The 104,722-nt window shown below is 45.8% G+C and overlaps 1 protein-coding gene across 1 annotated transcript; it reads right to left on the bottom strand.

The window, feature by feature from the left end:
- Nucleotides 1-2,100: 2,100 nt before the first annotated feature.
- Nucleotides 2,101-102,563, bottom strand: BCR (BCR activator of RhoGEF and GTPase). The gene is made up of 23 exons (XM_063173294.1): nt 100,551-102,563; nt 55,672-55,856; nt 43,377-43,481; nt 42,684-42,869; nt 39,058-39,165; nt 37,615-37,675; nt 37,144-37,196; nt 36,658-36,798; nt 27,662-27,783; nt 26,284-26,452; nt 24,899-25,018; nt 24,241-24,316; nt 23,569-23,673; nt 22,909-22,983; nt 22,253-22,350; nt 21,448-21,579; nt 14,409-14,468; nt 14,172-14,281; nt 13,217-13,356; nt 11,668-11,802; nt 10,969-11,074; nt 10,008-10,170; nt 2,101-9,295 (listed from the first exon to the last, which is right to left on the bottom strand). Exons 1-23 carry the CDS (start codon nt 102,055-102,057, stop codon nt 9,206-9,208), a joined length of 4,047 nt encoding a protein of 1,348 aa, XP_063029364.1. The 5' UTR covers nt 102,058-102,563; the 3' UTR covers nt 2,101-9,205.
- Nucleotides 102,564-104,722: the final 2,159 nt, after the last annotated feature.

The following is a 104,722-nucleotide window of genomic DNA, read 5'->3' on the forward strand; positions in this document are numbered from 1 at the left end:
GACTGGTAGGGCAAGTATGATTTACAGTCCCCTCACTATCTTTGGTGAAGTTAAATTTTCAATATTATAAATCAAAGTAAATGATATCTCTATTACATCAGAATTCCCTTTAAAACCAGCAGGATGTGTGCTGCCAGATATTGCAACATCATTTGATTTACATGGTGGGAAAATTTTTCTGTGTGTGCCTCTTACAAAGTCAATTTCATGAGATGCCCTTCCTTGGCCATTTCTTTGTCACTCTGCCCGCTCCTACCTGGTGGGGATTCCCCTGCACAGACAAGGTGCACTCGTTTGACAGTGAAATGCTCTTTATGCTTAAATAATAATGATGTTTATTTTCCTACCCTATGACCAATGTTATTCTGCTATAATTTCTGCTTCGTGATACCTTCAGCAAAATGTTGTCGTGTTTCCACCTTCGGGTTGATTTTGAAGTTATCAGCTAAAAAGTGGCATTTCAATGGCAATAATTCTGTATGAAGGATGTGAAAAGTGGCTGCATTTGTTCTGAACAATGTATTTCTCACGACAGCCCACAAAGGGCTCAGCTTTCTGCTTTGCAGCAGGAAGCAACCGCTCAGCTCAGTGAATTAATGAAGGAGCTGCTAGCTGACGGTGCATATGCCTTGGATCTTGGTTCTGGAACTTGAAAGGTCGCTGAAAAAAGCGCGTTAAATGGCAGCATTGTGTGCTGTAACGTGTGTGAGAGCGGTTCAGCTGTCTGCTAGGAACGCTTTCTCTCGGTGCTTAGTTCTGGGCTCGCCTGCCCCTGAGGATTACAGAATCTCCATAACTGCAGGCTTCTAACAAAGAGCAGACCAATGTCCCTGGAGTCGGGCAGGGAGGGCTGATCCTGCTCGCACCGACAGCTGGATCCCGCCGGCCTCGGGGGAGCTGCTGCCCCAGGGCAGTCTGGAAAATGGAGAGACACCTGCTCAGGTGCAGCAATTTGCACGGACATCCGTGCTTGTTATACTCGTGTTCTTTCTCATCCTGCTCCAGCCTTAGGGTCTGTTCACTCCCTCTCATTCCAGGTGCTGAAGGTGTGTTGGGTGCTTTGCTCAGGCTGCACCAGCCTCACCCGGGCCTTCAGCAGGGGAAGAACATCCAGGAGGAGTGGCTGGGATGCTCCAGGCTGGCAGTGCAGAGCTGGACACGGTAGGAGCTGGCTGTGGGTGCAGAGTGCCCGGGGCAGGACATGATCCCTGCCAGGCTCATCCAGAGGCTGCTGTTCCATGTGGCTGCACCTCAAGGGTTCATTTTCTGGGACAGGGAGAACCATTTGGCAGAAGAATTCCACATTTTTACATTATATCATCACACCACTGATGTATTAGTCAGAAGTATTAGCAATAGTCATTGAGTTTCCCCTCCTTTGCATGACTCTCAGTGTAGTTTTAAACAATGCAGCCAATCATTACATTGCATTTTATCTATTTCCAATGTTGCAATGGAGCCCTGTCATCTTTGTGGTCCACACTTAATGAAATGGGCTAGAGAGCTTTCAAGCAGGTATCTTTTTATTGTAGAAAGGTTTATATATTATATTAAATTTGGACTATATTCAAACATAAATGTACTTTAATTACATTAATAATTTAAACAATGTTTAAATAAAGCACCAAGTTAACTTGATTTAAATAACTGATTCAGTTTCCACACTGATTCCTACAAGATCCCACTAATTTCATGCAGTGTTTGAAGAACTGGAGGCCAGAGCTGATTTCTCAGTAAACACTGACTACAGTTCAAGTGCTCTGCACACAAGGGCAAAGTTGACAAAGTCTGAGACAGGCCGGGTTTTGAAACAGAACTCCTACAAAAGGATTCATACAGATCTGAACAGGGACTGGGTTGCTCAGCTGTTTCTCTACCTTCCATGTAAACTATTTCCACACATTCAAGTTGTTCCAGTTTAGTTCTCTGTACTGACCTCTACATTTTAGGTGATACAGCTTTTACCTTGTAAAACAAGATACAGCTTTTATTTTGAAACAGCAGTGTTGAATTCCATGCCCCCAGCAAACTCAGCTGAATGCAATTCACACATTCAGTGTAATATAGACCCACTTTTAACTAAATAAGACCAAAAGAACCTGACAACATAGATACAGGAGATTTTATTTAACATTGTGTACAAAGAAAGGCTACAAATGCCTTAAGACATTTTTCCCCCAAATACAGTTCTTGGATCCCTTTTTCATACCACATTTCTCAGAAAGTTAAAAAAAAAAAATCCAAAATGACAATTTTTCCCTGTCCCCTTCTCTTTGGGCCTAAACTGAGAGATGTTTAGCAGTATGGTTTCAACACCTTTCCATATTAAACTATTAGGATTAGGTTTTCTTTCCCCAAAACTGAGCACTATGAGATACTGAAGCACTACCAACAGCAGAATCAAATGTCAAAAACTGACTCCCTAACACAGTAGTGTTTAAAATAATGCCAACAGTATTAGCTCTGATGAAACCCAAAATTATCCAAACAATAACAAGTTGTTTGTCTTCTACATCTGATAATTTAGGACTAATTATATAATTTAATTGTATTTATATTTAAATAAATAGTCTTAACTCCTTTCCTTGGAATTCTTCATGGATTATAAACACTTATAATACTAGAGATAAGAACAAACTACACAACTTACATAGGCAAGAGAAGGTTGAGTTGTTTTGTTTTGGTTTTTTTGCTGGACAGACACAGAAAGGACAACATTTCAGTGTCCTGCTGTGAGATCATTTTAAACTCACCATTTCATTGTGATGCTTTTCATTATCCCAACACAACAATTCCTTACCCTCTTTTTGCTACCTTGGTAATCACTCTTAGTACTCCTGAAACATTGGTCCCTGCATAGCTAAGTTTTATCCAGGGTTCTGCAAGTTTTGGATGTGACTGTGAAACCCAAGACAAGACTTCTTTTAGGCTGTAAGAAGCAGTAAAGAAGGCAGGGAGTAGAAAAGGCTCTTGTGGAGAAATGACCTTTTGCTATAGCAGCTTCTATATTACCATCTACTAGATATGAAATAGGTTTTAGATACAGATTGATTCTCAGCTATTTGTATATTCCCAAATTAGCATTGCCCCTGTTTCTCCCAAAATGGGACTAAAATAGAAGAATGTTGAGCTACTCTAGATCAGCAGCTGATCACTTGGTTGGGTGCAGTGAGAGGGAACTCACAGCTTCCTTCTGAGCCTGATCAAACTGGCCCAGGGGAGATGGGAGCACCCAGCCAGGCCCTGCTCCCTGCTGGGCTGGAGCTGCTGTGACCCTGCCTGGGGTCACTCCAGGAAGCTGCTGGAGCCTCCCTGCAGGCAGGAAGCTGTTTTGTACACAAGCCTGCCCTTTTGTACATCCACAGGGATATAAAATGCTGGGTGGTATAAATCATCCTGCAGATTAGAGAAACAGCTCATCTGTAGAATGTCTCCTCAGAACATCCCACCACAGGGGAAAAACCACAGCAGTTACACAAGCAAAAGCTCTAGCACAAAACAAAACTTTCTCTCTTCTGGTGAACCATTTTTGACAAGAGGATTTGAACATGATTGTGGTTAAGACAAAGCAGTAGAGCAAACACTTCATCTAGGTTTGGGCACTCTGTAACCATATTAATTCCCAAATATGCTTGAACAGCTGTAAGTGATAAAATTTTATTTAGCTCACAACACATCCCTGTGTGAGCCCAGAACTTTAGCACTACCTGGTCCACTCTGCAAAAGAAGACTAGAAGTATTTTAATTATCTCCAGGGCTCTGCTACAAACTGAACCTCTCAGTGTGGTATTTCTACAGAGCAGAAAGATGTGAAGTGGTTCTGTTGGGAAAGGATGGGTCTGTCTTACTGTGAGGGGAAACATGGCAGCAGGAAATAAATGATGTAAAAACTGCTGCACGTTCTGCAGTGGTCTCCAGCAATGTCACTGTAAGATGGTAGCACAAGAGAATCAACAGTGGAGGCAAACTAGGTAATTCAGTCATTTTCTAATTCTGGACAAGAGGATTTATGAATTTCCTTGACCCAAGTGAGATAAATCTAATGATATGGTCAGGGAAGGGAGACTCAAGGCAACACAAACTCAGGTTTGCTTTGGTCCTACTGCCCCAACCCTTCTGTCATTACAGCTGTTGTGGCATTTGATCCTTGCAGCCCAAAACCAGACTTCTAGCTTAAACAATAATCCAACTTTGTGGTTCTAGGAGTTTAGGAGCTTTTTTCTTCCTTGTGGTGGTTTCACCTACTTTGACAAACAGCTGCTATAGCTGCTGCCTCAGGGAGAAATGTAGAGAGCAAGTGATAAGCTTTGCTTTCTTAGCCCTGAACTGTGAATGCTCACTAGCAAGAAAGAGGGGTTGCAGCACATCAGAACTGTGAGGCTGCTGTAGCTAAATTCCTGCCATTCCCATGTTCATGTTCATTTCCTGGCAAGAGAGCCTTTGCTCAGTGATCTAGGGCATGAGCCACCTTCTGGAACTCAAAATGAGAGCCTCATTCTAGCCCCAAGCAACATCACCTTGAGCAATTCCTAATTTTGCTTCCCTTTTCCATTTGTGATGGTTTCATTCCCTAATGACTGTTAAGGAACAGTCTATTAACTATAAGTGCTTCCTTTATAGCTTCTGTTGATTTTAAGGGCAATCCATGGATTTAATTCTATTCAATTAGAAAGTTCACAGAACACACATGAACATTTATTTCATCCTAGTTCAGAATGGAGCATTGCTAATACCAGTCCAAGTCCAGTATCTCAGGTTGTACAGGCCCTGTGTTAAAGGAAGGGAATGGTACCATGTTTATTTTTCACTAATAGCAGTAGGACAGTGTTAGCAAATCTACAAAGAAAAACATCCCTGGAGCAGAAATTTAAGAGGGCATAAACAAGTGACTTTATATATCATATGAGAATTTGATTGTATCTGGGAATTGCCCTTTCAGATTTTTCTTCTTCAAGGAACAGAAGCAAATCCCCCCAAGTCCCTGCACAAATGTATTGGTCTCCTGTTACTACAAATCCCTGTCATCTTGAATTTAAGTAAAAAGAGAAAGGGGAAGTTTTTTTCTTAAAACATTTCCCATTTTATACTAAAACTTCCATAAGAAGAATGCCACATCTGGTAAAATTATCCCAGTAGGTGACCAGCACTGAAACAAAAGGATTACCTAGTGAGGAATGGGAGAAGGTTGGGGGTTTGCCATCAGACTTTAAACATTTCCAAAACCACATTGGTCAGTTTACATTTGATACACACTTGAAAGAATGGCACATGAAGGTAAATTGACACATTGTGATGTCTTCCAGTGTTACACAGGTGACAAACTAATCCGGAGATCCAGGTCTGCCTTAGGGAACAGTCCATTTCTTTAAATAAACTCATAGAAAACTAACAGGAACAACCATAAAACAGTTTTAAACAGGTAAAACTAATAAACTGTAAAAATCCTGCACCTGCCATAAATATCCACCAGCTGTGGTTGCACCAGCTCATGGCCACTCCACGAGGGCCGGAGCCGGGGTGGGCAGTGGGCACTGGCAAGGACGGGCACCCCACTGCTGCATCCTGCCCTTAGCTATACACTGAAAAATAGCAGCATTAAAATACAGCCTGAAATAGCTTAGCTACTACCTCACCTTGTTAAAAATGTGCAAGAATAAAGAACACCAGCAGCATTTGAATGGATGTATTTCAATTTGGTTTTTGACGCTTCCCTCCCGTACAAAGCATACACAAACACAAAGCTGACTCTGAGCTAGTAACTGTTATTTCTTGTCCATCTTTGAAAACTTTTCCCTTCATTTACTTAACTTTTTAAAATTTTACTTAAAAACCTATTCAGTGTTAAAAAAACCCACAAGAAATTTTAAGGTAATTTCTAAATGCCAAGAAACTGATGCTTATTCCTCTCCTTAAACTGGAGAGACACAAACTATCATAATCACCTGAATTTCCTTAGCTGAAAATTTAAACATTTCAGATTCCTGTTCCTGAAAGTGACATTTGTAAAAAATTCTCTCCAATACGTTAGAAACTGAAGGAGCAAAATCTCCCAGTGCACACATAAAGGGTAACTTCTTGCTCTTGTGTTGTTTATATTGTACCTTTTAACACAGAAAATTAAAGAATTCAATTTTCTGACACAACTCACAAGGGAATATATAAGAGGAGAAATCAGAAGGCCTTTTCTGAAGCCAAGTTTTGCATTTCCCTTTTTGTTTAAGTATGATAAGGCTTATTAAAAAAAAAAAAAAAGCCAAAACACAAAAAAAAACCCCTCCAAACAAACAAAAAAACCCAGCCAACATCCCTGGGAAAGAAACATAAAAGCCTTTTGGAAATACTTAATTTCTGAAAACATAAGACTATTGGAAAAAAAATGAATTGCAAAATTAAAGGAAATTCAAGAAATCAATTCTCATATTTCAAATCAGTCCATTATTTCATCATCAGCAATATGATCCACTATCTTTTCCAGCCCAAAATTACCAGCTTTGGGGAAAACATATTCATACTTAACAGAAATAATTAATGGGTTAAGTTAAATTAACTTTTTTCCCTGATCCACATGCCTGCATGTTAGATAACATTACATTAGAACTGAGCATTGTAATGAGAGACTGACAGCAACAACCTGTCACAGTAACCAAAGCAAAAGCAATTTTCTCATGGTTACATACTATAGATCAGTAATCTAATATTAAAATTAACTTCCTATATAAATAAAAAATTAAAAAGTTGGGCAAAAGTAAATTGGCACAGTCATTATGGTATTACTTTCCAGTTTCAGCACTGCAAGGAGCAGCCACAGATTGCAAACACCAAAGGAAAAGGCTAGCACCCAGCACCAGGTGCAGCTTGGCTTTTCTCCCTTTTCCATGAAGTCACCAGCATTGCTCCTGCCTCAGGTCCATCCCCCAGGTGGGAGCAGGCAGGAGTGCAAGGATTGCTGTGGGGCTGCTGGGGAAAAGGGAGAACAAATACAGAGAAACAAACACAGAGAATGCTTTACTGCTCTGCACAACATGGCTCAAGTCAATGGTTTTGCAGGATTGTGACCAATTTTTACCTTCAAACAGGCAAAAAATGAATATAAAAATTTAAAAAATCAAAATCTTAAGCCTTCAAGTTTCCTTGCCTTCATTCCCTCCCTCCCCCAAAAAGCACTTCCTACTACAGACAGTTTTTTCTTTTTTTTGCGGGTTCAGAAGTTGGAATGTTGTGGAGATACATACAAGAGAGAAGGAATTTCTAGTTGTACATTACATTACAAAGAGGTTTGCTCCCAGACCTAAGGAGGGAGGGATACTAAGCAATATTAAATTCCTATAAGAATCCTTACAAAGCATGCAAAATATTGATATACTCACAAAATTGAAATTTATATTTGTTCCTCTCTGATTTTGCAACTTCACAGTACAATAATTTCTAATATTCTGCAGCAGTCAGAATTACAGTGACTACAAAATCCCTTTAATTTTTTTTTCTATTTGCTTGAAACACTCCTTTGCTTTTTTTTTGAGAGTTTGCAGATCACCCATCAGAAAATGTGCAATTCAGCACAAGAGGAGTTGCTTTCTGTGTCATTTTTCCCTGTAAATGATGTTGACAACCTGACCCTACCAATCTTTCAACATCTGTCCCTCTCTCCCCTTGTTGTGCCAATCCCTTCCCTTGTGTTCCAGCTGTACTTCCAGCCAGGATGATGATGGACAGATGCCACTAAATGGATGCTGCATAGCTGGGTAGGAGTAGTTGGGGCTGGAATAGTTTAGGACAATGGCACTGCTCCCACCCCCAGGATGTTTGGCACAACTGCTTCAGAGCCAGAGTGCTGCCTCTGGATACCAGCTACTCAATCCTGCACTTTCAATTCCCTGCACAAATCCTGCTGCCTTTTCCACCCCTGTAGCTTCAACTGACTTAGGGAGGGAAATAAAAAATTGGTGTTTGGCCAGATCTTTTGTACTGCTAGATGGAGTTCCACAGAAATTTCTCCACTGCTCTTAATTAAAACAGAGTTGGAATTTCTGGAGAATTCACAATGCATGCTACTTGCTAGATTGTCCATGAAGTACATTCTGGCATTTTTTCAGAGTGTTTGTATCTATCAGAAAAAGACTCTTGTAGAAACAATGTACAAAGCCTCCAAAAATTCAAGTATCAAAAAAAAAAAGTTCTGATAAATGTCTGGAGTAAGTAGCCAGCTAAACTGAGAGCTATTAATTTTTTTTTTAATCCACAAATTCTTCAATTACCTTTGCAGAGATAATATGTTTTCTTTGGAGTGTTGGGTATTAAGTCTTCCCAATTAATTTTCATTAAGTTTGGTGGGGTCTAAGGAATTTAGCAATCCTTCCTGGATAACAGGGCCCCTGCTTTTATAAGCAAATGAACAACAGAATCACTAACTGTTATTCTCCCTGCCTTTCATTTACTGTATTTATTTATTTAATTTTGTTGAGTCTGTCTCAACCCAACAAAAGCCATCAGAAGTGCAACATAGGCAAGAGCAGGGCATCTCCTTCCCTGGGGTGTACAAACATTTCTATGGGAAGGGCTGGGTGAGCCAAAAAATCATACAAACAAAATAAAAAACCCAGCCCCCAACCAGCCAACAGTTCTAGCTGTACATTAAACTCTTTGATTTCTTTAGAACCATATTCAAATCAAGACTTCAATTTCTGCAGAGAGAATTTTAGATCCCAGACCCTTCTCTTCTCCTTCCTCTTGCAAAGCAATGCTATTTTTTGTGGCCTCAAACAGTACTTGAAAAACAGCAGTTATTAAAGACACAGTTGTGATATATCCTTTAACGTCCCCTCTCCCAAAAAGGGGTGTCCTATCAAGTGGTCCAGTAGAAATCTTGAAGTTTCTTTATGATAAATTAAATCCATAAAATGAGGAATACCTTCTGTCACATTCCTAACAAGAATATCCACCACGTTCTGTGGTGCATTTGTCCAAGTGTCTATTGCTCCTTCTAGTGGAGATTCTGCACAGCTCCATCTCCGCTCAGTTCTGGTTCTACCAGCACAAGGAGGTTTTTCTCCATTCTCTCCAGCTTGTCTCTGGGTGCCAAACTGCAGAAGCACTGAGGGCCAGAATTCCCCAGCCCAGGAACAGTCTGAGGAAACACCAGTCATCTTTTTCCCAGGGTGACAGAGTTTGCCAAAAGCAGTTTGTGTCCTGTTGGTACCGCAGGCACCTACACCTCTGTAGAAAAGAGAATGCTTTGCCTCTTGCTGTCTGGGGTAGGGATAGTCTCTAGCTGCAGGAAGTACAGAAGAACTTGAACCTGGAAAGAGAAATGACAAAGTAATACTAAAGCCCTGTAAAAATTCACTCTCATCCTGGTTATATGAGAGCAAGTGACACAGCTCTCTCTGGGACATCTAGCAGCTGTGTATTTAATATGCTGTAAAACAGCAGCAGAAAAAGTAGAACTTGATGTGCTTCAGAGATACTCTTTTTAGATTCCAGGTGGAAAAATCATGCTGGAAGTTCCAGCACTGAAAAAATTCAATCTAGAATTTGCCATTACTCAACAGAGAAATACAAACCAGTGTGACTCAGTGACACAGGCTCTGTGCTCCAATCCTCTGCCTTCAAAGGCAGCAGTGGCCAAAGAATTTTGTTGTGCATCAGTGAAGGTGGTTTAAGTGCTGAGGAGCATTGTGGAAACACTGCCAATTCTTTTATCCCAGGCCAGCAGCATGGTGCTGGGACAAAGCTCCCCAGAAACTCTTCCCATGCAGGAGCACACACAGGATGCACACACACAGACATCCCTTCATGAAAAACCATATTTGTACAGATGCAGATTGACCTGCCTGAAGGAACACTGTTCTACAGACAAGCTAAAATGTCTCTGTGAGGGCAAAAATTGTTTTGTTTACCAAAGAAATGACCACGAAAACCCAGTGGGGTCACTGAGCCAGGCCTGCCACAGGACTGTGCTTTCCCAGAAAGTGTCTTCACATGAGGGAATGGCACATTCAGGATTTTACCTGGGACATGACTTCTAGTGACCAGCTGTCAGTCATGGTGATGGGCTGGGTTGGGTTAGCAGGGATTTTGCTGTCCTTCTCTGAAGGTCTGAGCAGTGTTGGTCCAAAGACAGTGGCAAGATTATGCAGGGACATCTTGTTGACACTTTCCCTCTCAGCAACCCTGGGAGAAGGAACAATGCACAAGGCAGACCTTCATAAATATCTGAGTTTCTAAATGAGAAACCAAGGCACAAAGTTTAAAAAATTTGCCCAAGGGCAGAAAAGTCTGCAGCTGAAACACAACTAAAGCCCAGATTTCCTGGATTTTAATCCAGACTCTTAATCACAAAATGATCTTTCATGTCTCCAGGGACAGTCTCTGATATGTACAACACACGCAAATCAACACACTGGGCAAGCATTAAGCCAGCTTATTGCATTAATGTCAAGTGCATGGCAATACTTTTTCACAGGTACAACCATATTACAAAGACATATACAAAATCAGAAAGACTTGACTACAAAAGGAACTGACAATGCAGTTAGGCAAAGTGCTGGAATTAAAAAAATAGAGCGTATTGGAATTCAGACACTTTCTGAGACAAGGTTCCCTAGACCTTAAATATAGGTAAATCTTCATGGTTTGTACAAAAACCTTTCCTGGTCTGTGTATCCAGGTGCAGGTGCAGTCTCAGTGACACTGCAGCAGAAATTTGCATATGCAATAGATAAGCCCTGACTCTTTTGTTACTCCTTTCCTCCAGTCCTAATCCTTTTTCAGTATGAGTGGAAATGGAATTCAGGATTTACTACCTCACTAAGGGAGCATGAGACAATAGTTATCTGATGAACAATTCCAGCAGATCAGCAAATAATTCCTCATTTCTGTGATTCAGCAGGTATTTAAAGAAAAGGCTCCACATTTCAAAATAGCTGATGCTTTACACATTAAATGCATTTCTGAAGGAACCACAGTTACCTTTTTAAATGGTCCAGAAGGAAAAGGAATGTCACAAGGTTGGGTTCTGGAAGTGATAGCAACAGATTCAACATACAGCTCTCCTTTGCAACAGGATCTGAAAGTGCTGCAAGACAGAGAACAAGACATCACCACAGGCAGCGAGTGCAAGTCTGGCTGACTGAGCCAAGTCCCAGAACAGCCAATATGGATAGTCCCAAAAGGATTGTGACCACATCATCATGGGCTGGAAGGTCAGAGTTGCACATCAATACCCCACAGCATCTCATTCCATTTATTTCACAAATGTTTAAAGAATCCTTTTGTCTCTTTTTCAAAGCAGTTCAAGTGCTTTGAGGCTTTCAATCATTGACGTTTTTCTTTGCATCAAGATAAGATGAGGTACATATCCCCCTCCCCTCCAAAGGGGGCTTCCCTGAAGGCTGCCTGGGCAGTGGGTGTGCAGGGCCCCAGCAGGCAGGCTGGCAGTCTGTCCTGACCCTGTCCTTCAGAAACCTGGGCCTTGCAGCTTGCAGCACGGCGTGGCAGGCACCCACACCGCACCACCGGGAAGGCAATGTCACCGTGAGCTCCATCCCCCTCCCCTCACAGCCTGCTCCAGCTTGTGCCCAACACTCTAAATCCGGGTTTTGTGATGCTTTAAGAGCAGCCTCCCATGGAAGAGCCTCCACTGCCCAGGGCTCCTCGTGCTGCACCCACCGATGCCCTCGGCAAAGTTGGGGTACAGCTCGTCTGTGAACAGGGGCTCCGGCAGCTCCCGGAAGTACAGCTTGAGGGTGCCCGCGATGGCGTTCACGTCCATCTCGCTCATCATCACCGACACATCCTTGTTATCTGAAACAGGGACAGTACAGCAAGGGTAAAGGGACTGCTGGCCTTGCATTCCTCCTTTTCCTCCCTTTGGGTCTGTTTATCTTTTGTCTCTGCCCAAATAGATGGGAGTTTTCCTGTTTACATTTCTCCAGATTAAATGAGCAACCTTCCAGCTGAGAAGCACTGTAAAAATGATTGCAAACACTTCATTGCTTTACAGCAAGCCAGGGAACCTCACCCTCCCAGGGCTAGCTGTGCTGTGCCAGCAAACCTGGCCTGATCTGAACAAGCCCTACTTGACTGTATTTATATGCATTTCAACTTTTATTACCGACAGCAGTTGTTATTCCAATTCCCTGCCTCTAACAGCTTAGACTAAGAGATTCTGAGATTCTCTAACTCCCTATTGAGTGTAGCCAAGGCAATTCAGGCCTTATATTTCCATTTTGTTACTATTAAGAACAATAAAACCAGCCCCTCTCCCTGAACTAAACACCAATCAGCATTGGTTTCATAAAGCAGTGTAAGCCAGCATTTCACAGAAATGAAAAAAGTTGTTTTTCAAACTGTGAAAGACCCTCACTTGCACTAGCAGTGATTCATCAGTGGTTTTAAATATCTTAGGGTCATTGAAAAGAAAACACAAGAAGGAAATTTCACTAGAAACTGAAGGAAAAGTGCAGGGAGGGTGAATTTAAGTGTCTGGCACAGATCTTGTGACTGTTGGAGTGTGGCTTGAACAGTTCTTGGACCATCACATAGAAGCTGGAAGTGGGGAAAAATTTCACTTTTTGTACCTCAGCAATTCAGAAGCATTTCACCTGCCTGATCTCAGGTGCCTTTTGGGACATACAGGCCACTCTTAAATGTAGCACCAGTAAGGAGCCTTTTTCTGCTCAAGATCAAAGTGAGCTTTGTAAAGGTTGCTCAAAGTGATCTAATTTTCTAGGCCTGTGCACATCAGTCCAGATGGAGTTAGGGAGAGAAGCCCTGACCACCCAACCCCAGTTACATAAATAACCCTCCTAGTTCTAAGGAACACTGGCTTTCACAAAACATTCTTTATTTTAAAGACTTCTATTAATTTAGACACCTCACAACAGTGAAGAAATTATGACTGCTGATTGCTGATGTTTTCCCCCAGAGAGGTGTCTGCCATTTACAAAGATTTGGCAAGGCAGGTAAAGCCATCATTTCATCTCTGCTGGGAAGAATAAAAAAACATGGTTTGGTACAAGGATCATCCTGTTTTATGTCCTGGGTTATATCAGTAAATAAAATATGCAGTCATGGTTAAAATTATTTTCCTTGAGTGAGAAGCTCTACTTCTTAATGCTTCTTGGGCAACATAAGATTAAAAATAGCACAGCCACCTGACAGGGAGCTGAGGCAGGTTCTGAGAGAGCAAAGGGAAAAATCAGACCCAAATACTTACTGACATCAAAGGCAGCTTTCAGAGCCTGGATGTCGGTTGCGACTCCGGAGACGCGGTAGATCCCCACCTCCTCCATCCCGCGCCGCTCGATCTCCTCCACGCACTGCCGCACGATGTACGGCACCTTGGACCTCTCTCTCCTGAGGGGACACACACAGAGGGGCTCACTTCACTGTTCAGTTCTCCAGACAGAAGGGCTCAGTTCAGCCCAGACCCTCTGTGCCTGTTCCCCAGCCAGCCAGGATGGCTCCAAGCACCCCAACACTTCCCTGGGCAAATGGGGTGGTAGGAAGTCTGAGCAGGCAGTCAGGACTGAGCTGAAAACTCCTTTTGAAACTCTGACTGTGTCAGCCCTGCTCTGGCTGTTCTGCAGCTTCGAGCACTTGAGCTCTTGGCCAAGTCCCAGTGCCCCCAGAGCCTGCCCAGGTAATGAGAGGATTCCCAAACAGCCCTTGGATACATAGCAACTCTGTTGATTTCAAACTGATGCAATTCCATGGGGAGGAAATACCACACTTCCCAAACCATACAACAGAACAAACAGGTTTCTGCTGGCAAATGATTCATGACAAAAGATCAGGGGTTAAAATAATACAATGGGATCCAAAGACCTTGAACATTTTTGATTATGGAAAGGAAACATCACTGTTCAGTGGCTCTGGAAATTTGTGACATGTCAGCTAACTACAGAGAAGGCAAGTGCAAGGGGGATTTCCGGAATTCAGAGGAGTGACAGGCTGTCAGTAAACAGCCTGTGTGCACACTGGTTTTTATCTCTGCAAAAAATGAAGCTCGGAGATTGTACAGCATCTCCAGTCTGCAGCCACATCTACACTCCTACACTAGTGGAGCAGGCTGGACTGCCAAACCCCTCAAGGGGACACAGGCAAATACACCCCACTGGCCAGCTGTCTTCCTGAAACACAGCGGGGAGAAACGTGACCCATCAGCTCACTTGGTGACAATGGCAATCTTGACCCCAAACACTCCTGTCTGCTTGCGGGACGGCATCCTCTTCAGGCTGAACTCCCGGCTGGTGAACTTCACTGACAGCTTCACTTCCACCTGAACCAAACACAACAGCTGTCACTTTTTAAACATTTTCTTTTCTTTTTCATGCTGCAATGAAGAGCAGAGAAATAAAGCCCACAGGAGGTACAGAAGCAGAGCTAATTTCTGTTTGCACACTTACCCCATTCATTGAGATGACTGTGCGCTGCCAATCTTTGTCCTGCAGTGCCTGTGGGTCCAGCTGGAAAACAGAAGTTACCCATGAGCTAGGAACAGATTTCAGAGAAACCAGCTAGTCTGGGAGGCTTCTGCAAGTGAGCAGAGCACAATCACTTTTACCTTCTTATTTCTTTTCCATAGGAATATCTATGGAACACTCCAAAGTTTCCCTGGTTTCAGGGAAAGCAGGTTTTGGATACTGTGCAATTCTCTAAAGAGGGCTGATGAGGGTTCATACCCATGGAAAACCCAGCAACATGAGAGCAGTGTCTGCTCAACAATAAAGGCAACCTCAGGGAGCACAACCAATATTTGAATCTGCTGAGAAATCATGGAAAGTTGTCCTTCAAACAGCCTATTCCTTTTCATTTCTATTTGAGCATAGAGGCAGGAAGAACACCAGACCCTGCTATTGCAAGCAGTCATTAAACAGACACGAGTTCCAATCTCTCATTTTCAGCTTTGCTTGATCTATTGAGTGGACAGTTGTGAGGCTGGGGAGCAGCTGACTCAAGTGCTAGAATGTCACCCAGCAATTCCACTACTGCCTTGGAGAGCCCCAACACATCTGAAGGCCTGAGCAGTGGCACTCAGCTCCAGGGGGACTGGCAAGAGAGAGGAGTTGTCTGCTTGGGGGCTTGATCAGGCATTGGAACCAGCCAAAGCAAGAATTCAGTGTCTCCTGAGAAAGCTTTGTAACACTTGGCTCTTGAACACGGAGGCACAGTAGGAGCAGGAGGATGCAACTGCAGCAAACTCTGTTTTGAGTTTACTGCTGTCAGCAAACAGGCTGTCATAACCAGAGCTGCTCTGCAGCACAGCTCCCCCCTCTCACAGAGCCCCGTGCAGAGCCAGAGAGCTCTGGCAGGGAACAATGGCAGCTGCAGGAAATTCTGGGAGAGCTTAGACACGGTCACACTCAGATCATCAACAGAGCAGCCCAGTGCTGCTGACAGCTACAGACACAAGCCCCCACCTAAACCTTCCCCACTCCCCAAAGAAAGGCAAGCAGCAGAGAGCAAAGTTCCTCCCTCTGCAGGGACCCCCAGCAGCACAGCGGCAGCGAGGCCAACCTTATCCCTGTGCGCTCTGTTCCGGCCGAGAGCCCACAGCGGGATGCTGCCAGCACACACGTGCTTCCACGGCGAACCGGACCGGCTCCTGTAGGTGCAACGCTGGCAGAAATTCCTGAAGAGCCCTTGTAAGGAATTGTCAGCAACCAGCAGCTCCCACATTCTGGGATTGTGCAAAGGATGGGCAGCAGTGCTTGGCTTCAGTGCCTCAGTGACCCCACACACAGCACTGCTGGCCAAGGGGGATCGCTTTTAACTCCGGCACACAGATCCGCCCCGCCTGTGGGGCTGGCCAAGGGCCCTACGAGCTGGCCAGCTTCTGGGCTGTTCTACCCTCAACTTCCGTGCTGGAAGCTTGATTTCTTTCAACAACTGAATTCTTTCCCAGAATCAAGAGGAAACCATTTCTGAAGTGTCTGGTTTCCTATGAGGAGCAACCATGCTAACTATTCCTGAAAGCTTGATCTCCAGCTCTGAGGAGTCATCTTGTTAAGCTGCCAAAATGGCCCTGCTGATGGACACAGTCACAGCCAATCCTCTTGCTGGGAACCAGTTTTCCATATGCTTTTAGAATGGAGTCACTGAGTGTATTATTTATAGCAGGGAGTTATATTATTTATAGTTTAAGACTAAAGGGGAAAGAGGGTTTGAATATTTGCCAAAAACTTCAAAGGAAGAGTCCAGCAGAATCCAGTTATGGTTTATTTAGGCTAACAGGTATTACTGGGTATGTCTCAGTAATGACCAGGGAATTCCTGTCACAGCACAAACCAAAATCAAGTAAATAGCTGTTAAAAAATAAAACCATCCTCCTTTCTCTCAAGAGTAACTTTGACACTGCTGCAAAGAACAAGGAGAAGCAGAGTGCTGGAGCTGAGAACTTGCAAAGACTTTTCCTTGCTGGAGCTGAGAGCTCACAGAGACTTTTCTTCGCTGGATAACTGCTGGGGCTGAGCCAGGGCTACAAGTAAAGCTCCATGTATCTGCTGCTGCCTCTTGCTCCCTTGTTTCTGAACCCTCCTGCAGAGCTGGCAGGACCCCTGCACTCCCTCCTACTGTTTGACTCCTGCTGGAAAATGCCTTGTACAGAATGGGGACAGCCAGGGACAGCAGGCACCAGGGCTGGCTGACCCTGCCAACCCTGCATAAATCACTGGCAATAACAACAGTAATTAAGGGGGAAAAACCCAAACTCCTCCAAGGAGCTTTTTAAATAACAAAGCAAAATGATGGAAGCTATTAAAAGAGCAAAGCTTGAATAAACTCTCAGCAACACTGAGTGAGACAGGAAGATCAGGTCTAACAGTCTGATAAGTCACAGCAGGACATCACAGAGTCAATAGGAAACCAAGAGCTGTCACTGGGACTTCAATCAAGCTTCAGTCGTGGTCCCAAGTGATGACTGACCTTCTGAGGCCAGCAAGAGACACAGAGGGAAAGGGCAGCTGGAGCAGGCAGGGAGAGAGCACAGTGAGGACATGAGCTAGCAAGAGTGATGCTCCAGCACAGAGGACAAATGGGGCCATGCTGTCTTCTGGCCTGATTTGGAGATCAGTGACCTGAAAGAAGGAACACTGAGTAGAAGAATGCAATCCACGGCCAGCATGGCAAAGGGAGGCAGCTCTGAGCAAGCTGTGCCAGCTCAGGCAGGGGAGGCACTGTGCAGCTGCTGCCTCTGCATTGACAGTGCAATTTACTGCTCCTCTACACTGTTCCTCCAAACAGCTGCTTGGTTTGAGTGACCTGCCCCATCCCCACTGAAGCACAGCCACTGGGTTGTTTCCATGCTCTGTGCAAACAGGACAGACCTGCTCAAACCCTCACAGACTCCATTGCTGGGGCTTCTTTGCACAGCCCCCACCAAAAGCTCATGCCAAACAGGAAAATACAAACCAGCCACTCTGTCTGTTTGCTGTTCCCTCCAGTCCCCTTGTGGCCTTTGGTATTTGCAGTGGCAAGCTACAGCCCCAAAGTCACTAATGAATCAAGCCAATACCTCTCTGGATCCTGCCCAAAACACAAGAGAACAAAGCAGCTCAGCACCACAGGGGTTTCTGAGTGCAGGGCTCTGGCCCTTGTAGCAGCTCAGCACTGAATTCAGACAGAGCACAGCAGTCAGGAAAGGCTGAGAGTGCACAGCAGAGTGCTGAGAACTGAAAAAAGGGAAACTGGGAATGCTGCTCTGGCAAATGCAAGCCAGGCACTAAGGAAGGGTGTCTATGCTCTGCCCTAGGAAACCACCACAGAGAGTTTGATCATGATTTCTTTTTCCCCAGAGAGAAAAGAAAACATGCAGAAGGAGGGAAAAACAAAGAAGCCTCAGTGGAAATGAAAGAGCAGGGACTGTGGAACATTAAGGTTAGTGTGTTTTATATATACAGTACATTCACACTACTTGTTCCCTTTATTAAACTTCCCAGGCAACTTTACACCCCATCAATTTTGAACTGTAACTAATGTGACATAGATGTTGTCAGAGCCTCACTGCTGCTGGGAACTCCCAGTCCTGCCATAACCCCATTCTTCTCACAGCTCCCCACTGACAGCTTAATCTTTCCCACCATCACCCTTTAGGCATGACCCATTGCCTTCTTCATTTCCCCCCTGTTTTCATTGCTGGGACAATGTTCTGCTTCAGCAAACTGTTTAAACAAGCCTGAGTGAGTAAAAGGTTTCCAAGTTAACACTGGGGAGGTACAACTTGGGACAATCTGGTTTACATGCAAAGCAACTTAATGCCTGAAATAGCCATGGGCACTGCTATGAGACATCCCAGATAATTAAGGTAAGAGTGATTGTTCTGCAAGGCAGCAGGGAATGGTGCTGCTCCACAGAATGAGTGATCTAAGGTCACATCCTCCCTGATTTTCCAGCACTGCTGTGAGGGAGAAGGAAATATTTAGCTTGAGCTGATCATGCAGAAAAAGAAAACAGCCAAGGAAATGGCATTTCTGGGAGGCACCGGTGGGAGGAGCTGGATCACAGGGTGAGGAATCACCTCACTCACTCACAGCTCCCACAGCCAGGCTGGTCCTGCTGACAAATGTGCCCAGTGGTGCAGTCTCAACGCCAAACAAAGGCTGCTGCACTCCAAACGTGGGGATGTGTCTGCCACAGGAAGTGCACAATTCAAGGACCAAAGGGCCAGCCAAGTGCCAGAGATGGACTGCAAGGTAACAACAGAAAGAAAAGCCAGTGTGCTCACAATGAGAGGGGCTTATGCCCCCAGCTGAGCTAAGCCTCACATTTCCTCCCATCATGTGCTGTCCATTCTGTCCTCCTCCAGCTCCCCAGTAATTCCAGTTTCACAATGTGCTCAGGAATAGAAATTCTCATGCCTGAGGTGCACAGAAGCCCCCAGCCACGTGTGCCAGGCAGTTCAGCAGGGCACACCCAGCACTGCTGTGCCCAGCTCTGCTGAGGACTTCACCCCTACATTTACAGGAGGTTCTGTACACTAAAACCTCATGGGTTTATGCTTCAGAGATAAAAACCCTGCAGACTGGCAGGAAAGAAGCAGCTCTTGCATCTGGCTGTACAGACAGACAAATAAAATATTCCATAGGAAAAGAAAGTATGAGCAATGGGAGCTATTAAAATTGCAGCCCATTCCTGGAAACTGGTGACATGGACCAATTTCCAGCCTTCCTTCCTTCACTACCATAATGTAACGGAGAGATTTAATAAACATTTTTACAGCCAAAACAGTCCCAGTCTCCTTGATTGTCTTCATCACTGAGGCTCAGTATTTGGTGAGTCACAATTCCCAGTAGTGGGAAGTTGCATATTTACAATAATTCATGGCTTAACAATACACTGCAATTTGGCCAACAGAGAAACTTCTCTGCTTTTATCAAAGGAGGATGCAGACACGACTCTTCATGTCCCCAGAGTTTTTACCTAAAAGGAATTTATGAAACAAAAATCCTCACCCAATCTCACAGACCATGCCTTTAGACAGACAGACTTGGGCTGAATAATGACAGTGCAACAACAAATCAGAAACCCAGGATAAACTAAAAACTCTATGGCAAACAAAATTTGATATAAAAGCACCTGGGAGAACAGCCAACCTTCAGGCTGTAATCAGATTTTGTTGTTGTATTATTATGGTTTCTTAATAGAGAAATGGTGTTTACTTCAAAAATGGAACTAAACCAAAATCAAAACCTTTAATAATTTTTATCAATCCAAAATTTTACCAGACTGTCATATGACTTCTATTTGATTCAATAGTGTTTGAAATCCATGATGGGACAGAAATCACTGAAAATTAAGAGATTATTCTGGCAATTCATCAAGTTTCTTTATAAAGTGCAAAGGGGATTTACAGAAACCAAGAGACCTTTTCCATGTGCCTTTTATGATACAACAGAATGCAACATTTGTACATTGATTACAAACATTTTAATTGATTTTTTAACCTTCCCACTGTCTAGGTTTCTCTAAAAGAATCAGGATGCAATTAATATTTAATTGCCATTAAAGAGTATTTTTATTTACTAAAGTATAGAATATATTTACAGAATATACAATTGCTCTGCATAAAAATGCCCATGGCTGTGAGAAGGAAAAAAAGGCCAAATTTTGAAAGATTTTATTTGGTTTTTTATAATCTTTCTATGTAACATATTTGTAGAATTTATCAGGTCAGTGATTTCAGGGTTCTCTGTTATGAGCACACAAATCTCCAGGGCATTTCAGGGCTGAAGGCTTGCTCTTTTGTAGTTGCTCAGCTCTGTGGAAAACAGCCTTTGTTAGCTGAAGGGACACAGGGATTTCTGGTCAGCTGAGACACTCACACAGCAGCCTGTGCTGGCATTTATTGATCTCGCACCAGCTCCCTTCACATCCCACCATGCATCTGAGACAAAAGCTCTCTCTGAAACCAGGAGAGAGGGGAGGAAGAGGCTGATCAGTCATTTAGGCAATGAACCCTGCCAGAGCAAAGGTGGGATGTGATCCCACAGGCCACCCTCACCCTGAGCTGCTGCTGCAATCCCACAAATGGCCTTGGCCTGCACGGCCATCACTGCAGTGCTGGCCAGGGAAAGCATCACCCACAGGGAGAGAAACAGCCAGACCCAAATGGAGGGGAGCTGGTGAGATCTTTAAACATGCCAGAAAGGAAAAGGTGTCTGGGCAGGGTCATTGTTCTGTTCAACAGCCACTCCAACACAGAGAATGTGTCCTCAGAGCAGGCATTTAAACACCTCCTAAAGATGTGCAGACAGTGTACAGACAGTGCAACAAAATGGAACAGGATGGAGGACATGTGTTCCCCATGTTTTCCTCCACACAAGGCCTGGTTTCTCCTACATCCAGCTTTAGTGCTGTGTCACACAGCAGCTCCCCAAGAGCAGCAGCCCTTTGCAATCATCACCTCCCCCACTGTATTACACATCTGCCACACAAAGTGTCCCAGGCCAGTTCCCAGCAGTGGAGATGTTCCTCAGATGCTGTCATGGACACCACACTCTGGGCATGGCACTCACTAGGACAGGCAGGCTGTCCCAGGGCCTGGCCAACACATCCATCAGCTTCCAGCACACACAGCTGGCAGCCTCTGTGCACAGGATTTCCAGAGTAGAGAGAATATTCTTGCATCCTCCTGTCACAAATGAAGCATCCTCACAGTGCCCAGGGGCACTTCCTATACAGTGGTGTGGAAATTTTGAAGTTAATGGGCAAAGGAGAGATGAGAACAAGCAGCTATCCCATGGAACAGGCAAAAGGCACAAAGCTAGAGGGACAAAGCTGCTGATTTCCTGCCTGTGAATCACACTGTGTCCCTCACTGTCTGAGGGAAAAATCTTCAATGCTGAGACAACCAGAAGGCAGAAAAAACCTCTGTGGTGAGCAGCAGGATTCAAAGTCCTGTGATGTTTTGCAGTAAGGGTATCAGGAATGAGATGGGCACAGTCTTACCTGGATCTGTCCTTTCCCCATGATGCGATCTGTGCTCTCTCCATCCTCTTTGGTGAGCTTGGTTTTGTTGTAGCACTTTTCATAGCACAGAATCCGCAGTGTCTGGGAGCCCTCCAGCTCAATCTCAAACTCCTGCAGGGCACCAGGAAAGGAAAGAGCAATGGCTGCATCACAACAGGACACCAGTCTCAGAATAATCAATACAGACTCTTTAATACTCATCAGAAGAACACTTCAAGACTGGCCAAAACCTCCTCCCTGCTGAAACTGGTCTGGAAATAAGCAGAAATTGTATTTTGTTTCTATAAGATGGTCAAATTGGAGACTAAGATGGTTCACTCCTTAGTCAGGTTTCACAGGTGTCAGCAAAGCATTATTCAAAGACACAAATTTGCTCTTCCATGTAAGAAATTTTGCTCACTAGCAGGTCTGAGTTGGCTTTAAACAGGCAAAATGTCTACAGCTAATTCTTCCCCCTCTCAACAAATAAACAAAACCATCTCCTTCAACATATTTTTACTTATATCTTTAAAAAAATTGTCAAGCATTAATCTGTTTAAAAGATGAAATACTGGACAAGACACATTTGTATCAAACTGTTTGTTTAATTCCCACTAATCCAAGAGGAAATCTTCTGCAAGCCCTGACAGCCAAATGAACCTGGCAGAAAAGTGTTTTGTGAGAAGCAGCATGTGCAGCACAAGTGCTGAGCATGCAGCACCCTCCTTCACTGGCAGGTCTGCTACCCATCATGTGTTGATGTTTGGCACATGGAATGAGTCACATCAAGAAAAATCAAACTTACCTCGTTCCAGTTGGGCTCTGTGGTGTCTCTGTAAACTCTGGTCTTGGCCTTGTTCACAAAATACCCAAAAGAATCCACCTCTAACGTGCAGTACAAATCTGAGGAGGGGAGACAGGAGAGACAAAAACTTTAAAAATATATCTAGAATCTCCTAACTTGCATTAATCAGCTGCACAAAGTGCCTTCATTTCCATCATCTCTGTATTAGTACCAGTAACACCATCCCATACAAATCTCATCACCTTGATCAGCCCAGCTGTCCTTAGGAAGTTCTGTCACCTTTTTTGATCCTTCTGTCAAGTCATTCCCCTGAATTTTAACACCACTTTCTTCCCAACAAAAATTCTGGATGCCAGAGAACACCTTTCATTCTTTCCTTGTAAAACAAAATATAGCTGAAAGAATTGAGAATAAGGGCTGACTTGTTTCTAGAACAGCTGGGTAATCAGCAAACACTGCTTAGACGAGGCCTAACAATAAATGCTGTCAGCTCGATCCTTGATGCTGATCTTTTTGGGAGTTAAGAGTAGAACTTCCAGTTCCCCAAAACACCTCTCCTCCTCACCACCACCACAGAATCCATGCCCAGCTGTCCCAGTACACGGTTTATCCACCCCCTATCAGTACCTCCTGTGTGCCCCAGAACTGCAACTCACTTGAGCTTTGCTTGAACCCCGTGGCAGAGTGGACAATGACGTTCAAGAATCCATAGAGACCTGGGGATTCATCATCTGTACAAAAGACCCAAGGGATTTTGTTACATTCACAACAGAGCCAAGAGTGAGAGTGATGAGACTGATATTACACAGGTTAATGAGCAGAGGGTGAACTGTCCCCAAGGGTGGCAGGAGCAAGTAACAACCACTTCAGCAAGACAGGAGACTGTTCCACAGTTGGCACCTGTGATTCCTTCTGGCACTGGGGGGCTTTTACAGTGACAGTTCTAGAATCAGCAAGACAGCATGGAAGAAATTCAAAGGAGAAAAAGTAAATTATAATGGCTAAGTCTACATTAGCAGATTAAGCAGTAATTTAGGATGGCCCCTGACACAATTTTGGCCAACTAGTGTTATTCCAAAGGATTCTCAGACACAGCTCAAAGCTGTCCCAGGCTAGGATTCCACCAGGCACTCCAATACCTTGCACAACAGCTGCATGCAAGGACCATTTAATAGTTATTAATGTATACTGGAGGATGCCTGCAAAGCGTAGCAAAAGGGAACAGTAAGAGCAGCTCTAGGGAAAAGCACAAAATCAGGCAGGGGGAGAGTTCCACTGCAGCTGCACCATGTGAAAGCAAACCCCAAAGGTCTTACCTTCCTTATTGATAGTGAGGGGAATGTTGTGCACTGTCTGAAGCTTCACACAGGAGTTTGTCAGCATCTGGAGCTCCACTGATGTGAGTGAGAAGCTTTTAAAGCCTGCCAAGGAGATTGAAAGAGGGAGAAGTAAAAATTCCAGGGAAAGGCTGGATGCATGACCCCTCAGCTCCCTGGGCACTGCTCAGCAGCAGCACTGAGGTGCTCAGGGCAGCACTGCTGCTGCTGCAGGCAGCTCTGCTGGGGCATATTTAATTACTCTTCCAAGTCTCACGATGTTCACAGGAAATAGAGGGGTTCTTAGTTCCTTACAAAGCCAAAAACACCATGCCATAAAAGTAACTGAGTTTCTCTTGAATGGAGCCAGGGGATAGGGTGCAGCTCTTCCCTCCTGGAATTCCCTGGAATTGCATTGAGCTCTGATCTCTAGGGTAAATGGGAGAATCTCTACACACATTTTCTTACTAACTGCTCTCTCTACACATTCCTCACATGTTGCTGCAGCAGAAATTGCCCAAACAGCCTCAGACAGGAGACATCCATATTGTGCTGTGGATTTCAATGCAGATCTGTGTTTTGGCAGGGAAGCCTGTCCCACAGCTCATCCTCTGGAGCCCTGCTCTCTTAAGATCACAGTATTTGTACCAATGACAGCTGAGGGATACTCACATTTCTTCTGCTGTTCCCGGATATTCTCCCTCCACTCTGCCCTTTCATAGTCTGATGAAATGAGGAATGTGTAACTCTGCCCAGGAACACAGGAGACAACAGGGCATGCATTAGTGTGATGCACCACTGAAGGCGGGGCCTGCCTGCTCCACCCTCCCCCAGTGCAAACTGCTGGGCAGACTGTTCTGCTGGCACTGCTGCCACTTACCCTGCACCACATCTCTGTCAAGACAGGCTGGGCTCTGGCACCGTGCCCATGGTACCAACATGGACAGCCATTGATCACAGAGCCCCACCCTGCCAAGGGCAGCTGTGGCCCTGCAGCAGCTCCCATGGCAGCTTGTGCTATTCCTCACAATAGGAATTCAGCTGCACCAGGAATGCCAAAAGCCTCCAGCACAGGCCTGGACACTGATGAAGCAGTGAAATGCTGCACCAGGGGATTCATTTCTATGGTTATTTCTTAAATGCCAGTCTTGAATGCAAATGAATCCCAGCCTTACAGGATGCCATCATAACCTTTGGCACAGCAAGGGTGAGGTGGCTGCTGCATTGAGGACACACAGCAGAGGCCACAGAGCCCTCATGTGCAGGAGCATTAGCAGTCACAGACACAGGCCCCCAGGATCTCAGGCCCCGGGGGGGATGCTGCTCTCACCTTGCCGTTGCGATTGTGCACGCGGAAGGCCATGTTGGGAGACATCAGCAGGAGGAGGGATTCCTGCTCCGACAGCTTCTTTTTCAACCTCTCAATCACCTTGCTGCCTTTATTGGCTCTCTGAAGGGTGTGGGAGAGAGGGAGCACAGGACATGTGTTATTCTTCAAATCTGCCCTCATTCACACAAACTGCTATTTTGAAATCCACAGTCTCTACCCTGTGAGTAGGTAAATGGCCCCAGAGCAGAAGAAATGCTGTCAATAGGATCCACAGGACTCCCAGCTGCTCAGAAAGGTGTAATTTGCACAATCTCTACACATGGATGGGGCACTGTTCCCTGATTCCAGCTGTCCCAGCTGAAGAGCAGAGGTGTGTGGCCACTGTCCCAGCTGTACCTTGTATTTCTGTTCCAGAGGCTGCAGTAGCATCATGTCACTGGGCAGCCATAGCACTGCCAGGTCCTCCAAGTGTCCTTAACTAAGGAGACTCTAAGGAACTTCTGTAGAAGCCATCCAGAACTCTCCCACTCACCACCCACTGATCCATTTTCATCAGAAGTCTGCTAAAAATATGGTTTTTCCTGGATAAAATCCATTACCAAACCAGCCATGTGTGTTGTTTAGCAGTGATGCACCAAAGCACGAACCTTAGACACCTGCAGCTTGAGTAAACAGCTTCCACAATTCTTCCTAATACCTTATTTTTTCCAGGGAGCCCTCTTTGAAAGCCAGCCAGGGCTGTGAAGCAGAAGCACGTTCTTTGGAAATGTGGGGAATAACCTTCCCACAGCATGATCAGTGTTATTCACATCCTGCCCTACATACCAACAGTGTTCAAACTCTTACTTCTCTTTTAGGCTCCAGGAAGATTTGGGATCTAACAGCTCTCAGAAAATATTTCTTGCAAGCAAAGAGAAGCCTGGGCCAGAGACACCATGTCCATGTCTGACTGTCAGCATAATTGCTGTTTTCTATGCATTTGCTGCTGCTTTGACATCAGGGAAGTAGGAAAAAGCTTCAAAGGCATAACTGAGCCTGCTGAAATTCAAGAGTATATGGCTTCTGACCAAACTCACTGGCAGGATCATAATTTAACAGCCAGAAACTGGCAAATAACACTCCCAGTCCTTTTCATGTCTGCAGCAAAAGATCCCTGCCCTCCACATGGATGCTCACAGGAATACAGGAGCTGCTGGTACAACCACAGGGTCTTTTGTCTCTGCCTCCTCACAGGGCAGCACCACCCAGGCTGTGCACTGGGATGAGCAAAGCCCCTGCTGGACAGGGCTGGCTCCCCACCCTGTGTAGCCCTGAGAGAGCTGCCCCAGCACCTCCTCTGAGCACAGACCTGTGTCTGGTTGCCCTGGAGTGCTCAACTCCTTTACCTTTTCCCGCTGGATGTCATTCTTGATCTGGGATATCTTGATCTTCATGGCATCCAGCTCCTCATCAGGTACCAGTGGGATGTTGGGCACTGCCTCAGACTCATCCACCATTTGGAAACTGAGGTCAGTGAGAGGGATGTACCACTTGCAGTCATACTGTTGGCTTTTTCTGAAAGGCAGGAGGTCCAAACCTTTTACTGCTACTGGTGTTTGGCAACACCCAGTCCTTCCCACAAGCTCTCCCCTGCTATAGTGCAGAAGATGCAGATACTGGCCCAACTTCACTGTGATTCCCATATGGAAAAAGTCTGGCAACAGGCTGTTCTTCAGCAAGACAGCCCAGCAGGGCCAGTAGCTGCTACAGAACATTTTTAAAAAGGCAACTCATTTTGTTATCTAGCTCTTTTCATCCTAAGGACCACATCCATCTTCTGCAGACAATTTTGGTCCTGCGTGCTCTCTCTTTGAAGCCTCTGGTGTGGCAAAGTTCTAAAGCTGTGCCACACCTGTGACTTGGTGGCCCCCTGGGATCTGAACCTGAGTCTCTCATGACCTGGCTGGGGCAGATGAGCCAATGCATATAAACCTCTGTGTAATCCAACCAGGGGAGAGAAGCTACAGCTCACAGCTGCCATTCTCCAGGGATTTCACCAGGATAAGCAGCACTTTTTAAGTGTTTCATGCCATTTATTCCCTCTTCACCTGTGCTGTCAGGAATATCCACTCTTGGAAATGTCCCACTCCTTTGAAGGTTCATTCCTCACAAGCACATGCTTTGAAAAGGGCAGGCATAATTTTTTGCTTGAGGAGGGCAAGAAGATAAGAGATATCTCCCCAAGAACATTTACCAAATGAAGAGAAGCCCTGTTTGAGGCAAGGGCATTGGTAATGGTTCCTCTCCCCTCACATGTGAAAATTGTCAGCAAAACTGCTTTAATAACTGCACTTTGGGCTTTGCACATAGTCTGTTTACTGCACCTTTGCCATTTTTCTGTAAAACTTTTAACAGGCTGTACCTGCAAAGCCAAAATTAACAACCCTAGTCATAAAAAAAAAGTGAAGAATGTCACCTATTAAAAGAAAGGCCAAGCAGAAAAATGATTTACATTTGTCCAGAATACCAGCAGCTACAACATCTCCTGCTCTCCTTGGCAGGCTCAGGGCAGGGATGGGAGGAATTACCTTTCCTGAGGGGTCAGGACTTAGGATCTCATACAGAAAATATTCCTATCTTGCTGATCATTTTTTATCTAACTGCTTCTTGTGCATGATGGTTACCCAGGCCTGGGGTATCCATACACAACTAACACTACAGGCTAAGCCCAGGGTTCTGTTGCAGCCGAGGTGCAAAGCATGAAGTCCAAAAGGAAACTCTCACCCTCCAATCTGCTTCTTGAGCTTGGCACACAGGAAGAGGTCAGTGAAAAGAAAGACATGGCGTAGCTTGCGAGCCCCTTCCACCAGCTCCACCATGAAACTGTCCTTCAGCAGCTGCCGGTGCTGGGGAAAAACAGGAAAAATGTTCCAGTGCAATACCAGCCCCAAATAATGTTCCAGTGCAATACCAGCCCCAAATAATGTTCCAGTGCAATACCAGCCCCAAATAATGTTCCAGTGCAATACCAGCTCCAAATAATGTTCCAGTGCAATACCAGCTCCAAATAATGTTCCAGTGCAATACCAGCTCCAAATAATGTTCCAGTGCAATACCAGCCCCAAATAATGTTCCAGAGCAATACCAGCTCCAAATAATGTTCCAGAGCAATACCAGCTCCAAATAATGTTCCAGTGCAATACCAGCCCCAAATAATGTTCCAGTGTAATAGCAGCTCCAAATCTGGCACTGGGGCAACACAGCCCTTAAATTCCACTCCTACCAGAGCAAATTCAGTACATTTGTCTAATTCAGAAAAATGAAAAAGCCTCTGAAATACTCCTTGCTGTTGACTCTGCCCCCTGCTGCAGCCCTCTCTGCAAAGGCAGAAGGAGCCATGCATCTTCCCCCAGCCTGGTGCTGGGTCAGACCTCGGGCTTCTCTCCATCACCCGCTCCTGAGCCCGAGTGCAGTTTGCTGTGGGTCACTGCCCAGCCCAGAGGCCCCGAATCGCTGCCAGGGGATGGTCCCCTCCCGAGCCAGCAGAGAGCAGCACACACCGCTTCTCCCGGAGCCACCTCCCTCGGCCACCTCCCAGCCTCTGCAGCAGCTTCAGCCGCCCCAGCAGGGACAGCAAAGCTCCCCTCGGCCCCTTCTCCCCCATTCACAGATCGACTTTGTCAGCATTAACAGCTGAACGCCATGGCTGCTTCTTCATTACAAGGGCTGTTAAGGGATAATTCCTGGACATGTGTATCTGGCAAACTTCTCAGGAGTCCCTTATCAGCCTGTGCTTTAAAAGGACCATCTGGATGTACCCTCACCACGTGCCTATTGGAATCTCCTTTATATATCATATAAAGTTTCCCCAAACCTAGAAGATGCAAAGAAGCTGTACAACTCTGATGCCTTTAATCCTGCTTCTAGTTCCAGAGAGTTTAACAGCCTCCCAAAGAAGGGGCACACATTGGTAGGCAGAACATTGCTTTCCTAACTCCCTTATGGGGAGGGGTGGGACAGATGACTCCATAGGAAAAAGCCCAAAAGGCTGGAATGCTGGCATGCAGACAGGTGGCTGTGTGCTCCTTCCAATGACCACCACAGGAGTTTCATGCCCTGCTCTGTGCTCAGGTCCTCCCATGTGCTGTCAGGATCAGCAGGACTCAGTGAACACCTGGAACAGATACCTACCACTGATTTTCAAGCAGAAGTCAGGGCATTCAGCTCTGGGCAGGTTTTGTTTCCAGCAATATGTGTAACTGTCAGTGCTGCCTCACTTCACAGCCAGTACAAGCAGGAACCATCAGCCTCCCCACACATGCTAAGGTGTGCTAAGGAACTCTGCCCTGACCTGTACTTCCTTTGCTGCTCCAGCCAAGAGGATGCTCCTCTGCCATCCCTGACATATCAGACATCCCACATCTGCCTGGCCAGCGCTGTGGCTGGAGACAGGAGAGTTCTGCCAACCCTGTCCAGGGCTCACCAGCACCTCCCCAGCTGCCTCACTGCCAGTCTTGCCCAGCCCCAGGCTCAGGACCCCCACACTGACACACACAGAAGGGTTTCCAGGGGCAGCACCACGAGAGCAGCTCCCCTGGGCAAGGTCAGCACACCCTGACCACAAGTGGTGCCTCCATTTCTCAGGTGATGCCCCTGGGCTCTGTTTGTTCCATGATTTAACAAACCCTGAATGTGTTCCCTGCCAGGGGTGTGGGAGTGCAAACCCCCACACTGCCTCTCCTCCTGCCTAACACTCTTCCCCTCTTGGCTCTCCAAAATTAAAACAAACCACATCAGTCCTGAGCCTAGCAGGCATCATGGCAAGGAACACATGACAAAGAAATGCCCTTGCAGACATAATTTTTTTTTGCACAGTCTGTCCCACAGCACCCTACACTTCCTGATAGGGACTAGGAGCTGCATTTTCCTGTCTGCAGCTACAAGAGCACCACAGCTACCTGCAAAAGCACATGGAGCAGTGTCAGCAGCTCATCTTGGTGCTGCCTTCCATTAACAAAGATCCAGGGGATCCGTGAGCACAGCAGCAAAAGCTGCACCTCTCCCAGAGCTGCAGGAAGCAAGGCTGCTCCCTGGCAGAGTGCTGCACCATCCCTGGGCAGGACTCTGGGGAGATCTGGCATCCAGCAGTGATTCAGCTCACAAAGGCCTGTACATATGTCAGTGTTTGTTTTTAGGTGGGTGTGATCATCCTGGCTTCTTCTCAGTGTTTTTGAGAGAACTCCTGCCTGCACTCCTGCCTTTGCTGCTGATGGGCACTTGAGCACGCCTTCCCCTCCTGCCTGGGAGAGCAAGCACCAGACAGGAAACTAGAAACACTGAGCTTTGAAAATAAATAAACAAACAGGAGGAGGTATGTTGTCAGTAGCACAAGAACACTCTCCACTCCTGCAAAGAATTTCATTTGGGAGCAATAATAATAAGCAGGGAAAGATTTTCTGAGCAAGCCAAACCCCTGATCTCAGGTTTCTAGATCTGATGCATATTAATTACACTGCAAATCAGCTCAGCTCCTCTGGAGCAATGAGAATAGCTGCTTGCTGCCAGCTCAACCTCTGCTCATTGTTCGTAGGTGTAAAGATGTTCTCACAGCTTACTCATCTCTGCTCCCCAGCAGGAGGTGGCACTGTCCTTTCCCTGCCTGGCACTGACAGGGCACAGTCCTGGCCTGACCCTCTGGCTGCCCCTGCCAGGCACTGGCAGTGTGTGAGATGAGCCAGGGCCCAGCCCAGCACCCTGCTGAGAGCACATCTCCCCAAAACCCCAGCAGAGAGCTCAGCCAGCCCATGCCAAATGACCCAACAACCTTCTCATTGCCATCTGGGGCTGAGGTGGCACTGGGTTTATTTGGGTTAGCACTCCTGGCAACCCAATCCTATCACTGACATAGACACGGTGCAACCCTGAGGCAGCAAAAAGTCCCACAAGGAGAGCTGGGTGGAACAGGACAAGCCTGTGCTTCCTAAGCTTGGCTGGAACAGAAGGAAAGAGGTGAAAGAGATTTATTCCAGTCAGTCAGAGAGAAACGTGGAGCTTCCCAAAACCCTTCATTCTTCTGATCTCCTTGCTCATGGCAGCTAGTTGGGAAGGTGTCCCTCCTGCAAGCAGCAGGGGTGAACTGCCAGAAGAGCAACCAAGCATCTGGGGAGGAGAGTACAGGAGAAAACATTTGTGGATCAAGTCAGGAAATGTCTCCTCACTACCAGCTCTTCTTGGAAAAGAGAACTTTCATTAGGGCTGGGTAAAACAGGCATGCCCCAGGCTGCTCAGCATCCGTGGAGCTGAGGAGGGGCACTTCCAGCAAAGGGGCACATCCTTTGCTGCACATGAGTCATCTTGTGGGAGGTTCAGCAGGTCAGAGGGAAACAATAAAAGGATTTCCCAATGGCTTCCCAGATCCAAACCCCACAGTGTGGGAGCAAAGGGCACCTTCCTGGCCCTCCTGACATGAGTCAGCCCATCCTCTCCCAGCCTGGGGGAGCCAGCAGCCCCCTCAGACAGGCCTTGTGCCACTCAGAGGCCTGTGCCACTTCAGCTCTGCAGTTTGGAACCAAGACTTTGGTCAACTCCTCCCACCCAGCTATTCCTTTGGTGGCTCCTGTTAAATGGGGTCTCCTGAGACACAAGGGGTTTTGGATGGTGAGCCTGCTGTACTGATATATAATAGCTCATGTAGGAAACCATCACTCTACCCAGAGTTACTCTGTTAAAGTAACCAAAGGTGCTAAAGATTTCCTGAAATACTCTGAAATAGCACTGACTACAGAAACACCAAATAAACATCCAAGAGAACATAAGATTAGGGTGACAGGGTGACAGTGGCAGGAAAGTGGCAAGTGACCCCCTCTCTTCCACAGACAGCCCCCAGGTGTGGTCTGGCACGTGTCCAGCACAGGAGCTCAGCTCAGCTTCAGAAAGATGTTCCAGGAAGTGTGGGAGAAAAGTCTTGATAAGAGTGAATTAGGATGATCTTCAATCTCTCACACCAGGTCTGTGCTGTTAACTTCAGTGGCTCTTGCAAAGCTCCTGTACTGGTGCAATACAAGTTCCACATCTCTTTTCCGGGCCCTGCTTTTCTTTGCATGTTTTCATCTGCTTCTTCTCCCACCCACCTCAGTGCTCTGAACAAAAGAGCTCTCCCTGTACCTTTCCCAGAGCTTGGTTATCCTCTTTGGATTGCTTTTGCTGTCCTCCTCCTCCTCTTACCTCTGTCACTGAGCATCTTCCCCTCCTCTGCCAGCAAGCTCACGACTACCTGTGTGCTCATCTATTCATCCTACAGTGTTTTTGTGCTGTTTGCATATGATAAATCCTGCTGCTGTCACACACTGATTAACTCCAGGAAGTGTGGCCAGCTTGTCTGAGGCACATGACAAAAAGTGGAATTAAAAAACCTACTCAAGCAGCCCCACAGCTGCACAAAAGGCCATCTCCCCACTTGTGTGCTGAGGAAGGAGCTCATCCCATGTGCTGACAGCAGAGGCCTGCAGCGTGCGTGGGTGAGAGCCCCAGGAAGGGCTGGGATGTGTGTGAGGCACAGGGAGGAGGGGAAAACCAGGAGATGGGTATTGGCACATGTCAGTGAGGAAGAGGTGGTTTGGCTTTCTGCAGAGCGTAGGAAGAAAATGATTCCTCGTGTGTCTAAGTGTGTTGCAAGACCAGCACTGCAAAAATAAAAGGGATGCTCTGCCTAGGGAGTTAAACTGGCTGCTCTTTGAGCATTTTAATGGCCTCTTTCTTCTTCCCAAAGCTCCTGTCACCAGGAGCTCTCTGGCTCCAGCTGTAAGACAGAGTGTGAAGCAGCCAAGATAATTTCTGAGTGCTTTACTGCCAACATCTGCCCAAGGCCCGCAGGAGCAGTGGGCACCAGCCCCACGCTGTGCATGGCTGTGTCTCAGCTTCACTTCCAGCTTTTCAAGGGCTTCAGTTTGCACTTCTGCTCCCTTGCACATGTCCTTTGTGCTTTCCCTTCTCTGGCACACTTGGTCCTCTCAAAGTCAAGCAGAAGCCTACGGCAATGCTAGCCAGTCCCCCAAATGCAGTTTAAAACCAGATTTAGAAACAGCAAAGCAGCTTGCCAAGCAGCCTCTCCTCTCCAGGGCAAGGACAAAGGTGTACAGTAGCACAAGCAGATCTGTGATGTGATCTACTGGGCTTGTTCCCAACAAAAGCTGTCAGCTCCCCTGGGTCTGGACCAGTGCTGATGAGAGCAGACATGAAGCCACTCAGCCAGCAGTGACCCAAAACTCCAGGCCCCTTTCCTCTGTGCTGCTGTGGGATCACACAAACATCAGTGTGAACACTTGAGAGAGGGTGGGAGAGCATGGCCAAGGCAGAGTGGCAGCCACCATACTCAGGCTGGTCTGAACTGCCCTGGAACAACACCCTGCAAAGAGCACGAGAGGAGCAGCAGTCAAGGAAGGGACCACCACCTCTCAAGTGAACTCTGCAATTTCTTGCTGTTTCATTAATTCCTGCTTTGCACAAATGAATTAGCTGGAAACACCAGCCTTGACCTCTGGCAGGCACCACAAGCACTACAGTCATTTGCATCTGGGCTTAGCTGAAAAAACCCAACATGCAATACCTAGAGCTGCTCTGTTAATAAGACTAGAGAAGGTTATTACTGCCCTCCTTCTGCATGTAACAGTGGCACTTCCTTCATCCCAATGCATTTGTTTTCCTTCTCCCCCAAGGCACCATCCCCAGCAGAACCTTAACCTCATTCCTTGTTTAAACCAAGACAACAGTGGTGCAGAAGGATCAGCAGTGACAAGAAGATGCCTCTTCCATGCCCCCAAGGGCTGGGTGACTCCACCACTCACAAGGCACAAAGCACAGGGCCACTTAGATTCCCTCCCCCTCCATGCATTTGCTTGGTTATTTGGAGGGTTAGCAAAGTGGATATCTGTAGATAATTCATAAAAAACCTCTAAAAAAAGGTAAAACAATGAAAGTAGAAAGATGGGATGAAAATAAGGGAGCAGGAGATTGTGGTGGATCAAGCTGAATGGAAACAGACCCCCAAGGCCAGAGATGCCCCCTGGCTCCCCTGTGTTGCCAGGCTCCTCTGTACTCTGGCCCTCAGCAAATATGCCATACTCAGCAAGGACCAAACTGTCTGTTCACAGCCTCCCTGCACCAATCTTGCCTCCCCTGCTGCAGCTCTTTCTGGCCCTCTGGGGAGGGATTTTACTCCCTTTGTTCCCATCTCTTTGCACTACCAGAAACACTCATCCAGCCCAGCAAATCAAACCACAGGACAGAAACCTCCCAGTTCCTATGCATAAGTCTAGATCAGAACAAAGCCTCTGGAGCCCAGCAGAACTGGGGGGGCTGGAGTGCAGGATGGACACACCTGGCAGCACACAGGGAGCCCAGCAGGCAGGGCAGGCTGAGTCAGTGCTCCCAAAGCAGGGAATCACCTCTGCAGAACACAACAACACTGTGCTGATGAGCCTGTCCTCTCTCCTGACCTGCACTCCCCTCCTTAGCAGCCTGTCACTAGGGAGATTAACAACTGGCTGCTTTCCCCCAGTTCAAAGCAATCCTGAAAAAAAGAGCTGGAGCAAGAGGCTGGCAAAGGAGATTTGATTCCTCCCCACAATACACTCAAAAGGAAAAAATATTCCACATAAAAGGCAAGGACTGTGAAAAAAGATAACTGAGATCAGCACCTAAGCAATACATGAGAGGAAAAGGCTATTTTACCCTCCTTCCTTTCCACCAAGGAAACTTCAATGGGAGGAAGACAAATAATGAAAAAAGCCATCAAAGCAAGCTGGTGATTCATTAAAATAAAAAATGCATTATGCATTGAGAGCAGTCAATTAGGAGATGCAATCCACACACTGTCCTGTCACCCCGGGGGAAGCACCAGCAAGGCGAGTGGGAGGAAAGGATAAGTAGAAAAGGAAAGATTTACAGGCATAAACAAAACCCAGTTATGACCCCAAGCTGAGCAGCTTGTAGGAAGGAACAGCCATCACTAACCCACACAGAGTAGCTGGGAGCAGATTTGTGTTTCTGCATTACTACATGGAGAGTGAGCATACCTACTCTCAGGACACAAAGGGTTCAGCTGGGGCACTACTACTTTGATAGAAGTGGGATATTGAATAAAGAAAATATTCATGGTCAGATTCCCAGAGTGGAAGGCAAGTCCTTTTCTTCCCTGGGCTCAGGAAAAGCTGTGTGCAGCAAGGAAGGGCACAAAGGCTTCCCATTCCCTTAGCACACCCACAGCCCTCTCCTCTGCTGTGTCCTCTCCCTCCCTCCCCACATCACACCTGGAGTCACTGCGGGAACAGTGCGAGTGTGACCAGGCCTGCTGAGCCCCTGCCTCCCCTCCTGCTTTCTGAGATCTGACAAATACTGCTCCAAAAAGGCATCAGCAGGATCATCCTCCTGAGCCCCCTCCTCTGCCTGGCTCTGGCTCCTCATTAGGATTCTGCATGACACCTTTCAAAGGCTGCATCCCTCACGGAGATGCTGACAGACACCAGAGAACACAAACTGCTCCCTCCCCTGCGAGGGGCACTCCAGCCTGTGCTTTCTGCTATGACTCAATCAGCAGCCACTTTAACGAGGCCATCCCCTCTCACTGAGGCACTGGTGACTGATGGCTCAGCTTCTGCCTCAGCCTCCAATTGCTCAGCCCCTCCTCTTCTTCTCTCAGCTGGAAGTGTCCTCAGTTGACAAAATGAGACAATGAGCAAGACTTGCAGGACAAAGTGCACCGAATTCCCAGAACTGCAGCTTACAGCAAACCTTTTGTCAGCTGAAAATCAGTTTAACAGCTAAAAGCAAGCATGTTTAAATGTCAGGATTTGGGAATAAATCATGAAGGTTCATGGTATCTTAACAATCTCCTGGGCTTTGTAAGAGATGTTTTTGTACAGGGTAATTTGGGTCACTGCTGATCAGCCCATGTCTGGAATGCTGCCACAGCTCTTCTTGCACCTTTACTATCTGAGCTGCTCCTCTCTGTGTCCGATCTCCCACATCCTTCCCTCTCTCAACCCTTCTGCCAGTCCTGGCCTTTCTTTACAAGGAGGGGCTGAACCCCATTTTAATGGACTTACAAGGCAGCTGAATCAATCACTGAGGAATGCAGACTCCACCACAGAGAAGCTCCATGGTCTCCCTGCACAACACTGCATGCAGGTGAAGGACCTGCACATCTCAGACCCTTCTGGGTGCAGTGCAGCTCCTTACAGAGCTCAAAAGGGTTATATTACACTCCCAGGAGTCAATCATCTCTCTGGCATTCCCAACCCATTCAATTTGTTTTGCTTATTTGCTTATTTGCATATTTACAACACTCTCCTTTAGAATAAAGATGCAGAAAATTAATTTTATGGTGAAAATTAAGATGCTGGAAAACAGCTTTTCCTAATCTTTCATGACTTCTGATGTTCCCTCATCTTTTTCTCCTTCTAGGCTTCCCATTTGGTTTCAGTCTGCAGGTAAGACACAAATCCATTTAGTGCATGGCAATGTGCATCACAGAAATTATGTATAACAAATGATTATAACAATGCTAAGGACAAAACTCTGATCACACTTCTCCTCTTGGTTTCCAAACTGTTTTCTGAACAGAAAACAGAGGGAGCTGTACCACATCCTTTAGAGAACAAGGACATTGGATAAACTGTATCTTAGCAACAAACAGCTTAAGAGCAGAACTTCCTAGTCAGCTCTACAGAAAAGACATAACCAGTATTTAGAAACTGAGAAAATAACAAGACAGGAAGACTCACCTCCCCTTTCTTTACAGTCATGGATTGCCTGCGAGGAGTGATCTCCTCGTTGATGCTGGAGAGGAAGTTCTGTGAGATCCTCAGAGCATCCTGCAGCAGGGGATGGTCAGGGTGGCTCACAGGGGTGTGCTTGAGCAAATCCTGACAGAACACAAACAGAACACAGTCACAGGCAGCACTGGAGGGCAGGAGAGCCTGAGCACCCCTAATCAGAGCTGTAGGACAAGATGCTCCAGCTTCTTCATGCAGATGAGAGCATGGCTTTATCTCTAGATAAAGATAAAAATCCCCTGCACTTCTTGGTGATATCACTGCAAAGATGGCAGCATCCTACCCATAGACTCCATCTCCTTGGTGTAAAGGGAAAAGGCTCTTATGCAGCTCAACAGGTTTATTTTTGCAGTCCTTCAGCTCCATGGAAAATGTGAAGGTCAAAGAAAATAGGACTGGGGTCTAAAGTCTGAAAACTCCCCTTCAGATACTTACATGCAGGACAAGTGTGCTGCGGGTCACCCGATCCACTGGCTTGTACAGCAGAGCTGTGGAAACAATGCAGCAGGAATGTCAGGAACAGTGAGTGTGGAAGCTCCTTCTAGCATGGGGTGTCTCCTACTCATGTGCACAAACACAAGCACTGTGGAACCTGATCTTGACAAGGCTCTCTAAATGCCCCCATAAACCCATCACTGCTGGGGTTGCATTTGTGCAGATGTTCTCTTAAAACCCCAACAGCCCAGTGGCTGGGCTGGCTTTGCACAAAGGCCCTGAGGAGGTTTGAAGCCAGGAGGCACCTCCCCATGCAGGCAGCCTACTTAGCAAAAGGGAACTGACTTCTCAGGCAGAGCCAGCAGACCCCATAACCCTCCAGCAGTAGAAAAGAAAAAGGGAGGGTGGAGGTTTTGGCAACAGCCTCCACACAGTGCTGACAGACCAGTCTCCTCTCCATGGATCACTCACTTTCCAAGGAATTTTTCGTCGTCTGATCTTTAGATTCCTTTGTGCTTCTGGCCTTTAGATTCTGAAAGAACAAGAAAAGCCATGTAGCAGATGGTCAATCACCTTGAAATATCACACAGGAACACAACAGCCTATCTGCTCCTCCAGGGGAAGGCCTAGGTGTGAAAGGAGGAGAGCCCTATCACAGTTCAAGTCAGTGATGGAAAAATGCACTTTCCTTCTAGGTAAATCCACCAGTGTCATGTCACAGGCACCCACACATCTCAAACATGAAGCAATGTTCTTAGGAGCACCTGTCAATAGACATGCAGCAAAGCAGGGAACCACCTACAGCAATGGGGATGGGGGAGTTTTTAAATCACCTGTAGAAAAAAGACATCCATAAGCACACAGCCACTGTCCAGCACCAATAAATAAAGTACAGCACTGGCATTCAATAGCCTCAGGTTACACTTCTGACTCCTGTACTCAGAGCTGGGTGACCTTGACACATCAGATCTTCCACAGCAGCACAGGAACACTGTCTGTGACTCTGCTCTTTGCCATGGGCCATGCCATGCATGAATGTGTCAGCTCCAAAATCCTCACCTGGACACAAATGCAGAAGTACCATCATTCCAAACACAGTAGATACTGATATGATTCAGAATTGTTTGTCAGAAACAGCAAAACTGAGAGATCATATTTTACCTCTTTCTCAAGTCTCAAGGGACACGTGATATAGAATGTACTCAAGAGTTTTCTCAGAGCACTAAACACCCCTGGTACTGCTCAGCTCTGATGATTTATCTGATTGTTTTTATATGAAATTCATGATTTCTTGGCAACTGAATTCTTCAAGAAATAATCACTGCAATATAAAGAGTCACTGAGACCATGCACTGCAGGGAAAGCTGATGGTCTGGGAAGCCTAAAAATTATTCAAAATACTTTGAGACAGGTACTTCTCTGTCAGGGAGGAAATCAGAGCAGGCCAAAGAATAGTATTATAGATTTATGGTTGACACACTTGCCTTTTTCATGAGAGAATTACCCTCTCCTCTCCATGCCAGTGAAGCCTGCAATCCCACTGACAGCCACTATGCAAGCCATTGAAGATGGCTTTCATACCACAGCCAGAATCATCATTAGCAGAGAAACATCTGAGAAACTCACAGGGAGCTTTCCCTTCTGGAAATGCATGAAGGGAGCACAGAGCTGGAGAAGTTCAAAGCAAAGCCAGTTTCTAGCAGATTCCCTGGGTGGGACAGCACACAAAGGCTGTGTCTGTGTCTGTGACCAGCCCAGGGCACAGTTCAGTGTAAGGAGCCGAGCTGAGTCTGTGGGAGCTCACAGCTCCTCCAAAGCCAGGGCTGCAGAGGTACTTGGAGAATAGACAGGAGTGACAAGGCAGGGTATTAGTCAGAGGCAGACAGCTCGTGTGTCTGAGCACCGTGACATTACCTCAGAGATTTCAGCAAACTGAGCATTGGCTTGGCAGCATTTCTCTGCTGTCTCCATGGCAACCTCATAGTTATCCACAAAGGCCCGGTACACTCCCAGCTGGCTGGCCTGCAGGAAGCAAAACAGAATGGAATAAATGCTGGGGAAAAAGGCAGTTTGGGATGGTCAGTGTTGGTATCCAGTGACCAGGTCATGTTTTTTTCACACCAAACAACTGCAGGGAATGCTGAGCAGGCCCAGAAGGACATCTCTGACCTCTCAACTTTGTCCAACCAGCACTGCACCCAGTTCCACCCTCTGCTGAACAAGTTTACTTGTGAAGGATGTGAAAGCCTATGAGAGTGACACATCCTTATTTCTGACATCTATTTTTCCCTTCTAAACTGCCAGATTAGTATCTATTAATATTGCAGCTCATTGATGTAACTGGAGCTGCTGGCTTTTTGCCACAGCATACGAATCAGGGAGGAATGATTCAGCCCAACAGCACAAATGTGACCCCAGTAAGCTACTTGTTGGCCTTTGCATGGTGGATATACTAAATCAAACCCAGATAGCACCCATATCTGCCTTAGTGAGCATTATTATAAGGGCAGCAGAGTGCTGGAAATGCAGAAGAGAGCACAATCTGTTTGGATGGCAGTGACTGGGGCACTAGGTGACAGAAAATGGCACTTTTTCCAGCAGAAGGAATATGGAATTGGTCCAGAAGAGGATGGAGCAGGCCCCAGAGTGCAGTAGTAAGTCATTATTATCACAGAGTCTTAGCACTGATCCCGTTTGCTGACTTAGGAACTTCAGCCACATTCATGCCAGAGAACACAAGATCCAGCCTGGGGAATCCCTGGGCAGGCTCCAAGCTTGTCTGGAGAGCAGAGCTGGCTCTGTGCTGCAGAGCTGCCAGGCTGGGCTGGGCTGGGCACACCTCAGCAGCCTGAGGGCAGCAGCCAAGGGTGCAGCAAGGGGACACTGCCAGGGCTGCCCTCACCTCAGCACTGCTGCAGCACACGTGCAAGAGGCAGAGCAGGAACCTCCCCACTGCTCCTTCCCTCTCCTGCTCTCTCCCATAACCACTGTGCTCCCCACGCTGTGGAGCTTTGTGCCAGACGTGATGGAAGAGAAAAAGCCACTCCCAGGACAACATTCCCTGCACAAACTCAGTTAACAGGGCTGAGAAAAGTGAGCTATTTCCTAGGTAACATTTTACTGAAAGACTAGAAACCAATCTCAACCCTTACACAAAATTACACACTTATGAGTGAAGCTGAAGAAAACTGTGCTCACTTATACCCCAGCAGCATGGAGAGAATGACATCTGGTTTTGCCACTGAGGCTCCATCCTGTGAAGAAGCTGCTGTCAGAATTACTGACCATTTTGAGGGTTTATGCCATTCAGATTTGGACTATGCCAGCTAACATGGCAGAGCTTTAAAGTTTCTCCATTCCCATGCAGCTCTTTCATTTCCTGCTACTCCTGAACAGTCTTTCTAAGCTTTCATTTTCCTCCTCTGAATGTGTCATCACAAAGACAACGTTTTCATTAAAAACTGAACTTCCAATGAAAGCAATAATGCTCATACACCGTTTTCATGCTGATTAATTTTTTTTCAATTAAAAAGAACTCACTGAAAATGAAACAAGAGTTGGTAGAAATGATTGGCTTTTGGACATTTTTTGTTTTTGAGGCTTATCAGTGAGGATGTTTGCTAAATATGTCTTCATTTCTAAAAAGAGCTCTAAAGCATTTCCTTTCTCGCTATAAAAAAATATGCACAATTTATTCTCCAAAAATGAGGAGCGTATTTCACTCCCACACGCCTGGCATCTTTTCTTTTTCTCAACAGGAAAAGGTGTAATAACAGTCAATTTGATGTTGCAAATAGATCATGCTTTGTGCCAGAACACACAGAATTCTGAAACTCTTTGCATCCACTATCTGTAACTCCAATCTACTGTGCTGCTTTTTGCGTGAGTACAGAAAATTCATGTCCCCAGGGACATCTGGATATTTCAGTGTTTATCATCAGCCTGCATGACATGACCACGAGTAAACAGTCTGCTGCACAAGATTTGATGTACATCCAGTGGAGATGCCTTATAAAGCCTGATGTTCTTGCTGTCTCTCTCATCTAGTTGCTTCCCAGTGCCTGCCAAGAATTATTAGCTTTATCTCATCCAGCAATTCCCACCACTGCTGTACCAAACCACCCGAAACTAACACTGCCATGCCAGCTCCAAGCCTCCTGCACTAGGGCAATTTGTTCCTTTGTTTCCAATGCTAATCCAACAAAACCATCTAATTCTGTCACAAATGCAGAAAAATCAGGGGAACATAAAAGCAGAGGAAGGGTTGAACTCCTGCACCCAAGATCAGCCAGCAACACGAAATGGCCTGAAACAAAAGTCTGAGTAGGTGTGCAGTGAGTAGAGGGCTGCTGGACAGCCCTGCCAAGGAATATGTTCAGGTCTTCTCCAGTTAGTGCTGTTCCCATTGCTGCACCACAATTCCAGGGCAGCTTGTGAGGCTGCCACTTCCAGCAGCTTTCTGTGTCTGCTTCAGCACCCAGCAGCAGCTGGGTTTGTCCTCTCAAACCAGCTGCTCAAATTGCATACCATGAACTATTCACCAAGGCACCAACTTGACCCCTCCTGGCTAAAACACGCTGGCAGTGAAAAGCAGATTCCTGCATTTTCATCTTGAGCTGCTGGCATGTACAGAAAGCATCATCCTCCAGGCCAGCTCCCCCTGCTCCACAGGGGATGGGGCTGATGCTGGGCTACACAGCTGCTAACAATTGATGGACCCTGGCAAAGCACACTCCCCAGCCAATAAACCCCTCACTGGAATGTCACTCCTACCCTGAGAACCAGAAGCACCTCAGGAATGCAGAGCTTCTTTTCTTTTCTAAAAAGGAAAAAACAGCTCCTTTAATCCTTTGCTCTCTGCACATGCTAGGGGAGAGGCTAAAGGGGCCAAAAAAACCTCCTAGAATGCAAACAATTTGTCATCTGGCTCAGAAACTCAGCAATTTTAATTCAGCCTCAGGAATATGCTGTATATGTCTTTGTCCTTTTCTGCACTCAGAGAATTTTCTTGAGGTTGCTTGGAGGATTCTCAGCTGCAGGTTCACTGCATCAGCACAACAGCAAGGGGAGCAGAAAGGCCAGGACAGTGGCAGAGAAGCAAAGCCAATGGTGATGGCCATAAATCAGCACCAGGCAGAGCAAAGCACCAGAGAGGGAGGGAAGGATGACTGGGGGAGTTCCACAGCTATGAGGAATGCTTTACTACTGGTGTTGAGAAGTTCACTTGGTAATACTGCCACTGTCCCATCTCCAGCTAAAGGAAATGCTTTTTGGACTCTGCAGAAACCCTGTAGATTCAACATTTATGTGAAATTGTAATTATTTTACCACCACAGCTTGCTGCAGTCTTTAATTAAAGACAATGAAAGAGCCACTTTTGCTGTAGGGCCTCCACTGCAGTGGCAAAGTGAGGAGGTGAGAAACCTCTCATCTACTCCAGCCACAGATCCCTTTGGTCTCTGCAGGCACCAGAGGGAACCCCCAGCTCCTGGGAGATGGGTGAGGGGTCCCAGCACCTCTGGGGATGGCAGCTGACTCACCAGCTTTTGGAAGAGGTCCCCAACACGCTGCTGGTGACTCCACTGCTGCACTCGGGGGAAGAGCCCATCATAGAACTCCTTGTGGATCTCATAGAGCTCAGGCACTTTGAAGAATATTGTCTCAATCTGCTGACTGGTCAGCACGGGCTGCGACGTGGTGGCAGCAGCTTTCAAAGGCTTCATAGGCTGAAATGAGGAAAGAAATAAATAATTGTCATGCAAACTATGAGCATTCACCTTTGCCACACTGCAACACATCCCTCCATAGAGTTATTCTTCATCCTAATGGAAAGTGAGGTCTGTATTCACACAACTCCTAAAAGCTAGACATGAACAAGGTCTCTCATGAGGATCAGCCACCCCTGGTAGGTGGATTTTCCCTGGTTATTAATGCTGCAATTAAAACCCCTTTGCACTCCATTTCCCTAATCTCTGTGCAACTGTACAGCAACATTTAATAATTAGCACAGATACTTAAGAGAGCTCCTGGATACTGCCACATTAACAACCCCCAAACTCTGCTACATCCACTCCTTTGCTGTAACCCTCCCTCTCTACTGGGGGTGTAGCAGGTACCTTTTGCACCCAGCAACTTGGAACCCATGGGATGTGGAGCTCAGGGAAACTCTGGACAGAAGCAGCAGTGAAAATTCAAGCCCCAGTGTTTGCACTGGCACCTGGGCCCAGCCTTACCAGCAGCAGGGCCTCCAGGTGGCTCAGGTAGGTTTCCTCACTGGCCAGGATTCCTGACAGGACCCATTTTCTCATCTCCAGGCCCTTCTCCAGGTCTGGCTCACTCTACAAAGAAGTTGTTTAGGAGAAAAAAAAAATATTAAAAAAATAAAGAGCAGGTTGCAGAGAGAGAAAGAAAAAAACCCAAGAATGAGGATGAAGAATAAAAGACCATTCAGTTGACCAGAGCACACTTGTTTGTTCAATTTACTTTCAGACTAAAAACCAAAACATCCACTTGTGATGAGCATCTTGTTTCTAGAAATATGCAATCATAAAACATTAAAGAAATTTTTATTTACCAGCAACTGACACCACTTAGATTATTTACAGTTTTCAGCTGTAGTCATCCAACTGTGGTGTCTCAATTAGGTGCCCAGACCTCTTCACAAAATTCAAAACATAGAACTTAAAAATTCAGAATTCATCCTCCTAAACAAATGTTAGGGCCCTTGTTCTGTGCAATGCCCTCCCTCCTTCCATGGGAGCTCTCCAAAGCTGTGTTTGTGGGCAGACAGGATCACTCTGTGTTTGTGGGCAGACAGGATCACTCCTCTGTGTTTGTGGGCAGACAGGATCACTCTGTGTTTGTGGGCAGACAGGATCACCCCTCTGTGTCTGTGGGCAGACAGGATCACTGTGTTTGTCAGCAGACAGGATCACTCTGTGTTTGTGGGCAGACAGGATCACTCTGTGTTTGTGGGCAGACAGGATCCCTCTGTGTTTGTGGGCAGACAGGATCACTCTGTGTTTGTGGGCAGACAGGATCACTCTGTGTTTGTGGGCAGACAGGATCACTCTGTGTTTGTGGGCAGACAGGATCACTCTGTGTTTGTGGGCAGACAGGATCACTCTGTGTTTGTGGGCAGACAGGATCCCTCTGTGTTTGTGGGCAGACAGGATCACTCTGTGTTTGTGGGCAGACAGGATCACTCTGTGTTTGTGGGCAGACAGGATCACTCTGTGTTTGTGGGCAGACAGGATCACTCTGTGTTTGTGGGCAGACAGGATCACTCTGTGTTTGTGGGCAGACAGGATCCCTCTGTGTTTGTGGGCAGACAGGATCACTCTGTGTTTGTGGGCAGACAGGATCACTCTGTGTTTGTGGGCAGACAGGATCACTCACTCTGTGTTTGTGGGCAGACAGGATCACTCTGTGTTTGTGGGCAGACAGGATCACTCCTCTGTGTTTGTCAGCAGACAGGATCACTCTGTGTTTGTGGGCAGACAGGATCACTCTGTGTTTGTGGGCAGACAGGATCCCTCTGTGTTTGTGGGCAGACAGGATCACTCTGTGTTTGTGGGCAGACAGGATCACTCTGTGTTTGTGGGCAGACAGGATCACTCACTCTGTGTTTGTGGGCAGACAGGATCACTCTGTGTTTGTGGGCAGACAGGATCACTCTGTGTTTGTGGGCAGACAGGATCACTCTGTGTTTGTGGGCAGACAGGATCACTCTGTGTTTGTGGGCAGACAGGATCACTCTGTGTTTGTGGGCAGACAGGATCACTCCTGTGCCCCTCCCCAGGTGTGCACAGCCTGACCTGGCTCCACAGGGCTGCTCTTCCCTCTATTCCCTGAATTATTTTTCAGTGCCACCTAGCACAGTGCCTGTTGCTAGTGAGAGGATGGAATAATCAGCATGGCTTGGAATGCCCATGCTGATTTTCTTATTGGGATGCCATGAAGGAGTTCTTAACCAGAACAACTGAAGAAAGAGAGGGGGAAAAGGCCCCACATAACTGCATTCAAGGGCTAATGGGGAAGACTAGCATGAAGTGCTAAAAGAAGCAGTAAATCCCTTCTGCTGAATTTCAATTATCCTTCCTCTCAAAACTGTTACCTGAAAAAGTGTTAAACCTGATAAAGTGAAACTGAGTCTTTCCAAAAACTCCAGAAAAAATTGGTCGAGCAATGAAGGTTATAAATAATGAGGAACATCCCCCTTTTACAGAGTCCTATTCCCAGTTCTTTTTATTTCTGTCATTCACAGAAATAGCATTTTAAAACTCTTGCAGCCTTTTTATGTTGTTAAATGTCTCTAAGAATAGAGTCAGAAGCTGGCTCTGAAAGGGTACATGCCTTTCAAGGGATTTGGGTAGGTTTTTTGGGGCTCCATCCTACTCTTAATATCCAGAGGAATCTGAAGCTTTTGATTTCACAGTGGGAGGATCAGGAAGCAGAGCAGTACACTCCTCTCTAGTCACTGAATTTACAGCTGCCCCCCAAAAAGCTGCACTTAGGGTCCTCTGCAGATGTACAGATGAGGTACCTGGGCAGGAGGTTCAGTTTGAGGAACTATCACATCCTGTGACTTTGAGCCCACGCACAACACAAAGAAAGAAACAGATCCTCACGCTCCCAGATATTTCTGGATTCTGTCTCATCAATAACCATCCTGATTTTCAAACAGTTTCATTAAATTTCACAAGCTGTATTCTAGCCTAAAAGACTTGCAGCAACTACTTCATAAAAATTTTGCAAGGTGTCAAATGCCACCACCACCTCTTAAATAAAAGTGTCAGACAGAAGCTGTTCTAAGGAAATGAGTAAGATTTACACACACATTAGGTACTACATGGAAAGAAGAACTTCTCTTTGCAGCCCACCCTTCAGTGACATTCAGTAAGAACCACAGAGCCCTTTAAAATCTTGAAAGGGCACCTCAAAGAAGGCAGAAATTTATAATTCACCAGTCAGTGTTCAAAAGACTTCAGAAGAACACAAGTGACAAACTCCATGGTAAAATGAACACTGCACCAGACTCTGCATCCATGGACAGCCCTGTGACTGGCATGGAAATGTTCAACAGGGCTGTGACCATTCCTTGGGGTCTCTGTGCCAGGAGTGCCTGGATGCCCAGCTCATGGACCACTCTGTAAGGCATGGTACACACACATAATCAAGACAGGCAGCCCCAAGATGGTTAACAAAGATTGCCTTCGTCCAAAGAGGAAGGGATGTGGCAGCCGTGGTGCAAGAAAAACACAATTGCTCGTGGTTTCCAAAGATTTCTTACAACATTCACAAAAGAAAAAGTACAGCTACACAAAGAAGCATTGAGGAAAACTAACAGTGCTCCAAAGTCTGCAGTGCTGAGGATGAGGTAAGTGGTCAATATTGACACAGCCCTATAATTATCTTTACCAGGTTCTCTTGGAGGAGGTGAGGACTTAAAAACCAGCTGGGTATGTTTGTAACATCTGTAAAGAGCAGCACACAATGACAAGTTATTGCAATGACTTAAACTTCCCCATCACCACAGTGGCACACCAGTTTTCCTTTGAGCACTGAGAACAGTTTTCTCTTCACAAGAAAAAGCTTTAATTTACAGGCCAGCCCTTGCTGGGCACTGTCAGCTGACAGAGAGGCATTTTCTGCCAGAATGTTAATTTCCTCCTTCAAGAGATGCACTTTCAGAGAGACAAACATCTCCCAGGACACACTGCAGGCCTTCCTTCCTGCCCATTACCACAAGGGCACTGTGCAAAGTCCACGATTTGTCCTCAGCCTTTGTTAACAGGGGCATTTGTCCAAGGGTGATGCTTGCAGGAGTGCAGGCACAGGACACAGGACAGCACTGGCTGCTTTATGCTCTGCACAGCAATTGCTCAAGAAACCTCAGGGGAGTTGTTCCAACAATCACAGGGCACATTACAAGATCTCCAGTGCAGTACCTCAAATTTACATCCAGCTTCCTCCAGAGTGAAAAGATGATCCCCTGCTCCTGCTGTGTCAGGGATCAATGCAGCACCAGGGAGCTGCTCTGTGCATTGTGCTGCTGCTCCTGCTCCCTCCGGGAGCTGTGTCCTGACAAGAGCTCCTGCTGGGGGAGGCCTTTGCTCACAGCGTCAGCTGGGGCTGATGGAGCACCAGGAACATCTGGAAAACAGCCCCTGTGCTGCTCCAGCCTCAGGGCACTTTAAAGTCACACATGTTATGAAACGTACTCCAAGATGCAGAAATTCACTTGGTGCCAAAATCAGGAGGAAGAAGAGTAAGTTTATGATTTGGTATTGCAACATTCCTCCCTTACAGAGCTGGGAGCAGCTCACCTGCTCCCCCAGAGCAGGAGAGCAGTGAGCAGGCACAGACTGGGCACTGTCCTGCCCACAGCAGCCAGGCTGTGCTGCACTCTGGGCCAAGGGCATTTCTGCTTTGCCTGTGTCTGGCACAGAAGGGAAACAAAGAGCAGCCCTGATTCCAACAGCCTCACTGCCCCTCTGTTCCTGCTCTCCAGCCAGGACAGCTGAGAGGGAACGTCCTGGGCATTGCTGTCAAGCTTCCCACCAGTACAGGGAGACCTGCCAAGGCTGAGGACTCCTTTCCCCTGCCCTGGCAAGAAGGCAGCAGTCTGAAATCTTTGAGCTGCTTGTGGCAAGTGGAGGAGCTGGTGCCACAGCCACCAGACCACAGAGGAAAATGGGGAAAATACACCTATAACCAAAGTGCAGATGGGATGTTCCCAGCAGGAAGTGGGAGCAGCCTGATTGGCAAACTCCAACCACTCAGCAGGGAGTGCCAGGCGGTCAGCAGTCCATCCATCCCATGCTTCCTCCCCAGCCTGGCTAGCCTGTTTTCCACTGGTACAAGTCTGACTGGTATTTCATGCTCTGACTGTCCCTGCCTCTTTGATGCCAGCATCCATGTCTAGCCTTTCCCCACAGCCCTCCCATCCTCTGGCCACCTCCCTACCCACATGTTTCAGAATAAAGCTCACAGAACTGGACCAGGGCAGCACTCAGAGCATTCCTGTCTCCCTGCTGTGGGAGCTGGGACCAAGCATCCAGCCAGACCTGAACAAACAGCCATCAGTGCTTTGCTTCCACTCCTCATGAACTACATTAAAAAAACACCAAAACAATAAGGAAGGTGGAAAGCAGGCTACAGGAAATTACACGGGTATCTTATGCCCATAAGATCCTGCTGTTCTCCTCTCTTCTCAATTGGGTGATGCTTTTTGCTATGCCAAAGGCTTAAAAACCAAAAGACTGAGTCACAGTGCAATCTTGCAACCTGAACCAGGGCCAGGGAGAGGGGCTGGAAGCTCTGGAGATATCAGAGAGCACAAATCTGATATGTGGAGAAATCAGAGAGCACACCCTGGCCCCAAGCCATGGCTGGGCTGGATGTGTTTACAGCCTGTCAGCCTAAGTGCTTTAGTTTACTAACCAGGTTGGCATCCTGTGCTCTGTTCAATTACTGTGAGGCTGACATTCACCAGCTCCCAGCTTTAGACAGATTCAGCTCCTCCTGACTCTAGTTAAAGAGCTCAGGGCTTCCTGGTCCTTGTTTAAATTAACAGCAATAATTGTTTTCTTGCACATGTTAGCAGAGCACAGATTAAGAATCCAGAAACCACAATACCTAAGGTTTTGCAAAGAGGTTGCTGCTGATACAGCTCTTTAAAGAGAATCAGGGATTCAAAGTGGGTGTTTAAAAGGCACTTTAACTCTTCCTTTGGTACAGGCTGTTCATGCATCGTGCAATGAATGTGTTCAAAGGAAGGTTTCCCATAAGGACAGCTCACAATCTCATACAGGAGCTGCCAGCTTACCAAGGAGAAAAACATTCTGTTCAATTTTTCAAGTGTAAATATGTTTGAAAGCTTCTGCTGGAGGTGTCTCATTGTCCTGGTGATATTAAATGGGGCAAATTCTGTAATCAAGCCAATCATGCTCCATGTGGGGAGGGGAAGCAGCAGGGAGAGGAGCCAACATTATTTATAACATCAGTACTGGTGTGCCAGCTCTCCTCAGGAAGGGCTGACATCCAGGCAGAGCCTTAAGGAGCAAAGAATTGGAGAATAAAGAGGAAAAGCTTCATCTGTTGGGGGTGGTGAGGGGAAAGTGACAGTAAAACAAAACAAACCAATTCAAATACTGAGGGGAAGAAAGAATGATTAGGAAGTGTTGGAGGGGGAAGGACAGCAGCAGCAAGAGGAGCAGCAATCCCATTTACTGTGTAGCTTCAGAGGTCAGCTTCCTGCATCCCCCTGGGACCAAGCTAGGAGCAAAATCCACAACCTGCTCCGCCACAGCCCTGCTCTTGCTGAGCTGGCAGACAGCAGGAACAAAGGGATCTGATCTGAGGACAGGCAGTGGCTGCCAGTGCTGCACCAACCATGGACACACAGCAAAAAGGAAAGAGAAATTCTACCTGAAAGCCTGTGAGTACCAGCAATTTCTCCTCCAAACAGAACAGACAGTAGGAAGTAGTGGCAGGACTTTGGCACTCCTGCCTCCCTTGCTTTGATATATGCAAGAATTGGAAAGATCTGTTTTGTCAAAAACTCATCTTCTAAATTCCTGAGAAGGGACTCTCCTCATTTCCTGGGGCAGTGGAACGAGCTTTGCTTTCCCACTGCCTGCCCTGCCCCACCTCCACAGAGCCCTGTGCACACCCCTGAGGCTGCCTCTGCTGGGGAGCATCCAAAAGCCTTTCCTGCTCCTGTCCTTCCCAGGCTGCTCATGAGGAGCACCAGGGTGACACTGAGGGAGGGGCACCAGGGTGACACTGAGTGAGGGGCAGCACCAGGGTGACACTGAGTGAGGGGCAGCACCAGGGTGACACTGAGTGAGGGGCAGCACCAGGGTGACACTGAGTGAGGGGCAGCACCAGGGTGACAGTGAGTGAGGGGCAGCACCAGGGTGACACTGAGGGAGGAGCAGCACCAGGGTGACACTGAGGGAGGATTCTCCCTCTCCCAGCCTTCTCTGGCCTCCAGGCTGCCCCTCCAGAGCTCCTGGCAGTGACTCTTCCCCTCTGAAGGGTGTCAGTCACTGATTTTCCAGCTGTGCCTACACCTTCCTGTGGCCTCATACTGTACTAAGCTCTCTCTCTGTCCTCCTCTAACTTTATCCAGGTATTTTCTCTGCTCTTCACCCTCACTGTATGGGAAAGACAGACACATTCTCTCTTTCTGGGAGTGAATTATCACCATTTTTTACCAACAGTCTGACACCTTCTGAAGCTACCAGCACTGTCTTGTTTGGCAAACATTTGGGCTGACATTTTCCAAGAGAGGTTCCCAGAATTTCTGTAAAGTTCAATCATAACAGTTCAGCTGCTACAGAAAGGAAGGTTTGGGAAAATTAAATCTCAAGTTAAATAAACAAACATCTTAAGCATTAGTGGAACCTATTTCTCCTTTTTCCGTTGTCCCTGTTGGCTTGCTTGAGAGCAAAGTTTGGCAAAAGCACTGGTTTTATGGCAGGACATGCATCAGCAGCCCAGCCTGAGATTGCAGAAGAAACGGAGCAAGTTGGGTCAGACCCTACAAACATTTGTTAAGGCCTCCTTTCCACACAAATGACAAGTCAAGGGCTGCTGAGACCCACACCACAAACAGCTCTGGTGCCTGTCCCTCTCTGGGTACAGACAAAACCAAAGCCAGAGCAGCCCTGGGCAGCAACAGTTTGTGCAGTGGGCAGGGAACAGGGGGAGTGGGAATGGGGGTACCCCAGGGAACAGGGGGAGTGGGAATGGGGGTACCCCAGGGAACAGGGGGAGTGGGAATGGGGGTACCCCAGGGAACAGGGGGAGTGGGAATGGAATACCCCAGGGAACAGGGGGAGTGGGGGTGCCCCAGGGAACAGGGGGAGTGGGGGTGCCCCAGGGAACAGGGGGAGTGGGAATGGGGGTACCCCAGGGAACAGGGGGAGTGGGGATACCCCAGGGAACAGGGGGAGTGGGAATGGGGGTGCCCCAGGGAACAGGGGGAGTGGGGGTGCCCCAGCTGTGGCTGGAGTGGCACAGTTTGCAGGCAGAGCAGGCAGCATCTCCTCAGGAGATAGAGGTGGTAGGAGGGAGTAGAAAACCCTGCCCAGGTGCAAAGTAAACACCACAAAGCTCTGGAAGTCAGCTGCAACCCTCAGTTCTTGGAATAGAAAGTGCTGGGAGTGTGCTGCCCTACACACTGAGGGAAGAGCAGGGAGCTCCCTCCCAAGCAGCCCAGGAGGTTTCCCTTCATTCCCTTCCAGCAAGAGACCCTGCTGCTGGCACCCTGCACCTTCCCCATGGGGGCTGCACAGAGCAGGTGAGCCCTGATGTGCTACCCAGGCACGGGCCAAGCTGCTCTAGGGAGGTGCAAGAACTCAGACAAACTCCTGGCAGAAAAGCACAAAGCCCAGAGCAAGCCCATAAAAAAAGTCAAAGCAAAATGCCCTCAATATTCAGTTAGCAAAAAGGCAGTCCCCAAGAGGCCTCATGGATGAGGCAGATAAACATCACAGCAGAATGCTGCAATGCCTGGGTGATGATAAGTGAACTACTTAGATTTATATTTATAAAAATTAAATTTAAAACATCAGTTTGCTACGTTTTCCATTTTCTGGGTGTCTGACTGAAGTGCAGTTAACTCTTGGTTGCAAAGTGAAATGAAAGGAATTTTACTTTAATGAGAATAAAGCTGTGTTAAAAGTCAGAACCCTGTTTTGCACAACATTACACATCTCACATTAAGCACCCAAAATTAGCAGATGCTTCTCCCATAACCTGTCTGCCCTGATTCCCTGTGGTTAGTGAACATACCACCCTCTTATCTCCCAGGACAATTAAGACCTGGGTGGCATTCCAGCTGTATCTGGACTTAATGGAAACCAGCACTGTTGTACCCAGTCCTGTAAGGTGCAGCTCTGGAGATGAAATATTGAATGCAGTGAGTGCCATTCACTGTATCCACTGCACAGTGCAGGAGCCCACAGGAGAGATGGGACAATTGAGTAATTCAAAGTTATCATAATGATTCAAGAGTTCTTAACTTTACACCCTTAATGTTTTGCCATGGTGTATGTAGTGCATGCATTGTGGACTTCACTTCCAGACTCTGGTCATAAAAATAATCTGAAATTTTCAGAAGTAACTGCAGGCACCTCAGTTAAAAGTAAAAGGGCAAGAAGACAACTTTAAAAGCAAACACATCTAAACAGAACATGTTTTCTGCTAATCAAGTTTAGTACAAAAGAAAATGGAAGAGACATGTCCTGGTACTCCTGGTCCAATACATGTTATGTGCTGGGCTCAGCAGTGTGTTTGACACTTAACTTGGTTCCTGATGTCTTTTCCACTATAGCTGAAAAGAGCTCAGCAAAAGCCATCTCACAGCTCATGATGGCTGAAAGCTTAACTTGCCTGGGAAATACCTGGGTATAAATTCATCTCTTTCTGCTTGTCATGGACTGCCCAGGGACTGTCACCCATGGATTGATTACAGACAGGATCAAGTGAAGCAGCTGAGGTTCATGATTAGAAGTCCAATCTGTATCAGGACACCTCTATCTTTTGGAAGCCATGGAACATCTTTTTATAGTCAGAGATAATAACGCAGCAATTTACGTTAAAAATTATTTTTCAAGAAGCAGCCTTCAAGCATTACTAAAGTAATTTTTAAATTAACTGCTGTTAAATGCTTATGAGGCAAGATTCAAGCAAATAAAGAAAAAGATTAACTCTTAGGCAGTGTCTCCTCCAGGCCTCCAGTCACAGGCACTGTCATAACTGGTTCTTTGAAGATAACTCTCAGCCATGTGTAGTCACACAGTGATTTTTCCTTCATCATGAGAAACATAACCTGAAAATCTCAAGCCAATATTAAAATGGTTTTGGAGCTTTTTGAATTTACTAATGATAATTTCTTCACTCAAAAGTCTCTTACATATCACATGAATTCTCATTTTGAAAGATAAGAAAGCATCTCAAAATGAATACACTAAAGCAGCTAACTAGAGTCTACACTTTACAGTCAAATAAAATTAAGCAAACACCAACAATATATCTACTTGATAATGCTTTAAGAGATCCTTACAATGAATTTTATAAATAAGAACAAGGACACTGTATCAGGAAGGATTCTTAGCCCAGAATTCATGCTGGAAGAAGAACTGTGACAGTAACCAACAGAGAGCAGGAGGATGTGTATAATGATGGCTGGTGGCACTTCTCAGACTCTCCTTTTGATGCAAGATAAATAAAACTGCCTGATAATGGTGATGGTGTTGATTTACACATACACTGATATCTATAAAATAGCCATAATTATCTTCCATGATATCTTAATTAACAGGAAGGAACAATATAAAGGCAACACATAAGTTAAAGCACTTGGATGAGAGATTTCAAAGTGTCATTTTCAATGTCGGAATTCAAGATTGTTTGGCACATTTTCTTTGAAGTACTGTAGGAAGGAAGTGACTGTTGTCTTTGTGCTATTGAACAACTTTATGAATGATTTGGGGAACCCAAAAGTTTGAAAATGACAAAAACATTCAGGAAAAAAGTAACTTTGGACTCAAGTGTTCTGCAACCTATTGCAAAAGGATAAAAAGAAACAAAAGGTTGAAAGGCAAAGAGACAAATCCAAGCTGAAACTAAAACATTTTGGACTGGGAAGACAGCAGAGCCAAGAGTTCTTTACCAAGGCATGCAGATGTCCCACTCCTAAGAATATTGTAAAACCAAAAATAGAAATTTTGCTGAAGTTCCAAGCTATAGCCATGCTACTGGAACCTGAAACAAAACCAAAGCAAGGTAGGCTGAAGGGCCATGCTAAGCCACAGGTCAGGCAAGGCAGTCCCTGCTGTATTTTTAATCAATGATAATTGATGATATAGACAGCTATTTAGCGAATATCAAACCAGTACAAGCAGTGGCCATCTCCCAACCAAGTCACCATTTCAGAGCTGGCACTTTTAATTCTTTTTATTCCATTTCCACAGGGTGAAGGAAATAGATCTTCCAGATGCTTGATCAAAACCCTTAACCTACCTGAAAATAACTTTTATTTTCCTCGTGAAAGGCAATGACAACTCACATGCAGAGGTGTATGAATGTGCTTCATTCCACAGCCTCCTTTCCAAAATATCTGCAATGTGGAGACCCTCTCAACTGCAATTAGTCACCAATTCTCTCCACTAAAATGCACAAAGGGCTCAAAAATCATATACACAACTACTGTATTTGCAGGGAAGCCCTGACAAAGGCAGGAATGATGCATCTGACTCCATGTTCTCAGAAGGCCAATTTATTACTTTATTATACTAAATTATATTAAAGAATATTATACTATACTAAGAATACAGAAAGGATACTTACTGAATGCTAAAAAGCTAATAATGAAGACTCCTGACTCTTTCCAGAGTCCTGACACAACTTGGCCCTGATTGGCCAAAGAGACAAAACAACTCACAGCAGAATCCAATGGAACCATCACCTGTGGGTAAACAATCTCCAAACACATTTCACATGAGCAAAACACAGGAGAAGCAAACGAGATAAGAATTGCTTTCCTTTTCTCTGAGGCCTCTCAGCTTCCCAGGAGAAAAATCCTGGGCAAAGGGATTTTTTCAGAGAATGTGAATGCCACACACAACATTGAGCCCTGAAGTTAGGCCTAAGATCAGCTAAAATGTGCAATGTCCAACACCAGGCAGTGCTGTATCGTGTTGGGTGATGTCCTGTGGTGTTTGTGAGGATCCCAGGATGAGGTGAGAGATGAGAATCTGACTCCAAGTTCTCAGAAGGCTGATATATTATGATATTATACTATACTATATTATATTATGCTATACTAAAACTACACTAAAGAAAGATAAAGGATACATCAGAAGGCTTAACAAGAATGAAAAATAAAAACCCATGACTGACTCAGAGTCTGACACAGCTGGCTGTGATTGGCCATTAAGTTAAAACAAATCACATGGAACCAATCAAACATTCACCTGTTGGTAATCAATGTCCAAGCCACATTCCAAAGCAGCAAACACAGGAGCAGCAATTAGATAATTATTGTTTTCAGTCCTCTCTGAGGCTTCTCAGCTTGCCAGGAGAAAATCCTGGGCAAAGAGGAATTTTCAGAAAATATAATGGTGACTGTAGGGGGATATAATATAAGAAAATAAAGATAGTGTAGGAAGTAATCTTACCCCTAAGGAGTTGCAGCTGGGCCAATTACCAAAGATTAGGAACAGCCTGACTTTACCAGGCCACAGCTGTAAGCATTGAGAAGAAGATGCTACAACAGAGTGGGGTGGCTGGGTGAGAAGGGAACTGGAGTCAGTTGGTTACTTTGTGAAGAAGAGTCAGTGCTCTGAGGAGCTGCCCATGAGAAACACCAAGGTGTGACACTTTTGTGATAGGAGACAACAGCACGGAACTTTTGCAGTAAGGTGACAATGTCCCACAGCACTGGCAGTCCCTGTCTGTCCCCACCAAGCCCAAGCACCCCAGCAATGGTGCAGGGAGGCAGGAAGGACTCACAGATTTGGTGGATTCCAGGGAGCCCGAGGACAGCGTGTCCCGGCTGCCGCGGCTCTTGGAGCTGAGGTGCGGCGAGGAGGAGGGCGAGTCGTCGATGAAGGGCATCATGTCATGGTGCCGCCGCTGCTCCTCCGCGCGCTCCGCGTCAAAGGCGTAGCCCGGCGGGGTCCCCCCGAACGGGGCATCTGCAAAACACAAACACAACGGGGCTCTGCTCAGCCTGCACGGCCAGGGCGCGGCCCCACACACCCTGGCATCGCTCATCAGGACACCAAACACTCATCAAGGAGAGGAGCAAATATCATTGAATTCACGTTGTCACCAAAAGTTCATTTCACTTTTCTACGTCCTAAAAAGCAAAGTTCTTTCTTGCATTAGTTGTCATTTAATTACAGCTCATTCCCTCCCATCTTCCTTCAAAAGCATTGACGTCAAAATAAATGATTTTGCCGGCTCCATAGAAGTCACCAGTCTGGGTTTAGGAAGTTCCTGGGTAACAGACTCTGGGTTTTCTGCCAATCAAGAGCAGATGATGCCCCTGCCAGTTTAGGTAAAATAGGTAATACCTAACTCGGTTCTCCCCTAACTCAGGGGAGAACTGTAACTGTAACTCTCTCCATACCTCTCATCAACAACAGGAGTCAGAAAGAAAGGTCCTATACGTCAAGTGAACCAACCTACTGACAAAAAATAAGATCCTAAAAGATCCTCTTCTGTTGGCTGCCCCTCCTTCTATTTGAGCTTAACCCCTTAAACTAACAAACCACCACACTGTTCCCTTCTATAGATCCCATCTCCTCTCCCCCCAAAAACCCTAAAACAACCCATCCAAAACACAAGCAGAAAAGGATGGTGGTATAAGGAGTCAAGCCAACCATGACTGCATGAGACAGCAATGAACTTCTGCAGGAAAAATGAGTAGCACAACTGCTTATGGCATCTTTAGTTGCTGTGTACAGACACTGCTCCTGCAAAAATCCGTAACAAGGACACACAGCAGCTCTTCTGCCATAAGTTAAAAAGCTTTTCATCTCTCTGCACAAAGAAATATTCACAGAGGAGCCAAATTTGGTGTCTACACAGTGACACCACACCACGACCTCCATGGGCATTTGAAGCACTTTCACCTGTCAGTGCCCAGCAGTGTCCTGTGTGTGACAGTGACAGCCATGCACAGGCCACTGCCCACAAAATGCCAGAGGTGCTCCTCCTCTTCTTCACAGAATGCCACCCTTCTCCCCAAACTGAAAAACAACCCCAAGGAGATAAGCTAGATCTGCCTTTACAGAAGCCAGTGAGCCTTATGGAAAACAAAGCCATCAAAAAAGGAAAAACAGTTACACTTGAACACAAGTAGAAGCGATTTCTTGTTTTCACAAATATCCAGGTTCTGCTAAAATAATAAGCAGCTGCTGCCAAGCATACTAATAATCCTGTTATACATCACTAAGGCAGGGTGGAGGAGTAACATTTTAAAGCCCACTTTCCTCCCTCACAGTAAACTCAGTTAAAGCATGACTCATTTCAGTAAAAGATGTGAACTTTATGGGAACAGAATAAAACTTGATCTATGTGGCTTTTTCAGGGGGGAGAGCTGGTCTGGGAATTTACACAAACAATATACTGAAAACCCAACAATAAACTCACTGTGGATGTGAGCCTCTGTCTCAGCTTGTACCAAATGCCACCTAGCTAAGTAACAGCCTGGTACAAGGCCTTGAGGCTGCTGAAGGACTGTGGCAATGTTATTTTAACAAACTCAGTGAGTTTTATGTCACCCACCTGCTCGAGTTATTACCTTGTGCTCAAGCTCTCAGAGCTCCTCAAAAAACTTGTCAGACTCTGCACAATCACAGCAACAAGAGGGAAGGGGGTACCTGCTCTCTGGAAGGAACTTTAGTCTAGATGTTAGAGGTTTGCAGAGCCCACAACCATTCAGAAAAACACCACACAAGTTGATTTGCTAAACAGCAGCTTGAATGGGAGTTGCTGAAACCAGGAACTTTGTAACCCAAGAAATCTGTGATACACCACTGACAACTGGGTGTTATCCAAGGAGGAACATCAGTACTGGGCACTCCTGCTGGCCTCCAGCCCACTCAAGGCAGAGTTCCTTTTTCCTGCAGAAGTTTCTTCAAACTCTTCTTATCCAAACCCATTTCCCTGCACTCCTGCAGTAACAAGACCAAGTCACTCTGTGGAAATTAAGGCAGGAATATTTTTTTCACTCCCAGTGCTCACTCTCAAAATGAATAGTTTGCTCCACTTTTGTTAGTGGGGGAGTAAATGCAGACTGAAATACATTAGCAGAAAGGCTTGCAGTGAATAACAGTATTTCCACTTAACTCATTTTCTCCAGCTAAAAACCAGCTCCACGCTTCTACCTCCCATAATGTGTTCTGTCTCCTGCTGCACAGGAAAACCTTTACCTGAAATTGGAGGAAATGCCAGGTGGAGGATCAGCTCAGAGGGATATTTATTCCTAGTTTTGCAACAAGATTCAGTCTACCTTTGAATCACTTTGTCTCCCTAGCCATAAAAAAGAAAATAAGTCATCTCACAAATCTATCAGTGTCACAGACTGCTATGAGATCTGCTCACAAAGCCCCACACAGAATTTAAAACTTTATTTCTCTATCCTCAAGGGATTCTTCACACATTAAAAAGCTTAGAAGTAGTTATAATCCTTCTTTCTATTATTGCTGAATGCAGCAATCTACCTATGGAGATTTTAATTATCTCAAAGGCAGCAAGACCTTCTTGCTTTTATTTGCCATTTTTCCCAGAAAAGCCAAGTGCTGCCATAGCCAGACACACTACACAAGCCTGAGCCCCAGGAACAGAGGTAGTCCTGTCTCTCTGTGATGAAAGAGCCGCTGTTGCCAGGGAAACTGGGTTATTCACATCTCCCCAGCCCAGCACAAAGCTCAGCCCCCACCTGGGAGCAAAGGGCCAGAGCAGAGCCAGGAGCTCACCTGCTCTGGGGCCAAGTGGAGGCAGCACACGGGACCAGAGCACTTGGTTTCTCAGCCAGTGTCTCTGTCAAGGTGAGCATTAAGAGGGTTCCTATTCTCATTTTAGGGCCAGCCAGGCCCAGAGTTACTATCAAGAAAAAGGGCAGGCAAACAAGAGTGATGGGCTCCAACACAGAGTGCTGAGAGAGCACCCGAGAGCCACTGAGGACACAGCTCCACGTGTGCTCTGCTCCTCACCTCAGCACCAGGCACAGCCCTTCCTCCTCCTCTGGCCAACCCGAGAGATCTCGTCCCACAGAGAAGAGCAGCAGCTGTGACAGCACTGAGCCCTCAGCACACAGCAGGAGCTGTGTGTACCCCTGGCCTCTGACATTCTCTCACAGCTCCAGCACAACGGGCTGAGAACCACCTGGGGCTACACAGGCCCATCATTAATTCACCCATTCTGCAAAAACCCACGCGAGCATCTACTTCCACCTTTGCTTCTGACAGCAACAGCCTGGCCTTGTTCAGCTTATATGAACCTCTTCTAGAATTTCCCTCCTCGGTTACTGCTGCCATCCTCTCATCTTGTTTTTATATCTGTCCCATTTTCATTTTCTTTTGTTTTACTCAAATATAATATTCCTTTCCTCTGTGACTTTGTGCCTCCCCTCTTCTAAACTGCTTCCCTCCCTCACTGCTTCAAATTTCACCTGGCTGGGGGTAAGGAAGAATCTAACAAATTTACAGTTACAAATCCACTGGCACTCAGAGAGAGCACAGCAACACTGCTCCCTTGCCCTGTTGCCCACACCCTTCCTGCTGGGTGCCACATTCATTCTTTGGAAATATGAAATCATAGACCTAATGTGGAAGCAGGAAGGGTAAAAGAAATTAACTTCGAAGTAAAAAGAAAGATTATCTGCATCTAATCCAGAGGCACACAATGGTTGAAATGCACGTGTCATACTTTCACAGCAGCAAACATCCATGGCTGCTTGAGAGGCTTAAGCAGCATGCAGAGAAGATTCCAAGCGAGCTGTGCTCCAGCTAATCCTGCTAAAAGAGCAGTGAAGCCACAGCAGCTCAGACCTGCCTGCCTAAGTAAATACCTAGAATCCTGGAGGGGGAAGGGAGCTGCACATCCTGCCAAAGCCCCACATCACTGTGGCTTCTTTGTGAATGGCACCACGGCTAGCACAAGTTTGTAATGTCTGCACTCACTCCAAAAACATCCCACAGCTGCAGAGCAGAGCAGAGCTAAGGCAGTTTGCACCCCTGTGTTTCTGTGCCAGGGAATGTGTGAGGCCATAGCTTGACAATGCATTGTCTTGGCAGCAATGGGGTTTTAGGTTTCCCCCACCAAGCCATAAACCACTTCACTGCCCTTTCCCCTCTTATCCCCTCAGTTCTGCAACCCCACAGATGCCTGTGGTCCAGATAAAGAACTCAGCCAGCTCAAAGAAAAATATCTTTGACGCTTCCCTTCTAAGCTGGATCAGCTCTGTGATCTAGTTCATGGCTCAGAAATCCAGACTGGAAGGATACACACACAGCAAATATGGGCTTGGTACACTTAAAAGCTTCTCCTGCAACTGAAGAACATATTAGCAGAACACTGCTTCATTTCCCTTCAGGCTGCAGCTCAGTCAGTTCCTGGGATTTACACGTGGCTGCTTTAGGGATAAGTTACCAGAATGCAACACCCTATTTTTATTTTTCCTTTGTAACCTTTAAGTCACTAATGTGCCTTCCAACCTTAGCTCCAGCTTTTGCATATCACTGTTTGCTTGGTGATAAACAATACAGAAACATGTCACTTTATTTCTCAGTGCTGGCCAGGCCACTTGGAGCAGGATCAGGGACTGAGGCCCAGTGCTGAGCCTGTCGAAGCACATCAGTGTGCATGGCTGGGAATGCAGCTGCCTGGGGAATACAGCACCATTCTCTAAAAGATATAATAACCAAGCTATGGAAAGCTAAACATCTTGCTTATTTCTTTGACATATCCTGAATCATCATCTCCAAACCCAGGAAACAGCACACTCAATATGTACAATTTCACACAAAACTGAGATCCACAAATTATAATTATGGTGTTTACCTATACCAGGAGCCTGTCCCCCAGGACACAAAGATCAAATTCAAAAGAAAAAGAACAGATATGTTTGCCATGTCAAATCCCTACAACTTTTTTTTTTTTTTTTTTTTTCTGGTATGGAAGAAGAAAAGGCTCTGCTAGGATGCTAAACAGATTCAAAACAAACCATTTTCTTCATCCTTTCCATCTCTTCTCTACATAAAGACAGTACACCCACATGAAAGGATGTTCAGTGAACCCTGGAGCCCCCCTCATGTACAAAACCAATTCATTTAGCAAGATAAAGTTCCCATTAATTTGTAAACTCATTCTTCAGTACGAGGTAAAATCAAAGACAAAAGCATCCCAAGTCAGCTCCAAGCCTGCCTATGGCCTCAGACCATGTTCTCCTTTAGGCACCTGAAGTGAAGGCAGCTATCAGTGCTGACAGACTCTCACCAGGTACTCCCTCACTGAAAATGGCCAGGGGATGATCCTCACACTGCTGAACAAGCTGAGCATGGGCTGCAGTGAAACACAGCCCAGCTCACCCAGGAAACAGGCAGAGCTCAAAGCCAGAGCTGAACAGGCAGCTTCACCCAGGCTGCACTGATGGGAAAGCCTCTCCAGGAACACAACAAAAGGGAAACAGCACCCCAGGAAGGGAGGTGCTAAATGCATTGCTGCACACTAGAATGACAACTGCAGCTTATGCAGGATGTAAAAAAGGAGTTTGTGAATCCAAAATTTTCCCGCAATCACCAACATGCATTTCAGGTTTGCATCCTCTGCTCTCTCATTCCAGTAAGTCATCTCCAAACCATGTGGAGAGGCTGCAGGAACAAGACCTGTCACTTGTGAATTTTACACAATATTTCAATACCTGCTAAGGAAGGGTGAGACTCACTTGTGAGTCAAGTGTGTGTGTGCATGTACAGATTGCAAACTGCATCTCATTTCTGAGATGGAAGGAGGAGAAAGCAATGTACCTGGCATATGGAAGCAGCAGGACAGCTGGTGGTTCTCTCCTCCCTCCCTCCCCCGGGGGGATCCCAGGCCATGGATGTTAACCAGCCTCCAAGAAACTTCTGTCTCTACCACAGATGAGCTTTATCCCCATAGCAGACAGTGCCTTTAAGTCTTTAGGAGATGAATTAACTGCAGTCCACTTTTAATCTTTTAGGTGTGTCAAACCCAGATCATTAAACATCTAAAAAAGATCAGAGTTCTTTAATCTGCCCATATATTCCATGAAGAGTTCATGCAGAGACTAGAGGACAGGTCTGATCTGTTTGCAGCAGTCTGTTAGTAAAACATGTTGCATTTGCTCTCACTGGTGTATTTGTGGGGACAGATTAAACACCCATGCAGATCTAATGCCCATGCAGAGAGGTTCCATGATCCATTATGTGAAAGCTGGGACTACTGAGGCCATTGTGCACCTCAGGGAAACCCAAGGCATCCTCCCTCCCACAGGACAGAGGCAGCTGCTCACGACAGCTCCTGAGAGTCATTAGAGAAATCCAGGAAGCTAACCTGATTATCCAGCAGGGTCCAGACACGACAGCTCTGCAGCATGCAAATTCCAAGGATCTCCCTTGTGCCAGCACAACTTCCCTGCTGCTCATCTCCCCTCCTGACAATGCAGTCAGCAGCCCTGGAGTGCTGCAGGCCGAGGAATCGCCCCCAGCTCACACCCAGCCAGGCCTGCACTAGGGCACAGCAGGCCAGGAGCAGCAGAGCTGTGAATTCCCACCTCTCCAAGACATCTGACACTCAGAGCAGCTCCAGTCCAGCTGAAATACTGGGAGGGAGCACAAGCAGTGCACCACAAACCAGCCAGGGGAGTCCCACTGATAACCACAGCTGTGATTAGGAGGAGAACAGGTTACACGTTTGGATGTGGCCTTTCAAATACAGGGTGTCTCCACAGGCATTTGTAAATCCGAGGATATACTACAAGCAGTGGGGTGTGACTGACATTAGGAGACAAAGTTACACCCACTGCCACTGCAGAGTGCAGTGACTGAGCCTGTCTCTGCCAGCTGACAGCGTCTGTACGTCCCATGGATGTCCCAGGGGCTGCTGCACGTCCTTAGAGGCACTTACAAGGTTTAATGTCCCCATTTGGAGCCCCAAACAGCAAATACACACATACATGAACAGGGGATGTGCCCAGCATGACTGGCTGCAAATATCTTGCCAACAGGTCAAGACAGAGATTTGGTCAAGGCTGCATTACACAGGTACCCCCCAGCCAAGGAGAGAGCCAGAACACCACCGTGCAGGGCCCAAGGCAGTGAAACTCCTGTTATCTCTTCTCTTTTTTCACTGTTCCTCCTGTTTAACACTGAGTGATAATGGCACAACATCACACCCCATAACACTGATTAGACCTCAAGTTTTGCCTTAGAGAGAGCAGAAAATGAATCTCTGTCCTTACAGCTTCTATGCCTTTAGATTGCTCTCCTGTTCTGTTTTCTCAGGCAGGCTGGAAAGGTTTCCATGTTCAGTTCATGTTGGCAGTCAGGCCACTGGACGTCCTTGGCAAAGGAAACCCCAAAGCACCCTGGAACACCTCTGCAGTTTTCCATTCCTTGCTCAGGATTGTGCACCAAGTTTAGCTGTCCTCATTTACTGCAAGTCTAACAGGCAGAAATAAATTTCAGTCCTGGTTGTTCATATGTAGAGACTTTTCAGCACAGAGATACATGGACAGGCAGGTACATTCAGAGGAACCTGTGGCTTTGTGCCAAAGGCACCAGGAGCTTTAGCACTGACTAGGTCAGAGGTGCAAACTGACTGAAAGAGAGAAAAAGTCTCCATGAAAAATAAGGTTAAAAACCCCAAGAACAAAACCAAACAAGTAAACAACCATGAACCATGCACAGCTGTAAGGAGAAGAACCTGAAAGTCAAAAGTATTTCCCAACAAAAGCAGGGTTTTCATTATGAGGGGTAAAGTTTTAGGATTCAAGCAGTTCCCCAGTGTAGGTTCCTGTCCATGACCACCCACTGTCCCCTAAATCACATTTGCAGGGACCATGGCAGACCACAGCAGGAGCTGGCTGAGGTAAAAATAACTGCAAAGAGTGTTATTTGATAAGGCAGAGCAGTTCCTATTCCATTCCACTGCTCCTCTGCACACAATGCAGCAGCCTCAGAACAGAGGTGGGGTGCAGCAAACCTGACTGCTCAGGTCAGCACGACTGCTGTGCTCACACTACAGCCTCCATTCCAGCTCTAGAAAAACCCTCAGTGACAAAGGCCCAGTGGAAACTGCATGTACTGACTGCACTGGGAGGGCTGCTGCTCTCATACCCAGGGGGCTCTATCACCTGCCAGGTGAATGGAAAAAAATTCCAACCATGACCAGCATAAGATTTACTGTTTTGCTCTTCACAATTGTCTCAGAGTTTTGCAATCACTTCAAACATTTGGCAACAGGAATCTCTGGAGAAGTAGATTATAAAATTACTTGAAGCAAAATGGAGCAATTCCCACCCCATGATCTCTTAAAACCCCTCCCCAATTCTATATCCACCTTTTCCTGTATTTAACTAGAGCAGACCATCAGTCCTGGCATATGGAGAGGAAAGGGCCTGTTCAAACAAGAGTTTAACTGAGCTGACAGTTCTGTGAGAAGGGAAGGGAGGGTCAGCCCTAGGCAGTGGGGGGCATTAAAGTCTATTTAAAAGAAACAGTAAAATGTCTGATAAGAGCACTGTTGTGTTTCTAGATCTTCAACTCCTTTCAGGGTGAGCTGCTTTGGCATTATTTTTGTGCAATATTGTTTTGTTTTCTCACTGATGCATCTGGGACACCAAGAAGCCAATCAAGGTAGCTCCCTCTTCCTGTTTACACTGTAAATCTCCCCATTGACATCTTACTTGTAACACTATGAAAAATAAGCTATTGATTTACTATCTTGGCCTAGAAAAGCAGCCCAAGCTAAATGCCTTGCTAGGCAGATGGTTCTGCCTACACCACTGACAACCCTTCTGAACACAGCTGCTGCCCAAGCTCAGTGCCTTCCTGTCATCTGGCTGGGAAAAAAACACTTCTGTGTCATTCATAATCATGGCAAGGTAGTTACAGGAACTTCTTTTAATTAAAGATGCTGAAGGTGGAACACAGCTTCCTAGCAGCATTAATAAACAAAATCTTCTCCCCATCTCTTTCCCCTTGAAGCCACTGCGTTAAGAGGAAGGTCAAGGTCTGCTCTGGGTTAGGGAGTTCTCAGCTGACATACCACAGCACCTTGTTCACAAACTGTGTGCTTCTGTGTGGAACCTGCTTTAAGAAGTGAAGTCCTCCTCCAATTATTAAGAAGAATAAATTTAGAAAGACACAATTCAAGAACAAGCAGTACAGTGGTGCCAGAGTTCTCTGAGAAGCTGAAAAGCAGATGAGGGGAAAGACCTCTCAGTCTGAGCTCGTGGTGCACTTCATCAGACACCAGCAATGCTGGTTTACACTTCAGCATCACTGCCTGATTCATTGCTGTTCAGATTTTATTAAACCAAGGGATAAGAGGGAGCTTATTTTGGTAACACAGATGTGTTACACCACCACTTCATTAAGCCCTTCCATCCCACAGCACAAACGAGCCAACAAGGGATTTTGAAGACATGCCAAGGGGAAGCACTAAAATGCCAACGAATTCCAGCCAAAGGAAACCAGGGCCACATCAGTCCCAAGCAGGACAAAACCTGTGCAGAGGATGGTGTCCCCCAAGAGCTCTGTTCTGTACCCAGACCGTACCCACCAAGCAGAGCTCTGCTCAGACAGCAGCTCCCAAAGCAGGCTGAGTGCTCTCGTGCCCAGCCAGTCCCAAAGCACTCTCACTCAGTAACTCTGCACCAAGGCCAAGAACTGAGCTCCTGCAGCTCCCCAGCACTTGGAGGGGAGCTGTGGATGGGCAGGGATACAGAGAGCCAGGCAGGATCAGAGCCTGGCTGCCTGGACAGCTGGGACAGCCTCACACACACACATTCTTCAAGGGCACCCAGAAGCTTCAATTCAGCTCGGCTGGTGCAGGAGAGGGCAAAGCAGGAGAGGCACTTACCTGTGGAACCAGCTCTGTCCACTGCAGGCCCCAGAGCAGCCTCTGCACTGTTGCTGTGGTGCAGCTGATGAGCCAAGGATGCCCACAGGGAGCCTCACCCCCAGGCAAGGCACAAAACAAAACAGAGTTCAGGGGAGTGTGTCTCACACCCCACACACAAGAGCTCTTTCCCTTGAGGTGGAAAAAGCTTGTTAAGGAAACGCTCTGTGTCCAGAGCTAAAAACCACAGAACACACACCAAGGGTCTGTACACAAACACACACACACATTTACATTTACACCCCACAGGAGAAGAATGATCCTGGCCCAGCTATCTGGGAGCAGGATTTGGTCTGCCAACACCCAGGCTGAGCCCAAGCACTGCACAGCAGACTCCCAGTGAGCAGCCTGCACAGCAGGGTAAGATTTTAAAAGATTAAGCAGTACAGCATGGACAGTCACATACAGAGCTCACACAGCCAATGATGCTGCTTGCTGCTGTTAACACTTTCATTTCCAAATTCCACTGCTTAATATAAACAGGTGAGGAGTCCAAGCAGCTATTCCAGAGCATTACAGAAGCCAGAGGCAGAGAATTTTCACAGGAGATAGTTTAAAGTAAGAAAACTTTAAAACCAATACACATCAACATAAATGCTTTCTCCATATGGCTTTGGAATGACTTTCTCCTTTTATTTCCAGTGACACACCCCTCCCAAAAGAGCCAGACTACTATCCTTCAAGCTGAAGCACTGAAATTCCAGAAGGAGTGATAATCACAGTGGTCTGACACTGGCACTTAAGACCTGCTTCTGATTTCAAGTCTGAAAAAAAAAAAAAAATCAATTATTTACCAGAATTACGACCTACTTAGCAGATAATAGCCTGGGCTCTCCTCCCTCCCCCCTCTACAAGCAACATTTTGCTAGAGAACAGAGCATTAAAAAGGCAAGTCTGTGGGAGCAGCAGGAGCAGGGACTGTTGTCAGGAGCTCCCAAGCCCCAGAGCACTCCCATCCCTGCCCAGGCAGCTCCCAGAGAGCAGCTGGGGATGGGGAGCAGCTCCCCTTGTGCCAGGGAGCCCTCGCTTGGCTGAGAGCTGCAGGGAGCTGGCCTGCCTGGCACTGCCACCACAGCACTGCCTGGGACATGTTCTGCATGAACTGGCACTGCAATCAGTGCTTTGAGAGGAGAACAGTTCTACCAACACAGAAACACTAAGAGAAGCTCTATGGAGGGCAACCTTTATCCAAAATCTTCAAGACACTGAGCTTCCAAAAGCCCTTTATGTCAGGCAAGAGATAAGAGAACTTGGTGCTAAAATGCATTACAGGTACACACATGGTGTTGGCACCTTAACCAGACACCTTAGAATGAATACAGACCTAAGTGACTCTTTGGCCTCATTCAACTCAAATTAACAGAGGTGGGGATATAGAAATTCACAGCAGCTTGGACTGCCATGGAAGGCACTTTAACCCCACCTACCCCCAAGGAACTGATTTAGAAATGATGTCAACCTAAACTCCTTACATGGTCCAGAGGCACGGCCGGAAGCAAACAAAAATCTTAGATGGGATAAACTGCTTACTGGGAGGGGATCAATCACTTGTCAACAGCAGAAATCCTCACAGTTATGCTCCCCTGTCACAGGGAGAGGATCCAGACCATGGTTTCTGCCTTGACTGGACCATTCTAAAAGGGAAAAAGATTAGCCAGGCCCAGCTACTTGCTCTGAACTGAGTAAACTGAGTGTACAGCTAATGCTTGTGCCAGTAGGGGAGCACACGCCCAGAAGGATGGCTGCACTCCTCCATGCAGCACAGCTGCCTCAAATCTTCATTCCTTTTAAAGGAAATGTATTTATTTATTTTCATCTCTTGCCTTTCATCTCATGTTTGCACACAGTCAAATATTTTGAGTGAAAACTTCAGCAAAAAGCCTAACCATCTTTAAATGGAACACACGTACAAGCAGCAGCAAGTCAAACACAACAGGGGAAAAGAAAGGAACACTTGTACATCAGCACTATATTTAGATACTGCTTTCCTGGGACTGTTACAGAAACTTGGAAGACGTGTTGTGTTGATGCTTGGTCCAGCCCTAAAAAGCTTCAAGCAATTTGCCACAGCCCTGAAATAGAAGTTGTGACGTTTCAGACTGCAAGCTGCACAGAGCAGATACTGTTCAACAGCACAGCCACTGTTTGCCACAAAACCTCTGCACACCACTAGGTTTCCTGCATTAATGCTTCCTTTAATTTGCTGCAGCAATTTTAAACAACAACTACACTGTCTGACAGACTCACACACTTTGGTAGGATTGAAATACCGAAGAATTAATAGGATTAGACAAGATTCCTGTCAATATTACTACAGCAGAAAGAAGAAACACTACTTCTTAGTTGCTGTATGGGACTAGCCAGGCAATTATTTCAAGCACAGCATCCACTCACATAAAGTGGAAAGTCTGATCCTGCCCCAAGGACAGGATTTGACAGACAGTCCCCAAAAAATAAACCTTAACCTGGAGATTTTTTTTACTTCCTCAGAGTGGGGGCATGCCCCAGTCCAGATTTTATACAGCTCACAAAATGCACTTACCCAGCACAGTGGGCACATATTTAATTACAAAAGCTGTGTGTGGCAATGGAAACCCTGTTCAGGACATCACTATCACAAAACAATAATCAACACCTTCAAGGGGCTCCTTTTCTGTCCCAAATATTAATTTCTCCTTCTAAACCCAAAAACATTAAAAATAAAAAGAAGAAATTACATCTTGGTAATGTAAGTCAAAATGGGGAATTTCTGGGACCACACTGGTACCTCACAAGCCCAAGTAATTCATGAAAATAAGATTTAGGCTCAAGCTATTTGAGCAAATTTTAGCCTAGATCCTTGGCCAAGAATCTTTCAATCAAATAAGTGTAGACTATAAAACCAGCAGGTGCTAAAGATGCCACAGAGAATGACATCAAGTTGTAATGGAAGAAACACAGTTGACACAAGAGAGATGACAAATATCCTCAGGCACCTTCTTCCTGTTAATAATCACAACCGTTTAAGTTGTTAGTTTCACATCAGCAACCCGGGGCTCGGGGACCACAAGTGGCTACACACAGCAGGAGCTGCAGGAAGTGAAACAAGCCTCTGTCTCTTCTATCCTAAAATAAAAATGGGCTGGACTTCAGCACTTTATAAAGGCAAAGCTGCCTTCTAACAGCAGCCTGGTAGAGATGAAAGACGATGGAATAATTTCATTTATGTTTAAGGGTTTGTTTTTAACAGATGAGAATGAGGAGAAGAGAAACAAAACAAGCATAACTCCATTTGCATATTACTCCTGAATGTAACAGCTCAGAAAAAAATGTAAAGTTTCACAATCACCTGCACTGCTGATCCATGCACATTAATGAATCTAAACACAAGTTTCCATGAAGCTGAAGGCCAAACTCAGTGAGCAAGGTAAGGATTTCCCAGGTAAAGCCAGCTTACCCTCGTGCCCAGGCTCTCCATCTCAAAGGCTAAAGCACTCCATGCTCAGGTGGTGCCAAGCAGAGGGGCCTCTTGCCTTTGGTTACCACATCCCTCTCCAGCAGGAGCACAAGGACCCACCCTCTGCTGAACTCTGCCTCAAGGCCCTTCTCCAGCACCTGGTGCTGACAAATGGGAGGGGAACAAGAAGGGCAAAACCAAAAAGCACAGCTGAGCCTTATCAAAGGGTGGCCCTGAATGGCCTGGACAAGCAGAGGCCTTGGCTCCCCACTGTCCCTGTCCTCTACTAGGCGTGGCAGCACCTTCTACTGCCAGCTCCCTCTTCCCAAGCCTGGAGATTCAGTCTGGGACTAAACCTGAAGTTACCTTGAAGTCATTCACACACTGCTCTGCCTCAGAGAGGAACAAAAGGTCATGGGAGCAAAGGCAGTGAGAGCCTCAGGACCTGCAGCGCTCACACAAGGGACTATTTGAATTAATCCAGTACCACAAAGTATCCCTGCTGCCCTGGAGTCTTGGCCAGGAGGATTTGTGATCCCTGCTGTCAGGGCTGCCTCCCTCTCCTCCCAGGGAAGGATGAGCACTGCCTGATAGATCCCTAGCAAAGAGCAGCCACTACTCCTTCTCTGTAACTGCTTCTTGGAAACCAACATCCCCATGGGAGCTGGCAAAAAGCCAGGGGTGAAATGTAAAATTTAGTAACAGTGGGATCTGCAGCACAACACTCACAGCACATAGACTTTTCTGAAGGGATTGCTGGCTGCCAGCCACTCTCAGAGGGGCTCTTTCCACGAGGCTGGCCATGGTCCTGGCAGGAGGGATGGCACAGACAGGAGCTAACACAGCCACAGCAGCCCAGCTCACCAGGGATGGAGGGCAGGGCAGTCACTGCAGCAGGACAAATGACAGAAGTGCCAAATGACAGAATTAACTCCACAGCTACCAACAGTGCACCTGATGGGGCTGACCACCAGAGCAGCCCCTAAAACAGGAGCTCAGGCCCCACTCCACACTCCAGGGCAGGCAAAGGGCACAGGTGGAGCCCAAGCTCACTGGAGACCAGCAGGTCTTGGCATCCCAAGCACAGTGTCACAGGGCATGAGGATCAATGCTGCTCCTCAGCAGGTGTGGTAACCGAGCAGCAGAGACACCACTGGCACGTGGAGGCACAGGGAATTCCATCCTGTAACTGGGAATGTGGAGAGATGGGCACCAGCTGGCACTAGGAAGGCTTGTGCTTTCAAAAGACAGGCTTTAAAAATCCACTCCTCAGCTAGAACTTGGAATGACCATACTGCAAAATGAGCTTCCCTCTGGATGTACAACTTCTTATTCAAACCCAAACTCACCTTTCAGGCACATGAACAGTGCAGGATTAAACTGTCCCTCTCTCCCAGTAACAGTATTTTCTCTCTAATCTGCCCCCTAGAGATGACAAGTTTGCCTCTCCTCACCTGCTTCTCTCTGAACAGAATGTAAAACTTTTTCTTGCCTTCCAAAAAGCTGCAACTCCTCTTGCTTAGCCCACAAGGTTGGAAAATGCCGGAAAAGTTTTTGGATGTGAATATTCCTCTTTCTCAATCCTTGTTTTTTGAAAATGCTGGGAAGAATGTTCCACCCCGTGGCTGCACAGATCCCAGCCTGCTGGCTCCCAGCACAGCAGGTTGCCCTGGGCAGCTTGGTAAGAAACTTGGAAGGGGAGAATTTCAGTGAAGATCCCACCTCCTCCAAATTCTATTAATAATCTGCTTTTCCTACTGAATGCTGTCCATACATGACAGAAATTCTGAGAATGCCAGTGTGGGTTGTGCTCCACATCTGGAGGCCTGCAAGCAAAGGGAGGCCAAGGCCATAAAACTCCAGGCACCACTCAGTGAGCTCAGCTCTGTGGTTCAGTGCCCAGCCTCAAAACACCACATTCCCATTTTGAACCTACCAAAAGCAGCTCAATTAATAGGCCCAAAAGCTGTGTATAAAATATATATTATTTAAGGGAAGCGAGGAGGAGAAGACATGAATAGAAGCTTTGATGTCAGGAGTTACTCCCTATCTATTTGTTGGGTAATTTAAATCTCTCCACTGTCCATGGTTATTGAGTTTGGTAAAAGGGAGGAAGGAAACCACTTTGGACAAGCCCCTTCTGCAGGTTTCTTTAAATGGCAACAACAGGTCTGGTCAAAGCTATTTCCCTGTTCCCAGTCCCTCCCTGTGTTCTCATGCCAGGTACAAGGAGCATTCTACCAATGGCAACCAAAGCCAAAACCCTTCCATTCCTAACCAGCAGAGCCCAGGAGCTGCTCCTACACAGCAAGGCTCCCTGTCAGGGGTGAAAAGAGCTCACACACAGAAAAAGAAGTGGCATTTCTGGGGATGTCATTCCCTGCAAGAAATGGAGCACAGATACCCTGCAGTACTGTCCAGAAGAAATGGAAGAAAAGACTGAAGAAAAAGTTATGAAATAAGAAATTCAAAGCCAGTTGCTTCAAATGGAAACACATCAAACAACTTCCTTCTGCACAAGGAAACAAATCCCAGTAATTTCTGAATGTTTCCTCAGTATTCCATTCAAAGGGTCAGGAATTCCTGGCTACAGAGATTTCTACCCCATTAAAGAAATTGAAACCTTTTTCTCCCTTACCTGGGAACACATTCAATGTCACCTTTGTAAGAGATGATACATGCTTATAAGTTAATGCCTCTCCTGGCAGTGGTTAATAAATGATCCTGGTAGCATCAGAATTACAGCAAAATTCCACCACAAAGGATAAAACTCATTTACAGGGGAAGAGCTTTATGCTGAGCTAGAGCTGCAAATCAGGAGGACTGAAGCCTAATTTAGGTACACTTCTGTCTGCAAGGCTAGGAACAAAAATCTCAGCTGAGGAGACATGGAAGGCTAGGAGAGCTGTGACAAACAGAGAATTCAATCCAGAAGGACCGGATGGCACAGAGAAGGTGGATTCTCTGAGAATGACAGCTGCAGAAGAGAAGCTCTGGCATGCAGCAAACCCAAGGCAGACACTTTCCACGCCTCCAGGACTGCTGGAAATTAGAAGTATTCCAGTAGCTTAAATTCAATTGCTTATAACATCACAGCTCTCTGAGTGCAATCAGGCTGCTCTGGAAACTGGCAGAAAACATCCCTACTTCCAGCATCACCTGGGCAGCTCATTTTTCATGAGACTGGCACCACGAACTTGTACTTCTCTGCATCTACTAGATGTACAAAGCCTGACTGAAAAAAACAGAGTGAGTGATTCACAGCAATCACTGGAAAGGTGTCTAGGAAACTCTTCTGCAAGGTTTGACAGTGTGGCACCATGGTTACCAAGACAATACCTGGCACAAAATCCTGCTCCATATCAAATCCCTTTGGGTCCAACCATCTGGGACAGCAATTCCTTTCACATAATAGGGAAAAGCCATGATATTTTAGAAATGTTGTTTTTTAAACAACACCCCAAGTTCTTCCATTGTTTTTAACTTTCTAACATGTATAGATGTGCTGAATATACTATTTTATTCATTACTTTAAGGACATGTTACAGAAAGACAACAGCTAAGATCTTTTGTTCTGCAGGTGAAGAGTTGGACTCTAGGAAGAGCCAGATTAGAATCCAGCAATGCCTTGACTTTCTCCATTTTTAAACTGAGATCACAGCTACCTATACTCAGAACTGTAAAGTAAAAGCTAGAAAAATATCTATTTGCAGTTTTTTGGGCAAAAGTAATTTCCTACAGGAAACTAATTCTTCTTAGGCTTCTCACTTGCACTTTTCATAGCAGGGAGGGTTTCTAAGTGAATCAGGATAACCTATACAGTGCATTATGTGTTGGGATCACCTCAGAAGTTCAGTTCAGAAATGTCTCTGAATTATTCCATTGCAAAGAAGAGAAATTCCAAAGCATCACTCAGGAGCAGCTTTTTGAGGCAAGGGGAATTAGACAGCTTTAAGTTACTATAGGAACAAGCAACACACACTGTCATTACCAACAGAAGAATTTCAGAATTACATCAATCCAGGACCCCCAAAATCTTGCATATTTTCCCCTTCAAGGCATTATTCTGCAGTCAAGCTCTTCTGGATGCAGCACTTTACCCCTCTTTTACCTCTCTACTACCAATTCTTTAGTCAAAGCTTCTACAAGGGCATGGAGAAAAACCTTCCTCAGTCTCAAATTCATGATGTTTCCAGTTTTTACCCCTCCACAACCCCTGATGGATGCCAGTCCCAGCAGCTGGTCCTCAGACAAGCTTACACAGTAATTGACTTGACATCTTGAACACTTCTGCATTATTATTTTGAGAGCTTACAGGTAGGAAGGTCATTGTCTAAGGGCATGCCTCCCACACAAGTGCAGCTCTCCTGAAATCATGCCCTGGAATCCAACATCACGTCTGCTGTCACAGCACTGACATGTGAGCAAGGCTGACACAGACTGAGGCAGCTCCTGCACAAATCCTGCACCACCCTCTGCTCACACCTGCAGGCTCTGCCCTTCCTTGAGCTGAAAGCTGCTGCACATGCTTCTCCAGAATGAAACTTCAAAAAACAAATAAAAATGAATCTGAGGATGCTGCCCTGGCCTCCAGCACACATAACCAGGCTGCTGGTGCTGCTCTGGGGGCTCTGTGCTTGCAGTGGGCACTGCCACACCTGAGCAGGCCACAAAAGGAGCTTCAGCCCCTTGGCACCAAGCCCAGTTACTTGGTTTTTGTTGTTTGTTGGTTTTCTCCAATCAATCATCCCCTTTAAGTCAAATTCTGGGTTTTCCTGTTGCTAGGAATGGGATTCATTGCTTCAGCCTGGCTTCCTCTAGGACACATGGGGAGGAGAGATAAGCTCTCCCTTTCAGCCAGTGCTGACCACAGATAAGCAGAGGGGGTTTATTATTTCCCACCTGGCTCTACAGGCAGGACACAAGCAAGGATAATCTGAAAACCTGACAGGTTGAGAAGCAGAAAAAGCAAATGCTTCTTCAGCAAGTCTGAGCTTGCTAACAAGGTTTAAGCAGCAGGGCACATTATTCTAGACTCAGGAAGTACCCAAGTCTTACAATTCTGCAGGAAAGAAAATTAGTTCTCCTCCCTAGGAAAAGTGAGGGTGAATAGCTGATGTGCACAGCCATTCTTTGGAGAGCAACACTTACTGACAAAGCTTTTCTAACCAGCCTTTTGCCACATTAACTCCCTTTAACACAAAAGAATTTGAAGATCACAGTCTAAGAGATGAGGAAGCTTTGCCATCTCATCCTTTGCAGGGAGGCCCAGGTAGCAGCAGCACTTAAAGAGCATCAAAGAGATGACTGAGCAAAAAAGAGGTGGGGGGCATTTAAAATATGCTGTAGTTGTAGGACTTCAACAAATGTCAGGAAGTGCCAAAGTCGTGCCTTTTATTTTGTCCCAAAATACAATAGTATGATGGAATAAGGGTGTGTGAAAACTTATTTGGTGCCCCTTTAACTGTGCTTGCTGCTGCCCACAGGGAAAGAAAATGTGCTCCAAACATGATGGGTCTGTAAAGCCTGGACTTCTCACCACCTCCAGCTATAACAGAACAGATGCACTTTTAATGCCCCTGTCACCCTGCCCATCCTTCCAGATAATGTTTGTCCCCTGGAATAAAAGAAGACAGCATTTGGAGAAATACAGAAGCAGATTAAGCAAATTCCTAAACCCATTTCAACAACTGTGCCTCTCATTTATGCTCATGTGCTGCATTCTGCAGGGGTTTTTAGCTGTTGCCACATTCCTGAAGACAGCTATCAGCACGGCAATTGCCATTACAAATCTGCAGTTCCATCTTTAGACTTAACATGAAATAAGGTCACAGAAATGAGATGCAGAAAACAAGTCCGTACCACCGAACATTTGGAAACTCTCAGTCAAACAGCTGAGACAATGCTTCTGCACTCCAATAATGTGCTCTGTTCATCAAAATGCTGCCCAGCACTTTAAGTAGATTTTCTCAATGCTTCCACTTCCAGGCTGGTTTCTTCTGTTAACTCAAGTCCTGTGTGGATGCTTGTCAGCCCTGATCTCCAGCAGATGGTTTGCACTTCAGAGACATTTCTGAAGTGAACTCCTGAGTGATCCCTACACATGATGCACTGAAATATTTATTACTGTAAATATTAAAAATGTACATGTCTGGGCTCTCAGAGACTGAAGAGTCTGAGATACCTCTGGGCCAGAACCAAGAAACAGGAAAGAAATTGTTACCAGAAAAAGATTCTTATAATTCATTTGAGAAAGTTCTTTTGCTGAAGCTAGTGGGACTGTATCTCAGAACACTTGGTCAGAAGAAACACTAAAAAGTCAAATATTCCAGTGCTTTGAAACACATATTACTTGGGACAAGAAAGTAATTTGCAGAATAATCCAAATTAGAACAACAAAACCACTCCACCAGAAACACAAACGCAAAGCAAGATGCTCTCAGTACAAGCAGGCACAGCTAAGATCTGCAGATCCTTTGACCTACTGCAATTCTTTAAAATGTTTATGTAAAGAAACAAACCCAGAAAAAACAGTTAGATAAGCAAATCCAAATATTTTGTTTAATCAATGGCTCCTAACAGTGTACTACGAGACTGCCTCTCAATTTAGGAAAAAAACCCCAGCATTTTATTTGAAATAGAAAGAAGAAACACTCATAATTAAAACAAACAGCAAAGTTTGTTTTTATTATGCCCTTCAGTGAGGAAAAGGAGCAACCCTGGGGCAATGATTGGGCCAAGGCATTGAACAGGGGCTCGGGTTTGCCAGGGCACACAGAGAGCTCAGGGGCTGCATGAGGAGCTCACTGTGCAGCACACACCGACAGCAAAGGCCACACTAACACACAGCCATGGGGAACCCACACCCTGCAATTAAATATTTAGGGAAATGAGGGCCTGCACAGAGCTCTGCAGCAGCCACTGCCTCCCTACCCTGCCTCTGCAAGAGAAGCTCTGCACAGACTGCCCTGAGAAAGGACAGCCCTCACCTTGCAGGGGCAGCTGGGGCACAGCTGTGATGCTCCAGGTGACCAAACCACTCCAACCAAGGCTTGTACATTCAGAAAGCAGGAGAAAGTTCAATAGTGCCAAAGCCTTGCAGGGTCAGAGCTCTTATGCTGACTACACAAACAAATTTACATTATGCACACAGACAATACTGGATGTCCAAACCTGGTACGTCAGTGAATGAGATTGTGTATTTTCTGACACAAGAGTTTCAAATGAACTCACATTTTATGCACCACACAAACGTGAAAAGGCCTTACTGCTGAACCATTAAATATTCTGCACATTGCAATTCCACAAAACCATCAACACTCTCCACAGGACTTTTAGAACATTTGATAGTGTGTGCACAGCAAGCCATAACATGAGAAGCACATCTTTGATAGCACATGTGAGGGAGTCTGTCTTGTTATCAGAACACTGTAAAACCAGATTTCCTAGGGAAGAAGCCTCTCCACTTTGCCACAGTGGGGCAAGTGAGACCAGAGTGCAGCAGCCATCCAAAAGAACACAGATAAGGACATTATGCATGCACAGAAATGGTGTCACTCACCAACCTGTACATGCATTTATCTGCAATTATAGCTCATTATGCCTGCAGTCATAACACAGTTATTCAACAAACTCTGCAGACATTAGCCTCCTGGAGAGTATGAAGTAGTTTTTCAGCACCAGCAGAACCAGCTGTCTGAGGATTACTGCAGGGATAAAAACCTCTTTCCCTCTGTATCACCTTACAGTGACAGCAAGGACATCAAAGGAAGGGACAATGAACAAGCCATGAGTCTGGTTAAGCAGGCAGAGTCTGGTTAATAGAGCAGCAGTGCAGAGAAGGTTCTGGAAACAGCTACCCCAGAGGCATCACAGACCAAAGAGAAGGGATGCCAGGCCCATGCACAGGCACAAATTCAACGTCACTACAGGAAAAAAGAGGCAACTTCATATGCTGCTGCTCTGACATGGGGACTTAAGAAATTCTGTATTTCTGCAACCTCAGCTCTGATCACAGCAAAACTGCATCCCCAGAGAGGAGGGGAGACCAAAAGGGAGGAAGGAGCATCTCCTGGCAGAAGGGGACACAGGACACAGCTTGCCAGTCCAGCTGGACAGCACTGTGGGAACATCACTGCTGTACCAGCACCAGGAGCCTGGCCTCCTGCTCAGAGAGAAATCATTGCTTTGAAAGCCTCAGTAACCATAATTTAAGAAATTACCCTTCTCTCACACCAATTTTTAGCTTCAGTATAAAATCTGACCTTGACAAAGACAAACTGGCAAAGAAATTATACCAAAAAAGTAAACCAAAAGATACAGATTTTCCTTTCAGCTGGTCCTTTAATTTTCATTTTTAAGTCCAGCTTTGCAGCTAAAAGTCTCCCAAGCACACTGCATCCCTAATTAAATGTCATCCAAAGGGAACATACTGATTCAGCTGTAACCATTTAGCATTAAGACATTCTGGAATCAGACTTCAATATATGATGTCATACTCTGTAGACCAATGTATTTCGAGCAAGAAAAGTTTCTGAGATGCTCACATGGACAAATCAACATGAGACAGTGAACAGAATTTCAGAGCTGCTACTCCAAGGCTTTCCTAAATCACAGTTTCACTCAGATAATGCTTCAAATGTGCCAGGCAGAGCTTTGAGGAACTTTGTTTATCAGGATTTCACAGGTGTACGTGACACATTTACATCTTTAAGGTTACAGGACATTCCCAGATACTCCAGACTCAGGCAGCAATGAATACGCCCCCAAACAAATTCATTGGCACTTTCTGAGCAGTATTTCAGCAGTTAAAGAATCAGGAATGTGAAGTGTGCTGGGACTTGAACTCTGGGTGTGGTTACCACCGAGTTGAAAGAAAGAAACAAGCCGATGCAAGAACCAGCTCCTGCTTTGCCAGGGAAATAGAAACAAGGCTAAATTAAAGCAGAAACTGTGGTGACAGATAGTAAGTGTCATTTTGAGTGTCACTGCCTCAGCAGTGCAAAAGTCACAGGAGTGACTGCACCTCAGGAGAGCCAGACATTCTGTTCCTGTTGAGCATTAATTTCTTGCCAGAAGATCAGTGAAAACAAACACAAGAAAACACAATTTCAGTTGTGTTTCATCTTCACAGCTTTTGGTGATTATCTATCCAAACAGTAATTTTCTCAAGCTTTTTAAATCCAACTATATTCCTGTAATAAGGTGATAGTTTTCTATTTAAAACACAAGCAGAACATTCTCTGTCACACTTTACACTGTCCTGAAGTCACTCCTTTGTACCTGGAGATGGCAGACTGTCAGCAGCACCTAAACACAAAGTCTGCAGAGAAAAGGGCTATTTAGTCCTTTATTTATTTATTATCAAAGATAACTCCTTCACCTCAACTTTACACAATGGAATTCTTTGCATCCCTATCCCAATCAAAAATAGTATTGTCTTCCATACTCCTCTCCACTTCTCACATCCTCCACCTTCCCCACAGAAACAAATATGGAAGGACAAGTTCTGCCTGTACACTTTAATTTACAACAGATTCCACACTGATCCAAATGGCTGCTCATCAGAGCTGAACAAATACATACATTTTTAGGATAGGTGTCTCAGGAAAGGCTCAGAACTACCCTCACTAATCTCTTTGAAGGTGATGAATATTTACAAGTGACAGGATACACTGAGACAATGCAGAGAACTTTCAAAATGCAAATTTTGGCTGCAAATTCTGCCCCTTAAGAGAGAAATAACCCTTGTTCCAGACCTGCACAACAACCTTGACAAAGGCACTTTTGCTCCCAAACCAATCCACAGCTCTTTACCAAACTAATCTGTGTATTGGCAGAGGAAATCCCACCTTGCAGCACTGGGCAGGAAAAGGCTGGAGATCCTTCAGAGGGTGTTTGTGGAGGATCCCTTTGTGTCACTCCCCACTGCAGCAGATAAGAATTCCGGAATTCCCACCATTCCCGCAGCAAACAGCAGCAGGGCTGGTCCCTGCCCAGCACCTGGGCCCAGCAGAAGCTGCTGAAGCAGGGCTGAGCCCTCAGCTGTCTCCCAAAGCAGCACTGGCAGCTGCAGGGAGAGCCCTGGGGGCTGGGAGCTCTCCCCAGCCCACCCAGGGGACAGCATCAGCAAAGGACAAAAAAGGAAAATGGGGAAACAGAGCAAGCACACAGATGCCAGGTATTGGCACCCTCCCCTTCCTTCCAGCTTGCAGTGATTTATTCTGAGGGCTAATGTTTAATGCTGGGGAAATCCCAAGTCCACCTAAGGCTGGAGAATTTATAAAGAAAATGTGAATCACAGTACAATCTCACCTGCCTGCAGCCTTTCTGGGAAAAGGAATGCAGAGAAGGCTGTCTGACACAGCACCTTACTCACCCAGAGCTCCCACCAGCCAGGCTCCAGGGACATGCAGGGGACAAAGGACCAGAACAAGCCCAAGTGGCCCTGTGTTGGAACTCAGAACATTCCTCTGGGTGTCCAGAATTGCTCCTCAGAGACCCTGGCACACAGCCCAGAACAGCTGTGGGTTTGATTATGACCCGTGGAGCAAATTACCAACTTTGCATGAAGACCTGAAAGCCACAGAAGTTTAAGTAGTGCAATAATAAAATTATCACTAGGTGAAAAAGTAGATTTTGGGGTTTTTAGAATGGGGGTTTTGGGGACAAGCTGGAGGGACTTGTGTGTGTCCAGCCTTTCTTCTTCTTCTTCTTCTCTACCTCCATCTTCTGCTGTGATGGTGGCACTCACAGATTGGTTTAGAGAAGAAGCTCACTGTCTAACATAGGTGATAGGTATTGGGAAGTTACTGTAAACATTGTACATGTAGTTTTTAGTATAAAGACATAACACTGCCCTGGGGGCAGGCAGAGTGCCTGGAACTGTCCTGCTGGATGGACCTCAGCAGGGCAGGAGAAAAATCTTTATAGATAAGAAACAATAAACAACTCTGGGACCAAGAACTGAAGAGCTCCAACTCCTTTTGAACGTGTGAGCCAAAACAGAGACTGTTCACGTGTCTCAGGGCTGCAATAAACTGCAACCTTCCAAGAGCCCTGAGCACTGGCATGTGGCTGCAGGGCCCCAGTCCTGCCCAGAGCCAGCAGCAGATGCCACCCCAGGGTGTGTGACAGCTCCCATTCCACAGGCAGCAGCTGGCTCACAACAAGTGGCAAGTGACAAAGCACAGCAGGGAAGCAGCAGCTGAACAGGTGACAGCTCTCAGCAGAGCCCAGCTGGAGCCCAGGGCAGTGAGTTTGGAGGGTGGTGGCCACAGAAAGGGAATCTGAGCAGCAGGAAAAGCTGCAGCTTTCCCTGGAGCCAAGTCCTCCAAGTTCAGGCCATAAAACATCAGATAAAAAAGCAAAATTGGCAGAGTAACCATAGGAGGGACAATGGAGAACCAATGAAACATGCCTGGGTAACATTTACCACATGAAATGTGTGTTCCCTTTCAAAAATTCTTCTGTGCCTTCCTCTGGTCCTCAGTGTTCCCTCAGATGAAGAATTGCTACTCCTCTAAACTCAGGTAAGCAGCGTTACTCAAATGTAGATACTGATCACATTCCCCTCAGGCCTATCCTGCAATTTCCAAGCTAAGCAGGAGTTTCACTCAGCACAGCTCAGGTAACAAACATCAGCTCAGCTCTGACAGCACCTTCTGGTTTTCAATGCTGCCACAGCTGGTGCACCAGCTGTTTTCTGCATGTACTCTTGCAAATTTAAGGGGCAGGCCAGGCAGCAGAAGTTTGAGCACGAAATTCTTGGATTAACAGGGGTTAGATGAGGCAAATGCATAAGCAGCAGCACTCTGAGGAAGTCCAGAATGGAATCATGGCTGCAGAGAGGCTGGAGTGCAAGAGCCACACAAACAGGATTTCTCAAACTCTTTAAACACATACAAACATACAAGCAGTGGCTGAAACTACCTCAAAATATGCACAGGCAAATTTCTCTAACACTGACTTAATTACAGCTAAATTAACACTACTGTAGATCCACACCCCACTAACAGAAGTCCTAAGAAAACAAGAAATAAACAGATGAATCATCCAACTTTTCCACCTGCCTTTCTGGTATCCTTTTATTGAGCCCAGACTCTGCAGCATCCAAGCTGCTGCCACATTCCAGGCAGCTGTGGCTGCCAGTCCTCACCTGGCACAGCTTTGGAACCATTTTTCCATTAACATGGGCTCCACCTGGAAACAAAAGGCTCCAAGTACTGATGTACTCAGGTACTGATCCATGTCCTTATTTTCTTGCTCTAGCTATTTCAGATCAGATATTACAGAGCTGCTTGAGCCCCCTCATGCTCACAGATTTAGGGGGAAAAAAGGAAAGCTGTGCCCAGCTTCCCTCAGGAAAGGTGTCCAAAGCAAAGTTAACTGGAACACTGAACACAGCCAAAGCCTGGCACTGCCATGGGCTGTTCCTAATGAAGGGATTTGCCACAGGGTGCATTGCAGACACATCCACAGGCAGTTCTGCCATGGATTTGGTCTCCCTTTGCAGTTAAGTGACATTCAAAGCAAAGAAATTTACAATTTGCAAAGAAAATCTTCATTTTCCACAAAAAGATGATAGAGATGCAGAGGTAAAGCCCATCCCCCTCCACAGTCCCACTTCCTTTCGCTGTCCTGTGCCACACCAAAGGGATCCTGGCTCCCTTCAGGCTTTCTTTCCTTTCCTGAACAGGAATCAGCACAGTCAGAAGGCAAAGTGCCTTTTACCATCCCCAGTCAGGTGTCAGGATAAAGGAGCTGGGAAGGTTGGGCTCCAGCAGAACCCTGTTCACCAGTTTAGGTCAGGAGCTTCTCCACAAGTTACTCAGCACCTGCTGTTCACAGAGGGTGTAAGACTGGACTAGAGATTCCCCTTTCTGCTTTCTTCATTTTTATTCAACCTCAATAATTTCCCACTGAAGGCACTCCATCCAACACCCCCAAAGCTATGGCATCAAAAATCCTCTAAGATAAACCACATGAACTGGTAGGATGTCTCCATCTGCCATCTTTAATCAAGTTTTGTGGAAATCTTAAGCCTCCAACCTTGCCCAGCAGGTAACATGGTGCCTCCTAGAATGCTCCATTGACAGAGATTTTTGTTGTGCCCACCAGAACTCTTTCTGTCCACCCCTAAACAATGACTGCTAGGTGTGCAATAAAGCTGTGACACTCCCACCCCTCTGAGCAGCTCCCCACTGCTCTGAGTGCTCCCTCCCTGTGCACATCCAGCTCTCCTCCATCCCCCTGCTCCCACTGACCACAGGACAATACAGAAGCAAGGCTGGCCTCTCACAGCCATGGAAATCTGAGGGCCTCAGCAGCCTGCAACAATGTGTGAATATAAATCACATCCCAGCCAAACCTCACACTAGTCAAGACAAGTGGTTCTACACCTTCTTTTAAAAAAGAAACTAAAACAAATAACCAAACAAATCTGTTTAAAAACCAAAACAAATAACAAAAACAACAGAGAGCAGACCACAGCTCCCCTGCTTTTAGGCCTTCCTCACCCTTCCAGGAGCTAAAAAGGACTCTCTGGTGACCTCAGAGAGTATTAGCTCCTTCTTGTTGGCATGCAAGTAGCTGTTGTGTGGAGCTTCCCCCCTGAAAGCAGGGGTTCCAATATTTGCAGTTTCTTTCCTCCTTTCCCACCAGTTATTTTTAAGGGATTATGTTTCCTGTTTTCACTGCTTTGCCTCCATTTGTCATTCAACACTGCCATTAAAGTAGGAGGGAAGTGCAGGGGAGAGACCAACACAAAGCAAACCTTTAGGGTTCAGCAAGCAAGGGATTAAATGTCACCAATGTCACCTCTTCCTCCCTCAGCCTCACCTCTCTCTTGCACACCCTCCAAAACATTACATAAATAGCTTATCCCCCAGAATATACCCAGATTCTGACACCTGTGACAGATTGAACATTTCAGGATGGATCAGATCAGCAATTCATTCATCCTGGTTTGTGACAGCTCCTTACTCTGGCTGCTCCATTCTGGATCACCAACAGCTTGTTCTGGAAAACCCCTCCCTGTAGGCTGGGGCTAGAAATGGTGCCACAGTATTTTTTAGAGACAAAAGCAGAACAACAGAACTCAGATACTCTTTCTTGTTATGCTGTTGATTTGCAGACATTGCCTCCCTACCACCTCAGTATGGATGTGTGATTTCCAGGGAAATGGTAGTGAGAGAAAAAACAAAACTAAGAAAATCCAAAGGGTCTGGCAACAACTTAGAAGGATGCAATCCACAGAACTACTGCCCTTTCCTTAAGCCTTTGCTTACAAATGTGCTGGCAGCAGTCTCACAAACCCTCTTGATGAAGGTTGTGCTGAGTAACTCAGGTGCAGGGTATTCCTGTAACTCCACTGCTCCTCAGCACAGCTCTTCTGCAACTTGGAGGTGTATGGTGACCCCTGAGGACAATAAATACAAAGCTACCAAAGGTTAAGGGTAACAGAACAACAGGCTTTGAGTAGATAAAGGGCAGTTTTAGTGTTTTAACACCTTTTCAGATATCTCAAAGCTCTTTGCTGTCTGTTTATACATTCTTTACTACAGCCTGACTCCCATCCACCAGCTGATACTCAAACACACATGCTCTCTATGGAGGATAAGGAATAACTGCTCTAGCAGAAGCAGAGTCAGAAGCTTCTCTGCCAAGTCCATCAGCCCCCTGCAAGGGTTCACATGCTCCTGTTCACATGATTCTAGGGTTCCTCAAGGCTGCTGCTGTAATTGCAACCTTCCCACCCTGCTCTCTCCCAGTCACACTGCAGGGCTGCCCCAAAGGTGACAGTGCATTGCAGTAGAACCAGATGATGGCCAAAGGATGGAGGAAATGAAAGATAAAAAGCAAAGTGCTGAGACAGGAACACAAAGACTCTGAAATAAAAGTTGGTTTTAAGCCAGCTCAGGGTATGGCTGAGCTAGACTAATGAGGGAGTGTGGGTTTGTGCAGCAGCAAATCATACACAGAAAGAATCCTTACACAGGTATCAGAGAGCAATTAAGGTTTAATTAGGCTCAGGATAGACAAATCAACACCAAAGAGGAAACTAATTACATATGAAACTGAATCATGCATGGCACACAGACACCAGGGATACCAGAATAGGAAAGACTATTGAGACAGAAGAAAAACACCACAACCAAAAACTGTCAACAAGGAGAGAAATCAGCACCTGAGATGGCCACAGCCACTTCTGGAGGAGATACATTTCTGCTCCCAGGCAGAAGCAATCTTCACTTCCTGGGACTGCAAAATGAACATACTTCAGCAGAGAAGAAAAACCCAACTAAAATCATGGCAAAGCATCAGGAGATCCTAAGCTCAGTATCTGACAGCTCAGACCACACAGCTGGGCAGAAGGAACAATAACACTGAAGACAAAAGCAATTTCCCAATGTGTAAATCAAGCTGTCCCTTTCACTGCATTAGGAAAGGCAGAGGCTCTCCCAACACCAGCTACAGAAGGGTGCAATCCTGTCCAGCACAGTGTACACTGAGCTGCTGAAGGGCCATGCTGGGGAGCCAACACATCAGGAGGGCTCAGCTCAGCAGGGCTGCTCTCAGCAGAGCCAGGAGAGCTGTGTGGGTACTGCTCCTCTCAAACCACTCACTCCCTGAGGGCTGGGTATTCCTCTTTCCTTTGAACAGTGCCACCTTATTTCTTGATGCTACTGTAAACAGGCTTACCACAGGAACTGGTTTAGGGAGCTGCTGGTTCAGAGCATCAGCAACTTCAGATTTTAAAGCTCTCCCTAAGAGGCAGAACAAGCAGAGCACACAATAATGGAGGTTTGGAAAAAATAATAGGTACAAATAGTACAAATAAGCAACCACACAGGGAAAACCTGGGCAAAGCTGCTACAAGGAAGATACTGAAAGTTTCTGGGCTTGGTATACACCACAGATCACAAGACAGTTGCATTCCTGGCTGAGAACACCAGCTTCTCTCACTGATCTTGCAAGGGAATGTTAATGAGGCCTACCTGGAAGGCTTTAAAATTTAGGAGAGTACTGTTCTGGCAGGAACTTACTGGTTAGTAAGTAATTCTGAAACACAAATTACCTCTACTGTAAATGCACCTTTCTAAGCAATTAAAACACAAACAAAAAACCAAACAAAAAGTCCAAAGCAAACAAACAAAAACCCCAAACCAAACATCAGCCCAAAAAAACCCCAACATCCAGATCTGCCTTTGGAGAACTGCAAATAAGAAAAGCCGGTTAGTCTAGCAGTCAATCCTGTAGCACAGGAAAAATGGAATTTTTTCAATTCCTGACTCCTTTATTGTTGCCAGCTAAAGGCTTGGTTGATTTCTTAAGCAAACTCAGTGGGAGAATAGACTGGACTTCCCTGAAATATTCTCCTGCCACAAAATTTCTGTATTGCCAAGTACCATTCAATTAACAAGTGATGGTCAAAAGAAGTGTCTCTTGCACTGTAGTAGGAAAACAAAAGTCAGACTCCTGGATTCCATCATGTCAAGAACCACAGAAATGTTGGGAGAAAAAAAGGAAGACAGAAGAGTTTCCCAGTAAGGAGCCTGGTAATGAGACACAAACTACTTTATAGCTTCAGTTCATTTACATGCATTAGTAATTAAAAAATATTTGGTTGGTTACATAGAAGATGATGTGGTCACCAGTATGGTTCTTTATCACCCAAATACTGCAGCAAAGGCCAACAAAAAGGCAGCAGAGCACAGTAAACAGGGCACATCCACTGCAGTGCTCTACCAGGAACAGTGAACAGAAAGGTGAAAACACACTGATCTAAGCACCACAGGCAAAAGGAGAGGGGCCAAAGGTAATTCAGCACTGATGATACCACCTCACATCATGGATGGAATGTAGGCAGTAAGTTCTAGAACCAAAACTAAAGTCCAGGGGAAGATCCCAGACTATCATCTGCAGATGATCCAGGACAAACAAACCCCTCGGCTTCCCTGGATGGACAGGGATGTACCCACGTTTCTGAAACACCTGCAGATCCCAAGAACAAACCCATATCATTACTGCAGTGCAAGAGAATAGATGGAAAGAAACCCCCAGTTTTAACAGTGTGTATCCTTCCTCTTTCATGCAGAAAGTTTCAGACTGAGTTTTCTATTTCCCATTCCCATGTCACATATAGGATCCCTTTGTGCATTTTTTAAGCCAATCTCCAATTCTGCACATTGCAACATAAAATGTCAAATTATCCTTTTAAAAGGAAATAATTGACCCTAATCACAAGGCTCACACAGACTTTCATACTATTAAAACTGTATTTCAATATACTTAGAACAAACCCCAGGACTCTTTAGGCACAGGACCTCTACCATCCTTAACACTCTTCCTTTCTCCAGGCCTGCTTCTCTGAAAAACATTCACCCACCCAATTTTTGCCTTATCAGGAACCTGCTACATTCCAAAGGGCTGTGCTCAAGGTTGTAATGTTCTTTTCCAGGCATTTTGCTGACTGTTTCACTGCCAAACACAGCCCTTTCCAGGATGTACTTTTCTGCAAGAATTCAAAACTTGAGCTATTTCAACAGGGTTGCATAGCATTGCTGACAGAAAGTAGACTGCTGTTTACCTCAAAGACAAAAAGTGTGTCACTTTGTGTATTTTTAAAACCAAGAATTAATATTTGATATTTGCCTTCACACAGTCCTTTGCTCCCAAAGCAAATGAAGCTAAAGGGATACATTCAGTGGTACAGCAGCCCCTGGGGTGAGCCACTGGACACCTGCAGGCCATGCAAGGAGGAGAAGAGAAGAACAGGTAAAATAACATGAGCTTGCCCTTGTAACAAGGTGCTGAGCCCTGGCAGAGCAAGGAGACTTTCTCAGCACTGCCTGAGAGACTGAGCTGTAGACAGCACAGTGTTAAAAGCAGCAATGGTTTGCTACCCCCAGTTTTCCCCTACAAATAGCAACTCCTCCCCACTGCCTACGGCACTGGCTGACATCTCCCAGGCACACTTGGAATGCACACACAGACAGGACACACTCTGACAGGTTTCATTTGGAGCCATCTTCAAGGACACACTAAAACAATGCAGTCAAATCCACTTAAACACCCAACACAGTATCAGAATAAACCTGTTAAAAGGATTATTCTACATAAGAGTTGATTTCTACAACAGTTGCATTTGTTGTAAAAGCCCTTTAAATGAATACGAGCTGAGGAAACCACCTTGGGGCTGAGGCAGAGCAGCAGCCAAGAACAAGAAATCAGCTATTTTAAAAGGTTCTAGAGAGGAGAAGCAGACCCAGCTCTGCTGAGTTGCTCACAGTGCCTCAGATAGTAATCCTATTTCGGGAATACAGGGACTGCTCTGGGCTCAGTGAGTCAGCAGGGTGGGGCAGTTTTTTCCCATGTTTGTGGACTGAACAGGAACAGAAAAAGCAAAAGAAGCTGGAAGGCAGAAATGTAGCACCTGGCTGGTGCACAGGCAGGAATTCAGCAGAGTTAAGGCAGAAGAGTTCACAAATCTCTGCAGAGCCAGCAGTCACAGGTAAAAATAGAAGTCTTATCTGGGAGTCACGTAAGAATTCAAAATTAAACTGAACAGAGAAACTGTAAAGATGTTTCAATGCTGGAAGCTACATGTAATTTCTCCTGGTGGTGACTCTTGGCCTCTCCTTGTTCAACACTGAGCTTTTTAAGCAAATCACACCATCTGACAGAAATCTTAGTTCCACTATTAGGCCAGGACATGACATTTTATATTTCAAAGCAAACCAATGTAAAAAGGCCTATGAATGACCTCTAAAACTCCACTTTCTCAAAAACACTCACCAAGGGAAAATATTGTCATAGCTGTAAGATGTAATTCTACAGATGTCTCATCACACTAATTACATCCTAAAAAATGACTTTAAATCTTAGCCCATGAACACACACACACACAGAGAAAGCAAACACAAGTTACTGAAGGAGATCCACTCACCTCTAAAAGCTGTGCTGACCTGGCACCCCTCCTGTGCTCCTTTCAGATGATGCATGACCCAAACATCCTTTTGACAGAAGCTGGTCACCTTTTCAAGTCTTAGTAAAAACTAGTAATTGTATCTTTTCTTCCATTTTCTCCTGGTCATAACCAGTCAAAGTATTTGCTGATGTAATAATTGAAACCACAAAGTACTTATGTAGGCAGCTGGCAGGGGAGTCACTCATACAGAAAATGGATGTCATAGGCATATGCAGTCACAGAGCTACAATTTCAGGCACCATGTCACCAGGATGTCATCAGGTCTGTCTTACTGCAAATACTCCCATTTTCAGTCCCAGCATTCCACTTGGATTTATTCTACAAAGCAATTTTAAATATCTGCAAGCTCTCAAGCAGCTTTTACTCATTCACACTCTGCCAGCAGCAGAAACAAGGCATCTTCCTGGGGAAGAGGTACTCTGCTCAAAGGACACCCCAAACCTCTTTGTGAGACCCCAAAGCAGCTGGAGAGTCATAAGTGAAATTGCTGAAGTTAAACAAGACTTCTCAGCATTAATGTCCCATTGTTATTTGAATTAACAGCCACAGGGGACTGGGGCTTTGAGTGGAAATTGTCTTTCATGGCATTACACTCTGCCCCACCACCACCCCATCAGTTACTGCTCCTCCAGCAACATTTGCAGGAGCACAGATTATGATCCATGCTTAGAGGGGGTTTGTGCTTTGCTTGGGTGAGTTTTGTGATTTTTGTTTGATTGATTTTGGCTCAGGAAAAAAACCAAACAAAACCCCCCAAAATGCCTCAGATAAATTCCCTGATCCAGCTCCCAGCGTGCAGCCAGAAATGAGCAGTTGTTGGCACGGCTGACAGGGCAGCAGGTCACAGCATGAGGCTTTAGCACCAGAGACAATTTAAATCAAGATTTAGCCTCAAGGGGCATAATAAGAAAAATACTGGAAGACATACACAGATACATGTTGTAAAACAAGGCAGCTCGTGCTTCAAATTTTAAGCAAATAAACCAAAAGAAGGAAGAAGTAGAAAACCCAGAGAATTAACACATAAGGAGCAACCACAGCCAGAGGCAAAACCCCCAGATTCTGAGCTTATTTACTTGGAAAGGAAACACAGAATTAAGTAGAAAAAAAAGAAATAGTGGAAGCAAGCATATGAATTGTAGAAATCAGTAAAAGGGCAACCCTCCAGCAACAGAACTCAGGTTTTTTGGTTTTTTCCACTGCATTTTGGTTTTTTTGGTCTTCTTTTTTTCTTTGACAGTATTTTCCTTTAAAAGTTGAACATGGATACAAAACAATTTCTAAACACATACCTATAGAGGAAGTTAATCAATTTACTAACTAAAGCATGATCCAGGAGAAATGCACCAAATTTGATTCCAGTACACAAGAGCTCACCAAATTCAGCTAAAACCCTGAGTTTCAACAACTCAAAAGACTGAGCTGCATATTTCCTCATTAACACACTTGGAAATTTATTTATGCAAATCACTATATTAAGATAAAAGCTTGCTATAAACCTAAGGCTGTTTTTCTTCTTAAGTTCCCTTTTCATTCTTTACATGTGTTTGGAAAAAAACTTGCAAATGACTCGTTTCCTTACAAGCTAAAAAACACAACCACAAAGCAACCAATTATTAAGGACTATTAAACAAGCCTGTTTCAATGTGCATCAGCCCTACATGGCAAGTGTCTATTAATGGGAAAACCAGTTTTAGCATCAGAATACTTCCTTAACCAGATGTTGGTCTAATTATAAGAAAATGCTCCTTATAAAGTTTAGGTAGAACTCTGTAAATTTGCTTGTATCTTTGCATCAGTGTATATTTGCATATACATTGAAACCAGTCTGAAACACCTATACAGAGAATAAAATATTCAAGTTAAAAATTCTTCCTCTTCAGATTCTTCTTGTGCACATAAATATTCAGAACACATTTATGTAACAGATAATCAGGTCTCCTTCCTTGCTTTAAGTGGAGATGCTGAGACTTCTAACATGCTCAGGAATGGAGGACACTAACTGGAGGAAGATGTGTAACCCTTTATCTGCAGCAGAAATTTTATTATGTTTACCTATCAGCACAGAACAAAGCAGAGCTTAGATCACATTAGTCCCTGTGTCAGTCTGAGCAGAGACCACAACAAATTATGTCTAGGTCAGTGCTCAAGGCTGAGTGAATTTGGGGTAGCCAAGGTCAGGCCTAGGGCAGGTTTGCTGAGCACACAGGACAGGTCAGTGCCACTGAACAGCCCCACCCCAGCAGGGTGGGTGTGACACAGCCCCAGCCCCTGCAGGCAATGGCCCAGTGGAGGGCAATGCACCTTCTGGTGTCTCACATACTCTACACACAGATTTTTCTCTCCATGAACACTGAAAAAGCCCTACCTAACCAAAACTCACTCTGAGAGTCCTAGCTCAGAGGATTGGGCAAACTGGAAAGAACATATTTTTTATTTTGATGTAAATACCATTTTCTCACTCTGTCAGGCCATTTTCCCCTTTAGGATGGCAGATGCAGGATGGCTAAAAGAATTATTAAATAAAATAAAAATGCTGTCCAAATTACATTAGTGTTTCCATAGCACCTAACCAGGAGGCATGGCAGATACATATGGCCAGCTTACACAGCTCTCCAAGAGGTACAAGAAATTTCAAAACAAAATTACAGTTTTGAACTGCCTGCCCAGCACAGCTCAGCCACATCAGTACTGCTACTGAAACAGCACGACCTGCATGCATGTCAGTTCTAAAACATTTATAATCTAAGCCTGTGAAGACACTATCAGTGCTTTTGAAGTCAGAGCTCAAGTTCAAACTTCAAAATCAAAGTATCTTGGAAATTCTGGTTCAGGTAGTTACATAGAAACAAACAGCTACTGCTGTGGAGCTTCACTCACAGCAAAACTATCACCAGAATTCTCCTGGCATCAGCAAGACCTCAATCAAGGCTTTCCCAAGAAACTGTTAGAGGTCTCAAGAGTAGCCACTGGTGTTTTCAACTATTAAATAAACCAAAAGCAATAATCCAAGCAAAAAAAAAAAAACAAAACAAAATTTGTTAAGCTCTCCTGCTGCTTCCTTGTTACTTATTCCAAATGCATACCTTCTTTCCTAATATTTTTTCCTACTGAGAACACTGAGACTTTTAGCAATACAGAGAAACTGGTAATAGCAAGTTGACTTCAGCTCTGTGACTGCACATTTCACTCAGTGCATACAGAAGATGCAAAATCAATTTGGATTAGGAAGGGTCAAAGTGATGTTTAAATCCTATGTAAATATTTCTATATAAAGCAGTGTGGTTTCTCAACAATGAAAAAGAAAAGGTTTATGGGTTTGTGGGACTGCTCAGCTGTGCTCAGGAGGACCTTCAAGAAATTCAGCAAGTCAAACAGAGCAAGTGCCCCTCCAAAGCCTGAATGGGTGCAGTGACAGGTCTGCATTCTCTGCATTGTGAGTGAAAACATCACTCAAGAATACAGGGAAGTGAAAAATAATTGTCTGCACTGTGGCCTCATATAAATTCATAAGATATGAGAGAGCTTCTGCTTTCACATGAAGCAGAACCCAGCCCTCATCTGAATGGCAAGAGCACCAGACCATGCAAACCATCTCAAAATTGCAATCAGTCTCTCATCCCTGTCAGGCAGTACAGATCAATTCAAGAAGGCAGTCAGGCCTGGAGCTCAATACACCCCCTGAAACACCAAAGGAAAACCAGGGAATTTCCTTGGTCCCTATCCTCTGAAAAGAGGATGGGGACCATCAGCCAGGTCTGCCAATGGCCCTTCTGCCAGCAAAAAACTGAACTGTTGAATAAGTGTGAGACAGCAAATGGTTTCTGGGTTCCCTGTTGAGCTGAGCACACACTGGCTCTTCTGGATATACTCAAGGACTAAACACAATCCTGCTTGTCACACATCAGCCCCTCACCTGATCACACACATGCTTATCATGAGTTCTGTTAGAGCAGCATCTGCCTCTGGGCCCATTACAGTCACAGGTTCCAAGGGAAAGAGGGCAAGAGCAGACAATGGGGAACACAAATGAGTTATTCAGTATTCTTCATTCCCCTGAGTAAGTTCCTCGGGAAAGATGCCAATGGAGAAAAGGCTGAACAAAAGATTCACCCAAACAATTATTCAGGTGACTTTTAAGCCCAATGAATTGCTCACATTAAGTGCACCAGCTTTCTGTCAGAGTCAGAAGCAGCTCTTGAGGACCCCTGAGGATCTTGCTTTTGTGAGCTGAGAGGTGCTTGTTCCAGCTTAGGGAGCCCTTGAGACAATACTCTGGATCTGACTAAAACATTCTCCTCCTGATGCCCATTTACCCCAGACCAGGAGCCACAGATGATCAATACTAGGACTAGAGAAGTGGTTTATGTCCCCAGGCTAAAGAGACTATTTTCATCTGACAGCTTGTCAGATTCTTCTTCCTCCTTGCAATTCAGATTTCACTCATCAGCTTTCTAAGAAAACCAAGAAAAGAAAAACAAGGAATGGACTGTGAGATGTGCTCTCCTCACTGCAGCCACTGATGTGGGGTAGGATGCCCATCACCTGTACAAGACACCTTCAATCCCAGCTAAGCACTGGCTTTGGTATCCACCACACTTAGGCTTAGGTGGGAGAACTGCAAGACAATTTTGCAACTGGGCATTCTCTGCTGACTAATCTAGAAATCCAAATAAGTTATTGATACAGCTGGCAAAGACAGATTTATTCATGATTTCTTCAAAGCCAGTTGAGGCATTATTGTGTTTTCCCAGAACAATGTCAGTGGTTTCATCCCTGTCAGACTGACAAGGTCCAATGACCACCTCAGGAGAGTGTAAAGCAAAATTGTCCTACCCAGGGAAGGGACTTCCATATTTGTTCTACCTAAAAGGATTCAAACAAAGGGGACAGTTTATAGAAGTGACAGGCAAAGACAGGGGAATCCAAGGCATCCAAGTCTTCCAACAGCGATCTACTGTTCTGAGCATAGTATTTTCTAAAACTTCATGTCATAATGTCACTTCAGGCCACTATACAAAAATTTCCGGAGCAGCTGTGGGTTAGCAGGAAGCAGAAGTGAAACTGAGGCAGTGAATTATGAGCTGAGACAGCTGGACCAGCAGGCACAGAAACAAGTGTTGTGTGCCCTGGCTCACTGCAAGCACCAGCATCTGACTCCTCTGGGACAAATCAGTGCTGTGCTTGTGTGTGACACCTCCCTGCTGACAACACACCAATTACAATCCCTTTTTAGCAGCTCAAACGCATTTGGAGCCTGATGCTCCAGGGAACAAGGTATTTTCCTTCAGAACAGATTACCCGAGGAAGCTGCTGGCCCATTTCAAAGGAACACACAGATGTGGCTGTAGGCAACTGAGGGATTTGTTGCTTTTTGGTGGCTTTTTGTGAGTTGGGTTTCTTAAAACTGATCTAAAAACAGCCTGCTCCAGCCTCACCCATCTTGTGGGTTCAAAATGGGCACTCCTTCCTTAGCTCTGCAGCCAAGAGAGCACGTAATTGCTGATAACAGAAGAGCTGATAAATACCCCAGCAGAGAAGGAGCTGCATTGCAGCGTGGAGTCTAGAATGTTCTGGAGTTCTTAAGAAGTAAACACACCCAGTGAGCCAAGGCTGCACTTCTCCACACCTCAAGGAGAGGAGTCCAAGCACACAAGTTACTCACTATTTAACTCCTCCTACCAGGGCTGCCTGCTTAGATTTCAGATAAACTGTGTGATCCACAGCAGCCTGCCATAGCTGCTACTGTGCTGTTGTCATAGACCAATCTGCAAGTAATTTGTGGATTTTGGATACTTCAGAAGTTGTGCAGAAGCTCCTGAAGAAGATGGGGTGGTTTTGAGGGTTTAAAAAATAGATTATTTTCCAGAAGAGTAGATCCACCACAACCTTCTTTCTTCTAAAAATAATGTTTCTCCTCCACAAGATAAAATAAATAATGTTTTTTAAAAAATACCACCCCACCCAGTAGTAACAGAGATTGCTGAAATGACTGAAAATAACAAAATAACAAAAGGTAACAACTATGCAAAAGGCCTGTAATACCAACAGGCACAATTCAGTAGTACAAACTAACACACTGAACGTCAGCAATTCACACTTCCTACAGGGCACTCCTCACACAAATACTCCTCCAGCATCTGTGTAGCCATGAGCAACTAACTTGACTCCAGCTGCCACATTTGGGCAGAGCCTCCAATTACATTTGCAATAATCTGATTACTACATGAGCCATAAACCTGGTTAAGAAAGGTCTGAGAGATACCATTTTGGCACTTAGGAAGAAGGCAGGGAGAGGGAGACATGCTTTGTTGTTTTAGTAACTGACCAATCTGCAAATTGAGCCAGATTTTGTGACAGAAATACAGCACATTGTCCTACACAGGATACTTTTACTGTTTAAAGCACATACAGTACAATTTGAAAAAAAAAATAGAGAAGTTATGGATCTGTAAAAATGTCTCAGTAGAAGGACAGATCAACATTCAAGTATTTACTTACAGCTTATGGTTACTTTCCTATCACTTGTAATTTAAAGATATGATCAGGAAAGCAATCACTTTGTCATCAGTGAGCTGGCCAAAACCTGCTTTGTAACCCAAGACACTCAAATCGGTGTTTTGGAAGTCCTTCATTCATATGCTCTCACCCAAACTAACCCATGCCAGCATTTCTCAGTCACTTGCAGCCTGCCCCTCCATCCATGTGCCATTCAACCTGCACTGGAACACCACTGCTTTTCCTACATGTGCCAGCAAAAGATTACTTATATTTCACCAGGGGAAGAACAAGATCAGACCCTTATTATTCTTTCCATGCTCATCTGACTGAGCAGAACAAATCAAAGAGGAGACAGTAAAAAAAACCCCCAAACTGCTGGTCTTGGTTTCTCTGGGGAAAAGCAAGCTCCAGATAAGCTGTGCCTCCAATCAACACTCTGACTTCCATGAGCAGCAATATGCTTCCCCGTGGTAATTGAAATGGAGCAATTCTCAAACAGCTTGCCAAGTCTCACCTCATTAACCTTTATGGACTGACCTCCAAAATTCCTTGAAGCTGAAATGCAGGCCCCCCTTGCTTCTGCATGATGGCTGCTTACCCCTTAGAGGTTGGGGAGCACGGAAGGGCATCAGAGAGCAAACTGCTAAACATGCTAGAACTGGAAGAAGAATTGCTTCCAGCCTGTTATTGGGGCTCAAACCTTCACAGGCTTGGGCCTCCTTTGTTGGCCCTTCTTTCAGGTACCCTTCAAAGCCAAATCTGGATTACAAATCACACTCCCCACCCTCAACACTTCTTTTAAGAGTCAGTATATAACTCTAGTATGCTGCCCAGCAGTCAAAAATAAGCATGTCCTAATCCACACTTGAAGATTTAGCAAAAGCAAATTTTATAATTAAACCTTATTTTTGTTTCATCCCAAATCTCTTACTCAGGATGCCTCCTTGCCATTCCAGTGAACTCATTTTATTACTTTTGCTCAGGTCTCAGTGAAACTTTCTGGTGGCAGTGAAAAGCAAGCTGTCGATGAAGGAGTGACTGAACACAGTACTTAGCATTTTATCCAAATATCCAAACCAGAGATCTTACACAAATGGAAACATTTAAGAAAAATGGTAGAGCAATTAGTTCCACAAAACAGCAAGCTCTTAGCCTTCTTCCTTTCAGCATTAGCACAAGATAGCATAACTATAAGAATTAAGAATTTAGAGTTCCAGTTTTGCGCCCTGGAAGTCTGTCCAGATGAGGGGACACCAGCAGTCTCCAGGGCTCCCCAGTACCAGACAACTCCTTTGTGGATTGGTTTACACTCCCACTTCAAAGGCAGGTGCTTTGTGACTGCAAAAATACCTGATCTAGGGTGAACATAAGAAAGAAAAAAATAAAATCTGTCTACATGCTATTACTTCTGGTAGGCCTGAGGTAAACATCAGCAACTCTCTGTGGAAGAAGGAACAAAACAAACACTTCAGAGTCCACTACAGTCACTGGGGACATAAAGCACCTCTGTGGATTCCATTAAACTCTGCTGTAGGGAAAGGAAATCTGGAGGAGAAAGACAGGGAGCTCTCCACTCCCCCAGACTAAGAAGAGGGGAGTGGTAGTGCAAGCATCCTGATAATCTCTGAAATCTCAAAAGCCACTGAAATGCTGAAAAGCAAGGCAGGGTGGGGGCTTGCATTTAAACAGCATCTTGGCATCAAGAAAATCACTGATCATCACAGGAAAGAATTAAAACACGTTTAAGAAGTAACAGCAAAATGAACTAAACAAGCGTCAGGAAAACTTAAATTGCATTATTGATCCAATGTAAGTCACAGATGGAAAGAAGGACCTATGGCCAGCAGGCCTTAAAATTAACAAGCAATCTGCACATTATAGAAGTTCCTACATTTCAGCTCCTCAGAAGGAAGAATCTCTACAGAATGGGCTGAAGTCCTGCCTCAGCTGCTCAAAGGGAAGTTGTGCTTCTGAACGACAGCGACATCACTGACATGTTGCCTCAGGAGTCCACAAAATCCCACAAAGAACTTTTCAAACTCCATCTCAAAACTAAAATTCACAGAATGCAATACTGGGTGGAAGAAGTGCAGAGTTAACAAACTTGTCTAAGATCTCAGAAGATGCAAATAACTCAGGAAGCAAACCCTTGCAGACACTGGTACAGACTAAGGTCCTCCCACGATGAGACACCACATGATTTCTTGGGGTAGTGTCAAGTAGTGTCAAGTTTGCCTTAAAAGCAGGAATTTCAGATGCCTGCCTATCTGGTCAGGCATTCAGGGCACACAAAAACTGAAGAACCTTCAGCTCTAGGTAAGCAGGAGTTTTAAAATGGCCTTCTGTTGACATAACAGGATCTGCGAGGTTTGCAGTTCACATGCATAAATTCCACTGCTCTTTCCCTTCCCTACAATAAACTCACTAAAAACAGGGAACGTTCCATGCTCTCCAGAAAGGGACATTCAGAACTCCCACATTTAGTAGAGGCTAAAATAAGTAAAAGCTCACTCCAATGGAATTAAATGACACATATGCCCAAAGTGACCTCATATTGAGCCCTGTGCTGGTTGGTGGCTGTCTGGAGACAGAGCCTGGCACGGCTCTCTCAGAGCACCACCAGGTCCTCTCACGTGAACAGAGTTAGTGCTGGGGCACCTTGAGGCAGGCAGCTGTGCAGGTAAATATTATTTATGTGGACTCCAGAAAGTTCCCATGTTATTATGCAGACAGATAAAATCATTTCACACAGAGTGACAACACTGATTTCATGCAGCAAGCTCCAAAGCCAAGCAACAGCTCCAGTGTGCTCTTCATTAACAAAGTGCTGTTAGAAACTGTCCCAGCTGAGGCCATTGCAGGATCTCACTGCTCCATAACAGAACCGTGCAACTTTCCCCTTGACCATAAGCAGAAATGCACAATGGGTGCCTTTTCTCACATCTACTTCTGCAACTAACGTTTAACAGAAGGCAGGATTTTAAAAATCTTGTTCTTTCTTCACAATCATAGTAAAGATATTCAAGCTTAATGCAAAGTTAAGATGTGATTTTTTTTTCTATTCCCACTACAGGAAATTAGTGATACATAATTAATCCTAATATCAATATCTTTGCCCAGGCTTCATTAAGTACTTTTAATAGAAAGTACAGCTATTACCAAATCTCAACCCTAAAGCTCTCATGCTGCTCCTTGGAAAAAACTGAGAGCCTACTATACCTTGGTCTGCTTTAGTATTTTTGATAATCCACCTCCAAAAACCCAGATTCAAATTTTGGCACAGACCCCATCCACTTGAGATTTACATCCTTTTTTTGTAATACAAAATCAGGAAAACATCACTTAACTGTGAAGTCATGAAATAATTTGGCCAGAACAGCCTGTGTCTGCTGGCCAAGCTCAAGGTGCACTGGGACAGATCCAGATGGAAATTTCACACTGCACCTGTCCCCAGCACACTCAGCTTTACTACGGGAAGAGTGATCAAAGGCAAAGCCAGAAAACAAAAAACAATCTGAATACACAGGGAAGTCAAGTACTGTTGAATAAACCCCACTTGATGATAATTAACATGAAGGCTGGCCAGAACCTACTGTGATTGAAACTTGCACTCTGTTCAAGCAAAACTTTAGGGAAGCCTGGCAGAAGCAGTGAGTGAACCACAGGTGCTGGAAAATGTGTCTGGATGTGTGAATGGCTTTGGTACCACGTGGGCATGGAGAACAGCCCGGATCAGAGCAGGGTAGCTGGGAATGGGAGCCAGCCAGATCATCACACGCTGCTCTCTCAGGCCTTTTGTTTGTTTTAGGAAAAGGCGGTGATGCCAACTGGTTCCAGATCAAAATTCATCCCAGTCGGGAAGGAAAGAAAACTCCTATAAAATGATGCTCAGTAGAAATTAATCAGAAACACAGCCCTCCTGAAGGCATGAGCCTTTTTGGTTAAGTAAAAAGTTGCCACCAGCTAATGTGCAAGACAGTGCTGATTAGCCATCTGGTGAAAGTTCCTGCTAAGCTTGCCATGTCACCCCCTGTGCTGAGGAAAGCAGAAGGTGGATCAGTTACATTCTGTCCTTGCCTGCAATGTGTGGTCATCCTTAGGAACAAGACACAAAGCTTTCCAGTGCATCCAGGAATTGTGAGTATTCTGACTTTTCAGCTGCCATATTTTTTTTTTATCCCAGCTAAATTATTTAAAATAAAAATTACCTACTGTCTTTTTGAAAGCTGAATTCATCCTCAAGCTTTACCAACCTTTGTTATTTTTACCCCTTTGTTTCCTTCTGCAAAAACTGAAATTGCCAGGAGGCTCCCCAGTCATCTAAAGAGCATCAGTAAACAAGAGCAGAGACAGATGGCTGAGCTCAGTTCAAATGAGCACAAGACTCAGCCTCTCCCCTAAAAGCCAGCAAGAATGCAGCAGTCCCAGAGAGAAAACAGGGATGTCCATCCAATCTGATAAGGGAGAAGTCACCGTGAGGAGGTGCAGAGCTTCCATGGACATTGAACATCCACTACAACTGTCCAGCCTTTCAATAACACAACAGGGCAAGAGGATGGCAGCACAGCACAGAAGAGTTCTCTCTCCATTGTGGCTCCCAAAAGTATTGCTGACAAAAACAATCAGCAGGGAAAGTAAAGCCAGGCATCTCCTTCAAGCAGTTTCTCTTCTGAGAAGTAATAGAGAAAATTCTCACAACCTGAGAAAAGGACATCTCTGACAGGCCTCTGAAATCACCCAATACTACGGGAATTTGGTCCCATTGACAAATAACATGTTAATCCCTTATTAAACTGAGAGATTCAAAGAGACAAAGAAAAACCCATGAGAGAACTCACAGATTTATAATTAAAGAAATCTGTCAAAACAAACATTCCTATTTTCTTCATTCCTGGATTTGATTTTCATTTACTGCATAGGAGACTACAGGTGTTAGCACAAGATACTATTTAGATTACATGCCTTGCCAAATAGGTTCAGACATCCACAGACATTCAAAAACTGCATCTAAATTAATACAATTCTCGTATGCCTCTTCCACCTATAAACTCACTGTGTTCCACAGATGCACCTGCATGCCTGAATGAGTTACACAAAAACGGATTCAAGCATTGCCCATCCTTCCCCAAATGAAAAGTTTTATTCTGCTGAAATGTAGTTAACAATTCTCCCTCAGGGCTTCCTGATATTCCAAGTTCTTTCTTCACTCAGCGATAGCAGAAAGCTCCAAGAACAGAGCTGCACAATCATCACCTCCAATCAGCTCTAATTGAAGGCTGACACGAGGCAGACGAGAAACTACCATGCAATTAATACAGACAGGAAAAAACAAGACTGTGGGAGCAGCATCATTATCGGTAAAGCTCTGGCAAAACCCTCAGGTTGTGGCTTGTTGGCACACTACCACCTGTGAGGTAGAGTTTAACTACTCCATAGGGCACAAATATGAGGGAGGGAATAAACTGGTGGTGAATTCACCACAAATGGTGAATACCTGGTGAACTTCTGGCCCCTTTTAGCTCAGTGTTCAGACAAACTTGAAGAAATTATTAATATAGGACTCCACTGATCCTCTCAAAAGAAGTCTGAATCAACCCTTCTGCGAATCCAGACTGAATTCCTAAAATGCAGTGTCACATATACCTCTGCAGGATCTCCCTAAAACAGCAAAACTACAAATTAAACACAGAACCCTCACATGAAACAGTTTTCCCCTCACAGTGATTCACACAGGGTCTCCCATCCATTTCCAGGACGCCATTCCCTACTGGATACATGTGAAAGACTAAGCAAAAAGCTGGTACACACCTGTGTCCCCGTGGAAACAGCTGTCCTGGTGACACCTGGCAGAGGGCAAATCTCCATCACTGGGCCAGATCTGTCCTGTTTTCCGTACCCCCACAATGGTGGCCTCAGACACGATGACCTGCTGCTGCCGGTGCCGTTTCTGGGACTGGGGGGTCGGTGGGCTGCTGCTGTCAAAGGACTGCTGGGAGTTCTGCGAGGGGGAGCGGCTTTTATCCCGATACATGCGGTACGTGGTGGGGCTGGGCGAGACGTGGCTGGACTGTCCTGAGGAGAAGTCTTCCTCACTGGAGGTAAGGTTCTCATTAGAGCTACAATCAGGAGTGTATCCTCCTCCAATGTCTTCAAAACTCCTGGGGGAATAAGATCTCCTGGGCCACGTGAGATGTTTTTCCTGGTCGGGTGGGCCCTGGTTTCGCAGAATAGGTCCTTTTCCTTCTTCCCCCATCATGCCACCAACGTAGATACTCTGATAGGGCTGAAAGTCCATGGGCTGCCAAGGTGAGCGGTTGCTGCCGTTAGCATTAATCAGGTTATCTTTAAGAAACTTGGGGTTCAATTCAGCATCCTCATATTCTCCATCATAGCCAAAGCTGCTCTCTGAGGACCTTCCCCTGTAGGCAGGCCTCTGGAACTCGCTGAAGCTGGGTACCATGTTAGAAGGGAGGGAGTGCAAAGACTTTTTGCGTTCCATTTGCATGGCTTGGCTACCAAGGGAGCTTATTTTATCAGAAACATCTTTATCGTTGACCTTTACTAGACCCTTCTCATGATGATACTCCATGTTCACATAAAAGGGCTTTTCAACAACATCCTTGTTATCGCCAGAAGAGTGCGAATTAACCTTTTTCATTCTCTCAAAATTGGACCTTAGGGCTGCCACGCTGGTGCTGTTCCCTCTCTCCTTAGGTTCAAATGATCCCTCCTTCTCAGCAGATCCCACCAGCCTGCGAGTGGAAGCCGATCTGTGTTTTGAAGGAGAGCCATCTGTATCACAGCGATTCTCCATGTCTTCTACAACTCTCTTCAGTTTCTCTTCACCATAGTACTTACACCTGTCCTGCTCTCCTTCCCCGTGGTGGGGGCTGTCCAAAGGTGACAGGTCTGACCCATCGCTCTGGGTAGACAGCTTCCTCATAGAGGGTATCCTGGGTTTGAACTTTTCCTCCCCGTGATGTGCCTTGCTTTTTTCATATTCGTCCTGGTCAGCAGACTGGTGATGATGCAGGTCCTGGATCTGCTGCTCTGCACCCCCTTCAGGCAACTGAGAAACACGTTTAAAACCCCATCTCTGTCTATCGTAGCTTTTTTTCTCCTTTGCCAGAAGAGTCTGCAGGTAAATCATGCGGAACCTCTCCTTATTAACCTCCATCTCCAGTCTCCGGATAGATGCTTTGCACATCTCCAGTTCCTGTTCAATGTCTCCCACAGATTTCAGCTCCATTTTAGGAGGCTCAGAGTCTGCAAATTGTGCTTTCCAAGCCTCTACAAACCCCACAGGGTCCACCATTTTGCATACGGGAGTAAGTGGAGAATACGAGAAGGAGGCTGGAGAGAAAGAGGTGGAAAGAAAAAACCAACCGGATCTCACATGTAGAAGCAGAAACAGCTCGGGCAGGGTCAACTCAGCGCGTCTCTTTCGCGGTCCATGCAGGGCAGCGGGACGCAGGCAGCGATCCTCTCTCGCAATCGTCTCTCCTCCCCGTCTCCTGCTTCTGCCGGCCCCAGCCCCGCGTACACTCGCTACCCTCTCCCCGGCATGACCGATCGTTCGCTGGCGAACAACAATGCTCCCACCGCGGCGATCCCCGGGCACTTCAAAGCGCGTGGACAAAGGAGCGGGCTCGGGGCGGGGGAGGGAAGGTAAATATCGCCCCCCACCCACCTCCTGTCGCCGCCGTCCTGGGCACGGTCCTCAGCGCGGCCACGCTCCGGAGCCCTCCGCTCCGCGCTGCCTCGGCAGCCCCCGTGTTGTGCTTTCTCTTTCTCTCTCCTCCTCTCCCCCTGCCCCTTTCCCTGTCTCCTCCTCCCGGCTATTGTGCTGCGCTCGGGGCGCACTCGGTCCCGGCGCGGGCGGCGATGCGGGCGGCGCGTCCCGGCCGAGCTCCGCCGCTACCCGGCGGTGCCCGAGCGCGCCGCGGCCCCGCGGGAGCCCCCCCAGCGGCGCAGCCCCCGCTGCCTAGGGCGGCCCATCGCGGCCCGGCTCCGGCGGCGCTGCGGAAGGGGAGGGGAGGGAAGGACCCGGCGCAGGCACTGACACGGCGCTGGGGCCTCTTAAAGGGGCAGCGGGGCCGGGGGAGCCGCGGGGGTGGGGGGGCCGCGGCGCCTTCCTCACGGCTGCCCCTGAGACAAAGGCAAAGCCCTGAGCGGTGCCGGCCGCTCGCCCTTGCAGCCTGGGCATCCTCACACCGTACAGACATGAGCGTAGCTAAGACAGGTTAGGAACATGCCAAGCACACAGCCCTGTGTGCATAGGCAGGTATCCATTCCCGTCCATACAGCCATGCCCTCATATATTATGTATAAACAGCAGCACGTCCCCGTCCTCTCTCTTGTGTTCATAGCAAGGCTCTCCCCCCAGGCATTGATGCAGCTCACCTTCAAAGGTCACGTTTTCCCCCACTCATGGAAGTGCTGGGTAGTAGCAGGCTTGTCAGTCCCTCAATCCCACCTTCCTTGCTAATGAATTATAAACTGGATTTCTGAGGTGGGCAACTGCTACTCCAAAATAAATCCAATACTGACAATAAAGGCTGCTTTGTTTGGGCATTACTCTCACTTTTGTCCTGTATATTATTTAGCCCCAGTAACTCAGTCCCACACTTCACCTCTGGGTGAAGGGTGGCAAATGATTTTAAGAGAATTCTGTATTATTTTCCTTCTGAAATCACACCATCACACTTCCTTCTTTACCTTGCTTACAGCATGTGTCCTTTTCAGGTACTAATTCGGCCTCTGAAAAAGGGTAAAAAGGAACCAGAGCTCCATCTTTTCTGTTTGGAGGACCAGCAAAGACAATATGTACCCCTCATATCCCCCATAAAACTGTTTCTTTCATGTTTGTGGTGAAGCATATTTTTCTGGTAAATGTTGCTAGAAAAGAGAGTGGGATATAGCTCTAATAGGAACTAATAAAATCCCATAGGAATGAAAAGCACAAGTCCACAGGAATAGCTCTCTTACCTTTGAGATATGTGCTGTTTCAAAATCCATTAAACACTTTTCCTCTCCATGCTTTTTTATATGCCAATGAAAATATTTTGGGCTACTTTCAGCTATATCACAAATGGCTACTCATATATTCACTTTTGCATAGTTCATCCCTCTTGGTTTTGTTTCCTGGCTTTAACTGCTTTTCCTGCACTTGTTTCCTCAGCTTTTAACACATAACAGGCTTTGGCTGACCTATATGGAAAACAGATTATGAGCTAAATCATTATAAAATCTATATGTTTAATAAATAACTCTATAAATCATTCAAGACTTCTCAATCTGTCACAGAAGTAAAATACACTGCCTTTTCTCTATTGATACTATTTGTTTGCTTAGTGGCAGTTTGACCAACAGAATTCTGACATGCAATGTATTTCTAGGAATAATAAGATTGGCATGGTTATAAACAATGGCAGGTATGTGACATCACTGGCATCTGTTCTGAATTCATACAGAACTTTTACTGAAGGCTCCTCATTCTGATTTATTCCTGGAGTGGTTTCTATTTGGGTCCGCTTTTTTGACATTTGTGTCCCTTCTGGAGGGAGGAAGAATTGTAATGAGCCACATGAGGGATTTCTGTGTGCCCACTTACCTTTCAGTGAATAATACTGTTAAACTTCACCCTCTTTATCTACCGAGGTAGCACAACTCCAGAAATTCCACTGGGAATTGTTCTCTGAATTTTTGCTGATACTTTATGCATTGAACAGAGTAGTATTTTAACTGGATACAAAATTTCTTTAAGACTACGGTGGCAGACACGTACCTGTGATTTGAGACCGAGATTCGGGCGAGGAGGGGCTGAGCTCAGGCCGGCCCATCCCCTCTGCCGGCCGGTGAGAGATCGCAAAGCGCTTCCGAGCCCGCACGGATCCGATGCTGCGGCGACCGCCGGGCTCCCTCTGGTGGGGACAAGGAGCCGCTCGGCTCTGGGTAAAGCTCCCAAGAGATGCTCTTCA

This window comes from Melospiza melodia, chromosome 20 (assembly GCF_035770615.1).
Source record: "Melospiza melodia melodia isolate bMelMel2 chromosome 20, bMelMel2.pri, whole genome shotgun sequence".
NCBI lineage: Eukaryota > Metazoa > Chordata > Aves > Passeriformes > Passerellidae > Melospiza > Melospiza melodia.

Bases quoted from the DNA above. Each gene is read 5' to 3' on its own strand.
- BCR (XM_063173294.1), bottom strand. From the start codon at position 102,057: ATGGTGGACCCTGTGGGGTTTGTAGAGGCTTGGAAAGCACAATTTGCA. The intron at 37,197-37,614 runs GTGAGTGATCCA...TTGTTTCCACAG, and splicing joins GACGAAAAATTCCTTGGAAA to CTCTGCTGTACAAGCCAGTG. The intron at 24,317-24,898 runs GTGAGAGCAGCA...GTTCCTGGGCAG, and splicing joins TGCACAATCGCAACGGCAAG to AGTTACACATTCCTCATTTC.